Raw genomic sequence first — 144179 nt, 5'->3', positions numbered from 1 at the left:
TATATATGTATGTATATTTTATTTTATTTTTCTTTTGTTCTTCCCATCACCTAAGTGAGATTTTGTTGGAATACTCAACAATCTTCTCCTCCAACTAAGTTCCACATGGCATATAAAGATCTAAGTTCGACATGATCCATCACCTTACAAGCTTATAATATGAAGATTAAATGTATGTTATATATCATTTGAGTATTTATGATCACCAAATTTCATTGACTCTCTTTTTTACGTACATATCTCTAAAACTACGGATAAAGATAGTAAACCCACAAGAAAACAGGAAAACACACTAAACCAAGCCCCATGTGATGACTCTTCATCTCCATACTCTTTTCGTCGAATTGTTGATTTTAATATCAATTGTTAAGCTAAAATAATTCAAAGATATTTTTAATATGATGCGATATTTATCCTTTTTAGGCCAAACACATATGATATTTTTCAAAATGCCTCACACTATTAGAGGTATCCTTACACGATTACAATTTATATGTAGTTTTTTTTCTTTCAACTATCAATATAAGATTTTGTTCGCATTCAAAATATGGAACCTAAATTGTCTTCTATATAAAAGGAATTTCTCGTTTTCAAGATTCGAACTTAAAACTTCTAGTTAAATATCAAGGAATATCAACTATATATCCTTCCACGTCCCTTAACAACTTGTGTGGATAGTTGTTACCTATTTTACTGTGTTGTTAGTTTAAATACAATATTTATTTTGATTGTTGTTTAAAATTTAATAAATCATATCCAAAAAATCTTTCAATAGGTAATGACGAAAAGTTCCATTTTGTGTAACGGACGATTTGGTATGATTACGTCATTACCTTATTTTTTTCTTTCTCATTTTGTTTTTATTTTTATTTAATAATCATAATTTATCTTTTACCCTACCTTTTATAGTAGTTTTACCCCATATTCTCTTTTTTTAGATTTATCCTTCAAATTATTGATGTGTCACATTATGTAACGATGTGAAACAATACATTATATTTATTAAAATAATATAATAAAATTATAGAATAAAAATACAATACAATACAATATGATACATCGTAAAATAATACGTAACGACTATCCAAACAAAGTGTCAGTAGTCCATCATACTTTATTTTAGTTTTAACATGTAAAATTCTTTTAATTTTAGTGGCCTGTAAACTGGTATCCTATCTACTTGGATCAAGAAACAAATATGTTTAAATGCTCAAGTGCGGACAGCAGGTGACAACTATTTTAGGAATCAAGCATATTCTTCATTTATTCACAACTACTAGACATTGGAGTCGTGTATATATATATTACTAATTTTATCTTAATTTATGTGATATAAATTAAATTTAGAGAATCTATTGTTTTTTTTTATGATTTGTAAATATTTTATGTTATTAATTATTATGATTTATAGTACTTTTTATATAATTTTAGACAATATATTTTACTCCTTTTGTCTTAGTATATGTGACACTGATAAAATTTCAAGAGTCGACCAAATTTTATGTCTTTTAAATATTTTAAGTTGTCAATTATTGTGATTTATAAATTTTTACGTCAATTTCAAATAAAATATGTTAATTTCTCTATCTCAATTTATATGACACTGATAAATTTCGAGAGTCAGCCGAATATTTAATGTCATTTAAATTTATAAGTTGTTAATTATTGTGATTTATAGTACTGTTACTATTTCAAATAATATATATTACTTTCTTTGTCCCAATTTATGTGGCACCGACAGAATTTCAAAAGTAAATTGAGCTTTTTATATATCTTTTAAATATTTTAATTTATTAATATTTGTGATTTATAATATTTTGACGTAATTTTTATATATATAACATACTAAAAAAAGAAAGTAAGATTAAAAAAATTAAAATAGAAAAAATACAAAACGACTAAATTGCCCCTATTTAGGAAGTCGACGACCACCTACCTGCTTCCTAGACTCTTATTAATAGTATAAGTATAGTAAAGTAATATATATACACACAATTTTTTTCTTTTTTATTTTATTTAATTTTTCATAGCTTTAAAGATTCTCACTTTTGTTATAGTCAAAACATTTTTGTAAGTAATTTGATATTAAAAAAAAATAATTTAACTTTTGAGAATAAATATTTTTTTTCTATTTTGACAATTCTTTAATTGTATTTTTTTACATAACATATTTAAAAATATAAAATTAAAAGATATTTAATATTTTATTAAATTTCGTATTAAATTAAAATATGACAAATAAATTAAAACTGAAAGAGTAATAGGTTCACTACTAACAAAAAAGAAAAAGGAAAAAAAACTTTCAATAAATTAGGAAAGACCAATTTTTAGGGGGGAAAAAAAGATGTCAAAGAGATAAATTGTTAATTTTGAGAGGCTGCTGACATTTGATGTAACCAACTGGAGGTGTGCAAACCTCCTAAGTGGATAATAGTCTTATTAACAAAATACAACATTTTTTCTTTATCACGACGGTTCTCATCAACTTACATGTATCTCGACAGTTTCACTAGATACCTATTCTCATATTAACATAGTCATAGTATCGGTGGAGTTATAGGATATACAAAATATGAAGAAGTAAATACACGAAGAAATTAAAGAAAGTTCAAAATCTATTAAATAAACATACAAAAAAAATTCAACCATATATAAATAATATAATTTTCTGCGGAAAGGAATTTGAATCAACTTCCTCTATCCGTATCTGGCTCTGCCCCCAAGTCATAGTAACAAATCCAAAAATCTCATTAAGATTTGAACCTAATCTCACATTAATTTCACACACCGCTAACTATTACTCCTCGATTTCTTTTTCATGCATCCAAGAATGTAGCCTAATTATCAATACAAAAAATTGAGAATCATGAGATCTCAAGTTTAAGATCTATCAGAGGTAAAAAAAAAAAGTGATTTCTCTCCAACTATCTAAGTCTTGATGAACAAAGTTTCCTAATACCTGTATTAATAGAAGATAATAAAGACCTTAAAAAATTAATCAAAATGCACACAAACTAAATCGAACACCGTAATAATTCTTCCTCATCACTTCATTTTCCAAATTTGTAGAAACATTGTTGTATAAGAATTTTGTACGTTGTTGTGTAGTTTTGTTGTCACATTCATATATTGTGAGGAAAGGACATTAGACTTGTTGGTTTGGCATGTGGTCATCAATTGGCTGGTCACTAGTCATAGTAGTAGCTTGCTAGGGTCCCATATGCCCATCTGTTCATGATCTGGATATTTTTGTTTAACCCCACTCTTTTTTTTTTCATTCGGTGTTCGAAATCTGCATTAGAGCCTCAATAAAATTTGAATCGCACACTATAGGGTCCATTTGAGAGCGATGCTCCCAACATGATTTTATTCATACTCAGAGCTCGAATCAGAGACCTCTAGTTAAGAATGAAACAATTTCAGCATTGTACCACAATCCATGTTGATGTTTATCCCCCTCTCACTCTCCAAACCCCATAACTCTTAGCTTTTTTCTTTTTCCCCACGTTCAATATTTATAATGTGCTCAATTAAATTTAAATTTACATTGGAAAATGTTATATTTAGGATTAATCGCTTTTTAAAAAGATGAATATATATATATATATATATATATATATATATATATATATGTATCCAATATGGCTCAAAATCTAAATTTTTAATTAAGAATGAAAAAAATATCTGATAGTCGATCGCAACATTTTTTTATTGATCCATAACTCTTGGCTACTTTATTCCAGATCTCAATCACCTCTTTAATTTTGCTGTTGTTACATGATTGTTAAGACAAGGGGACAGGACATTTTTTTTATATATATATATATTTAGATTTGCCAATTTGGTGAATCTATATATTTATCTATATTTGTTTTTAATATAAATTGGAGATTTGGGTTTGGTGAATGTCTTGGTGGTTGGTGTGTAGTTTTAATTTAAGTGTCATGCCCTTATTTTGGTGGTGGTGTTTAGTTTTTACTTCTTAAATTTGTGGTCATAATTAGATTTTGTTCTTCAATTACTTTAATGTGATAAAATAGTGATGGAACGGGATAAGTTTATATTTTCATATCATATATAACATAAGTTATATGTTTATATAGTATAATATGTTATGTCTTAATTGTTATAAAATTAATGTCCATACATACGTTTAGTTTAGAATCCACAAATTATGTCTTACAAATACATGATATAACTAATTATTAGTTCCTACAAGCCTTATGTTGGATAATTTAATTCCTACCAAATTTATGTCGGACAAAACAAAAGTTCTTTAAATTTAGGCATAATACATAAATATGACCCTAAACTTAGTTTCAACTACAACTATGACCTATAACTTTACTAGTGCACAAGTAAGCACTTTAACTATTCAAAGCTTGAATAAATAAACACATTCGTCCTAAATGACATCCTACGTGACAATTTTGTGTTCTATGTGATATTCTACGTGTATTGTGCCACATAGGACACGTGTGTCTACTTATTCAATTTTATGCAAGTTTAAATGCTTAATTGTACACACCTGCAATTGGAGAACATAAATATGAAATGAGGCCAAATTAAAGGACATATTTATGTATTATGCCAAAAATTAATTAGGATAGTACTCTCAATCATTTGCAACAATATTCAATCCAGACAAATACTACCTATTAGATGGGCATCACAAATCGATTTTTACAAACTTATTACCACCTCCATTCTATATTAGATGAGCACATTCAACTTTATACGGTGATTAAGAAATCATTAATACATTGAAAGATTTTATCATTTTGCCCTTTATTTATATCAATGCAATATACATAAAATATAGAAAGAGCTAGTATTAAAAATTATTTACATTCAAAATGTCATATTAATTATAGGGGTAAAATAATAAAAATTTAATTACTTTTATCTTGATTTAGTAAGTGATCAAGTAATATGGGACAAACACTTTTAGTAAGATGCCCATCTAATAGGTAGTATTTGTCTGGATTGAATATTGTTGCAAATGATTGAGAGTACTATCCGAATTAATTTTTGGCATAATACATAAATATATCCTTTAACTTGATTTCATTTCACATTAATGCCCTCCAACTTTGGGTGTGCACAAGTAGGCACGTAAACTTGCATAAAATTAAACAAGTAGACACACGTATTATATGTGGCACAATATACGTAGGTCGCTACATAGTACACAAAATTGTCAAATAGGATGCCATGTAGGACGAATGTGTCGATTTGTTCAAATTTTGAATAATTAAAGTGTTTATTTATACACTAATAAAATTAGATGTCATAATTGCCAGCTGAAATCAAATTAAGAATCATATTCATGTAATATGCCTTAATATAATGTCAAGTCCGTTAATATAATACCACTAGTGATTTAAAATGGGCAGATCTAAGTTTAGAACTGACAATATATTTAGGGTTACAAATGTAACACATGTTTAAAATGAAACTGTTATTTTTCAAAACTAACAAACACAACATTTTAATTTCTACCCCTTGTTTTTGGATTTCCTAGTCATTGTCAATGTGTTCACATTAAATCTATGGTTTATGTGATTAAGCATTCTTAGATACCATTTGACATTTATTGTGAGTGATGACAGCTTAATTTATATCCCACCAATTATGCGTGTGATTTAGTGATTAATAAAATAAATTAAAAAATTTGAGACTTTCAAATTTAAATTTTACCAAAAACAAAAATATTATTTTTTTTGTTTTTATTTACTTGTCAAATATTTTTTGATTTGATTTTTCTATTTACTTGTCAATTTTAACAAATCAAGAAATGATAAAAAAAAATTCCTATTATACCCTCAATTTATTAACATTGAGTTACTGTCTTTGAAAAATATAGTGATTAAATATATTTAAAACTCTATCAATTAATAAGGGTAAAATGATAAACTCATTATACCAATTCTTATTTTCTTAATAAATGAGTCAAGTCAAAATTTAACAAATAAAAAAGAACGAAGGGAGTAAATAATATCTTTTCGTGATTTATTAAAGTCTTTGTGAACATATATACTTGAACCATGTGGTGGTGGGAGGATTTAAGGTTTTTCATTGAATTAATTGAAGTACGTTAAACTAACAAACACCATATTTATCAAAAAAAGAGAAAAATTTACCTTTTGCTAGGAAACTATGGAATTTTATGTCAATTGACAAAGGGATTGATTCATAATATCGTTTTTTTGTTTTTCGGTGTTTGGTATTCGCTTTAAAAATTAATTAAAATTAAATTTACGTGTTGTAGGACTCATATTTAGAGGCGACACTTTTAATATATTTTTTTTATCCTCAAAAGATTAAATATAAAATCTCTTATTAAAACTAAAAAAAATTCAAACTATTCCACCACAATTCATGTTCAATAGATATAATTCAACGAGAACATAGAATTGGTGTTGTTGTTGTCATTCACATATTATTATTAATTTTGGTTAGACTTGTATTTCATTTTATATGTACAAATATCTTGAATCATAGTAATATATTCTATTACCATGGGCTACCTTTTAAAACAATATTCCAAAATTTCAAATCCACTAGAAGATAAAATTAGATAAACCAGGTGATCAATGATGTAATTAGGGCTGTACATAAATTGGGCCGGTTCAAATTTTTTAAATATCAAATTAAATTATTTGCATCATATTTTTAAATTTATAAATCAAATCAAATAAAACTAATACAATTTGATTTTTTCAACCTTGGATTTTTTTTGGGTTTTCGAGTTTTTTTTTTTTTTGAGTTTTTCAGGTAAAAAATTTATAAAAATATATAATTAACTTGTGATTCAAATATTTCCTTAGTCAGACCAAAATATAACTATCTAATTATTTTTTAGTCTTATATTTCTTCTAAGATGTTTCTTAAGAAAATAACACAAAATATAATATGAGTAATGACACTAAAATATTTAACAAAAAAAAATAATAGAATCGCATAAAATAAATAGTGCAAATAAAGAAGTCATAATGAAAATGATCATAATTTAAAAGTACTAAATCATGCTAAAATAAGTCTAATAAGTATTGATTACATGACTAAACACTAAAGAAAAACTAAAATTAGGTTATATATTTTAATTTTCTAAACCAATGTAAAAACTAAAGAACAAATATTCAACATTATCGTCATTCTTAGTGTTGAATTAATTTTTTTTGGGTAGCATAGTATTAATTTGATTTTTATCTGAGGTTTATTAAAATTACTAATATCTATGGGCTATAACATTTATTGGATCATTCAAAATTCTAAGTCAAAGTTGAAATAATATATCAAAGATAAAAAACTATGAAAAAGTATAAGAAATATTTATAAATTATATTAAAATAAATACTTTTATACATAAAATATATTTAAAAAATATATATATAATGTCGGATTGATTTGATCTCGGGTTGATTTTTTAAAGTTAAAACCAACCCAACCCAAATATAATCAGATTTTTTTTCCCAATATCTTACCTTTTTTGTTTTTGGTTTCCAAAACCACATAGGAGTATAATTATAAAATTAAAGAAAAAAGAAAAACAATGGTCCAAGCCAAACATCCCATTTTGTCTTATGTTTATGCAAATGCAAAAAACAAATTAAAAATATTTTATTATGAGATTAAACCAGCGCAATTGGTTCAAGTTAATACGAATTAAAAAATAAAATCCATTTGGCTTCAATAACCTCTTATATTTGTTAGTAAATTTTATTTGGACATTCAAATTACAATTTATTCCTATTGAGTACATAATATATGATAAAATATTCTTAGTGATACTTATAGTTGATTCATTTTTTTTGCGTGTATTCTCAAACGTCTATTAGATAGTTAATTTAATCATATAAAATATGTCACTCATTTATCATACTCTCGATTATAACAAATCATAATTTAAATATCAAAATGAATTTTACTGACAAATTTCAAGGACCGTATTTGTGTATATATATATATAGGAATATGGATTGTGCCATCATACTAATTTTAGTATTCCTTGTGAGCTTAAACTAAAAAAAAAACTTTTGATTCTATGTGTTGCCTTTGATTATCCTCCACCAGCAACTACCTCCCTACCCCCACACCCAATAATAATAATAATAATAATTAAAAAGAAGATAAACAATAGTAATAAATAAGGAACCAGATTCAAGATTGAAGATTCAGTGATGCAACTTGTCAGAATTTTTATCTTTTTGTTTCCTCATTTCATGCTTTTTTTAGCTGATATAATTGATACTCGCCGCTTGAATACAACTCTGTCAACTGATATCCGTATAATATAACTCTTTTGCCTGATGTAATAATTATAGCTACGTTTCATAAATACGTAAACGATATCTATTTATGAAACCCACTTTTCCAAAATGAATGGGCTTCATGTGGCGTTGTGTAAAGCCCACTTACCCTCCCCAAAATGAAGCATTAAGACACTGGGTTGGCCCAATTCGATTAGCGCTTACGCAAAACCAGAGATGTTGGCCCAATCATCAAAACAAACTTTTCCAAAATATTTACATATTATTTCAGTAATATTTTAACTAATTATTGAACTTCAGTATTTAACTATAAGCATTTGCAAATAATAAACTTTTGCATTTGATCTTCCAGTGAAATATTTGAAATTTTGATTTGATTTTTTCTTTTACTTCCAAGTAAAGTTCATATGAATAGACAAATTCAACGTCCACAAAATTATTCTCAATCTTACCTTCTAATCGTATTTCTTCCGGTATAACCACATATCCATCTCATTGTTCTCATTTTCGCAGCCTGCATCTTCTGAACATGAGAGTTCTTGACTGACCAACACTTAACCTCACACAACAATATCGGTCTAACCACCACTCTCTATAACTTACTTTCAAGTTTATGTGGTACCTTTTTATCAAATAAAACTCCAGAGGCGAGCCTCCATTTCATGCCGTACCAATACGATATGTGACAACATCGTCAATGTCAAAACTTTCTTGAATTGAAGTCTCAAGATATTTGAATTCTTTTCACTTAATGATATCATGTGTACATGTCAAGTCTCATTTTCATGTCTGCATCATGCATTGTATATTGAATTTGCACTCTAAATATTTTGTTTTAATCATACTCAATTCGAATCCTTTAAATCAGTGGTGAATCCAATCAGGATGTTCAATTTAATATATAAAATTTCATTAAAGGTGTTCAAGACTTTAAACTCCATAGTTTGTCTCTACACCTCCAACCTAGTGTTAATTCTATTACATGTCTCATCAATTAAAACTATGTCCTGTGCAAATAACATATACCATGATACGTTATCTTCAGTATACATTTTCAATTCAACCATCACCAAGACAAATAAGAATGGGCTCAGTGTTGATCCTTGGTGCAACTCTATCTCAACTCGAAAGTGCTCCAAGTATTCTCCCACTATTCTAATTTGAATTTTGGCTCAATCATACATGTCTTTCATCGCTCTAATGTAAACCATCATTATGCCTCTAGCCTCCCGTCATCTCCAGAGGACTTTCCTTGAGACTTATAAGCCATATGTCTTTTTAAGGTCAATAAACACCATATGCAAGTCTCTCTTCCTATTCCTATATTTGTCTACCAGTTTTCTCATAAGATGAATGACTTCTGTAGTAGATCATACTTCTGTAATAGATCGTCCTGACTTGATATCGAACTGGATTTTGAAAATGGACACACCCCTCCCCACCACCCCTCTCCCATTTTCTTATATTGTGGCTTACCAACTTGATATCCCTATAATTATTACAATTTTTGATAGCACCCTTGTTCTTATACAACAAAATCATCTTACTCCACCTCTATTCTTTAGAACTTTTTGCCGTCTTAAAAATGACATTAAACAACTTAGAAAATCACTCTGTACCTATCATATCTATGGTCTTCAAAAACTCCACCGGAATCTAAAGTAACAATAAATACAACAGGTAACAACCAAAATAAACATTGTATCTAAACTAACAATACAGTACAATACAAAGTATAACAACCATCCAAACAAGGTGTTAACCTCCTCAACCCTTAAACACTTACTGTTCCTGAATTCACAATGTCTCTTAGAGTATTCCAATCACCCAACATGATGTCTCTATCCTCTTTTTAGTTGAAGAGTTTATGTAACTACGCTTGTCATTTTCATCTAATGAATGTCTCTTCCACCAACACATTTCTTTCCTTATCCTTGATACATTTCACTTTATTCAAATCTCGACCCTTCTTCTCTTTTGCCTTCTCGAGCCTATATAACTTCGTATCTCCGCCCTTATTTGCTAGTTCAACATACAAACTATCATCTTTGCTGTCGTAACCACTAACTTAACCTCCCATTTCATCGCCTTATACTTTAATACACTATTATTTTATTTTAAAAAAGTTGGTCCAAAATGTAAAATTGCACCCTATTATATTTTGGAAAAACTACACAAAATAGATCATTTGTGAAACTATTTACCCAAATTGGACTCAAGCCAAACTATTTACCTTTAATAGACTCATGACCTAAACTATTTACCCTTTTACCCCCACTTTCTCCCTTTTAATTTCGCGCATGACGTCGTGCTGACGTCAGCATCACTGTTCCTCTTTGATACCATCAGAGTATATTATACTTTGATGGTATCTAGCAGTTTCTTCTTGATACCATCACAGTATAATATACTCTGATGGTATCAAGTAGTTTCGCTGAAACACTATCTCTTCCTTTTTGATACTATCAAAGTATATATATACTCTCATAATATCAAACATATATTTACACTAGTGCCCCTTTCCTTGTTCCTCCTTGATACCATCAGAGTATATTATACTTGATGGTATCAAACAATTTATTCAACAGTTTCTTCTTGATACCATCAGAGTATATATTCTGATGAATTCAAGAATGAAGAGATAGTGTTTCAACGAAACTGCTTGATACTATTAGAGTATATTATGTAATCTCATGATATCAAATACGCAAGATAGTTAAAAATAAGAGATATGAAAGTAATAAGGTATGTAATAGTAAATAGTTTCCTTTTTTTTTTTGGGTATAACAATAATTATCCCTTTTGTTTTTTAATGTAAAAAAAGGAGAGGTAGGAAAAAGTACTAAAAAAAGAGAAAGATAGAAGTAAAGAAACTTACTTTAGACACGTTTCATTTTCTTTTTCATCAAAAAAATATAAAATTTAGTGCAGAAAACACAAAGTGGTGACACATTTTCTCATTTTTGTCTGAAAATTTTCTTGATCTAATCGCTCTTAACCCCAATCTTCAAGGTCATTCACAACCCCAAACCCCCGTAAATTTTGTTGGTTTTTTTAATTTTTCACCATTGATTTTTTTTTTCCATAAAAAATTAATCTTTTTTGTACATTCTTCTTTGTGACAGTTTTTTTTTTTGGGCATATCATATATAAAGTTGGTTATGGGAAAGAGAAAGAGAAGAGCTGACCTCAACAAGACTCCTCCTCCTGCAGGTATAATGAATTTTTACATGCTTCTTATGATCTTTTAAATTATTTTTTTTGGGTATTTTATGTTGCTATTTGATTATTTATAACCCTTACATGTTGTTTGTTATCAAGAAACAATTTTTTTGACCTTATAAGAGTTATAATTCATTAATTGAGAAATGGGATGTTAGTTGTTATCATCTTGTTGTAGTTTTTGTTTGTGTTGCTTTGACTCTTAAAAAATGTTGACGGTTGTGTAAAGCAGTGCATTTCGGAGAATCAAACAATTTTGGAGAGTCGGAGCAACCTATTTTTTGTTGTTTTTTGCTTTTTGTTTTGGGGTTTGGGGTGGTGGGTGGTGGTGGTGGTGCTTGAAGTGTTTGGATTGGTGACAAATGGATTTTTTTTTTTGTGTTTGTAAAAAAATTATTGCTTTTTCTTTACTTTTTGCCAATTTTATAACCATATTGCTTCTGGATGGAGGCGAAGCCAGAATTTTCAGTTCATGGGTTCTGAATTCTAAAAAAGGTAACTTACTAGGTTCTGGATAATTATTCATGCATGTTGAATGAATTTATTAACAGAAATAAAGGGTTTTGACCTGAACCCGTAGCTTTGTCTCTAGCTCAGTCCCTGCTTCTGGAAAATATCTCAGTTCAATCTTATGAATGACCTTTGGTTGAAGGTTTAAATTTGATCAAACTTCAGTGTCCTGAGTTTGGTGAATGGAATGTTAGTAGAAAGTTCTGTTTTCACAAAGTTTGAGTAGTTGGCTTTTGATGATTAACGGTGGTGTTCCAGGCTTGAATTTATGCTCTTGATGATTATATAGCATCGAGCGTGTGAAAGTTGATAAAACATTGTTGAGACATATGATTTAAGTGTAAAATGTTTGGGAAAAAAATGTCAAAAGTTCGTTCTTTGAAGCCCAAAAAAGTGTCTAATCATTGGAAGTTCTTACTTTCCATTTTATGATATGGTTATTCAGAATTACTCACTGCTAAGACTCAATGGTTGTCCGCGTTGTGTTGTATGGTCATGACCTTTCTAATTGATGTGCATATAATATTGCTGGACATCTTGATCGTTTTGGTTTCCAAATTATATACTCCTTAACATTTCTTCGGAATTGTCCGCTCATAGCACGATGGAAGTGTCCGTCCCAATTTACGTATAGGTGTTTGATCGGGCACAGTTTAAGAATGAAATGATTTTTTTGAAACTTGTGGTTTAAAATAACTTGTAGATTTTTGTGTGGCTATAAATCATCATTAAGGATAGAATAGGGAGTTTATAGTTATATTGTTATAGAAAGGTGTCATTTTTTTGGTACCGACTAAAAAGGATAGAGTCTCACATATATTGCGACGGAGGGAGTAATAAAATGAGTCTAGTGTAGATCACTAACTTATTTTCTTCTTTAATCCTTAATTGATATTTAAGGTTACATGTAGCCATATTTGAGATCCTCTTTTGTTTCTGTTGAAAATCGAGATGCTTTGGGTTAAAGGAGCGTCTAGACTGAGAGTAGGTTCTTGGAACATTGGGTCGTTAACCGGAAAATTCATAGAGCTAGTTAAGATTCTAAAGAAGAGGAAGATTAATATAGCTTGTGTCCAAGAGACCAAATAGGTTGGTTCTAAAGCTAAGGAGGTAAACGGGTATAAGCTTTGGTTCTCTGGTAGATCGAAGTATAGGAATGGGGTATGCATTTTAGTAGACAATGATTTAAGGGATCAGGTGGTGGAGGTTAGGAGAATCACTGATAGGATGATGTCGATTAAGGTGGTCGTTGAAGGGATCACGTTGAACATTATTAGTGCTTATGCGCCGCAAGCGGGCTTAGGCGAGGAGGATAAAAGGCGCTTTTGGGAGGATTTGGACGAGTTAGTGGGAGACATACCTCCTACTGAGAAGCTTTTCGTGGGAGGGGATTTCAATGGGCACATCGGGTCTATTTCGGGAGGGTATGATGATGTGCATGGAGGCTTTGGCTTCGGGGACAGAAATGGAGGAGGAGTTTCACTTTTGGATTTTGCAAGAGCTTTTGGGTTGGTGATAGCCAATTTGAGTTTCCCAAAGAAGGAGGACCACTTGGTAACCTTTCGTAGTTCGGTGGCTAAGACTCAGATAGATTTTCTACTTCTTAGGAAGGATGATAAAGGTCTATGCAAAAACTGTAAGGTCATCCCGATCGACAACCTTACAACCCGACACAAGCTCTTAGTGATGGATTTAGGAATCAAGATGACGAGGAAGAAGAGGGTTGGGGAGGAACGACCTAGGATCAAATGGGAGAGTTTGACCACAGCTAGTGCCCCGGAGATGGGAGAAAAATTGAAGGATATGGGGGCCTGAGATAGTAGTGGGGATGTGAACAGTATGTGGGATAGGACGGCTAGTTGTATTAGGGTTGTAGCAAGGGAAGTGTTGGGAGTCTCGACAGGTAGTCGTAGTCGGCATCGAGGGGACTGGTGGTGAAATGGAGAAGTGCAGGAGAAGGTGGAAGCAAAGAAGATGGCGTATGCGAAGTTGATAGAAAACAAGGATGAGGTGGAGAAGTGGACGAATAGGGAGCTTTATAAGATAGTGAGGAAAGAGGCGAAGAAGGCGGTTTCAACAGCAAAAACGACAGCTTTTGAACGCATTTATGCTGAACTAGAAGAGAAAGACAGGGATAAAAAATTGTTCAGGTTAGCCAGGGCGCGGGGGAGAAGGGCACGCGATGTGGGTCAAGTGAAGTGCATTAAGGACGAGCATGGAAAAGTATTGGTAGAGGAGACCCATATTAAATAGAGATGACAGTCATACTTTTATAAACTCTTGAATGAAAAAGGGGACAGAGAGATTTGGAACATACAGGTAAGCGTCACGATTTTGGGTGTTGCAGGAGTATTACGGTGGAGGAGGTTAAGGGTGTTGTTCGTAGGTTGCGTTGGGGACGAGCGACCAGACCTGACGAGATTCTTGAGAAATTTTGGATGAGCGCGAGCTCGGTAGGTTTGGAGTGGCTGACTAGGTTATTTAATGTCATCTCTGAGACGGCAACGATGTCCGAAGAATGGAGGTCGAGCGTAATGATCCCTCTATACAAAAACAAGAGGGATATCCAAAGCTGCAACAACTATAGAGGTATCAAGCTTCTAAGCCATACTATGAAAGTGTGGGAAAGAGTGGTTGAGATGAGGGTCAGGAGAGGCGTGTCTATTTCAGAGAACCAGTTTGGATTTATGCCGGGACGATCAACTACAGAAGCCATCCATCTTATGAGGATACTGGTGGAGCAATATAGGGAGGGGAAGAGGGACTTGCATATGGTATTCATCGACCTAGAAAAGGCTTACGATAAAGTCCCACGAGAGATACTATGGAGATGTCTGGAGGCTAAAGGTGCACCTGTGGCGTACATTAGGGTGATCAAGGACATGTATGAGGGTGCCAAAATCAGGGTAAGGACAGTAGGAGGGGAATCAGAGCACTTCCCAGTCAGGATGGAGTTGCATCAAGGATCAGCTCTCAGTCCATTTCTATTTGCCTTGGTGATGGATGGATTGACGCGACAAATTCAAGATGAGGTGCCATGGTGTATGCTTTTCGCGGATGACATAGTCCTGATCGATGTGACTCGTAGTGGAGTTAACGCTAAGCTGGAGGATTGGAGACATACCTTGGAGTCTAAAGGGTTTAAGCTGAGTAGAACCAAGACAGAGTACTTAGAGTGCAAATTCAGTGAGACACCTCAGGAGGTTGGCGCAGAAGTTAGGCTTGGTGACCAGGCCATCCAAAAAAAAAGTAGTTTCAAGTACCTTGGGTCTATCATGCAAGGCAACAGGGAGATTGACGATGATGTCATACACCGTATTGGGGCAGGGTGGATGAAATGGAGGCTCGCTTCCGGTGTGCTATGTGACAAGAAGGTGCCACCATAACTTAAGGGCAAGTTCTACAAAGTGGTGATTAGACCGGCTATGTTATATGGGGCGGAGTGTTGGCCGGTTAAGGTCTCTCACGTTCAAAAGATGAAAGTTGCCGAGATGAGAATGTTGAGATGGATGTGTGGGCATACCAGGAGCGACAGGATTAGAAATGAGGCTATTCGGGACAAGTTAGGAGTGACCTCGGTGGAAGACAAGATGTGGGAAATGCGACTGAGATGGTTTGGGCATGTGAAGAGGAGAGACACAGATGCCCCAGTGCGGAGGTGTGAGAGGCCGGCCATGGATGGTTTCAGGAGAGGTAGGGGTAGGCCGAAGAAATATTGGGGATAGGTGATTAGACAGGACATGGAACGATTACAGCTTATCGAGGACATGACCCTAGATAAGAGGGTGCAGAGGAACCACATTAGGGTAGAAGGTTAGTACATAGTCTCGTTATTCTTCCTTATTAGTAGGCGCATTAGCGCACTATAATTTCTTGTGCTCCAATTTCTGTTATTATCTATTACTTTCTGTATTTTGATTACTCTATTTTATCCCTGTCGTTCTCGTTATTTGCTTTCTCATATATGTCTTATCTAACCTCTTTTATGCTTTTATTGAGCCGATGATCTTTCGAAAACAGCCGTACTACCTTGGTAGGAATCAGGTCTGCGTACACTTTACCCTCCCCAGACCCCACGTTGTGGGATTTCACTGGGTTGTAGTTGTTGTTGTTATTCATTTATATATTTTGGTTTTCTAACAATTGTGTCATAATTAGGAATCCAGCAATTAGGAAAGCCTCCTTATTTCATATGCACTTATCCTCCTCATGTCCGGATCAGCTTGTGTTCACCATGACTCATATATCGAGTAGTTCACTATAGCCTACAAGCATAGGTAGAGTAAATCTGTGTTTCAAAGCTAAAGTAGACGGGCTCACACTGAGTGTTGTAGCAGGGTTTCGACCTTGGAATCTACAGTTTGGAAATTGCTATGCCTTAACCATTAGGTCATCTCTTTAGGAACTCCTATATAAGGAGTTCTCTATGCATTATTCATAACTCAATTCAGTAAAGGATTTCACGCTTCTTTTCTCTTCTCGCAATTTCTAACTGTCAATGGCTCACAATTTCAGAACTTTGATGTTTTACGGGCATCATGTATATAACTTCTCCCGTACCTTCCCAAAGAACTGAAGTTCTTTGGTGATTTGGTCTTTAGCTTGTGATATTGCATGCATTCAAGTCTTAAGTTGTCTTCTAACTTGCTCTTCTATTTGAAGCGGATATTAACTAATAGTAGCTTATTGACACTACAATGGGGGTGCTTCTTTTTGCAAGATAATAGCATGACATAAAAAGTATCAGGATGATTTTTGTTCTCTCCGAGTTGTATCCCTTCCTTTATACTTTGCTAGAAGCTAAGAGCAACTAAGCGAATCTTGTATGTACAAACAAACTCACTTTTCTTGTGTGCTAATTATTTTGAGAAAAGACAAATGAATCATGATTCCATTTTCGATATGATTGCAGACCTGATGCCACCCTCACCCAGAATGGATGCATTGTCGAAACAGGTTCTCTTTGTTCTTCACCTCATAATGGAATTCTATAACTTTCTCAGTTTTCCTTTATTGATTAATACACATCTCCTTGCACTTTGTCTCTGATTCATTCTTGGGATGCATTAACCACGGAGAGAAGGTAAATGCTATCTTTATTTAACAGCTGATAACCACATTACCGAGGTTGGTTTAAAAAGTTTGCTTGTTTTTGAGGTTTTTTGAAGTTCCATCCTGAATAATTCTAGAGTGAATGGGTTAGAAGGGTGGATTTCTAAAGGATTCGGGTAATTAAAATGGGAATGAGTAATCTGATTTTGAGCTTGCCACATGTCCCTCTGTAGAAAATAACGGCAAATTTGTGTCAAAGTATAATGGGAAGGGTATATTTGACCCCGAAAGTATAACAAGGGGTATATTTAAACTATTTCTAATAGTACATATATTTAAGACATAATGCATAAACGTGTCCTTTAACTTGGCCGCAATTGGCATCTATGCGCTCCAACTTTAGGTGTGCACAAGTAGGCACTTAAACTTATATAAAGTTGAACAAGTGGACACACGCGTCCTACGTATATTATGCCACGTAGGACACGTGTGTCTACTTGTTCAACTTTATATAAGTTTAAGTGCCTACTTGTGCACACCCAAAGTTAGAGGGCATAATATCAGTTGAAATCAAGTTAAAGGGCATGTTTATTAACCCTTTTCTGCAAATAGATTGGGAGGTGATATAGTGTTGGAGATACTTCAAGTGTAAATGAGCTTGAAGTACTGCACTATTTGAGTGGTTTGTGCTCGTCTTCTTTCTAAGAGATCTCAATTTGCATCATGAGCAGAAGTTCTCTCATCAAGTCGACAGCAGTGGAATAAAGTCTTTTTTAACCATTGCGGGGGATATCATGGATGGTCCTGTGAAGGTAACCCAAGGCCAACAATCATCTATTGTTCACCGTCGAAATATTGACCTTCTAAAGTCTTTGAGGCATCCACGTCACTACGGCCGTCATTATTCTCGACGGAGGTCTACTAGTAATGCTGAGGCATCAGCTTCCCATGGTGGTTATACGCCTTCTTATGCTGAGAAGTGGTCTTTAAAGATGGCAAGCAAATGCTATACAGATTCTGGACACGACACAGGTGCCCCTTATGTCCTTTACTTGAGATTTATTCTTTTAACTGGAACCTCATGCAAAATCTCAGTTAGTCTTGGCCCAACTCTGCCTGGGGGTTGGCCTTTTAAGGCTTATTTCACTTCTTTTTTGATCTTTTTCTGTTGTTGCTAATTGGAACTCCGGCTCGGATAATCTCCTGAATCTTGTCCATTACGTCAACCCTTCTTCAACAAGGAGAAGATAGGAGGGAATTCCCTTTTCCTCTTGAAATGTTGTCAGGTTACCGAACCTGGACTTGTCGCCTGAAAATTTTGGCAACTTGAATAACTGAAACCTCATAAAAACCTAAAGTAGTTTCACATGCGCCTTTGTGCCTCGGAGGCCAAGTCCTTGTCAGGACATAAGCCAAGCGATAATTTTGATAGAAACTCGAATGTTACATCATCATAGTGAGAATTTCTGGTTTCCTTTTTGTATTTGTCTAGCACGATTCTCGTGTTTCTATTGAATCTACTTTAAAAATTAGAGCTTGAAGCACGTCTCACTTCACTTTCTTTGCATTCTCCGGTCAGATAATAGGCAAAAAACAGTTCACAAAACAGAAGGTGTTCCATCCAGTTCACTGGCAACGAGGGCGATATCATCCGATGCTGGGAGACTCTTTTGTGTATTATGCAACAAGTTTTTGAAGAATGAACTTTACATTGTCCTTGAAAACAGTTTGCCTATATGCTCTGTAGTGGCAGTCTTAGCTTGTGGTCATCTTTACCATGCTGATTGTCTGGAACATAGAACGAACCGTGAAGATAGACAGGATCCGCCCTGTCCAATTTGTCTTGGCTTGGTTTCTCACATCGACGCATCATTAGAACAGGATTGAGTATAGGTCAGCTTTTGTACTGATCATCTTTTTGGAGATTAGAATCATCTAGACAGATACAATCTTGTACATGATTTTGAATGTTTTTTTAAAAAATTATCTGCAAATATTGTATAGTAAGAAGTTGAAAAATGATAAATGGGGATCATGTATGGGAACTTTTTAAATGATGTATGATACTGTTGTTAGTTCATGCCTCTACTATGTTTCTAAACTCCCTTGGTTCAGCGTAACACGTGATGTATGGTAAGGACATATATATATATATATATATATATATATATATATTTTATTTATTTTTTTCTCTTGAAATATGAAAAGTAACCTGTAAAAGTGAACATCTATTTTTAGTTCCGTGAACAAGTAAAAATGATGGTGGGAGTAACTAATTTTTTAACTTTTTTTTCTCCCTCTTAAATAAGTAGCCAAATGAATGAACATAGTCCATCAATTAATTGGACCAATTATAATTTACATTATGGAAATATATAAATCAAAACCATATGTAGGGAATTAATATAGTGATCCATTTTGACCCTACTGTCCATAAAATAATAGCTTCACATCTAATATCTCATTTATAGCAATACTATCTTCTAAGGGTATTTATGGTCGTTACATTAGAATTGGTTGATATCTGTCATATTCCATTTTATTGACAAGTAATTCAAGAATCAAAGACCATATGTTAATTATATGTGTGGATGGGGTGGGGGTAAAAATTAGGTGTGATGATCACGATTTTTGAATCGGTGAATCGACGATAAACGAAATTGAAAAATAGTCATGTTTTAATGTGAAAATAAAATTTTAGTAAGGATATTCTTAGCTAAAACACAAAATAGTCCCTGTTTAAAAATTTGATAGAGTTTCAAACACTTAAGGGAGTTTAAAGTTTTATTAATATAAACTTCAAGAACAACAACAACATACCCAATGAAATCTCACAAGTGGGATCTAGGGAGGGTAGAGTGTACGCGGAATTGACCTTTCTAATGCATATTCAATCGTACCGGCATGACCCCACTGATTTGTTTTCGATCGGAGCATCAAGCAGCAAAACTTACCACTACATCATGGAGATAGAGAGGTTATTTCCGAAAGATCCCCAGCAGTCCTAAGAAAGAGAGAGTAACAATATTTATATATATCATAGCGGCTAAAACGAAAAGCGATGCAAATTCTACAAGACAAGAACAATACCAATAGCAAAATAATGTGATAATCAAAAGGCAATAAAAACACAACTATAATGGCACGCCTAGACCTAAGACCAACCCTAAACCGTCACAAAGTAAGACAACATTGTACCCCTGCTAGCCTTCTATCCTTATTAACCTTCTACCCTAATATGCGACCCTCCACTCTTTTCTATCTATGGTCATGTCCTCGGTGATATGAAGTTGCGTTATATCCTGTCTAATCACCTCTCCCCAATACATTTTCGATCAACCTCTATCCCTCTGCATAACCCCTAAATCCAACCGCTCGCATCTCCTAACTGGGGCGTCAACACACCTCCTCTGCACATGTCCAAACCATCTCATTCTCACTACTCTCATCTTGTCTGCCACAGAGACCACTCTCACCTTCTCTAGAATAACCTCGTTCCTAATCTTATCACTCATAATATGTTCACACATCCATCTCAACATCATCATCTCCGCAATATGCATCTTCTGAACATGAGTAAAGTCCTTGACTGGCCATCACTCCACACCATATAACAACGACGGATTAACCATTATTTTGTAGAACTTTTCTTTAAGGTTAGGTTGTACCTTCTTATCACACGGGACTTCAGATGCAAGCTTATATTTCGTCCATGCTGCCCTAATGCAATGTGTGACATCATTGTCGATGTCTTCACTACTCTGGATGACGGATCCAAGATATTTAAAGTTTTCTCTCTTGGGGATAGGTTGAGTGGCAAGCCTCACTTCCATGCCCTCTTCATACATCGCAATACTGAATTTGTACTCCAAATACTCTGTCTTGATCCTATTCAATTTGAACCCTTTAGACTTCAGAATTTGTCTCCAAACCTCTAACCCATCATTAAAATTTATGAAATTCAAATTTTTATAATTTGAGTGTAAAAATTATTGTAGTTTCTTGAACTCCATGAAAGATTCATAAAGTTTAAACCTTTATCACTTCAAACTTCAAGAACGATTCATCATGTTAAAACTGATGATTTGTTCAAATTTAAGTAAAGGTTTTTTTTTGACCTCTTAAAATGTTCTAACTAGGGATGTTCTTGTTTTTCAATTTTTTTTTTGCAAGTTTACTTGCTTGGAAATAACTTTAGACGTACGCGATTGAAGTTAAAAATTTATGTTTGACTTCAAATATTTTTGTTTGAAGTAGTATGGCCTTGTGAATGCCAAACATTGGACATTTTTTACTGAAGTTTAACAGACTTGTCAAAGCTAACTTTAGATTTTTTTTTTACTGAAATTGTGGACTTGACAAGGCGAGCCTTTAGATATTTTTGACTGAAGTTTTACCTAACTTGCCAAGGTTAACTTCAAATATTTTTTTACTTAAGTGCATATAAAAACTGACTATAATTTTAGTTTGTGTCTAAAATTTTTCACGTATGTATGACTGAAGTGTATGTAAAATTAGGTAAAATTTCAATTATGTGTCTAAATTTTTCCTTGCCATTTTTTTTATACTTCAAATTTCAACAATCCAAATACACGATTTAACACACAAATTTATTCCACAAAAGAGATTAATATTTAAAAAAATTAAAAATTAAAAATTTAATATCATAAATCACAAAAAAGATGAATATTATGAAGCAATACCTCAAGGGGATCTTTATAATTATCCAGAAATATATTCTCAACAATCTAAATACACGATTTAACACACAAATTTATTCCATAAGGGAGATTAATACCAAGAAAAAATTAAAATAAAATAAATTTAATATCATAAATCACAAAAAAAGTTAATATTATGAAGCAATACCTCAAGGGATCTTTAAAATTATCCCAAAATATATTCTCAAAATTGTCTAACTAATGAAAACCTAATCATGACCCATGAAAGCTATACATGAGAAAAACTATAATTATTTTAAGCATTAATAAATGGAAGGCCACAATTATAAAGCAAAGAGTGGATGCCAACACTCATGAGCTTAACACAACTGTAATAGACAACGACAAAAGATAACAAACAGTAAATTGTTATCGTTGTCTGACTTAATACAAAATTAAATAAAGAAAGTGTGATTTTTTAAATTTGTGATAATAAGTATATCACATATTTGTAATGAATATAAAATTTTGAAATGTATGATTTCAAACGTATCATACCATTTGTGTGGTAATAAACACTTTTAGTGTAGAAAATATAAAAATATACCATTTTCTTTTGATAAATTGATAAAAAAATAATGTCAAACAAAATAAAATCGAGAAAACATCTTTGAAGTTACACATATTCTTTTTTATGAGACACATTTATGCCCTTAAAAGGGTATTGTTTTTTTTCCTATTATCTAAAAATAATTTAACTTAAAATATTTTGTATTTACTCAACGACATGCTTCTATAGTTGGAGAAATGTTTCTAACATATTTAATATTAATTAAAATTTTATACTCAATCAAATAAAGCCACATCACACTAATAACACAAATCACCACCGGAATCAATAATTTTGAAAAAAGATGAAATTTGTACATCCAAAAGTTCCACAACAACAATAATTTTTATAACAACAACAATAATAACATGTTCGGTAATGTTTCACAAATAGGATATAAAGAGGGTAAGTTGTACGCAAATTGTTTTCCAAAACATATTTGAAAGAGATGCAAGAGTAAAAAGTTACGACGAAGATATTGAAGAAGAAAAAATTTGAGAAAAAAGCGGAGTAGGTAGTCTTCAAAAATGAGGATTGCTTTCTCTGTTGGTTTAATTCGTCACTAGGTGGAATCAAACTGTATTACTGATAGTAAAATAGTAAAGATAACTAAAATAAAAGAAACTATGATAAAATCGAAGAATAAGATAATACTACCATAATAATAATGATATTACTGGTAAGGGAACAAGAAAAAAGGTTCCAGACTATAACCCTCATCTACTACTAAGAAGAGACAATACTTGACTACCTACTAATCGTCTATACCCTAGTCCTCGACCTCTATGTTCTCCTATCTAGGATTATGTCTCATGTAAGATATGTCATGTCTTGTCTAATTATTTCACCCCAATTCTTCCTCGATCTACCTCCACCTCTCCTCAAATCTATCACCGTAGGCCTCTCCTCACCGGGCATATATATTGCTCCTCCTCTTCACATGTCCGAATCATTTCAGACTCATTTTCTGTATCTTATCCATCACACAAGAGGAGAGCCTTAGGGTACGCTCACTTCTGCATTTTTGTTTAGGTTCTCGAGCGGTCTAAACTTCGACCCTTATTTCTTTCTTCATATTGTAAAGGGGAGCAAAGCCCACCTAACTATATCGGTCGAAAAGTAGCTAGTCTCTGACAAAGGTGTTGAAAACATTCCAGCAGATAGTATGTAATACTCTTATCAAAACGAGCTGAATCTAGCTTGCAATCCTTTCGCACTTCTCTGAAAAAAATTTAGTTAGAGAGACTCTTCTTTTTATCTTATTTTTTGGTCAGGTTGGTAATCCCAACCAAATAAGCAATTGCAATCGCTACAAGCAACCTATTTCATACCCTTTTCGGCAGTACCTGGATGGCTCTCAGTTCTTGAGCATGTTGGCGGATTAGGTGGCAGTTGAAAAAACTGGCCGATGCAAGATTCCGGACATAAATCCGAATCGACCAACTGGTTGGTGTTCAGTGTAGGCAGTCTCCTCTATCAAAATAGTAAGAGAGACTTTCCACCTTGCTTTGGACTTGAATGGATCTACAAAACCACTAGGCGGGAACCTATTCCTAAGTCATTTTCAGGAAAGAGAAAATAGAGCGATTGGTAAGGTGACCCTCCAAGAAATTCTTTAGTTTCAATTCCATCTTACCCCGTATTCTTCGTTTTTAGTCTTGCCATGACAAAATTAGTCGATCTAACAACCATTCTATAGAATTTATCTAAGTCTCGATCAAATAATAAAAAAGGCAATGATAAAATTATCACTATAAAACTAATACTAATTCTTAAAAAAAAGATTCGAATCTGTCCATACGAACATTCGAAGTTTCCTATCCCAATATGCGGAATCGTTCCAAAATCAGCAAGCACAATGAATCCGACGGCTGTAAATCCCTGAAAACTCCGCATTTATTGTGTTTTCCCTGTAAAGCATCATTCTTTTTTATTTGAACTGAAAAAAGCATCATTCCAGTATCTAAAACAGCACCTTCCTTCCTCCTGTTCTTTCTCTTTCTTATTATAACAGAAAAAACCAACCCATTTCCTCCATACTTGTACTGTCTAAGCTCCATTTTCTGAAGAAGAAAAAAAAGGGTCTTAAATGGTGTCAAACCTTGAATTGCTCTTTAATCCTGAAAAATTGTCTTAAAGGGTGTCCAAATCTTGAGTTTTTCTTAAAATTGTGTTGAACAAGTACCCTTTTTCATCCATACTTGTACTGTCTTAGCTTCATTTTCTGAAGAAGAAGAAAAAAGATTTTAAATGGTGTCCAAAACTTGATCTTTCTCCCCATTTCCTTCATACTTGAGTTGTCTAGCTCTGTAATCTTCATTTTTCTGGAAAAGGGTGTCCAAATCTTGTTCTTTTTCTTAAAATTTGTTGAACCAGTACCCTAGTTTCTTCCTACTTGTGTTTTCTAGCTCTGTAATCTCCATTTTTTTTCTGGAAAAGGGGTCTTAAAGGGTGTCCAAAGCTTGGATTTTTCTTAAAATTTGTTACTAAAACTTATTGTTATTTTAACTTTACTTAACTTCTTTTGATGCTTTCCTGGATATAGAAAGTTACCAACCCCATTTATTCTCTGGGTATCTACCATTCATCTTCTTGAAAAAAGGGTCTTAAAGGGTGTCCAAATCTTGGATTTTCTTAAAATTCTTTTGTGTTCTTGTGACCTTCCACCCCTTCGTTTGATCTTTGCTAGAAAACCCAATTTCAGGTAAAAGTGTGGTTGAAAGTTACTTTTTTTTCTTCTCTCTGTCCTTGTACTGGTTTGTATTTGACTCTTTTTTTAGACCATTACAGATTTGTTAGGATTTGTGAAAAAAAGAGTTTAGAATATGGTGAGTAAAGTGACTTCCCCTGGGAAATCTATACACACAGTGTTGGAGAGAGTTGGGGTTTATGGGTTGGTTGGAGGTAGCAGCCGGAAGAGATTAAAGTGTGATCTTCAAGATGAAGAAGATGACACCATGGAAATGGTGCAAATTGGTGCTGAAAGGACTAAAAATGTGCTTATTTTGATGAGTGATACTGGTGGTGGACATAGGGCTTCAGCTGAGGCAATTCGAGATGCTTTCAAGTTAGAATTTGGGGATGAATATAGAGTAAGTTTCTTTGATCCCTTATTTCTCGTGTTGTTTCTTGTCCTCCGATTTCTGTTACTATCTACTATCTCTTGTACTCCAATTATCTGTTTTTTTTCAAAATTCTTTGTCATGTTTTCCTTAATATCTCCTTTGATATGATTTTCCCTGAGCCGGTCTATCAGACACAATCTCTCTGCTTCGAGAGGTGGGGCTAAGTTATATGTACACTCTATGCTAGCATATTGGACCCCACTTATGGCATTACTGGTATGTTTGATGTTTTTTCTGTCTTTGTTTTACCAGCTTGTTTTTGGTTCTTGGAATTTTGTGAGTTTCTGTGATTTGCTTGCTTAGTTGTTAGTACATGTCAATGGCGTGTGGTCCCATAGGGGCCAACCAATGAGGTCAAATTTTTTATTCTCAAAATTGGAAAACTTTGATTTTGATTTTAAAATTGAGTAATTGTTTCAGATATTCAGATTGCGTGTTTGATGTTTAATAATGACCTTACAGGTTAAGGTTTAGGCAAAATCATTTTTAGATTCCATCCCTCTCTTGTACTTACAACTTCAAAACTACATTCTTTTATGGCATATTGATTTAGAGCCCGTTTGGATTGGCTTTAAGTTAGTCAAAACCAACTTAAAGCCCCTTTTCAGCTTTTGGACGTGTTTGCCTAATGCTAACTTTAAGCCAGAAAGTTCTTAAAGTCAGTCAAAAATGAAAAGTTAGGATTCCTAACTTTTTTTTTCTAAGTGCTTAAAGTCATTTTCTTTGACCATGGAAATTACTTTTATATCCCTTATATTTTAACTAAATTCCCAAACTACCCTTTTTATTCTTTTAACCCTAAAATTCACATAATTTTCCTCATTTAAGCACTTTTATCCAAACACTCAACTACTTATTTATAAAAATAACTTTCAGCACTTTAAAGTTCTAAAAGCACTTCATACATAAAAGTTACTTTTTTTTAAGCCCATCCAAACGGGCTCTTACAACAACAACATACACAGGGAGGGTAGGGTGTATGCAGACCTTAACTCTGAGGCTGTTTCAGATAGACCATTGGCTCAAGGAAAAGCATTTCAACGCAGGTCGAAAAAAGAAATAATGGGAGTGAAGAAGCCATGCAAAATGAAATGTCATTTAGCTTTTTAGCAGCTGTCCAATTTGTCTTATTATTACTTTGATATGATTCTCACAGTCTAGGGAGATATAACGTCTTAGCTGCATTGGACCTACCATGATTTCAAATAGGTCTTGCCTAATGTGGATTATACATGCAGATTTTTGTCAAGGATGTTTGGAAGGAATACACTGGCTGGCCATTGAACAACATGGAGCAACAATACAAGTTCATGGTTAAACATGTTGGCCTTTGGAGTGTCGCATTTCATGGCACGTCGCCTCGTTGGATACACTCTGTCTATCTTGCTGCTATTGCCGCCTTCTATGCTAAGTAGGTTGCCGTCTCCTCTTCTTTTAACTCTTTTTGTGCCTTGTCTCAAGTTAGATATTTTTTTGCTGTTATATGTCCAATACTCTTTCTAGGGGAATGGTCAATGAATTTTATTGTTTTCTTGATTCTGTTTGTACTGTACTCTTTCTGTGATTTTCCCTTTGTTAATAACCACGTGTGCCTCGTTAAATCTTTACTAAGATGTTAAAAACGATTTACTGGCATGGCTGCGTAAGTTATCAGGAAATTGATCTTTTTCTTTGCATGAGGGGCAACCCGGTGCACTAAATCTCCCGCTATGCGCGGGGTTCGGGGAAGGGCCTGACCACAAGGATCTTTTTCTTTGTATCTTTTCCGAAAATATGGATTATTTGGTACTCATTCAAAAGAAAATTGGAGATGAATGTTCTTTAAGTAGCGTATTAAACTTTTTGCGTCCTACTTCCGTAGGGGTTTACTAATTTCTGTTTGCACTGATGAATTTATAGAGAGGTAGAAGCTGGCCTGATGGAGTACAAGCCAGACATAATCATTAGTGTTCATCCTCTTATGCAGCACATTCCTTTATGGGTTCTTAAATGGCAAGGCCTACAGAAAAAAGTTATTTTTGTGACAGTCATTACGGATCTCAACACTTGCCATCGGACATGGTAATTAGCCAACAAATTCTAGAGTTTTAATGCATTCATATCGTATACCAATCCGACATATGAAAACTTTCTATTTCAGGTTTCATCCAGGAGTCAATCGTTTGTACTGCCCCTCCAAGGAGGTAGCAAAGAGGGCCTCACTAGATCGCTTGGAAGAATCTCAAATACGTGTTTTTGGGTTGCCCATCCGTCCTTCTTTTTGCCGTGCAGTTCTTTCCAAGGTGAATGTCTGAAAAAAAGGCTCCATTCCCCTATCTTTCCTCTTCAAGACATTTTTTCCATTTCCATTTATGAGAAGAGAATTTAATTAGTAATCTTCTTTTTCATTTTCCCCCTCAATGCTTTCGGTAGGATGACCTTAGAGTAGAACTTGAGATGGATCCCACATTGCCAGCGGTTTTGCTGATGGGTGGCGGTGAAGGGATGGGTCCTGTGAAGAAAACTGCAAAGGCTCTTGGAGAAGCACTCTTCGATAAGAATCTTGGCAAACCTATTGGTCAAATGATTGTCATATGTGGACGCAATGAAGCCTTAGCATCCACATTACGATCACTCGAATGGAACATCCCCGTTCAGGTAAATGGAATGACAACCTTTAAGAATGGACGGCTTACAAAACTCTATTAATACACGTTATGTAGGCTTGACAATGGCAAGTACAGTCAAACTCTCTATACCAGTGAAGCATCGTTTGTCTGGATATTTCTTGACTGTTTATAGCGTAATGTTGTTACAGAGAACATAATTTGCCAAAGAAAATTAGACAGTTATATAGTAAAATGTTATTATAGAGGATGACTATTATAGAGAGGTCCGACTTATATTCATTAATGTTCAGATCAAGGGATTTCAGAAACAGATGGAGAAATGGATGGGTGCTTGTGATTGTATGATCACAAAGGTATGTCAATCTATTACTTAATTTTAGAACAACTATCTCGCCTGTTTGGCGCAACTGCTAAAATTCTGTTTCTGCACTTTATAGGCTGGACCTGGTACAATTGCAGAAGCATTAATCAGGGGGCTTCCCATTATTCTGAACGACTACATTCCCGGACAAGTTAGTGAACTTGAGAAGTTGACTCTTCAATTCTTATTTAATCTTGTTATTGATTCATCATTTTCTTGTCTATTTTGCAGGAGAAGGGAAATGTTCCATTCGTAGTCGACAACGGAGCTGGTGTTTTCACGCGACGCCCCAAGGAAACAGCTCGTATCGTTGCTGAATGGTTTTCCACCAAAAGCGATGAACTGAAAAGGAAGTCAGAGAACGCGCTGAAACTTGCTCAACCTAATGCTGTCTTTGATATTGTGAAAGATATACATGAACTGGCATGCCAGAGAGGTCCTCTTGCCAACATTCCTTATATATTGACATCTTCATTTTCAAGCCTAATTTAGCATAATAGATTGAAGTTGGTTTGTTGTTAGTTGCATATTATGTAGAGAATAGTAGGTTCAATTGATCAATCTCATTCTTTAGCCTTTAAGGCTTTGGTGATCCTTTGTTAAATATAATAATGGAGGATTGCCAAGAAAAAGGAAGAAAAAGAAAAGTGAAACTGCATTTTTCTTGGAGTTTTTTGTGGAAATAGAGTAGTATGATTATGATTTTTGACTCTATTTTCATGTTTCTTTTTGTTGTATATATTTTTTTGTGGCTCGATTTTATTATTACATGTTGTTTCATTTGCTTTGGTCATCATATTATTGACTGTTGCTACTGTTCTTTTTTCCATTATTTTCTACCTGACTTCTTCACTACTGTATTTTCTTTTTTTGTTGATTTTGATATGCTTTACTCGAGTCTCGAAGGTCTATTGAAAATAATTTCTCTACCTTCTCGCGAGGTGTAAGGCTGCACATACCATCCTTATCAAACCTCACTCGTGAGCTTCCACTGTGTATGCTGTTGTTATATATTTTGTGTGGCTTAGTTTCTTGCATCTGGTGACAGTGTCATTGTCACAATAGAGGTTGCTTGGCTTAAAGGATCTCTATGAAAAGGTTGCTTCCTATACTGAAGAAAGATTTTCATTTGTTGAAGTCCCAACAAGACTCTTGATATTTTTCTCATATACATAGTAGAATATGTTGATTTTTTGTGACTTTCTCTTTTTGTTTTTTTCTTGGTCAGACATTCAGTATCTCACGTCTAAATATTCCTCAATGATTAGTAGCGTACAAGTACGATTCAATGTGGATACAGAACATAGAGCGGATAGAATATGCTTTTAAGGAAGTATATGGCATAATAACTTTGAAGTTTTATTTTTTGGGGGGTTGGGGTGGAGGGGGGAGTAGGGGGTGGGGTGTTGATTGAATATGCTTCAAGTATATGGCACAATTGATGTCTTAGTTTTGTTGGTGGGACTCTACTAATTTTATACATGACTATTATTTTATTTATTTATTGTTTTGTAAGATACTCTACAAAGATAGATCTATTACATCATTATAGAAAGCAAGTTGCATATTAATTAAATAATTAAGAAAAAAAAGATTGCTTGTTTTTTATTCTTAGATGAAATTCAAATAGAAAATACTAATAACAATTATTTAGTAGTGATGTGAGAAAATCTTTATATGTGCCAAGGTGTGTTCTAATGATTCAATGTCAAGTAATATATCCTTGTCTGGCACATGTAGTGGTGCCACGTGGAGGGACCAGAGTAGATTATGTTATCTACTAGGTTGGACTTTGTGTAATTAACTGAGTCACACTCAATTCTTTTAATATTATTAGTTCAAAATTAATGATTTTTTATCTCCGAATTTAATCAGAAATTTCGTGTTTAAATTTTGAAATGAAAAAAATTCTAATAAAAAATGTTCTCTTTTAGTAAGTCTTATCAATACGAATTCAAATTAATCGAGATCATAAAACAGATACCTATCATGAATTCATGACAGAAAATAAAAAGACCAACCAAAAAAAATAATTAGTGGTCATTTTTATTGTTGGGCACATGCAAGGTAGGTGCTTAACAAACCATAAAAGACAATAAATAGGATAGAAATTTATTGGCTTTGTGGACCAATTAGTGTTGGAATCTAATACCTAAGATATTTTCAAAAAATTGGATTTTCACTATCATTAAAAAATAATCATATTAGACTTCTTACCTAATTATGTTGATTATGACCTAAAGTTCTTTTAATCCACAACTAACGGGTAAATTAATATATATGTATATATAATTATGAGTTTATTTTTACTAAGTCACTTAACTATGTTTTTTAATACAAAAATCATTAAACTTGGCTTTTACTAACACAAAAATCACAAATGTTGGAAAATTCAACTTTCGGTGAATAATTTTTTTTTTACTATTTTTTATTTATTTTTGATCTAATAAAACAAATTCAATCAAAAAAGACCGATTCATATAAGTTGTTCACATTACTAAAAATAGTTCAAATTACTTGTCAATTTACAAAATTAATATATAGTTAATTTTTTCCATTTTATCCTTGATTAATTCTTTTTTAGAGTATAAACAAGTTTGTAAAGTTCTATTTTTTTAAGAGATAAATTAGTATTTATTATTTTTTAATGGACATGTAAAGGGGAATGTCGACAACTAATATGGGATATGTCAAATCAATCAGTCACACCGTCAGACTTATATTGTTACGCTCACGAGCATAATCTTAGCATGAGCCTAAGTGAAAAATTATTCCCAAAACCTTGTATATTCTTTCATATTCAAATTAAATTACTAGTTTGAATTTCTACTTTGGTTCATATAAATTCGATGTAAAGGTTTAGGTGTTTTTTACAAATTTCTAAAAAAAAAAAAGAAGTTAAATTTATTGGAATATAATAATATTTCAATTCAAAATCAACCAAGTAATTCAAAAAAAAAGCTAAGCCCTAAATTCATTGCAAGTTAAACTGATCGGAGACAGAATTTTCTGATGGATTATTCTTAAGACATGAGGACCACAAATTAAAAGAAAAGAAGTAGAGAAATGTTTTTCAAAATAATGTCATTGTCAAATGTTTTCATGTATACCAGTCTATTAATTCTAGACACCTTAAAAATCATATTTACCTTAGGGGGAAAGGGAAAAATATATTTTTAATTTTGCGATTTAGAATGAATATATCATTCATTAAAAAAGTGATGCATATATACTCACACCGTTTAACAAATGATATATATATATATACAAGTTATCTTATAAATAAAAGGATATTGCCAACAAAAATACTAAAAACATTTAAAGAACCTACATCAACACTACAAATGAATGAAACTTATAATTTTTACAATCATTACATAGACAAAGCCCAAATAAGTTTTATTAATACATGTAATAAATTTTATAAACCTACATACAATATGTATAAAATTCTAGCTAAAGACTTGGATATCAAAACAGATCTGGTAATCGGATTGCATTTCCTTATACAAAACAATGGAAGCTGTTTGTTTTCTAGAGATGGAATAATGTTATTTAGAAATAGAACATACACCCCTGTACAAATTCAAGACAAACCTTCTAAAGGGAGATCTCAATTAAAGGCAAAAGAAGATACAACTGTTTGTTGCATAGACTGCAACACAAAAAATAGTTGTATCTTACAAAACATGCATTATACGAAGAATATTTAGAACAATCATACTTAGAAGATATAGAAAAAGACTACACTTTAATAAATATAGAAATCGATTTCTACAATTTTCAAAAATGAATACATGCTCTAAGAACAATAAAAAAAATCCCATGAATTTAGATAATATAATATCAATACTAGATGAAATGGAAATAATTGATGAAAAAATATTAGTACATTGGAAAAGTAATAAGATCATGTATAAATTAGACATAATTAACCCAGAATACTCTATAAAAACAGCAGCTATTGAAGCTAATAACGAAGACACAGAAGAATTTAGTAAACAAATTAAGGAATTATTAAAATTAGAAGTAATAAGACGGTTCACTTCTAAACATAGATCTGTTGCATTTATGGTAAGAAATCATAGTGAGCAAGTAAGAGGAAAAGCTAAAATGATAATAAATTACAAAAGATTAAATGATAATACAAGAACTGATGCATATAAATTATCAGACAAAAATGAGCTAATAAATAGAATACAAGGTAAAAAACTATTTAGTAAATTTGATTATAAATCTGGATACTGGCAAGTAAAAATGCACCCCGAAAGTATAGAATAGACAACATTCACTTGTCCTGAAAGACATTTTGAGTGGCTAGCCATGCCTTTTGGGTTAAAGACAGCACCACCCATATTTCAAAGAAAAATGGATAATATATTCGGAGTTTATAAAAACTTCGTATTAGTTTATGTAGACGATGTTTTAGTATTTAGTAAAAGTATACAAGAACACTTAGGACATTTACAAACGGTCTTCAGGTTATTCGTTAGACATGAAATAATAATTAGTAAAAAGAAAATGGAATTGTGTAAGACCCATATTAATTTCCTAGGGTAACAATAGGGGAAGGAAAAGTAAAATTACAACCACATATAGCTAAGAAAGTACTAGACATGCCAAATAAACTAGATAATACAAAAGATTTACAAAAAATCCTAGGACTAGTAAATTATGCTAGAAATTTTATCCAAGACTTAGAAAAAATAGCGGGACCTTTATATGCTAAAACAAAAAGTAAAGGACAGAAACATTTTAATGCAGAAGACATTAAATTAATCAAACAAATTAAAAAAAAGGTTAAAAATATACCAGACTTACAAATTTCCGTTGAAACCGATTATTTAATAGTATAAACTGATGGAAGTCAGTTGGGATAGGAAACTGTTTTGAAAACTAGACCTAGTAAATATAGTAGTAAAAATGAAGAAAAAATATGTGTCTATCAGAGTGGTAAATATAAAGAAAAAGAAAATATGAGTAGTATAGACGCAGAAGTCTTAGCAATTTTATATGGATTAAATAGTTTTAAATTATACATATTAAACAAAGAAGAAGTATTAGTAAGAACAGATTGTGAAGCAATAGTTAAATTTCACCAAACAATAAATAGTAAAGCAAGCAGTAAAAGAAGATGGTTAAATTTTATGGACGTTATATCTATATATAATAACGTAGTCTTTGAATATATAAAAGGAAAAGATAATAATTTAGCAGATCAATTGAGTAGATTGCAACTTAAAACTAATTAAAAATTATATTTCAGCATGAACCAACTGGCCAATAGCCAACAGACAAAGGTAAGGGCGTAGCCCAATCAAACTCATACGCTCAGACACTACTAAACAAGACTAATTTTAGATCCCAAGGTACAATTGAGATGATGAAAAGAATTTACTTTGATAAGTTCAATTTAATTTCTTATCATCAATGTAACTTATCTTTTTGAATACTACTAGACTGTAATCTAGATAAAACTCAAAAATGTTTAGTTGATAATCTATGGGTAGCTTATAATAAATAAGACACTAAACATTTTATTGCTGCCAATAATGCTCTCTGTCAATATTTTTCAGACAAAAATAGAGAGAACAAGTTTAAATATTATGTGGTTATACATGGTAAGACTAATGGTGTCTTTCAGACCTGGTTAGAAGTCATAGACTCAATAAATGAGATTAAAAATTCTCTCTTCAAAGGTTTTAATAATTTTACTGAAGCTTTAGACTATGCCAGAGGAATACTTGACCCAAATTATTATATTTCACCAGCACTCAGACAAAACCCAAACCAAATCCCTCAATACAACATCCAAAAAGACACCGATAAAATTATTTTTTGTGATCATTGCTCCACCATGACCGAAGCCTTCAAAAGATTAAACACAAAAAATGAGGCTCTCGTTCAAGAGAACATAAGACTCCTGAAGCAGCTTGAAACCTTTCAAGGGAAGTTTGTTTCCAAAACAAATAATACAGGTACTCAGACTGAAGACATGAGTTCTCCATCTCAATCAAAAATGGATAAAAATGGTGTGCATTCCCTTCTGAATGCTCAGAAATCTATTGTACCAGATCAAAGTACAGCTAGTCCGGTTCAAATGGTAGCCGGTAAAGACATATCAAATTCGTTAATGGCTGTCACTTTGCCGCAAAGTGAAGAAGAGGAATTTTCTTCCTTACGAAGAAGATTACCTAAAACTTTCTACAAAGACAATTCTAAGAAGAATATGGCTATAAAAAAGAAAAAAATAATAATAAAATTGAAGCCATAATTAAGCAGACTTTAGAGCAGTTCTTTCAAGACCATGGACGTGATAATCATGTTATTAGTAAAGACAGTCCAAATCCAGAAAATGAAGGAATACAGTCAGACGAAGATACCAATACCAGCCCAATAAGAACACCAAATTCAGAAGGAGACTATGGAAACAATAATTATCAGGATGCCCAAGACCCATATGAAGAAGATGATTCAGGCATGAATTTTGACTCTATTTCCTTGCATAATCTAGATACTTAGAATACAGATATATCCAAAAGACAACGACAAAGATGATACAGCTAATTCGATAAGGCGGAAAGACATAAAGATGAATGGATTGATAATTATGAATGTACATAGTGTGCTATGTGAGTATGCCCACAAGTGTCTTGTGAGTGCTGTCACTTTATCACTACCCGCTAAGGGAAAAACTGTTGATAAGCACGCGTCTGTCTAAGATGTCTGTCATTATTGAAAGATGCGATTAATAATGCATGTGACGATGTGGCCCAATGAGCACCTGACGCGCATTATTAAAGAAATCTTATCAATATGTTGGCCATAAATAATGGAGCCACGTAGCATGTCTTAAGCCTTTCATTTCATATCCCTAAGTCTATATAAGATTAAGTTGTTAGACAGAAGAGGTAGAGCTAGAAGAATCCTTAGAGAGAAAAAATCTTCAACATATTTCCCTTTCCTTTCATGTACACATATCCTATTTTCCTAAAACCTTTCTCTGATTTGTACAAAAGCTTGAAGTAATAAAAAAGTGTGACTGTGTGTGTGTGCAGTTTTTCTGGTTCAAGTTTTTTGGGGTTCCCGAAAGGGAAACCTCTCTTAGTTTATTCATGTAAGTCTTACTATGTTTATACCTAAGTTCTTTCCCCCAAAAATATATTGTTTTACTTTAAATGTTGATTTCATATTTTAGTTCATATTTTCATATGTAAATTACTGCATATTTCTATTGCTTTACTCCTAGTATATGGTTAGCTTCTTTATCTCTTAACAATAACTATGGATTAACCTGTAAATTCCTAGGATCTGAGGCCTTGAAAGTCCGCATAAACAAAGGACAAATGTATGGCCAGATTTATATCCGGAGTGAGGTTAAAGATAAAGTTTTTAAGAACATAGGTAAGGAAGAAGAGATGAACAGGGTAAGATATAAAAAAAAAGGAGTAAAAACAGGGGGGAAAATAGGGTATAAACTACCAGACAAAACTGGGGGAAAAATAGGGTATAAACTACCATACAAACATGATAAGACAAAGTGAGAGAGGGAGTACTGAGTATGATTTTACAACATATATTTGACAATCCAATTCAGCGACTAAGTCTGTCATTTTTTTGAAATATTGAGACATTGAAACATTCCTTAACATTGTAATCATTTAATCATTTATCATTGAAACATCATATTATTTTGGTATATATATATATCTTTGACTCTAACAAGCATGTCTCACAAAATTCAAAATATGAGTATGTGTTAAAAATAGATTATCAACTAAAAAGTATGAAGAAAAAAATGCTAGGCAAGTTCGACAGAGTGGTGGTTAGACCTATTATGCTGTATGAGACAGAGTGTTGGCTAGTTAAGAATTCTTACGTTCAAAATATGAAAGTTACGGAAATGAGATATTCTGATGAATGTGTGGCTATACTAAAAAGATGAGATTAGAAATGAGGATATTCGGGACAAGGTGTATGAGAGTGACTTTGATGAAGGACTGAATGCGGAAAACAAGGCTAATATGATTTATGCATGTGAAGAGGACATGCACGAATGCCCCAATGCATAGGTGTGAGAGATTGAAAATGGATTATCTCAAAAGAAGTAAAGGTAAGCCGAAGAAGTATTGGGAGAGGTAGTGTGTTGTTTCACTATCCGTCGGCACTAGTAGTCGTAGTATCGCTCATGTAGTTTCTTGTCTTTTGATTTATATTATGTAAATTTAACATAAATCCTGTAGTGATTCTTCGCAATTACACTCTATACCTACTCTTTTAAAAATTATCCGTAATCCCTTTTTTTGTGGAATTCGGATACATCACGTATGTCCTGATACATCACATTATGTTATGTATTCGACCGATTTATAGTGTAAAGTGATATATTCAACTGATACATCGCATAAAGTGATGTATCTAACGTTCTGATACATCACGTAAAGTAATGTATCCGATCGATACATCACATACAATGATGTATTAGAGAATAGAAAAAAGTAGAGATTTTTGTAATTTTTTCAAATAGTAGGAAGTTTTAGAGAATATGGTAAAATAAGTTGTGTATTTAGGTAATTTTTCCTTATATTATTTTTTATTATTTCTTATACTTCGATTATCATATTATTTTACTATAGTTATATTGTTTTGAATGCTTTGTTATGCTTTCACTTTCGTTTATTCTTTATTTGTACTGGTTTTCCTTAAGTCAGAGTTTATCAGATACAACCTCTCTACCTCTGCAATAAGGTGTAAAGTCTGCATACACGCTACCCTCCTCAAATCTCATTTCGCTAGATTATACACCGGGTATGTTGTTGTTGCCGTCGTCGTCGTAGTATGTAGATAGAAATGTTAAAGGGCCAATAATTAGCCCAGTTCTAATTGGTTACAAGAAGAGGCCCATTAACATTGGGTCCAATTCAATCAGAAAGCCCAAAAATAGCTGCAATCGTTAATACCCAATTCCCTCTTCACCACTTCGGTCTTCACCGGAAAACATCACCAATTCCCGTCGATCTCGAAATCTCTCGCCGGTGAAATTACCTTAATCTTCTCGCAAATCCAGTGAGTATAATTACGATTATGCCCTTGAAGCTCGTTTTCTCTTCATTCGTACCGTTGTATTTTTTTTAAAAAAATATCTACTCATGATCATAATTTAACTAAATTGCGTTTTTTTTTGTTGAAATTGTTGCCGCAATTGTTAATACTGTGATTACAATTGCTTTTTCAGAATGATTAAACTGTTTAATTGATATCATAATTCAGTTAATTGAATTCGCTTGGGTATTTGGGGAAATAGCTAGTTCAGAGCTCTTGTCTATGGAATTTGGAATGAAAATGACTTAAAATTGGAAATGATGATGCTACATTAGTGTTTGTATGGCGACCGATGGAACTTTTTAATGTGTAACAAAAGAGGGAAAAACCTGGCATATAATTGATGTTATGCTAAATATCACATTAGAAGTGGAGCTAGGATCTTGAGTTTATGTTTGGATTCTAGAAAACGCCGTTTATTGGGTTATTGATAAATTATTTATGCATATTAAGTGGATTTTTAAATACAAGTACAAGATTTGCGCTGAAGCTACTGGTTCTGGACGAAGCTGTAGCTCTGCCCGTGTTTAATAGATAATTCTCTAGTAGCGAACATGAAAAAGATACGAATAGAATGGTTGGTAATGAAAGGGCAGAGACGATTTGGGAACTTGAAAACTGAAAGGAACAAGGGGGGAGAGGGAAGAAGATGTAGGACTAGATGGAAGATTATCTGAATATTACTTAGATGTATAGCTAGTTATCTGATGTAGGCGAAGTAATCGTAAATTTTGATGCACGTCATCTTATATTGGAGTCATGTTACTTGTATTTCAATTACTATTAGTTATCTGATACTCGATGAGTGCATCTGCAGATTGGTGTTTTAGCCTCTTTGGTTGGAAAGTGTAAATTACCATCTGGTGCTACAAAACAAAATTTCCGGCAAGGAAAATGGTAAGGAAAGCAATTTTTGATTACATATTTTCATTACTTTGGTGACAATTATCTCTCTCTGAGTTGTTGGTGTGATACCTTTTACACATGACGAAAACCATGCTTTTTTCTTTTCCTTTGGTAATTGAACTTGGCCCTTTTCATGGTTTGGTGCACTACATGAACTACATGGCTTACATTCCATATGTTCATCATTGCACTATTTTGGAGTTGTACTTCGGTTTCTTCAGAGAGAAATAAATAAATAAATGACAAATGGTATATTTTGTTTCCAACACAACTTGGCAATGAGGATCTGTTATTGACAATATGGGATGGATTGTGGTGTTTTCTTTGATTTGTACTCGCTTCAAAAAGTCTATAGTCAAATGATGATAAACAACACATTACTTAGATATGATTTGGATACATGCAACAATAGATTATAAACTGATTAATGGAAATAACACGACAGAAGTTCAAACCGAATTGAAGAACAGACAAGAAAGAACCCAAAATATAAAGATTTAAAAATTAAAAGAATTACCACCAAGGTTCAGGCTTGAAAGTAGTTTTTAAGTTCAGTCTGAATGAAGACTGTTCGTACCTCGGAAAGATATCAATCTAAAAATATGTTGAACCTCTCAAAAAAATGAGTTCAACCTTATATATAGATAATACATATGTTTGAGAAAAGACAAAATTGCCCAAAACTGAAAAGCCTCCCAATTTGTCAGACCAGTGCGTCGCGCTCGACCAATCCCTCAAGTTCAGCGCGTTGCGCTGAGTCGTAATTTCCAGCTCACTTAGCTTTTTGTGTTTCGGTGCAAGGCGTCCAGCCTTAGCTCATCCGGTTCACACCGAATGCATTCGCCGTGTGCTGGACTTCACTTTCCAGCAACTTTGTTTTCAGCCTCTTCCAAGAACTCCTTGAGCTCTCAAACATGATATGCTTTGTTCGAATCTTCGGCACTCTCTCCAAGCATCTTCTAACTATCTCTTGGAGATCGTGCAAGTGTAACTCCTTGACGTCCAATCCTTGGATGCTCTTGGTCTTGCAACGGGTAGATGGTTCTTTTGATAGTTCGGGGTCTTCCGTAATGTGCATCATGCTATCGGGGGTTGTATGAGGACTCTATTTGTCTTGACAATGAATTTTCTGTATTCAACTCCAATGAATTTTTCCTTTCTATTTTATTCACTCTATCCTTCTTGTTTTACAGGGTATCTAAACCAAAATAATTTGCCCCACTGAGTGCTTAAACCCGATTTTGATTCAATTGCAGGTTTATCATTCCAGTTTTGTTGACGAGGAAGGCATTAGTAAAGCTTGTGGATGCCCTTTATTACCTCTGAAAAGCCATATAAGGGGACCTGCTCCAGTTTCAGAACAAGGTTAGTCTTGTGAGTCTTTTCTTTCTTAAGACAATGTCTCCACGTTATTATGGTGATGCTTATCTTGTTTTTGAGCAGATACAACCGATATTGTTGATGAAGCAATCACATTCTTCCGAGCAAATGTCTTCTTCAAAAACTTTGATATTAAAAGCTCATCTGACAAGCTGCTTATCTATTTGACATTGTATATCAATATTGCTCTAAAAAGGCTTGAAGGCTGCAGAACTTTAGCTGAAGGAACCAAGGCTATCATCAACCTAGGTCTGGAAAATGTTCCTGTTCCTGGAGAGGCAGGTTTTCCATTCCCAGGCTTATTTGCTCCAGCCCAAACTCAAAAAGAAGCAGGTTGATTGTTATACGAACTAAGAAACCCTTTTTTTTCCTATGTGAATAAACCACCAATAAATGATTTAAGGTTGATTTTGAGTTCACTATTTTGCTAGCCTTTTTATCGCTATTTTGCTAGCCTTTTTTTTTCCTTCTAAAATGAGAACAAACAAGTTCACAGCTTATAATTATTCAATGATTATATCCTAGTCTAATTGTGCCAATTTAATTCTTCTGGAATTTGAAGTAAACTGCATTTGTATGGCTTGAAACCTCTTTGACAATTTACAACATTGCATTTGATTCTAAGTGGAGAAAGATTATATGAGGTGTGGAAGGCTTTCTTAATAGGGTAAAAGAAGTTGGGATCAACAATCTCTTCCTTAAAGATTGGGATGAGTCAATGTGGGTTGATGGCGTGAAAACTTCTTGATGCCCATTTCCAAAAAAGAGGGAAGGGCAAAACAGAAGATTTTTGTGAATTCTATTATCTTTGACTGAATTTGATATGCTTTATCACTTTTATCGAGTAATGGATATCCAGACCCTGTCAAACTGCAATTTTATTTTATTCCATTGTACACTTTTTTCCTAAATTGTGCAGCCTCAGATCCAAAAACACTCAGCAGTGCCCTTGTGTTTTTCTCTCCTGTCAATCTTCTCCTAAACCATTTTCAATCCCTCTCATCTGAGCTCTCTAAATCTCACAGAAGGTTCCATTTTCTGATGAAGTGTGTGTTAGTCTTTGTACAACCACTATTTGAGAGTTATGACCTTGTATGGACATCTCTGTTCTTCATGCTAGGATGTTCATTAGAAGTTGGATTAAAGGATTAAAAAATGACGGGATTTTGGTACACTTTGTGTACAGGTCGAGTCCCCTTTGGGTGTTGCCTACTAAATTGTATTTTGTTATAAACGTAAAATTGGATTATCATTACACAAACTGTGTTGTGGTGTTGGTCCAAAGCTTGTCAACTGTGGCTTTATTTGAAAAAAGTACTTCGACGAAATTAGGAAGATCTAAGTATGTCTGTTAGTGTCAACTCTAAGCCCCTCAATGGCTTCTTTTGGAAAAAAGAAGGAACACCTGACTGAAATGTACTTGTCAACAGCCATTGTAATCCGAGGAGACAGATGGTAGTTGTCATCTTATGAGCTGGTCATTAGCAGTCTGACAGAAAATTGCGGCTAACAATTTTGAGATCCCCTGGGTTGTTCCATGCATCTGTGTCCAATTTTTTCGATCACCTTCTATTTCCTCAAATTGTTCCAAAAGTATATGAACAAATGTTATTTTTGGAGGTATCTGACGGGAGGAAAGAGTTGTTGTGTGTTAGTCTAGAAAATGAATTCCAGCTTAGGGTGTCTGAAGTTGACAAAGTGATAGGATTTAGAAAGTGAAATGACTATTTTTCTTTTTCTCATATGTCCCCCCCTCCCCCTCCCCCTCCCCCTCCCCCAATCCCCTTTTCTTCCCCTTTTCACCATCTAAATATAACTGTAATATTCTTGTTCGAAGTGATGTGCTATATTGCCCTTTGATGCTGTCACGTCCATTTTGAAATATAATTTGATTGTATTTTGATATTATTTAGCACTTTCTTTATCATGAAATATTGTATTCCTCCTGTTGGGATATATTGAAATTGTGTAGCACTTCTTTGTTTGTGACACCGTTGCAGTATTTGGCAACTGACTTCTAAAAGGATACTTATTCTTATATGGACTCTGACATAATGTCTCTTACTTTTGTTTCTCTTTTGCTTTAATTGACGTCAAGATGCTATTTTGCATTTGTTCTATCTCGTCAGAAAACTGTATACCTCAAATATTAGAAAACTTTCACTCTCGTTTTGTTGTCTTGTTCTGTTTTTGCTTTCGTAGATGTGTGACTCTCAGACTAATGGATAAGAATTTTTTTGTTGTGGCTGTCACATTTGAACTCAGAACTATTCAGGAATTATCTGAAGCAAATAAGGGAGGAAACTAGCGGGAGATTATTAAGCGTTGCTTATCGGCCTAACGGAACTCCTAACAAATGGTGGTCAGCATTTTCCAAGAGAAAGTTTATGAACATGGTTCTTCCTTGAAATAAGGTTCTAATGATGACCAGAGCTTCAACTTCTGCAGAGAGTGATTTTGCTACTACGAAATTGTTAGACTACCTAGTAAGGTTGGTTTTGTGATGAACAATAACTGGTGATGCATAACGTTTGTCAGGACGAGACTTTCTAGAGCATCTAATATGCTTACCTAAAGAATAATGTTTGCCTCATTACATGTGTTATCAATGAATAATCGAACTGTGAACACACAAGATTACCTACTTTCTGCATTTTGTAAATTACTCACTCTACTTGTAATTGCTCAAGTAGTGGGGATTCATACAACCGACCCATACTTGCTTGGGATTGAGGCATAATAGTTGTTGTTGTACTTGTAATTGCTCAAACTACATATTGTTTAGTGTAAATGTGTGAACCAAAATGACCCAATTTGTTGTTTTTTATTGCACTGTTGATATACATATATATCTTGTAGAGTTCTTTCCCATTACTTCAAACACCAGGTGTTAAAACATACACGGGATTAGTGGAAAGTACTGTTTATTCTATTTGGGGTAGAAAAAAGTACACTTGATTTATCCAGTCTTTTGAGAACAGCCTCTTTACCTCCATGGGATAGTAGTAAGGTTTGCGTACACTTTACCCACCCTAGACCGCTTGTGGGATTTCACGTATGATGTTGTTGTTAGTTGGTAAATCTCTTTATTGTGGATAGCTAATGTTTTTTCTTAGATAAAAGGCAATCTTGTTCCAGATTTGCCTGTTTAATGAAGTTCTTAACTTGAAGCAAGAAAGGAATTAGACATGTGGTCCAACCAGACATGAGTTTTTTTTTGGTTTTAATTATGGTGTTTGGGTTAGTCTCCGTATTTCGAAGTGATTTCGCAGGTACCTTTTACTTCACCGGCACAGATACAAAGTAATTCTATCCACCAAGATTTGAATCGAACCAAATGTGAGTTCTTTTACTATTCAAGTCATTTAAAATAGTACTAATGAATATGGTGTTTTATGATGATGTAGAGTCAAATAAAACTAATGCCAAAACTTCTGCTTGTATCATGCAGTTTCTTTCAAAGATCTGAAAATGATATTTTTGTTATGAATTTCTATTTTTTGTTGGTGGACAAAAAGTCTCGACTTTTCACATGATATTATATTTAAAAACTTTGGCAGTTGGGTTTACTCTTTTCTTTTCAATATTCAATATTAAATGAAAGACCAGGAGAAAAAATTGACACTATTTCTTTTCTTTTTTTAGTGGATCTTAAAAGTAGTTACTTTAAATAATTTAAAGACTATTTAGGTTTAATTTTTTTAATTTTATCCTCAATGACACATTCTTATAGCCACTAAATTGTTATATCTTGTTCATATAATAAATTTTCAGTGTAAGCTTTGGCAAACACCAAAGTGTTATTTTTCCTTTCCAAATTCTTATTCTACAAAAATGAAATACAAGAAACAATAGATACTTGTAAAAAATAAATGAAAAGGGCCTAAAATGCCTTCGAACTATTGAAAATAGTATAAAAATGCCCTCCATTCATCTTTTGGGTCTAAAATGCCCTTGACATTCACTTTTAGGTCCAAAAATGACTTTTTTTTAACGAAAAAGGACATTTTAGGCCTAATATATAGATGAGGGGTATTTTTGTACCATTTTCAATAGATCAACAGCATTTTAGGCCTATTTCCATAATTAAAATTCTGTTAAATAAATTTTGATTTATAATTAATTTAAAATAATTAAATTATAACCAATAGATGACCGTCACGTGTTTAAAAAAAATTATTCAAAATATTTAATTAAAATTCTATTAAGTAAAATAAATATTAAATTGTAACCATTAGATGGTCGTCACGTGTTTAAAAAAATTATTCAATTTATTTAATTTAATTTTTTATTTATAATTAATTTTAAATAATTAAATTATAATCAATAGATGGCTGCCACGTATTTAAAAAAATTATTCAAATTATTTAATTAAAATTTTATTAAAGAAAAAAATCATTTTTGGACCTAAAGGTGGATGATTATTATATAAAATTCTAAAAATTAATGCCCTTGCTATCTACCTTTAGGTCTAAAAATGACTTTTTTTAACAAAATTTTAATTAAATAAATTGCATAATTTTTTTAAACACGTGACGGTCATCTATTGGTTACAATTTAATTATTTAAAATTAATTATAAATCAAAATTTATTTAACAGAATTTTAATTAAATAATTTGAATAATTTTTTTAAACACGTGGCGGCCATCTATTGGTTACAATTTAATTATTTATAATTAACAAAATTTTAATTACGAAAAAGGGCCTAAAATGCCCTCAAACTATTGAAAATGGTACAAAAATGCCCCTCATCCATATATTGGGCCTAAAATGCCCTTTTTCCGTTAAAGAAAATATCATTTTTGCACTTAAAGATGAATGTCAAGATATTTTAGGCTCAATAAATGAATAAATGACATTTTTATATCAATTTCAATAATTCTAGAGCATTTTAGGTGCTTTTCGAAAAATAAATAAAGTTAGAGGAATAGCTTTTGTGCACATTGAACAAGTTGGAGAAGACCTTTTCATCATTATAACGAAGCCTTGTGATAAGGATCCAAATGATAGGACCATCTCTATTTACCTCATTCATTTCTTTGGAATTAGTAGGTCCTTCTTTGGTCCCAATTTTATATATATTTTTTTTTTGATGTTTGATGTTTGTTTTGGAGCTTGATTATAAATTGTTACTAATTTAAATTCGTGTCAAGAAATCCTACTCTGGGGAGTAAAATGGTTCTTATAAAGACTTCTTTATATTTAGAACTTGAACTTAAAATCTCTAATTAAATATAAATGAGTATTTACTATTCTATCACAATTTTTGATATCTATAAAATTATTTGCTCAACAAAAATACTTTAGTTAGTGCTCTAGAATTTAATTTAGGTCCATAATTCAAATTATTTGTGTTGTACTTTATCTACAAATTATAGCAAGCTCTAAAATCTTTATCCTAATCTACACTAACAAATTAATTAACATAAATTTAAAGGTCTTTAAAGTTACCACATATTTTCATTCAAATACCTCAATTAAAGTTTGTAAATTAGTAATAGACATTCATTGTATATTCAAAATGTGCCTATTGAACAACTTATATAATTTTCTTCTTTCATTTCTAGGAAAAAAAATACATAAACAACATCCTAAAATTACTACTACAATTTTAGCGAATTTGTCACATGTCGATATACAACAATAACAACATACCTTAATATAATTCTATAAAGTGGATTTACAAATTTCATCGCTAATTCATCTATCGCTATTTTGCTTGCAGCTAGCAGAAACAAATTTTTAAATATAATTTGTAACAAAATTTATTATTTTAATTATAAAATTTATCCGTTATTAAATTTTATTTTTTTAATACTAATATACGCATATCTTACCTATACCTCGGTTTAGGATTATATCTAATAAATCCAATTCTTGAAATAAACTGTTTCCCCAAACATCTTCCTTACTTTTTGGATCAAAACTCTTCACAAATAACACCAACAAAATCAACACTTCAGCTCACTACCCCCACCCCACCTCCAACCTTGTCCTCCATTAATGGCTGAAAATGTTGCAGATCTGGACTTTATACTATAATGAAAACTCCATAGATGTCTTTTTTTAGTTTTGTTGTTTAATTTGATCCATGAAGTATCCTATTCACAAAGATTACAAGCTTCAATCTTTGATTCCTCTGCTTTTTCCCATTTTGCCCTTCCATTTCCAGCTGCAATGTCTAAGAACAATCATCTGATCCATTTATCAATCGGTAAGATCCAACCCGAATCCGAAAATCCTCAGATCGATAATCGGGCGCCGGAAAATGGGTCTCCGGTTGTTTACACCGCTACTGCCGGAGCATCATGTGAGCATTTATCGGAGCTCCGATCCAGAGTCGGGTCGAACCCATTTCGTAACTTTACGGATTGTGTGAAGGTCCGTCCATTGGGGCGGACGTTTATCACGAGGGATCCGCCCCAGGTGTTGGTACGGTGCGGCGTGTGTGGACACGCGCCGCACCGTCTTTACGCTTGCGTTACGTGTGCGGCGGTGTTTTGTCACGTGCACGCGCCGTTGCATCAGGCCGATGTGGATGTTTCCGATCGTTCATTGCATTACATTGCTGTGGATATCGATCGTGCTGAGCTCTTCTGCTGTGGGTGTAGGGACCAGGTGTACGATCGCGACTTCGATGCCGCGGTTGTACTGGCGCAAACGGAGGCTGCTGTGATTGGATCAATGCAAGAAACTCCATTGATGCCGGTGGAGAGTACCCGGAAGAGGCGGCGGGTGGAGTATAATCCATGGACACCTGATGTGAAAGAACAAGTTTTGATTGTTGGGAATTCGAATCCATTTCCAAGTCAAATTAGCAATGATTTAGCAATCCCAGAAGTACAATGGGGTTTGAGGGGACTTAACAATCTTGGAAACACTTGTTTTATGAACTCAGTACTTCAAGCGTTGCTTCATACACCACCATTGAGGAATTACTTTCTGAGTGATAAGCATAATAGATATTTTTGCCAGCGAAAGAATAGTACTATAGTAACAAGGAGTAGTGATAATACAAACAAGAACTCTATGTTGTGTTTGGCTTGTGATTTGGATGCAATGTTTTCTGCTGTTTTCTCTGGAAATCAGACCCCTATTAGTCCAGCAAAGTTCCTCTACAGGTCTGCATTTAGTGTCTTTCGTGCGTTTGTTGTATGAACTATGGTATGATTGCATAGAATAGAGGCGTCTCCGGCTTAGACTGTTTATATGTCTGCAAAAAAAGTTAGATAATGTATATATGATAGCCTATGTGTTGTTGCTGTTGTCTTTTTCATCTGTTTTGAACTGAGGGTGTATCGGAAACAATCTCTCTTTCTTTGTAAGATAGGGGTAAGGTCAGCGTACACACTATCCTCCTCAGACTCCACTTGTGGGGTTACATTGGCTATGTTGTTGTTGTTAATGTATATAATTGACTACACCTAATATGAATTCATTGGCTCCAAATTTTGGGTCCACCTCTGAATTCAAAAGGTTCATTTCTTTCATTATTTATGATATTGGGACAAGATCAAATTTTTATTGTTGGAGTTGTATGTATCACCTTTTTCCCTTCATAAAAGTGAAATTAGCCAGTGATGTGTAGCTTGGTTGTGATATAATGCAGATGTATTTTGTTTAATTGAATGTAGATTTTTGTTGAGTATGTAGTTGCAGTCCTATACAAAATATTATTTTGATGGATGTAAAATTTTCTCCCGAACAGTTGGTGGAAGCATGCATCAAATCTTGCAAGTTATGAACAGCAGGATGCTCATGAGTTTTTCATTTCCGTGCTTGATGGGATTCATGAAAGAATGCAGAATGATAAGGTGAAGGGCCCAAGTCCAGGTAAATTTGTTTGTTGTGATGGAGTGTCTGTTAGTTGCCCATCTTTTCTCCCCCATCACCCAAAATCCCTGTTTTTCCACTCGTGCATTTTTGTGCCTTTTCTGTTGTATGCATATTTGAACTTGACATGATTTCTTGTTTGTACATGATGCATATCAGGCTATTTTCAATTTGTGATAAGCAACATTGTGCTGTAAAAAGTTACTTTTTTTTTAAAAAAAAAACTGTTGGAGAAGCATAACCCCTAGTACCTAATATTTTATATTTATAAAATAGTTAAATACCTGATCAATTATTTGTGTGGTCCTTCATGCCTTGGTCTAACCGCTGCAAGAACAATATTTGGAATTTTTCTCCTTTTTCACTAAGAAATTTGTTACTGTATTATGCTCGAAAGAGAAGTCTTCAATCTTGGTCATGATAATTGATGGCAGTGTGAAAAGATGCTTTGGGCTTTCAAGCCTTATATTTCATATACCTTTGTTAGTTGCAAGGTTTCTATATTTTGCTCTCAAATTATCATAGTTTTAAATTGACCTGAATTAACCACTTGTGGGATTACACTAGGTATGTTGTTGTAATATGTTAGGTAATAAAGTAGTAACATAAACCTAAAAAACTCAAATAAATAAATAAGTGGATAACTGAAATTTTAGAAGTTACTGCAAAAGTCAAGGTATCTCAGCAGGTGAAATTGTTGAAATTTCTTGGGAGTAGGAGGAGGGGGTGGAAGTGGCAATTTCTGTCAGAAGTAGATTAATGTATACAAGCATCTTGGTAGGTACTTAGGATCTACTTGATAGGCTTATCTTTGTTGTCGTAGAATCTCATCTTTCATGGCGATCCAAATTTCCTTCGTCACTGAAAAAGGATAGTAATATTTGACTGCAGGTTGTGGTTTAAGTCCTTCCTTTGCCATAGGCAATATACCAGTTGATATTTGCTATCAGGCTTAGAGATGTTTCACAAAAGCGAAAAGATTTCCTCCTACTCTTCCGAGTAAGTCTCAGTTTGGTTAGTCTTTTTTATTTCAGAATAGGAGTTTTCTTTTACTAAATAATTCTCGTATTAACTCGCACTTTTACCATGTTTTAGGGTCTTAATCTCAAGAGAGCTGATCACAACCTTCAAGAAAGCTTAAGTCCTTACTAGGTTGACAACTATGCTTTGTCAGTTTGTCTTAAGCCCCCATGTCATATTGTTCTTGTGGGTCTAATCTCTTGGTACCTTGCATTTCTTTAGAAGAGCAATCATTAGAGGGGTGACTCTTTAGCAGCAATTCATTTGTGATATGGTAATGTTGTGCTTTAGTTTCAATTAAGTCACATGTACTATGATTGAAAAAATCTAGACCTATACTTGTTCCTGTAAATTAGAGGATTAAGATTAGTACAGAGCTAGAACTGAGATAATAGATTTTCCACGTTTCACAAAATTTAGCATTTAGATAATGTATACAAGGAACTATAGCCTTTAGTTCTATATAATAGAGCTTTTTTCGAGACAATAAATGTGCCTTGAAAGGCCGTACTTTTCTTTTTTATTTTTTTACGTTGATGTCAATTGTACTCCATTAATTTAAAGCTACTGTTTGTGTTATTGCTTTTCCCCATAGGACCCTTGTTGTTTTGTTAGCAAGACGTGACTAGGGCCTTTTGCTTTTATGAAGTGTGTTGAGCATTTTAAATAGTATATATTCAAGTGTTGTTACTGTACGTAACTTATTTGTAGTACACATATCCTTTTGACATCTGTGATCTTATTTACCGAATCTTTTTCTTTGGCACAGGCAACGGAGACTGTTGCATTGCTCACAGAGTGTTTTCTGGAATCTTGCGGTCTGATGTCATGTGTACAGCTTGTGGCTTCACATCTACTACATATGATCCATGCATTGACATCTCCTTGGACTTGGAACTGAGCCAAGGGACTTCAGCAAAGATGACATCAAAGAAGTCTCATAAAACTCACAAAAAGAAAGAAGCAGAATCCGTAAAGTCTAGCCAAAATGGTCGACTTTCTACGTTGAGGGGATGTTTAGATCATTTTACAAGACCTGAGAAATTGGGTTCTGATCAGAAGTTCTTCTGCCAACATTGTCAAGTTAGACAGGAATCTCTTAAACAGATGTCCATAAGAAAACTGCCTCTGGTTTCTTGCTTCCATATCAAAAGGTTTGAGCATTCTGTGATTAAGAAAATGTCAAGGAAGGTTGATCACTACCTACAGTTTCCTTTTTCATTGGACATGTCGCCTTACCTCTCTTCGTCTATCTTGAGGAGTCGATTTGGAAATAGAATCTTCTCCTTTGACGGGGACGAGCAAGACACATCCTGTGAATCATCCTCGGAATTTGAGTTGTTTGCTGTCATCACCCATACCGGTAAACTTGATGCTGGTCATTACGTAACATATCTGAGGTTAAGTAATCAATGGTACAAATGTGATGATACTTGGATCACTCAGGTGAGCGAGAACATCGTTAGAGCTGCACAAGGATACATGATGTTCTATGTGCAGAAAATGCTGTACTACAAGGCTAGTGAAAAAACAGGTTAGCTAGAAGGAAACTGGCCTACTCGTGAAGTACCAATGCAGCAATACAAGATTGAAATCGTCCATAAGCTCGCGGTATGTAGACATTTTTTGCTGGAAACAAAAGGGATTGAGCTGATATTTTTGCTCCAGTGTTGCTGCTGCTTTGAGTTTTCAATTCTCTGTTGGAGTGTAAACTTAGCCTGAATTTTTAAAAGGCACAAACACTCTCCTGCATTCAGGAAATTTTGGCAACAGAAAAAATTATCCCTTGCAAAAGAGATAAAATTATCCCTTGCAAAAGAGATAATTAGTGTAACCTTTCTATTTTTTGTGGCTAACCATAGAAAAGGAGAAGAAACCTGTTTCTATTTCATGCCTTTTTCTTGGATATTGAAGTTTTCAATGTTTTTGGATAGATGTTTTCGTGTGTGTTTGGTATGAAGTTTTTCAACTTTTTTATGTTTCAAAAATGAGAAAAATGATTTTTCTGACGGAAATAGAGAAATCAAGTTTCATAACTAGCATTCCTTACCTCGTCGCTACCTTCCAACATACCACTACTCATCTTCATAGCACCACTTTCACATTCCTGCCTCATTGTGTTTAAATAGATTATAAATATTTTTGAGATAATATTTTCTGTTTACTTATAAAATATTAATAAAAATTATTTATTTTTCATGAAGATATTTTGTGAAAATCATCTCCCATATGAAAATATTTGATAGGATCCATTTTCGAAACGTAGAGTGTAAGAGAAATTTAAACGTGAAACAATATGTGACCTCTTTTACTTGAAATATCCTTCAGTTATGAAAGATTTTTGTTACACTCATGTTTCCCCTTCCATCACGCACTCGTCAAACTTATTTACTCATTCTCCACAGTAATAGATGCTGGTGAAGATACCACAAATTACACTATATTACGATTGAAAATAAAATGAATAAAAATAAATAAATAATTATTCAGGCTAAGGCGTGTTACTTTAAAAATATTCAAGTATACTGCGGTATAATCTATATTAATATAACAATATATTTCTTGATTTGTTGCCTCTAGGATACAACAAGAAAACAACGTTGTATAACTTAAACAACTCTGGATTAGTTGAGGAGTCCAAACAACAACAACAATAACATATCCAGTGATTTTTTTTTAATTTATTCCCTCTAGGATACAATAATAAAACAACGTTGTATAACTTAAACAACTATGGATTAGTTGAGGAGTCCAAACAACAACATACCTAGTGAAATTTCACTAAGTGAGGTTTGTGGAGGCTAGAGTGTACGCAAATCTTACCGCTACCTCGTGGAGGTAGAGAGATTGTTTCCAAAAGACCCTTGGCTCAAGTGTATCAACATCCATCTCAACATCCCCATCTCCGCAACATGCATCTTTTAAACACTTGAGTTTTTGACTAGTCAACATTCCACCCCATACAACAAGGAAGGTCTAACCATCACTCTATAGAACTAACTTTTAAGTTTAGATGGTACTTTCTTATAACATAAAACTTGAGGGGCAAGCCTCCATTTCATCCATGCCGCCCTAATGCAATGTGTGACCTCATCGCCGATGTCTTCATTATCTTGGATTACTGACCCAAGATACTTAAAATTTTCTCTCTTACGAATAGTCTGTGTGACAAGTCTTACTTCCACGTCCTCTTCATCCAACGCCACATTGAATTTGTACTTCAAATACTCCATTTTGATCTTGTTCAATCTGAACCTTTTGGACTCCAGAGTTTGTCGCCAAACTCCAACCTATCATTAACTCTATCCCGAGTCTCATCAATTAGTACTATGTCATTTGTAAATAATATACTCCATGGAATCTCCTCCTGAATAGATGCGTCAACTCATCCACCACTAAGGCAAAATAGGAAAGGACTAAGAATTGATCCTGGTGTAGCCCAATCTCAATTGAAAAGTGATCTGAGTCTCCTCCCACTGTTCTAACCCAAGTCGTCTTGGCTCCATCGTACATGTTATTTATCGTCCTAATATCAACCATCGGGACACCTCTAGCCTCCAAGTACCTTCAGTGGACATATCTCGGGACTTTATTTTCCTATATTTCTTCACTAGTCTCCCCACAAAGATGGATGGCTTCAACGGTCAATTGTCCCAGCATGAATCTAAATTGGTTCCCGAAAATGGACACCCCTCTCCTCACCCTCATTTACAATAAAAGAACACCTCATTCAATATAAAATTACTCTTTTTTTGTTATAAGTGTAGGATTTCTTTCACAAATAAATATTTGAAGTTTTTTTTAGAGAAAAATCAATTTTTGAAAACCTGAAAACACTTAGAGATTAGATTTTTAAAATCTGATTAAATTTCATGATCAAACAAACATTTAGAAATAAAATTTTAAAATTTACAACCAAACGCTAACTACTATCTTGAAACCTAAATTTGAAGCATTTATCCTAGTTCAAAAACAAATTAAAACTTTTTTTATAGTATTTATTTATTCTTCTTCAAGGTGGAAAAAAAAAGAAAATTGAAAAACAAAAGACAAAAAAATTAGGGATAATACATCAAATCACTCTTGAACTTGACAGCACAACTTACTTTAACACTTTAACTTTACGGACATTTATTTACCCTCCTAATCTAGTTTAAAGTGAATAAATACCACCCTAAGAATATAACATCAGTCTCACAATGACAAGTGTATTACACACGCGCCACATCATTGCCACGTCAGAACCACATAAGCACCACATTATCTAAATTTTGATTTTCATTTTTTAATTCATTTTTTCCTTCCTTTTTTAGTGATTTTTTTTCTTTTCCTTATATTTTTAAACACTAATTAATTCCTAATTCCTAATTAGTTTTAAAAAATTAAGATAATTAGTTGTGAATTTTTCTTTCGGTACTGGTTGGCCATTTACTGTTGTTGTTGGCGCCTCATTCTTATATATTTATATACTAATCAAGTTCTAATTCATAACTAATTCAAAAAAATACAAATTTATTTACATGAATTTCACAAAAATAAAATTTCTTTTTTTTACTCATCGCTTGCACCACCATTACTAAGCATCAATTTCGTAATACTGAATCTCATGAGGAGTCTTTATTTTCAAAAAAAATCTAAAATATTTGTAAAAAATTAAATCTTCAAATTAAAGAATAAAGAATATTATGTCGATCTTAAAGTTTATGTGAATTTCTATTTTTGTGTTGTTAATGAGAAAATGTACATTATGTGTGGTGTGTGATTTGAAGAAGGAGAAAGGGGATGATATTGGGTGGGGGTAGGGTGAGATAGGCAGGTAGAGGGGTGGTGGGGTTTTGAAGAAAGAGAAAAGGGGTGGAGGGGGTTTAAAGAAGAAGGGGGTGGGGGAGGGCAGTGTTGATGGTGGGCGAGAGTATGTTTGTTTTTTATTTTTATTATATATATATATATATATATTAGTGGGATCATTTTTTATTAACAAAATAATTTTACGTGCCTTCAACTTTTTTTTTAATTTTTTTTGTCACGTCAGACATTGAGGTGATATTAATTAGGATATGAGATTAGGGGTAAATAAATCCCCGTAAAATTAAAATATTAAAGTAAATTGTGATCCCTCGAAGTTGATTTGATATATTATCCCAAAAAATTATGTGGGGAAAATATTTTAGGGCGGAGAATGAGTACAACAACATCATTGTGTCTTATCTCATAAACCACAAAAATTCGTCTCTCCAAAATCAATTTCGATCCACGAATTCAATTCTTTAACTCTCTCATAAGTTTTGGTATTAAAATTCCCTTTTTCAATATTCTGTTTCATTCATAAATACTCATTTTGTTTTCAATTTCGTTCCAATTTGAATTGGAATTTGAGTTCTTGCCAGTTTTAAAGCATATGGTTTTTGTTATTTTGAATTGAAATTTGAGTGTTTTTTTTTCAGTTTTTAGCATCTGGGTTTTGTTATTTTGAATTGAAATTTGAGTTCTTGCCAGTTTTTAGCATCTGGGTTTTGTCATTTTGAATTGGATTTTGAGTTTTTTTCCCAGTTTTTTAGCGCTTGGGTTTTGTTTAAAATTTGATCTTTTGAAATGGGTTTTGCTTAATTGAGTATATAAACCAGAAAGAGGTAGATTCTTGATCTGGGATTTGGGTTTTCATGCCTAGTTGGGTTTGCTAATTGTTGGGTCATTTTTGTAGTTTTGAAGCTTTTCTTCAATGGTGATTGGAAGCAAGTATTAACCAGGTATGTGTTTGACCAAGTGTTCTTTACTTTCCTGTTTTCTTGGATGTTAAAATGTAGTAGGAAATTGATGTTTTACTTGTTTCTCGCAAATAAACGGTCCAAATGGATTTAAAGATTCCTAAAGCTAACCCTCAACTAATTTAGGATTGAGATATAGTTATTGTTGTATTTGTTAATTTGTAAGTTTATTTCAGAAAGCTGCCTTGTTTAGAAAGAATAGTTCACTTCTTTATGTGAGGTGGGGGGAAGGGGCAGAGAAAAATGAACCTACTGACAGTCTGACAGAGCCTTACTTAGCATTTCTGCAACTGTGAAGCATTAGAGTGAAATTACGATACTGATAGTATGAAGGTAACTGATCAAGAGGATCAATAAATGGTGAGTGAATCACCATATTTGGTCCAGTAATTTGGTTTAAATATCCTGGAATCATTTTGAGGTAGTGTTCTCGTTCAAGCAGTTCGAGAGTCCCCCCTTCTTCACTTCGACCCGAAAAGTAACTAGGACTAACTTAGTCACATTGAACAATGTCCATTTGTTATTATTCTAGAAATCACAATCTTCTATATAAGAATTTCTCTGTAGTCTATTTATTGGAGCATGCTATTACTTCTTTCGACGATGCAATTCTATGAACATATTCAGTTGGTGTTGCCACCTACTGTCTTATACTACGGGGGCAAGTTGAATTAATAGTGAGAATCCTTGTCCTCTTGTGCAGGAAACATGATGAGCTTCAAGGACTGGGTCCTATCACAGTTGATTACCAAGTCGGTAGCCTCATCTAGACCACTTTTAGCATCAGAGAGCTTTTTATCAGAGGAACATCCTGATCAAGAGTTTGACCGCCCAGGTAATTGCCCTTCATGTAGTATGATTAATTGTTCATCTGTAATTTCATGCTATTTCATTGGAATAATGGCTGTATGATGACCTGGCAACGGTGTTTTTGATTGTCTTATAGCTTCAACATTTCCGTAGTTAATTTCTTGTTGTTGGTTTTTGCTTTGCGTTCTTGGGTATACACAGTAGTTGAAGCATGTCTAAGTAGTTTGATGGAGCTTGATGTAGACTTTTCAGCTGAAGTTGCTCTATGCTCTTAAACAGAGATCTTCTGAAGTTTTACACAAGAAGTAGTGTTTTTGTGCTATAAGGTGGGAGCTGACCAGCTGACCTGATATTTGGTTGAATCAAGTTGTTGATCAATGTATCAGCTTTAGGTACTCTGACGAGTTCAGAGTGTGGGTAACTTTTATTGTGTATCTATTTATGTTGGTTTTCCAAAAAGTGATGGCGTGTTGACCTGAAAATATGAGGTGTATTTATAGTGTTTGGTACCTTCGGGCATGATAGTTGCGTGCTTGCTGGTGGTTTATATTGGGCAAGACTCACAAGGTAGAGGTGAATATTGAGAATAGAGGAAGTTGTAGAAATTTCGTGGCAAAAAGTATTTCCCTATTTAGGATCATTTCAAAGTTGCAAGGAAGAAGAAACAACTGAAGATTATATTAAAATTAAAAAGGTAACTGCTTAATTAGTTTTCCAGCGTTTGGGATCAGGTTGGGTTATGCTGGATTTTATGTTATTTGCTTACTGAGGACATGACCTTCGATAGGAAGTTGTGGAGAACATGGATTAGGCTGGTAGGCTAAGTTGTGTGGACTCTTCACTTTCGATGCCGCACCCGTGTCGGATTCTCCAAAAATACACTACTTTTGGAGAATTCGACACGCAACCGTTGACATTTTTGAAGAGTCCGAGCAACACAGTTGGTAGGTTAGTAGGTAGTAGTGCGTTGTCTCACTTAGTATTACTCCTATAGTTTCTTATCCTTCGATGTTCGGTACCATTTGTTGTTTCTTGCACTTCGATTATCTTGATATTTTGTTGTAGCTACATTTCCTTTTTTTTCCATAGAATGCTTAGACATACTTTCTATAGCACTGTCCCATGGCTTCTTCACTCTGATTTTTTTTCTTGACCTGCTTTGAAATGCTTTTCCTTGAGCCGAGGGTCTATAGGAAACAGCCTCTCTACCTCTCAAGGTAGGGGAGGGTCTATCGGAAATACCCTTTCTACCTCCCAAGGTAAGGTAAGGTCTATCGGAAACATTCTCTCTACCTCCCAAGGTAGGGTAAGGTCTGCTTATACTCTACCCTCCCCAGACCTCACTTGTGGGATTACACTAGGTGTGTTGTTGTTGTTGCTTATATGGTTTGCCTTTTAAGCTCTTAGAAGATAGATCTACAGCTATTTAAAAGAAAATGGAATTATGAGTTTTGTTTCTCTTTAAAATAAGCAAAAGAAATTGTAGTTTAGAAGTGAAAAATCTACTTCAGAGTTTCCCCAGTTTTTTGAATGATGTTCTACATTATCCCATCCTATGCTTTCTGAAACTTGCTACAAATTTTGCCCTCTCGTGCAACAAGGAGTACATGAATAACTTTTTCAGGCAGTTAATTGTTGAACTTCTAAACTGTTTCCTTGTAAGGTAATACCAATTTACTTTAGGCTTTATAGGTTTTGTTACATTATAGAAGGAAATAAATCCAAATGGTCCTAGGCTTCAAATTGGTGAGTTAATGAGTTCTTGTTTTGCTGACCGAGAAGAGATATCTATTACTTTATACTCTATGTAATCATAGTTAATATCATTGAGCACTGCAAATCAGTCATAACATCTTTGTCGAGATCAACTAGTTTGCTACTAGAACCGTGATGAGGCTCTTCAATTTCATTAGTTTACTACATTTGTATGGTTCTCTCTTTTTTTGATAACCGTGGTGTCCGGGCTAGTTTGCACGCACCTCGACTAATTCCACGTAGTATCTGCCATCTCTCTCGCCAACATATGTACCGGGTAACTCTATCCATCAAGGCTTGGACACATGCGAAGAAATCACCTAGTGTTTTTTGCCTCCGTTGGGAATTGAACTTGAGACCTTATGGTTCTCGAGCTACTTCATTGACTCTAGGCCACACCCTTGGGTGCACTACATTTCTACTACTTGTGTGTTGATTATTAATACAGATAAAAGTGAAGTTTTGGCTATTGCTGATAACAAATACTGTGTCTAACAATTACTACACGCTTCACATTTTAGAGTACGAGAGTAAAACCAATTGATATTCGATTTGAACCCAGATTCCAGATGCTTAGAACCCCCTGAATCTTCTTTATATGATGGTACTTGAGTCCTAGAGTCTAAGATGTAAAATGTGACATATATATTATATTAGTGATAGTAAAAGAAAATAAATAATTGTGAAAAAGATAATTTGATAGAGAAAACACCACGTCGAATTTAAATCTTTGAATTTTTTAATGAATTTAAATTTTTGAAATTTGTGAGAGACTGAGAGATGTATAGTAACAGAATTCTGTCAAACGTTCTGGGAGTCCCAAAATAGAAAGTGGCATATAAATTGGGGATGGAGGAAGTAGATCATTTCTGAAAACAAAATCAATAGTCTTGGAAACAGCATAATCAAATACTTTCAAATGCATATATTGGGAACAAAAATAACAAGATAATTTAGAACTTGTGGACAGGAGGAGATTTTTTCCAACTCTCGGTACGAAGTAGCTTATTATTTAATTATTTGTATTTTCTTACTAAGGGAGTGATTGAAGGCTGAAGAGAGAGTGTGTGTGTCATCACTCATCACAATCACTGTTCTTTTTTAATCAAACAACAGTCTCCTACATTTCTTCTTTATCATCCCTATGTAGTAGTGTGTTTATTATTTATGTAGACCATCAATGTGTGTGCATCCATAGTGCTACGGTTCATTGGGGTAACCTGTGACTGCTATTAATTCCAGATTTTTGTTCCCAAGGCACATTTCACACTTTGAATGGATTAGGCACTTTCTTTTGTTCTCATAAGTAATAAATTCCCTAGAATATCAAGTGATTCGAAAACGAAAAGAAGCACAAAAAGACCAGAATTACTGTTGACGTGTGTAAAAGATGATGACAACAAATAAAACTATGTATCAATGTTTTATCTGTTGATAAGAGCGAGCCTATATGCATATCCTGTTATGTCGTAAAGGTTGTTATGTTGGGCTCCGTAGTTAGTGTCAACTGAAATAGCATTTACTCTGGCATATCCTTTTGGACTTTATCGTTCTAGTTAACTGGATAGTGGATAGTTTTCGAAGAATCTTATGAATGTTATAGAATAATGCCAGCACATATGCACTTTGCTATTAATTATTGACTGTTGGTCTCCACATATATCACTGTTGTCTCAAATTATTGATGGCATTCTTTTCTTCTTTTGGTTCAGCTCACACTACTGATTTGGTTACAACAACTAGATTAGCCAATACAATACAATCTTCCAATGATAATCAGGAGAGTACAAGTAATTTCCATTCACAACAACGGATGGGCGAAGATTCTTTTCCGTCGGATTTTAGGGTTGATGAGAAGCCTAGTCCAGTGGTAAAGATTGAAGCCCTTCAGATTAAGTTCTTGCGCCTTCTTAAACGTTTTGGCTTGTCCGAGGACAACCTTCTGGTGTCAAAGGTCTTATACCGGATCCAGCTGGCATCACTGATACGGGCAAGAGAATCAGATTTAAAAAGGGCAAATCTTAAAATTGAGAGAGCCCGTGTAATAGCAGCAGAACAAGAAGCTGCTGGTCGACCACAACTGGATTTCTCATTTAAGATCCTTGTTCTGGGTAGAACTGGAGTTGGCAAGAGTTCAACCATAAATTCTATTTTTGACCAATCAAGAGCAACAACCAACGCGTTCAAGCCTGCAACTGACCATATTCAAGAGATTGTGGGAACGGTAAATGGCATCAGAGTATCGTTTATTGACACTCCTGGTTTATTGCCTCCCTCAGCCAGTAATGTCCGAAAAAACAAGAAGATATTGCATTCTGTGAAACGTTTTTTAAGGAAACAAACGCCTGATATGGTACTGTATTTTGAGCGCCTGGATTTGATCAACACGGGCTACAGTGATTTCCCCTTGTTGAAGCTTATTACGGAAGTCTTTGGTCCTGCAATTTGGTTTAATACAATCCTAGTCATGACTCATTCTTCCTTCAATCTTCCCGAAGGAACAAACGGATATCCTGTTAACTATGAATCTTTTGTCACCACCTGCACAGATTTGGTCCAACATTATATTCACCAGGCAGTCTCTGACACAAAGCTCGAAAATCCTGTAATTTTGGTGGAGAATGATCCCAATTGTAAGACCAACAATGCTGGAGAGAAAATTCTCCCTAACGGGCAGGTGTGGAAGTCTCAGTTATTGTTGCTGTGCATATGCACCAAAGTTCTAAGTGATGTTAATACCCTATTGGACTTTGAAGACAGCATAAAGGTGGGGCCATCAAATGTAGGCCGATTGCCTTCTCTTCCGCATCTTCTTTCATCCTTTCTAAAGCATCGTGCTCAGGTAAGACATGGCGGAGCTGAGAATGAAATTGATGAGGTTTCTCTTTTAGACTCAGATGATGAAGACGAGGAATATGATCAGTTACCTCCTATTCGGATACTGACCAAGTCTCAGTTTGAAAGGTTGAGTAGTTCCCAAAAGAAAGATTATCTTGACGAATTAGACTACCGGGAAACCCTCTATTTGAAAAAACAACTGATGGAAGAAGCTCGTCGACAAAGAGAAAAGAGAGTTTCTTCGAGTGAGGGTAAAGCAGCCCCGGATGATGAGTCTGATAACCAGCAGGAGGGCCCTCCAGAACCAGTTCTCTTGCCAGATATGGCTATTCCTCCAAGCTTCGATTCAGATTCCCCTATCCACAGATACAGGTGTCTCATCACCAGTGAACAGTGGCTTGCAAGACCAGTCCTTGATCCCAATGGATGGGACCATGATGTGAGCTTTGATGGCATTAACCTCGAGAGCAGTGCAGAAATAAGGAAAAACATCTTTGCCTCGGTTAATGGACAAATGAGCAAGGACAAACAAGACTTCAGTATTCAATCCGAGTTTGCTGCAGCTTTCACCAATCCAGGTGGGCCCACTTATGCGGTAGGTCTTGATGTTCAATCTGCCAATAAGGAGCTGATATGCACTATTCACAGTAACGCAAAGGTAAGAAATTTAAGAAATAATGTCACTGAATGCGGTATTTCTGTAATACCATTTGGGGATAAGTACTTTCTTGGTGCCAAGTGTGAAGACAGTTTTTCAATTGGAAAGAGACTGAAATTCAATGTGAACGCTGGTCGGATGGGGGGTGCTGGGCAAGCAGCCTATGGTGGGAGCTTTGTAGCTACTTTAAGAGGAAGGGATTATCCAGTGAGAAATGAAAGTCTGAGTCTCTCGATGACAGTTCTCTCTCTTAACAAAGAAACGGTGTTGAGCGGAAACTTGCAAACTGACTTCAGAGTGAGCCGAGGTACAAACATGTCAGTGAGTGCAAACCTCAATAACCGGAAGATGGGCCAGGTTTCCATCAAGACAAGCAGCTCTGAGCGCATGGAAATAGCTTTTATCGCACTTTTCTCCATCGCGAGAGCCCTGTTGCGCAGAAAGAGAAATGACCAACTTATTGAAAACTCCCTGGAAGTGAGATGAATGTTTCCTTTCAATTCAAAGGGGCCTCTAAATTTTTGTTTAGTAGCCGGCCTCTCTAGGCTTTCAAGCTGGGGAGGTATTTCACATCAAGCGAAGGTTGGTATGTTTTCGTTGTTTTTAGATCAATTTTATCAAATCCAGGATAGGTAAAAAGACACTTTTTTTGGTGTCAAGTTAAGTTGACATGGCTGTAGTTTTGTATCTGAGTAATAATTGTATAGTAGATCAACTTAGAAGAGCATACAAAAGTTTTCTGCAGTTCTTGTAATAATAATTAGCTTGAAAAAAGCTAGCAGGATCCTAGTTTTGATGCCAGAAGGATGATTTTTTTCGACGCATTTTCTAGTATTAGATGATTTATTGTGCTCTTTTGAGCAATAACATCCATCTTTCTCCTTCACCAATCCGTTAAGCTATATTCAATGCCCCCTCCCCTCAGCATCTAAATGAACAATGACATAATTTTAGGTTTCATATTCGGCATCTGTTCAAGTTTTAGTGGATAGAGTTCTCTGTATGTATTGGTGGAAGGTAACAAATGTATTTTGGAGTTAATCGAGGTGCACGAAAGTTGATTCGGACACCGAGGTTATAGAAGAAAATAATGTATATGAATTGGTGGAAGATAACAAATGTATTATAGAAGAAAATAATGTATATGTATTGGTGGAAGATAACAAATGTATTATGGAGTTAATCGAGGTGTACAAAAGTTGATTCGGACACCGAGGTTATAGAAGAAAATAAAGAAATTGAGGAAGTAAAGATTGAATCTATTAGTAGCAACTTTGCATGTTGTGTTCTTTCTTCATCTCTCATTGAATTTGAACCATTGTTCATATGTTGGAAGGATTTATTTCTAAAAAGCAAGTTATCAGGTGGATCTCTTTTTTAAAAAAAAATCTTTAGGCAATAATGGGGTTTTGGTATTCCTTCTCAAGCTTCTATTTCTTCCGCGAAAGAAGATTTGAGAAAAGATGGAATATTTAAGATGTGTTTTCAGAACGAACAAGATACGGATTGAGAGGGGGGGGTTAGCAAGGTTAGACAAGATTGGAATGGGCATAGAAACATGTATTGATGTACTACATGGCTAATGCTCCCAGATTGATGCAATGTATTCCATCAGTTGACTGAAGACTTGATTATTGGCATATTGATCGGTCCAACACGGATTGAAATAGGAATCGGTTCGTCAGAAAGCTTTTGAAAACGCAGTAATTAAAAGACACAAGAACATTTTTTTTTAAACAAGACAAAGTAAATGAGAATGGAACCCATATTTGTCAAACGTAGTAGTTTCTCCATCTTAAATTAAAGACGTGTATAATCCTTTAAATTTTGGTGTTAAGACTTGTTATGTAGAATGTTGTAATTAGAAAACTTACTAAATATATGAAGAGACTCTTTTTTGGACAAACCAAAAAGGAAAGTAATGTTTTTACACTTGATAGATGTCTGAATGTGAATAATTCAGATCTTGGATCATTAAGTACATTTATTTACATTAAGATTTAAACACTTATTTAGTTTGAATAAGTTGTTAATCATTAAGATCTTGAATAAAGTCTTGATATCTTAAAGATATTTTTGTGCGAATAATATACGTTCATGCATAACTTCCATACCAAGGTTAGCACGGTTGATGATATCAGCCCTAAATCTCCAAATTCAGCGAATGGAGCAAGAGCGTCTTCTTTCCTTTCTCGACGGTGAAGTAAGACCAGAGGTAGTTAAAACCCTTTATTTCAGGGAGATCGACCCAATTCTGGCATTTATGGTGGTGGACATACTCGATTGGAATGGGAAGAACTTCATCACAACTCGGTTCACAATCACCGACCATCTCTGTCATCATAATTACTATTATCACTATTGTTAACCATCACCACCATCGCCAACCACCAACCAACACCACAAGCATAACCACCACTAGCAATCATCATCGCTTTCAATCACTATTGTCGGTCTCTATCATAACTATCATCTCCATCATTATAATTATATCTATTATCACCACCATCGCAATCGTCACCATCATCATCACCACCGCGGCCACCTCTGTTATCACTATCAGTCAGTACTGTCATTGCCGTCAATCCCTATTACCAGATGCCTTCACCATCACAACAAACATTACCACTAACTGTCACCAACACCATCGTTAATCACCACACATTATTTAGTCACCATCACCAACTACTAACATTAACCAACTTCACCATTAGAACTACCACTACCAACCGCCATAATTGTCGTCCCCACCACGGCCACATCCGTCATCACTATCAGCCGCTACTGCCATTGCGGTCACTCCCTATTATCAACTGCCTCCACCATCATGATTAACATTGTCACTAACTGTCACCAACACCGTCATCAACTACCATCACCAGCTACTAACATCAACCAACTTCACCATCACAGCTATCATCACCAACCATTACTATAGCATCAGTCACTACAACATTAACCATCTTCAGCATCACAACTATCACCACCACTATAACTCGCCACTAGCACCAACCATCACTATCACTACAACTACAAATCATCTCCATCAGCACCATATCAAACCATCTCCACTATCACTAGCAAATATAAATATTTCATTTTTCTAATCAAATAATAATTTAATTTTATTTAATAAATATTTTTTCTAATATCTAATTTTTATTTGAATTGTATATTTATTAAATTTAAAAATAAATAAATTATACACATCCAAATATAAAAAAATAAACAGTTCTAATCATTCAATAATCAAATCCCGAGACAATATCTTAATTATTCACATTCAAACATTTAAATCTTAATAAAAATAAATATGGTCTAAGATACTTAAATTACGATGAAAGGAGTGATATTTTTTTTCTCAACATTGTAGGATTTTTTTTTCCAAAACATACACAAAATCAAGCTTCGGATCTCGCTAAAAACTTCCAATCTCATCGATAGTTTCATGTATCAATTTTATATAAAATATGTATATAACTGTATTAAAAAATATTTTACTCCCCAATAGTCAATAGAAGTCATGATGTTTAATAAAAAATGACTTCAGCAATTTTGCATTATTATATTTGCACAGGTAGCTAGCTTCCTCCCGTATCATATTTCTTCGTGACGTGATATGCTGCTCAATTTTATTTTATTAAAAATAAATTAAGAGAATATTCTTGCAAAATGCCTTTTTATCTTTTTTGACCAGTCATACGAGCTCATATGTCTAATTCGCTCATATTTTAATAAAATCAGAAAGTGATTTTTTAAATTGGTACAATTTGAATTTCAATCCGTAAGAATATGAGCAAGTAAAAGTAAAATATATATAAATATGGGTAAAATATAAAAAGTGAGGAAACATTTAGGGTGGGTTTTGGTATTTTTCAAAAAATATTTTTAAATTTTTCATGTCTGATTGCTTGAATATTTTCGCCATCGTTGTTGAAAACATTTTATGTTGAGTTATTTTTATTCTCTTCATATTTAATTTAATTCGCTCATTTGCCATCACTAAATCTAACTTTATAGAAATCATAATAAAGCAAGAAATCCATCATTCAAAATCCCAAAAATGCAAAAGGACTAATCGGAGATTTTGCTGGTTTCTTTCTTAATACAATAATTTCTTTTCTTTATAAGGCACTTATCTTGGCCCCATTGCTAGATGGGATCTTTGACTATTCCTTGCCTATGATTTCACTTGTTAAGATTACACCCGGTTCTCCACTTGACTGATAAGACATAAATACACTTTCGATTTGTCATATCACATAAAAAATAGTCGCAAACTCTTGTACGAATGCGAAACTCTTAGAGTCTGTTTAGATTGATTGAAAAAAAGCATTTTTTAAGTTAAAAAATAAAAAGTCAAACTTAAATGACTTGTAAGTTAAAAAATAAAAAGTAGAGAGAGTCCTACTTTTGATTTTTAACTTATTTTAAGTCAGTTTTAACTTATTTTAACTTATTTTTAAATTTTTCAAACACTCTTATAAGCCAAAAATGACCCAACTTTTAAGTCAATCCAAACAAGCTCTTAATAAAATCATGAGAGAAGTGTTGAAAACACTCCTAAACTTAACGAGAATTAAGAAGGGTATTTCAATCATGTTGCAAGATCGAATGTGTATTTAGGTTCAGTTAGCCAAGTAAAAAGGTGTTTTTAAGGCTGTCAATAGTTCGGGGATAAAACTTATAATTCGCGCTGAGTTTAAAAGAATTTTCAATACTTCTCTCAAATAAAAATAATATATTTCATGTAATTTCACGAAGTCTGAAAAAAATAATGTATGTCCATAGATCTTATTCTATATTGAGAGATGAACAAATTCTTGATTCAATTCAAGTAAAAACACTACAAATCAGTTCGAAAAAGAAAGAAGAAGGCAAACAATGAGAATGAAGAAGTCAAGATAACTTTATTATTTGTTATAAGTTATAACCAATTAAAATAATTATGTATTTAGCTTTGCTAGAGTTTTGTCCACCTGTATATTTTATATATCACAAGTTATCTATTCATTTTTCATTTTTTTTAAAAATATTTGTTATCGCAACTAATTAGTATTAAAAAAAAATTAAAAAAGAGTGGACAGAAAGATGCAATGTATAATTATTTTTTGAAAAAAAAACTATCATTTTGTTTGCGATTAATTCTTTTAATAAAATCCAACCAATTAAGAAAGTCTATTATTAAATATTAGGAATGTCCTTAATAAGTGATTAGAAATGATCATGACTGTTAAAACACAATGATTGCCACAACCATGCATTCTTTTAGTAGTTGATTTATAAGCATTTGATAAAAAGCATTTTCGTCCAATAGGTCCTACACGATACAAATCTAAATAAATCAAAATTCAATATAAATTTTAAACACTAAATAAAAAAATAAGCAAAAAGAAAATCTAAGAATTCATTTCAAGATCCCTTTATAACAACAAGTACATACATCCACAATCAAACATAATTATATCAAACACTTTAACTTTGATAATGTATATCAAATGACAACTAAACACTTCAATCCTATCCTCATTATGTCTCGTTAAACATTCACACATAAATTTCAAAAATATCTCTATAATCATTTTGTAAGTTGGAGATTAATACGAGTTTGAATGCTTAGTTGTCTGTAGAAATCAAGTTCAGGGCGAAGAACCCCATAAAACCTCAGCAACAATGGTGGCAGCTTCAGCATCAGTATTGCAAGCTTCTCTAATCTTCTTCAATATTTCTTGTTTAAATCCCCTTTTTTCTCTTTGCCTTAATCCTTCTCCTACTTCCAATTGTACTGTAAATCTTGCTACACAGCTTGCAAATGGATGTCTCTCTAAAAATCTCTTTTCTCCGTATCCCCTTTTCTTCTTCTTCTTCTTCTTGTTCGTCTTCCCTTTGTCTTCGTCGTCTTCTTCTTCTTCACTTTCCAAATGAACTTTTCCTAAATCAATCAAATCACCACCTAAATCAGACCTCTGTAATTCCACCAATTTCTTAATCAACCCGCAATTCAACATTGCTTCTACAGCTTCTTTTCTCCCAAAATATCCGATTTCAAGTACGAAATCCATCGCCGTTACCTTCATTTTGCAAAATCAAAAATTTCGTTAAAAGTATTCAATATTTAATCAAAAGAAGGGTGTTCAACTGATTCATTACCTTCATTGCCAAATCATCTGAGTTTAAGTACGAAATTGCCTTGCAAATTCCACCAACGGATTCGATTACATCAACGAGAGGACTTCTAATTGCTTTTATGAGCGAAGATAAAACTTCCAACGAACACAATGAATCCATTGAAATTAAAGCTTTTATTGTTTGACCCGTTAATACTTGCCCTACAAAAACGTCTTTGTTGAAAAGTACAACTTCTTTCAAAGCGTATCCGGCTTTTTCACGCACTTTTTGAGGCACATTACAGTTGCAGCAGAGAAGAAATTCAAGTTCTGACAAAATTTTTGATTTCAACAACAAATCCTGAAGGTTTATGTTGAAACCCTGACTTAATCGATCGTGGAAAAGAGTTAATTTCTCAACAATTTCATCTTCTTCTTCTTCGTATTGTGATGAATTTGATTCCAAACGGATTTGTTGGAGCTGATTAGTGAAATTCGTAATCGATTCTCGATCAATCCAAGCTTGAATTTCCGATTCGATTGATTCGGCGACTCGTGTGATTTCATGAGTTTTGACTCGACGAGTGAGGAATGATTTGATTCTACCATGTTTGTGTTTGGATTTATGTAAGGAAGAGATTAGGGTTTTGAGATCGGAGAGATGGTGAGAGAGGTTTAAGAGGTTTGGGTCGGAGGAGAGAAGTGAATCGGAGTCGGTGTTGAGGTCGAGTAAAGCTTTAATCGCGGATGAAGATGAGTCGGATTCGGATGAATCGGATTCTGGATTGGATTGTAGTTGTTGTGAAGCTTGTTTTAGTGCTTCGAGAACTTTTAGTATTTGCTGTGTTTCTTCTTCGTCCTCCATTGATGTTGTTTTTGAAGCTTTTGGAGAAGAGAAAACAAAAATGGAGGCTCAGGTTTGACAAATGGAAGCTTTGAGAGGAGAAAATGGAGACAAATGGAGGGAAGGGGAAAACTATATTATAAGATATTGTAATTTGTTTATCGAATTTTAACTTAATAGATTGAAAACATAATTGATAAAGTTAGCAGGCCTGTTTTGAATTCTATTAATTAATAATTAGATTGTGCCATATCATTGAATTTAGAGTAGGAAATTCATGAATTTATGTCTGTAAAAAATAATTTCTAGCAGAAATGTATTTTCCATTCCATCAAGTGATTTAGGTTCTTCATTAGCATTAAGATCGAATTAACTTTAGGAAATTACAAACGGTTTAGAATAGACTTTTATGATTCGAGAGCTTAGTGCACGTAGATCTGTGTGGTCTGACGCTTTTTTAGTCCTAGTAAAAATTTAGTGCATTAAACCCTTTTTTTATAAATAAATAAAAAATTAGAGAAGATTTTTAATTATATGACCTTAAACTAGAAATATATAGAATATATTAAAATACTATTTAATTTTATGATTTTAAATATGTTAATTTCTCAACTTGGGAAATAGTTAATTTAAGTAGGCATTTAAATATGCGTTATGAAATTATGATTTCAAATCTTAAATTTTCAGAAAGTATGATTTGCGATTCCAAATTATTAAAATTTTGAAATATAAAACTTGATACATAAGTTTACATATTAAAAAAAAACTAATAGTTTAATTTTGTAAAGAAAGACTTATGTTCAGCGTGAAGACTGAAGAGATGGTCTGTATACTACTATTGTTGACTAGTGATTTTTTATAAAATTATGTATATTTGAAAATTTGTATTTATGAATTTGTTTTAGAAATATGTAATGATATATTTGTTTATAACCTATAATTTGATCATTTGATAAGATTGTATGAGAATTTAGAAAATTTTGATAAAATTTCACAAGTTGTGAAAAAATACAACTTAAAAATTTAAATTATGTGTCCAAATAAAACTTTAACTTCAATTGAATCTGATTTCAAATCATAATTTCATATCGCATGTCCAAACATGCACTAATAATAAGCAAAGGTTTGATCGAAATGAAGAATTAGTGATTGGGAAAAATATTTTTTCTTTTTTAATTATATTACGTATTCCTTGTGATGCAATTTTTTTTGGGTCCACGTAGTTAGGGATGACAATGGGGCGAGGCGGGGTGGGTACGGAGCGGGTTTAGAGCTAGGCGGGGGTGGGGCGGGTTTAGAGTTATGCGGGGCGGATTGAAAGAATTATTATCAAAATTAATGCATGGTGGGGCGGGTTGCGGATTTATGCGAGTTTAAGGTATCAAATAGGAACCAGAAGAAAATTAAATCTTTGTAATTAGTAAAAATCAAATATATAAACTTTTTATATTAAACTTTGACTTTAATTTTAACTTCTTCTTCTTTTAAAAAAAAAATTAAAACTAGACAAATGTTAATTAGAGTTAATTAGAGATTAAAAAACAATTATTGAAATGTTAAATAGAAACAATTAATTAGTTATTGAGATGTTAATTAGCGAAAAATGAAAAAAAATTTATCAATTTTATTTTTCATATTAAACTCATTTAAAAAAGACAAAACATAAAAATTTATTTGGGTCGAATCTATATGGGGCAGGACGAAACGGATTGAAAATAAAAAAATTATTATATAAAACGGGACAGAACAGAGCGATTTAAAAATTTTATGGATTGAGCTCAACCCGCCCTACGCCCCGTCCCATTCCTACCCGTAGTGGAAATTTAGAATTTCGTGTTGTTTTTTTTGTGTGTGTGAACACGATCTCTTCCAAATTCAAGGGATTCACACATGGTTGAAGTTGTTTTTGTTGACTTTCCTTGCTTTACATGTGTTTAAAAAAATTAAATGATTGTTCTTAAATGAATAAAGAGAAATTATCAAATCATTTAGAAACCAAAAAAAGAATGTCATAAATAAAGCATAAGCAAAAATAGAATGTTTTATGATCGAATTATGAAGAAAAACAAGAGTAAGTGATTTAACAGAAAATGACATATACGTAGATTATGAAGAACATGTTCGTAAATAGAAATAAATAAAGGTCGATGATTAGAGTTTGAACTATTATTAGGTATAGTAGAATTTTGTTTTCTCATCATAATGAAAGTGCAGGGTCCAAATCTGAAGTTTATGTACTCTATTTATTTTATTTTAATTTAATTTGACTATTTTTAATATTTGTACGTTAGATATTTTTCTTTCTTTAATATTTTCATCTTAACATTTTATTTTTTATTTTCTTTTATTTATTTTTTAAGCTAATAATCTATGAAAAATAATATCTCCATGACATATTCCAAAGGGATATATATAGATTCGAATATCATACACACGTTTCATTTAATTAATTAACATATTTTAATTTATGACTTTTGTGTAGGGCTGGTCAACATCAACCCTTCTACAATTCCTAGTAAATGTTCAAAATGAGTGGAATTACGATATTATGAACAGTTTGGTCCGTGGAATAAAAATAAAAATTTAAAAATTTTATGACATTATTTATTTTGTAGGTTCGATAAAGGATATTATTTAATTTTAAAATTATTTTATTTTATTATTTTAGTATAATAGTGGGATAGGTTATTTCATAAAGATGGTGAGATAAAATAATCTCAATCGATTTCATTCCAACGATCAAACGATCCTTAGGGGTTTGGATTGTTTTCTGATGGCAGGCGCATCGCGCAATTAAGTTCATGGTAGCAGTAAAATAAATAAAAGATTTTATGATAATTATTTAGTGACAATAATATAATATTGATATTTATAATCTGTTATTTAATATAAATGTCACTAAAAACTTTAGTCATTCTAAATGTAATGACATTTACTCAATTTTCATTAAATATTTTTGCTGCTATATTAAGGAAAATTCATTGCCACCAAATATTTATTTTGTAGTGTAATTTTGTGCTACTAACTTTTCAATCAAGTGCGATAATCAATTATGTGAATATTAATGATTCATCTCAATACATAATTATTCATCTCAACTCTTGTACCCGATGGAATATACTATTGTGATATTGTTATCCAATAAAATTAACCGGTTTCATGATGGGAAGTTATCCGAGTAGACTCCAAACAGGTCAACCAATTTGACTATCATAATTCATAGGAAAACTAAACTTTTAGTTCTAATGACAAACCTTCTACCACAAAAAGTATCTATTTCAAGATTTTTATGTACAATTAAATTGATGAAATATCGAAAAATTATTTCATTCATAACAGATGAATATGTTTTTTTATAGTTGACACCGGGTCTTTGAGAGGATCCTTGTGCAACAAGGCGTGCCTTGTATCTTACAATTTTATTTCTCTCATTTCGTTTTCGCATAAAAACCTATTTATAGCCAACTGGTTTTACACCTTCAGGGGTTTGGACTACAGGTCCAAAAACCTCACATTTAGCAAGTGAGTCTAATTCTGATTGAATTGTCTTTTGTCATTCTGGCCAATCACATCTACGTCGACATTCTTCGACGGATTTAGGCTCAAGACTTTCACTATCTTGCATGAGGTTAAGTACAACATTATATGCAAAAACATTATCAATTGTGATTTTCAATCAATCTAAATTTATCTCATCACCGGTAGAACTAATTGAAAGTTCTTCATTCACTTGAATCTCGGGTTCACTGATTTCTTCAGGAATATCAGAATTACTCAAATCTAGACCTTCTTCAGGAGGGTCTTTTGTAGTATCATTTTTGTTATTCCTCACGCTTCTCTTTCTAGGATCTTTATCCTTTGAACCCAATGGTCTACCACGCTTCAGGCGTGTTTGGATTTAAAAGCTATGATACTAGTAGATGGTCATTTTAGGACATCAATCTGGACAGACACATTTACTGTAGGGATATGTGACTTAGTTATCTGGCCGAGTTGGATTTTTAGTAAGGGCATTTTAGACTTTTTCCAAATTGTTAGCTAATGAACCTAGCCATTTTTAGGACCTAATTCAACTCTATAAATTAACCTAAACCTCTAATTCTATTCATTCTTCTACAATTCACCTACTCAAATATTTTTCTCTCTACAAAAGAATCTCAAAGGCTCTATTGAAGACTTTAAGTAAATTCACTCAAGCTCTCCATCAAAACTCTCAAGCTCTTCCAAATTATTTGGTCTTCTTACTTAAGGTATGTGGGTATTGATTCATGGATTCTTTCATCCATGAAGCTCAATCAATTTCTCAAGGTTTTCTATCAAATTGAAGTATGGTATTTTATGGGTTTTATGATCTCTATTCCTATTGCATGAATTATGATTCAAAGTATAATCATGAGTCTATTTTGATATAAATTGATGGTTATTGGATTAAATTGAAGAGTTTTTCCATGAATTCTCCTATTTTGATTTCTAGGGTTCATGATGAAAATTATGAGTAATTTCAATTATACTTTCTAATGATATTATCTATATGAATCATGTATGGGCTGATATAAAGTTTATGATCATGCATGTTTTCAAGTCAATTACATGATTTTCAAATCAATTGATCATGCATTCATGTCTTACCCTAATTTCAATTATAAGCTATGATCATGAATTTCTAAGTATGAATTATGTCTATGTATGTATGGTTATAATGATGAAAGGAAAATTCTCATATTATAAGTATGTTATGAAAATGAGCTACTCTATGATTTCAAACCAATTATAATGACTATGATATATAAAATTATGATTTCTATGCTATGCATATATTCCGTGGGATTTGACTTAGCACCGAATGTGGACTTGAGGTGGGGGCTCAAAATATGAAGTCCTTATATAAAGTCTCTTGTCTCATAACTACGTGCCACCGTAGGTTGTCTTCATGGCCTAGCTATTGGATCCACATATAGTGTATGTATGACCCGCCTAGCGGGGTAGAGTCTACCTTGGCAAGTAGATTCCCTTTTCCTCTGATGTAGGGGCAATATTGGGATTCCATATTATAGCTCGCATGATCTTATTATCGGTTATGGTTCCTATCCCACATATGTATGGTCCTTGTTATGTTTTAAATGACTAATCCTATCTTTTACTTTATATGATACTTTTATGATTTATTATGCATTGATCCTTCTTAAAGACTACTTATGATTATTGTTTTACTACTTTTCCTATCATGCTAATTAAAATGGTCATTTGTACAAACATGGTTTTCTATGCATTGTATTGCCTACATACTTAATACATTCCAACGTACTAATGCATACTTTTGCCTACATTGTCTCATAATGTAGGGGTTGAGGTTGGAGATCATATTCCTCTACATGGCTAGTTAAGCCTTCATATCGGCGTTGTTTGTGGTGAGTCCTCATCTATTAAAGACTAGTCATCGAGTTGGTTAATATTTTCAAAAACCTTTGTTATGTTTCTTATTGAAGGTGATCTAGGGACATGTCTTAGCCCCCGCCCATATTCATAAATAGAGGCATCTAGTTGGACAAATATTTCGAGTCTATGTTGTCATGTGACATTCTTCATTGACTATTCATTGTTTAGACTCTCTTATGATGTTTCATCTTTTGCTTTACCTTATGAATGCTTATGATATGTACAAGAGATTTGGTTGGAGCCCTTCAGAGTTTCGATCGCTGTGTTACGCCTAGGCCCTAGGTCGGATCGTGACATGAAGAAAGGAGAAAAGCATTTTGGAGGTGTGCCAAAGCTAGTTTTGAGGTAAAATTAGATGAGTTGGAATATATGGAAACACTTGGTGAGAAAATATGTGAGTCATTGCTTGTTTATAACAAAGAATATTGGTGTAGGGCTGTATTTAGTGAAAGATCCAAGTGTGATGTAGTGAAAAACAATATGTGTGAAATATTTAATTCATGGATTATTGGTCCTAGACACAAATCTGTGATTAGTATGCTTGAAGATATTAGGCACAAAAGGATGGATAGACATGGAGATATGATTAAGTTTGCAGATACTTAGATTAGTGATATTTCACCCATGGCAAAAATAGTTTTATAAGAAAATAAAGAAATTGGTAGGGAACTAAAGGTGAATTGGAATCATGCCATTGAATTTAAGATCCAAGAAGGAGAATATAGAGACATAATTGACATTGTTAACAAGACATGTAGCTGCAGGTTGTGGCAATTGAGAGGTATTCCTTGCCAACATGTAGTTTGTGCTTTGTATCACATTGGGCAAGAACCAGAAGATTATATGGAGCATTGGCACAAAAAAATACATTCTTACGTACTTGTAAGTACTTCTTACAATCTATGTCTAATATGGCAATGTGTCCTGAAACCAATAACCTACCAATTAAGCCTCCTGAAGTGAAGCCAATGCTTGAAAGACCAAGCAGATGTAGAAGAAAAGACAAAGAAGAACCAAAAACAAAAGAAGTGGGGGAAAACATCAAAGAATGCAGTGAAAATGGCATGTTCCAAATGCCATCAAGTTGAGCATAACAAAAAAAGCGGTAAATCAGTGGTAAGAATTATGACATTTCTATCTCATTTTATGATTATTTTAGATTTCTAATTTTCTTCCTTAATTAGCAGGCCACTCAATAGCCTTTACAGTCCACTCGACAGTCTTCACAACCTACTCGACAGTCTTCACAACCCACTCAACAGTCTTCACAAGCATCAATGAATCAGTTAGGCACTCAACATTCCTCTTCTTTATGTACAGAAACCTCAAGAGTTATATGAAATAAGAGGCAACAATCAAATAGTACTTCAACTACAAAGGCTACGACTTCTTCAGTTGGAAGAAAAAGAATAAGAAATGTGGGCTTTGGTGTTTACACAGATACACAATCTGAAAGACAAGCCGTTAATGTATGTATATACTTTTACATACCCGATTCTTTTATATCTTTATCTATAATAATGAATAATATAAAGCAATAATGTAGCTTGAAAGATAAAGTAAAAGAGTTATCTCAAGTGGGTCTCAAGTAGCATTAAAGGGCGCATTACAAACAAATATTGACCTTGGATTTAAGCCACCTAGTTTGAAATAGAAAGAAAAAAAATCCTATGACTAGAAACCAACTTCAACTAATGTCATAGCGAAAAAAATTGCAAATCAATTCCAATCGGGCTCCTTAAGAGTTCAACAGTTGTTAGTGATGTGGCTTCTTGGTGAAAAACAATGTGGATCGTATTTTTGCGTATTTTGATATATATTTTGTAAAGGCATACTTCAATCACTGATCATTATGATGTATTTTGAATTATTTTGATATATGTTTGTCTTTAAACAAGTCTTTAGATGTCATTGTAGTTCTTGTGAAGCTAGTTTATGTATTTTAAGTTGACGCTTTGTAAAGCTAGTTTAGCATGTGCGTATGGGCTTCTTTTGTGTGCAAATTGTGGTGCTAGTGCCTATATTGAAGTGATGAAATTGTAGAGTGATGAAACATATGTTTCAAATTAAAGCTAAAGATATTGTTCTGAAATTAAAGTAATTTGCTTGATTACAATAGATATAAGTAGCCACCAACCCCAAAAGAAAACTACATTACAGGAAAAATGATACCGAAAATCAACGTACATAACAGTTACTAGATAAAGAACTCTCTATAGATCCAACATAGTATCACAATGATCAGCAAATTTTGATATTTTCTCCCGATCTTTTCCTTTTCTTCATCATGCTTTTTTATCCTCTTTTATAATTCTGAAATTGCAATTCTAGCATGTTCAGTATAATCAACTTCACACCACCTAAAAAACTTATATCCAACTTGTTTACAAAGAACAAAATAACTATAAAAATTGAATCTTGAATATTAAAATTTAAACAAAAAATAGTTATATAAAATGAAATCATACTCGAACATCTTCAAATCTAAGAAACCAATGACCTCGATTATTTGCAGATCAAGAAATCTTTATTATAGCTCTTTTTCCACAATGACAAAAAAATTTGAAGCCATTGCATAAAAAAAATCAGAAATCGTGCAAAAAAGCGAGAAAAAAGCTTCTATACTAGTAGTAGAAAGAAGAAATAAATGGTATTTTGATAGGAAAAATAAAGACACACACATATATACAAGATATTCATTAAGGATAGAGTTGTCATTTTTGCTTCTTTTTTTACAGTTGTGGGTCTCAAAAATAACACCTGACGCACCTAAATTGCGTCCCCGATCACGCGTTATGCCAGGATGGATTCACAGATTTTTTTGTTAAAGAGTGAGATAGTTAAAGTGCCTACTTGTGCACTATAAAAATTGGGTCCAACTTAAAATTTGAAGCAAAATTTAAGGGCCAATTATGTGTTATGCCAAATTTTATCAAAAAACAATTAAGGATTTCATATCCAATTACATAATTAAAATAAAAAACAAAAAGTTTAACCTTAAAAAAATAAATTGTGTAACATAAGTTCATATTAAGGTTAATCTTAATTCCCTCACTTTGAGTAGAAATATATTGACATAATACATAAAAATATCTGCATAATTAATAAACATGCTCTTTATAATAAGAACTTTTGACAGCAAGAGAAGAGTCATCCTCATCACAAGGACCGACTTCTTTAGGTGCGAAATTCGATCAACCGCGAAAAGACATCAATAAAGAATCCGCTTGACTTCATCTGACATTGTGCCTTCTAACTTTTGGTGTGCGTAAATAAATACTTAAACTTATATAAAGTCGGACAAATATAAATAAATATCACATGTCACAATTTGTATCCTATTCAGGTTCCTGCATGTATTATGTTACATAAAATATGTATCTCTACTTATGCACATAAAAAATTAAAGGACGTAAATGACATTTAAGATAAGTTAAAGAACTTTTATGTATAGTGCAAAAAAATATTTTTATAATAGATAGATCTAGAGAGAATAGCTTATTACAAGATATTTTATTCAGTGAGTCATAAGGGGCCCACAACATTAGATCACCAATCACATCTTGCCACGTAACCTCGCTTCCCTTCTGACATATCTTTCTTTTTAAGCAATTAAATTAACCAACCAAACACCCCTACGACTGATAGAGAACTACTATTCTCTTGTAAATTCTTGTGTTTTTTTTTAGGTGATTTGTAGTAATTCTACTATACCCAATTCAAAAAAAATCATCTTTTTGATATACCCATTTCAAAAAGATTGCATTTTTTTAGTACAGAAATATCAAAGATTTACTGGTTCACTCCCTTCTTGTTTCAGCCTTCAAAGGTACTCTACCCCAACACTTTCTTGATGTTCTAATCAAATTTATTTCATGTGGGTATGATTTCTTTTTGTGAAAGGTTGTATTTTGACAGAGTTAAGAACTGTATATAATTTTAATAGGAGTGAATATCATACATTTTCTGCTAGGTATGTGATGATTCTATTACACCCAATCCAGAAAGATTGCATTTTTGATGTAGATGATATGATCTTCAATTTTCTTCTTTGTTCCCAAAATTTTAAGAACTAGTAGTAAATAATATAGCCTATCACAACTTGTTTGGAACATAAGCGAAGCCTGGATTTGAACTTTTTGGGTTCTACATTTCAGAATAGAGTCATCACGCTTTAGTAACTAGATTCTGAATTTACTTTTTTGGGTGCATGTTTAGTGGACTTCTTGATACAGGTACAAGGTTTAGACTAAAGCTACTGGGGACCGTAGGTAACTTTCTTGCTCCGCCCATGTTTTACTGAGGCATGGTTGTTGTTTATGTTTAACTGTGATATAAATAAGTATGATACACTTATTAGATTTTCAAGGATTCTAGTATTTCCAGTTAAAAATAGGAACTTTTTATGCATAAAGATGTGCTGATACCAACCCCTTAGACTTGCCGGCTCACTCCCCTCTGGCTTAGTCTTCTTGGTACAACCCCATATTTCTTTCTTGATCTTCTAGTCACATTCATTCTAATGGGTGTGATTGTTTTTAAGATATGTGGTTTTCCGATAGAGGTTCAGGACTATAAATATTATAAATGAGCTTGAAACTTATGCATTCTTTATCGATTTGTAATATTTCTAGTATACCTAATTTAAAAGTGAACTTTGATATATACAACTGGCGTGATTTTAATTTTGTTTGTTTGTTTATGCACTTTGAACTGGAATGAGTCTTGGAGATAAGTGATACTGAGTTAAGAACCTCCAATTCTTTGTTTAGTTTGCATAGACATCGTTGATATTATAAAGAGATTGCTGAGAGATGCTGAATTGTTTTTGCTTTATATTGTGATTTAAGTTACAGAGGTCACGGGTTCAAGCCTTGGAAACAGCCTCTGGCAGAAATGCAAGGTAAGGCTGCGTACAATAGACCCTTGTGATCGGGCCCTTCCCCGGACCCTGCACATAGCGGGAGCTTAAGTGCACCGGGCTGCCCCTTTTATTGTGATTTAAGTTGCACTGGTGCCTTGAAAAGAGAGGTAAAACCAAAAGATGGGCGAAAAGGATTACTAGATGATTTTCTTAGGTGATGGGCCTTTGTGCTAATTCTTTGTCATTGTGGTATTATTGGGAAATTTCTCAGCATGTGTTTGTAATGTTTACTTTTTACTTCTTCTCTGTAATTTAATCTTTTCCTTTTATCTTCTTGTTTACTCGTTTCAAGGAGAAGGGGTAAGAGATCTTCTGCTCTTATTTGCTCTGAGTTTGTTTCTTATTTGTAGTTTGATGAGTTAGGTGATAAATGTGCAAAAAGGAATTCTATTTTTGAGATGGAATCAGATTGTATATTCTCATACATAAGTAGTAATGTCATTTCTTTAACCTTCTGATCTTTGCGTCGGTTCTTCTTGGATGCAGTCAATTATAACTGGTGTTGCCTGAGCTCTCGCTGATTGAGTGGTGCTTATCTTGGAAGTTAGTGGAGAGGAGCCAATGTTGCTTTGTCTCTTCTTTTCGTTATCTCTCTTTTTGACATTTATAGACAATGGGAGTGCTGGTATAACAAGTGCATTCGTTCGAACTCAGTTTCCGTCTGTGGATATTCCCCTTGAAAATGAAGTACTTTCAGTTCCAAAGGGTTATAACGTTCCACAGCAAGTAAGTTTGCAGTCTTAAGACTTACTTTTTGTTGGGTCGGTCAAAGCTTTCTTAATAGGTGATTTGTTCGTCTACTGTCCTTTCCTAGTGAATTCTTGTTACGGTCAATTCTTGTTCAATTGCTTTAAATCCAAGTGTTAGTTCAATGCATAATATTCAATCTTCCAATTTGCAAAGTTCTCTACTAGCACTTTCTTGAGATACTAGAAAATTGTGATTTAAAGAACAGAATAATATTGCTATAAATTTGTAAGTAGAACGTTCGTCATGCTCATCTGTTTTGCAGAACATGAGAAGCTCGAACTCCACATTTTGTTTTCTCTGATGAATTTCAAGCTCCATGGTTGCTTTGATACTAGCTAAACGTTTTGCTTCTATATATTCTTTTCTATTTCGAATTCCAAGCTGTTTCCTATGCAGAAGTTTTGCTTAGGGATGTTGGGAGGGGGGGGGGGAAGCCTTAACCCACCCCGCACAAGTTTTTTCATGTCACTTCTTCTTTATAATATAATATGAAGATATGTGATGCAGCATTCAACAGACTAGATTAGAGCTTAGGTTTTTTCTTATTTCATTTTTTTCTACTAATATTTTTACTTCTTGTGACATATATAATGCAATTTTTTTTGTGCATTGCTTTTTCAGTGGCTCATAATGTTGAGAGAATTGGATCCAAAACTGTACTTTTTTGGCATAATACATATGACCCTTAACTTGGTTTCAGCTGACAACTATGACCTCTAACTTTACTAGTGCACAAGTAGGCACTTTAACTATCCACAATTTGAAAAACTAGACACATCCGTCCTACATGACGTGTCCTATTTGGCATCCTACATGTATTATGCCACGTAGGACACGTCTGTCTACTTGTTCAATTTTTTACAAGTTTAAGTGCCTAGCTGTGCACATCCAAAGTTGGAGGGCATAGATGCCAGCTGAAGCCAAGTTAAAGGGCATTTTTATGTATTATGCCTACTTTTTTTCATTGTCTTAATTATAAAAAGATTAAGATGCTTATACTAACTGTTTGATAGTACTTTTTACACAATGAATGCAGTTTAGCATAAGTTGTTTGTAATTATTTTGATGGAATTTCAATTAGCTTTAGTTATGTATTATTTGGATCTAGGTCACAGAATTGCAATAGTAGATGTCAAAGCACTTCTGTATTAAAGTTCTTGTGAAGAAATTTCTTTTCTTGATCAGATCAACGTCCTTAACTACTAGATTTGAGCTTGCAAAAATGATTGAATTTTACAAAGATATTCTGTGAAAAATTATAATGGTGAGTAATGCCATGAACAAATTGATCAGCAACCGGCCCCACCCCATTGCCATCCCTAGTTTTGCTCCTGTGTGTTCTTTCATAAACATGGCTTTTGAGATGACAATGGGTTTATGTGGCCTCTAAAGTGCTAACGACTTCAGTCATTCTTCTAGGTGCATATTACACAAGGTGACTATGACGGAAAAGCTGTCATTATCTCATGGGTAACTGCTGATGAACCAGGTTCTAGCGAAGTGCGATATGGCTTATCTGAAGGAAAATATGATGTTACTGTTGAAGGGACTCTAACAAACTACACATTCTACAAATACAAGTCCGGTTACATACATCAGTGCCTTGTAACTGGCCTTCAGGTAGTCAAGACCAGCATTTTGTTATCCCTCTTTTAAAAAATGAAAGATTTATCATTTTTATCTTGTTGGTTATGGCCTATGGGCTAATATGCATCATGCAAGTGCATTTTAACGTAGCATATAGGTGAGCATTCCCATATATATTTCCCGACCAAATAAGTACTGCTTATTTTTCTGTTGTGGGAGGACGGTATTTCATCTCGCAGTAAAATTCTTAAGCCTAATTTCTCTTCTTAGTTCATATTAGATGATTTCCTCTCTGTTTCATTTCCAAGGCAAAGACTAACAACGATGGGACTTATTAGAAAAAAGAAGGTTAAGAAGGATAGGTCGACTAACATATTACTGTTGTAGCAACAAAAAATGAAGTTTGGTGTAATTACAAGAGTTTGGATATAAACTTATTGTCACTCTTTGCTCCTTTTTTGGTGTTACATGGCTAGAACCAATGTAAATGATATAGACGCCATGATAAAATTTATTAGTAATCTGCACAGTTAGTAATTGTGTTGTACATAACAACCAACACTTTCCTTATGCTTGTTTTTCTAATCTAATATTACTTATAAAATATGAGTTTGGATGAAAACTTGGATTGATAGACAAACATCCATTGGTTTACATCTGGCTTATTTGACGATTCAAAAATTTTGTTTGTCAGTTTAATTTTAAATACTATATGTTACGTATTTTCCATCTTTCGCCTCAGGAGCACTAGTAATTAAGAGGCACATGGAAGAAGTTCCCTAATAATCTCTTTGTATGGCGATAATGGCATATGGATGTCTTATATGTTACCCCTTCCCCCTTTTTCAATCTGTTTTAACTTCTGGTTTAGTATGACACAAAGTACTACTATGAAATTGGAAAAGGAGATTCTGCTCGGAAGTTTTGGTTTGAAACTCCTCCAAAAGTTGATCCAGATGCTTCTTACATATTTGGCATCATAGGTAAGTAGTTTAAATTTATATTTGATAAGTTAGCTACGTAAATTTCTTTCACTTTTTTATCTTTTTCAGAAGAACGGGCTGTATCCTTGTAAGTTTCTATAAGATGGGTTATACACCATAACATCACATAACTTTGTTAAAAGGAAAAAAGGTAGTCTAGTGCACTAAGCTCTCGCTATGTGCGGGGTCCGAGGACGGACTGGACCACAAGGGTCTATTGTATGCAGCCTTACGCTGCATTTCTGCATGAAGCTGTTTCCATAGCTCAAACCCGTGACCTCTTGGTCACATAACTTTGTTATGACGGAAATATAGTTTATTTGTTTTCACAATATAGAACTGAAAGAAAATGTATAAAATGCTAGAGATTAGAAAGAAAATTAGTTCCTAACTTTTTCGTTCATGGATGAGCGATGGGTTTTTTCTTGGTAATGTAACATAAATCCAACCATTCTTATGAAGCAAAATTAGAAACCTTTGACTCTCTTTGGAATAACAAGTCAGCTAAAGTTTCATATCTGTTTTACTGCATCTTGATGACCCTGCACCTATTTAAACTTTTCACATCTAGATCACTAACACTGTATCATAAAGTATTATTTTTTTCACATATTGTATGTGAGTCCATTTGGATTAGTTGACTGTAAATAGCTGATAAACTTTAAGTGTTTAAACATATTTTTTAAATGCTGAAACTGATTTTACAAATAAGCAAATTACGTGTTTGGATAGAAGTGCTGAAACTGTTAATAAGCAGTTGATGTGTTTGGTAAAAAAAAGTTGATAAACTGTTCTTTTTTTACAATGACTAAAATACCCTTAACATTTTTGCAAAAAATAATGTATTTGAAAGTATAAGAAAAGGAGTAACCACGAATACGTAGTGAAGAAGAAGTTAGGAGTTTTGTTTTGGGAAAAATAGTAAAATACTTGGTCAAACCAAAAGTGCTTAAATTGAAAATCCATAAGTTGGGGATGACCAGCTTATGACTTTTGGTTGATTTTAACTTATAAGCACTTTAGTGGCTACCAAATGCGTAGATAAGCTAAAGAGTGCTTATAAGTGTCACGACCCAACCCCGTAGGCCGTGACGGGTGCCCAAACCGGACATACACGTGTACCCCTGCCAACTATACATAACCCGTCTCCTATTTATACCCCAAATGCATCAACATGTAAGAAACATACAAGCCGACAAGGCTGTAGTAACATATAGGGTCGTTCCGTACTACATACATACGCGAGCCGACAAGACCGCCACAATACAGGGAACGCCCCAAATCATAAGTCATATCAGTACAGCTGTACATACATGCATATACAACTCATGTACCACTGATATACAACTCATATACAGATCATACACAACTCATATACAGCTCATACACTACTCATATACACGTACAACCTACATACGTATACCACCCACATATGTATACAACCCACATATGTATCCACAGACCTCTAAGAGTAAGAAAACTGTAACATAAGGCGGGACAGGGCCCCCGCCGTACCCGTGAACAAAACAAATATGTACAATAAGGTTTAGTACCCCAAAGTCAGGCTCCAGCACAATGGAGCACTTCCGGACCGCTGAGTGGGACTCCTACGCTGGCGGATCCCCAAACTGTGTACCTGTACCTGCGGGCATGAACGCAGCCCCCCGGAGAAGGGGGTCAGTACGACATACGTACTGAGTATGTAAAACATAATATAACATAACTGAAACCATATCTAAAACCGCGAAGCAGGGGATAACATATCATATGAGAAATCTGTACCTGTACCTTGTGAATCATAAAAGCATGCATGTTCAAATTATATCATATAGCCGGCCCTATAAGGAGTCCGGTGGATACATCTGTAATATCATCACAACCCAGTGCCATCATCATCTTATTACCACACATCGTCATATAAATATATACACACGTATCCCGGCCCTCTAGTGAGGGACTCGAGGAATAAGGCAGTGAACTGCGCACGAGAACATACCCCGGCCCGGGACTCGGTGAAAGATGTGTCACTGTATACACGAGTAGAGTAATGAGCAACTATATGCAATTTAAATCATTATCGAAGACTCGACCGTAGAAGCAAATTAAGCTATTGTCTGAGAATCAAGATTGTAATGTAATCACCTTAAATGCCCTCTAAATGCCATTAGGGCTATACTAGTTAGTGTTTCGGGGTCCTTAGACACGTACTAAGGTAATGCTAACCGCTTAAGGACTCCAGAATACATGTTTTCATATAGTCCTTACAACTAGGAGCCCGTATATTCATTAAGTCCTTAGTATAGAGAAGGTTCAAGGAAAGTAGCTTAACTGTTATAAAAGTTCATTACCCAGAAGTGAATAAGAGACACTTAGGAATGGAATTACTTCAGAGATCGCATCATTGTTTACTTACCTCTACGACATGCCAAAAGAAGAGAAAGAATAGGCTTTACATACCTCTTATGGATTCCCCGTAATCGTCCACGTCGTTGTCCTCGAAACCTATTTAACACGGAAGTAAGGCAAGTATTAACAACCTTAGACTTTTCAGCAACTTAGACTACCCACGAGTATTCATAGAACTCGTCCCCTCGCTTGCACCCTCGACTAGTTCCTTAACTAGTTAAGAAGTTAACGAAAATCGGACAGCACCCCCCCTATAATGTGCCCTATCCGAATCCACAACCATGTCCTTAGCACCTGCAGCTAACCAACAATATAACCAGCAGCCCATACATATACATATTACGACAACATTATACAATATAAACCCCCAACAATTCACTCGAAACTAAGATACCAAAACTAGAGTTTTTAATCTTTCTTTCGCGAATTCTTTAATTGCAAAGCGGAGGGTCGTGTGGCTGCAACCAGCAGCCCCCCACGCCCTTATCAACATATATTTCAGCACCACAGCACCTCACCACACGACCAGCAGTCACGCCCTACAAGCGCAACGTATTATTCGATTCACAATTAACTATAGCGATTCCAATTTCGCTTATTTCGAACACCGAACTTTTCAAACCTTTCCCCAACTTCCAGCAGCTCCTAAGGTGTGTAATACACCCTAACTTAACATCATAAACTTCAAATTAGAGGGGAAGAACTTACCTTTCCCGAAATTGGCTAAAACTAGCCGAAATTGTGTCTCGGAACTTTTTTTAGCGCAAAGTAACGTCGTGGCAGCTTGCTGTCCGATTTTTGGCTGCACCGAATTAAAATTTTATACTACTAATACTTCCATATCATCGTAGTATACGCTAATTAATTAATTTACGGAACGAAAACGGGACTTACCTATTTTTCTCCCAAAGCCGTCGCAATTTTCTCTCCTTAGCTTTAGGTTTTTTTTTTGTTCACGTTGCTTGCTGGAAATTTGATGAATAAACTGAAGTTTGAGATACATATCACTTATATGGGTGGTCCCAAGGGGTGACACGTGTCAGCCCCTATTGGGCCACCGTGTCCATGCACTCCATGTGGGGCTGCCACATGGAAGTGCCCCCCCCCCCCAAGCAGGTGGGTCACCTACTTGACCCCAAGCAGGTGGGTCACCTGCTTGCTTAGGGGCTGCCACGTGTCACCCTCCCATTGGCTGCCCCGCGAAATTTTTTTCTCCTCCTCGTGGGTTCGTAATCTCGTCCTAGTTTAAGAGCCTATGTCATCCGTGCTACGCAAGCTTGGTGTGTAAAACTTCTAAGTTAGGGGCGTACGTTGGTAAATCGAGTCCTACGACTCATTACTTAGCCTCCTACTCCTTCCGACTACTCTTGATCTTATTTCCAATCTTCCCTACTATGGGGTGTCACATTCTCCCTTCTTGAAATTGTTTAATGGTGTCGTAACTTAGGCGGCTCACATGATAGCTTTTAAGTAACTTTAGGAACCTTTCGAGTTCAAGAATGTGGGGTGTAACAATAAGCCAGCTTGATAAGCTTATAAGCTTAGCCAAACACTCTCATTATTGTGTCATGATTCTTATACATTCGTTCAATATCCTTTGCAGGTGACCTTGGTCAGACATATAATTCTCTTTCAACTCTTCAGCATTATATGCAAAGTGGAGCAAAAACTGTCTTGTTTGTTGGAGATCTCTGTTATGCTGACAGATATCAATATAACGATGTTGGAGTCCGTTGGGATACATGGGGCCGCCTAGTTGAACAAAGTACAGCATACCAGCCATGGATTTGGTCCGCTGGGAATCATGAAATAGAATACTTTCCGTATATGGTAATGTATTGTAATACAACTAAAGACCTTGCATATGTTTCACAAAGTTTTTCGGATTTCTTTATAATGTCAGTTAAGTGGCTACATCCTAAGTCTATGACTACAAATGTAGATACTTAGTAGAATCATGCAAGTGTGAATAGAATTAAAAAAACTGTCTTCTTTAGGTTAAAAAAGAATTTACCTTGATGTCATCTTTTATTATCAAGGTCACTAAACCTAGTAAATTTGTAACATTGTTGCTGAAGAGGTTTTCTACTGTAGGACATGTTTTATTCTCATTGTTACTACTGCTTTCCAGTTAAAAAGTGAGATTTACTTTGTTGTGAAAAGATTCTAGTAGCCACAAGCACGCCATTCACTTGAACCAAAGATGAACTAAAGATGTTTTGCGCTTATGCAGAACATTGGCAATTCTTTCACGATTCTCAGATAGACCCCGAGGCTGTGATGGCTGATTTGCAAAAGCATGAACCCTAATTCTACATGTAGAAAAAATTTCAAATTCATCTCTAGACCTCCAATTTCTCTTGTACTTCGATTATCGCACTATTTTATTGTAGTTACTGATCCTTTTTTCCTGAATGTTTCGTCATGCTTTCTATAGTATTTTGCCATGGTGTCTTCACTTCCATTATTTCTTTTTCGATCTACTTGATATGCTTTTCCTTGAGCCGAGGGTCTATCAGAAACAACCTCTTTACCTCCCTTGGTAGGGGTAAGGTCTGCGTACACTCTATCCTCCCCAAACCCCACTTGTGGGATTACACTGGGTATGTTGTTGTTACTGTACATCTCGACCTCCAATGTGCTTGCGTCTTTTTGAGCAATGTCTTAAACTGTACTGACTTAATCAAAATAAAATAGAATTCCACCAATGAGTCATGTAAAATTACTCCCATCCAAAGGAACTTTGTACTATGTTCATTCAAAATATTTGATGCCCCATTGACTATATTTCTCATTATGTACAGGGAGAAGTAGTTCCATTCAGATCGTTTCTATCTAGATACCCCACACCTTATCGAGCTTCAAAAAGCAGTAATCCCCTTTGGTATGCCATCAGAAGGGCATCTGCTCACATAATTGTCCTATCAAGCTATTCCCCTTTTGGTAAGTAATTGTTCCCACTTATGCTTGTTTCTTTTTGTTTTTCTAACTAGCTACTTTAACTTCCTAAGTGGAGGTAGTCAGGTAAAAGTGTTATAAATTATACATATGTCCCTTCTCATACACATGTCTGATCCTTCATGATCTAAATTTTAATGTTCGGGGGTATGGATCCAGCTATAGATACGGATGCAGGGATTCAGTTAAGGATAACTCAATAGCTAAAAAGAGTTGTATGTGTAAATTATGAGACATTATGTGGAAACTCACAAAGTTTTCCGAGGAGAAAATTTTGTTCAAGAGGAGAATCCCAAAAGGTGATAAAAGGAAAAGGACTGACATATAAATTTCTATATACAAGCTATTCCCCTTTTCTTTCAATTTCACCATGCCTTTGTTTTGACTACATAAATCATAAGTATCTGTCCGAATTTCTCTGTCAATTTTGGTCAAAGTACCCAAAATCGGTTGACCAAATCCGATACTGATCCCACACCCACACTCATGTCATGTCAACACGGGTGCGGCACCCAAAGTGAAGAGTCCGAGCAACTTAAATTCTGATACCTTGCTGATAAACACAAATTATTCGGGTTGGTACACAGAAGTTAGAGAGTTTTAGTGAAGCGCAATGAGGTTTCTTGAAACTAAGTTGATGATCTAGATCTGAAAAATCTACTAGCTTTTGCTAAAATTTGAGTAAATTGAAGATTTTACAAAAAATATACGCTTAATGACAAATAGATACGGACACAAACTAAAATCAAGATTCTGAAATGTACAAATTTTCTAATTTCAAAAGACTCAAAGAAGTTTCAATGAGTTGTTGCCACACACTAGACCTGCTAACAACACTTCATTAAATCTCCTACTTGTGATTTGAAAAGATATTTGTCGAAAAAAGGAGCTTAAAATTTGTGTTTTTGTGGACTCTGCCATTAATTAGCCAGCTAACATACATTGTTAAGATATAGGGCGTAAACCATCATTTTCGGTAATAATTGCTCTTTTGATTGAATAGCTATTTATTCGCTCTCTTGTCATGCAGTAAAATATACACCTCAATGGCATTGGCTGAAAGAGGAATTTAAAAAGGTGAACAGAGAGAAAACTCCTTGGCTTATAGTCCTTATGCATGTTCCTATCTACAACAGTAATGAAGCCCATTTCATGGAAGGGGAAAGCATGAGATCCGCCTATGAAAGATGGTTTGTCAAATACAAAGTCGATGTGATCTTTGCTGGCCACGTCCATGCCTATGAAAGATCAGTAAGTTGTCTTATCTCATCATACTTGTCGTCACTGCTGGTCTTTCAAAGTAAAGATCACGTTTTGATACAGCCAAAATTAACTCTCAAAAAGAAAAAGAACTCAGCTAGAGCTAACAAAGATCAATAGGAAGCTGGAATATCTTAACAAAGTTCAATCCGCAATGCGCTATATCTTTGAGTAAATTGTGTTCCTCTCTACATAACAGTATCAACCAAAGACTGGAGCACCTTGGCAGACATGTAGAAACATGCAACACAATAGCAAAAATATAGATTGTAGGCACAATACAAAAAATGCTGATTTAGCCCCAGAACAAATGCTTTGAATAAATGGAGTACTACACTAGATGTATCATGTTTATTTCCAAACTGATATCTTCCTGGACAGTCTAGCATTTTACTCAAAAAAAATTGAGGGTTACTTGCAGTAATGTGAGGGCTATCAGGATATAGGCTAGAGGGGCATCAATGCTTTCTTTTCTTTTATTGAAGATGAATTTATGAATCGCGAGGCATCCCAATCTTTAGATTTCTATTACTACATGTTATTATTTAGCCTCGTTATCTTGTTTTCTTGATGTTGTTTCTGCTTGTTACTACTGCCTCTTTTTCATCGCTCGCTCAACCGAGAGTCTATCAGAAACAACCTCCCTATCTTCTCAAGGTAGGTGTAAGGCTGCATACACTCTACCCTTTCCAGACCCCACCTGTGGGACTACACTTTGGTTTGTTGTTGTTGTTGTTACTTGTGGTACTGTATGTGAAGCACTGTTGTGTTAGAATTAGCTGCAGATATCAATTGCACATTTCTTCCGCCTTCTCTGGTTTTCCTTTAAACTCTATTTGGATTGTAATTATTAAGACCTAATGTTAACTTCCAATTTTTTCGTCATTTTCAGTATCGCATATCTAATATACACTACAATGTCTCGAGTGGTGATGCTTATCCTGTACCAGATAAAACAGCTCCTATTTACATAACTGTTGGTGATGGAGGAAATTCAGAAGGTCTTGCTTCAAGGTAAGTTACATAAAAATTTAACTAATATAACTTTCTATTTGCTGTTGAACTATATTATCATTTGCCTTTCTGTCCAGATTTAGAGATCCCCAGCCAGAATATTCTGCTTTCCGTGAAGCCAGTTATGGTCATTCGACGCTAGAGATCAAGAATAGAACACATGCATTCTACCACTGGAACCGAAATGACGATGGAAATAAAGTTACAACTGACTCATTTACATTGCACAACCAGTATTGGTCAGTAATTCCTTTCTAGCTTTTCGATTACATTCTTTTCTTCTCTACCATATTAATTTCTTTATTGAATGTTCCATCTAGTTGGAACTTGATAATATTGAAGAACTTCCAACTCATGTAGTTTGCAGCTTTTCGATCCATGCCACAAAACATTCAATGTTTCTGGTGTTTCTTTTATATTTGTAAGTTGTAATCAAGAAAATATTCTCAATGCTAAAAGTTGCTTTGTCACTATTTGTCTTAGTTCTGGTTTAGTTCTTACACCATTTCATTACTTGAAATACAAATTGGTTTATGATCATTCTTATATAACGATGATGTCCAGACCAGATTGCATGCACCGCGATCTCCCATCAACATAGTTATAGGGTAACACTGTCCACTCAGGCTTAAGTAACTGAGGGTACATGACCTATCTTTTTTGTTTCCACTGCAATTTGACCCCTGATCCCCTATAGTTGACGTCTAAGCCATACTCTCGAGTGCTAAGAAACAGTAAATGATTCCCGTTGTTGTTTACTCTCGATACCATCCAGTGGCTAATAAACGCCATTTTTATGCAGGGGAAGTGGTCATCGCAGGAGAAAGTTGAACAAGAATCATCTTAACTCTGTCATTTCCGAAAGGCTCTCCTCCACTGCGTGGTTCTGAGACAGTTGCTCAAGCATGTTGTGAAACAATGGGGTAATTTTATGCCCTGATCCTAGTATGCAATTACATTGTAAAATGTTTCTACTTTTGTTGGAGAGTGGATCCAGCTATTTTCCCAGAGTATTGGTCATGTAAAATAAGAGTTTGTGTTGTTTATATATGGCAGCATTATGAAGTACTTAAGCTCTTGTAAATTTGAAATTACTACATGTTAAATTTTCATTTTTTGTGTTATTTGATTGATATCTCTGTTATGAAACTCAAAAGTAAAACTACAAATGGTAATTTTCTGAATATAGTAAATAAGTTATTTTCTGGGGAAAAAATAACTGCAGCCTTATGCCCCCTCTATATTAATTCTTTCCAACCAAACAACACTCTTTACTCTATAATCTATATATGTAAACCAATTCTGCATTAACCAAACAATTATCTACAAAAATGTACTATAATACCACAAATTTTCATAGCTTATGATCGACATCGACGCACAGAATCGAAGTAACTTGTGTCTGTACAAACCTTTTACAAGAACAAAAACATATCCCATGATATTATCATTAGGAATCTCTGTATATGGGCTGTGGTGCCCATTTGAGATGCAAGTTCAGTTTCCCTGATTTAGCTCCATCAAGTTCAAAGGTTTCTTTATATTCACCTTCCATTAGTACTCTTGTCAATGTCAATATGCACCTTCCCATGTAATCCTGCCAACAAAAGATGATGTTAGTATTGGAAATGAATACAGAAACTAATAGACTCAAAGATTGATGTATTTCCTCGAGCCGAGGGTCTACCAGAAACAAGCTCTCTATCTTCCAAAGTAGGGGTGAGGTCTATGTACACACTACCCTCCCCAAACCCCACTTATGGGATTACACTGGTATATAGTTGTTTAAGATTGATGTAGCAGTGGTACTTCACAACAAAAAAAAGGGAGAAATTCCTCAAGAACACCCATCTTATATCTTAATACATAGGATTTGTTCTAAATACTTAGATGGATCTCTTTTTGACAATTCAATTTACTATATAACAAATAACCCTAACGTTTCACATGCTAATAGAGAAGTACCAATAAATTTTTAGGAATGGAGAACCTTTTGGTGGTGAGCGCTATCCAAGGTGAATCTGAGTTGGTCAGGCCTAGTGTGACTTAGGAATAGTAACTATCTCCACACATTACAACAACAACAACAAACCCAGTATAGTCCCACCATGTGGGGTCTGGAGAGGGTAGAGTGTACGTAGACCTAACCCCCACCTTAAAAGGTAGGGCGGCTGTTTCCGAAAGACCCTCGGCTTAAGAGAGAAGAACAAGGGAGGAGAAACAAGGAAAACAAGACATAGGTCAGTAGAGCCAGGCATATAGCAAACAATATAAAAATATGAATAATGAGAGCGATAGAGTCAGGGTAGGAAAGATCGGGGATAAAGGAGCATTAACTACTATAGATAAAATAGGATACCCAAAGTAAACTGGGCCAACTAATATAAGTAGTAATCCCATGCAAAATCATATGTTAATAAACAAATGAGTGCGACTACGACTACTATGAAGAACAGATAGGCCACCTAGCCCACTATCTTAGTATGAGTCCTCCATAGCCTCCTATCTAAGGTCATGTCCTCGGTGAGCTGCAACTGTGCCATATCATGTCTAATCACCTCTTCCCAATACTTCTTCGGCCTCTCTTTGCCCCTCCTGAAACCGTCCATAGCCAACCTCTCGCGCCTCCGCACTGGAGCATCTGTGTCTCTCCTCTTCACATGCCCAACCATCTCAGTCTCGCTTCCCGCATCTTGTCCTCCACCGATGCCACTCCCACCTTGTCTCGGATATCTTCATTCCTAATTCTATCCATCCTAGTGTGCCCACACATCCACCGCAACATTTGCATTTCTGCGACTTTCATCTTCTGAACATGAAGTTTCTTGATTGGCCAACACTCCACCCCATACAATAGAGTCGGTCTAACCACCACTTTGTAGAACTTACCTTTGAGTTTTGGTGGCACTTTCTTGTCACACAGCACTCCGGAGGCGAGCCTCCATTTCATCCACCCTGCACCGATACGGTGTGAAACATCATCGTCTATATCCCCATCTTCCTGTATAATAGACCCAAGGTACTTGAAGCTTCTTTTCTTTTGAATGGCCTGGGTACCAAGCCTCACTTCCCCGTCAGCCTCACGCGGCAGGCCACTGAAACTGCACTCCAAGTATTCTGTCTTGGTTCTACTCAATTTAAATCCTTTAGACTCCAACGTCTGTCTCCAGCCCTCCAGCTTATTGTTAACTCCGTTGTGAGTCTCGTCAATCAGGACTATGTCATCCGCGAACAACATACACCAAGGCACCTCACCTTGTATTTGTCTTGTCAATTGATCCATCACCAGGGCGAATAGAAATGGGCTAAGAGTTGATCCCTGGTGCAACCCCATCGTAACAGGAAAGTGCTCCGAGTCCCCTCCTACCGTCCTTACCCTGGTCTTAGCTCCATCATACATGTCCACACATTGAATAGCATAAATATATCAAAAGAGGTTCTTTTGAAAAAAAACAATAACAAAGTAACAAAGGCCTAACCAAGGATATAGCCTTAGTGGTTCTACTCGGTAAAGTGGGAGCAGAACCATGAGGTCATTGGTTCAAACCCCAACAAAGGAAAAATACACTAGGTGATTTCTTCAAATCTGCCTAAGCCTTGGATTGAAGGTTAGACAGATTTGAGTTCAAGTGGCACAGCACCTTCAATTGACCATAAGCCTTGGTGGACTAAGTTACTCATGATCTGTATGGGTAGGGAGATAGTAGGCACCCAATAGAATAGCTGATCATATAAGCCTTGGTGGACTAAGTTACTCGGTACATGTAAGGGTGGGGGGATAGCAGGTACCCAGTGTGATAGTTGAAGTGCGCACAAGTTGGGGGGATAGCAGTACCAGTGTGATAATTGAGGTGCACACAAGTTGGGGGATAGCAATAACAGTGTGATAGTTGAGGCCAGCACAAGCTGGTCTGAATGCCACCATTGTCCTTGGCAGTTCATTTGTACTAATCTAGTGTTTGTATAGCAAGAAAACAATTGAAAATGACCACATTGTTTTGCTGGTAGGCCGAGCAGGCAAATGATGCTTGGAGGAATAGAGGAGACATGATTTTTTTTTAGTCTTAATAAAGTCTAGATAATTCTTTTTTTCTCCTTAATGATCTTATTCTTTAAACACAGTAATAGTATGTTGAATTTGTTTCAGGAACACCGTAACTAGATGAACACATTTGTAATACCAAGGGCTAACTCTTATAAAATCAATTGCTCATGTTGTTGGTACTCTAAGATTTATCAGAACTTTCATTTTCCAAAACGCTATTAGTATGTCTGAAATCATCAGACAACTCAAAATAAGGCATCTCAGCTAAAAGAAAATCTCACATCAGGAAACATTGGTATCTGATAGATATATTAAGTCCTGGTTTATCAAAGTTAATTTTGTACCAAGACCAATAGCAAAAGGATAAGTATTTGGAATTGATTAAAGGGAAGTAGTCTTACCTTTCCGAAGGTGTCATGGTCCCACACTTCTAGAATTAGCATATCATGCAATGCATCCTCAACGACAAAGTCAAAAGTCTGATTCCATGCTGGATTTAAGCTTTCCGGTACAACCTAAAAATGAAAAGAATCTATAATCAGCATTATTCCTAGTTATTGATTAAGAATTTTAAGGCGAACTACTTTAGAAAAGGATAATTTTTGTTTGATAGTTAAATAATCAGAAATGATACCCTGGTTTTGTTCTTAGTTTCAGTCTTCTTCATACTAACTACAACATACGGATCAGCTTTCCCCATTAGATCAGTTGGGGCCAGGTCATCAGCTGATATCACGGTTACAGAAAGTACCCCTCGTACTATTACGTCCTTCCGCCTATTGATTTCACCTCCATTTTGTTCTTTTCCTTCTGCTCCACTTTTAAAAACCTTCTCCAGTGAAGTCAATGATAAATTATCGACAAAAGGGTTACTAAACCCATTCTTCATGCCATAAGGACAATACAATAGCTCCAAGTGCACCTAAAGCAAAGATGAAGGCAATAGTTCAGACAGAGAGCAAAAAATAGAGTACAACAACAACAACATACCCGTGTAGTCTCATAAAATGGGGTCGGGGGTTGGGTGGATAGAGTGTATGCAGATCCCACCCCTACCTCAGAGTAGAGAGGCCATTTCCGATAGACCTTTGACTCAAGGAAAAGCAGTCCAAAAAAGAATAAACGAAAGTGAAAGCAAACAGAACATTCAGAACAGTAACTACAACAAAATAATACGATAATTGAAGTACTATTTTGCTATAGTTACGGTTCAAAATGCTTTGTTATGCTTTTTGAACAGTAACTACAACAAGATAGTACATCGATTATTGTATTATTTTGTTGTAGTTACTGTTCAGAATGCTTTGTTATGCTAAAACTAGAGTATTGCATGAATTTGTTTACATTTGGAAGTGAGAAATCAATGTTTCTTAAGAGGAAGAAAGTCACTGACGTAGATCTCGTACACGAAAGTTTATTGGACTGATTGCGATATCTATCATATGATTGTAGGTTGCACCGCTAGTTAACTTAATTGTCTTGTTTAGTAGTATATGTGGATTACTTTGAATCAGCAAGAACTGTTATCTGCAGTTTTTTTTGGGTAACGCCTGTAGGATAAAACTCAATAAAATTCACCTAGACTAAGTATGGCACTCAATCTACAACAATCATAGGCAGTTTGATCTGATTATTGTTGAAACAAACCACTTAAATGATGAATTGATTACAACAACATACCCAATGTAATCCTACAAGTGGGGTCTGTGGAGGGTAGTGTGTATGTGGAGGGTAGTGTGTATGCAGACCTTACCCCTACCTTGAAGGTGGAGAGGTTGTTTCTGATAGACCCTTGGCTAAAGAAAAAACACAACAAAGCAGTCCACGAAAAGAAATAACATAAGTGAAGAAACCATGACAAAGTACTAAAGATAGCATGACAAACATTCTGAAGAAAAGGAACAGTATCTACAACAAATAATACTATAATCGAAGTAAAGAAAATCAGATAGTAATAGAAATCGAAGAACAAGAAATTACGAATAGATCTTTTGTTGAAAAAACACTTGTTCTCAAACATTATTGATTAGTACTCCACTTGTATATATATATATGTTCCATCAACATTGAAGTTGTATGAACAATAAATTGATAGCGGCAAGTTCGAATACAGAGAAGGATCACAGAAAACAAAAGGGGATGCAAGTGTCACCTGGCCCCTATTTTTTTGGTCTCTCTGGATCTCCAAATCTTTCACCAACTTCAACCAGACATCCTTCACTTTACCAGGCTCAAGCTCATTCAAACGGACATGTGCGCATCCAATTAGTTCAGATGCCTGAAGCCCTTCATCATCATAGATCTTTACCACCAAGTGTTGTGTCAATGGATCTTCAACTACAAACTCGAAATGCTCATTCCAGATTGGATTCAATTCATTGTTCTGAAAAGAACAATTGTCATTTAAATGTTAACTCGATATGTGTATTACCCAAATTCTTCTATATAGCAGATGAAATACTTACAATTGTTTTGCTCTTCTTCATTCTATCTCGTAAAGGGCGGACATATAACTCAGCAAAAGGATCAGATTTACCAATGAGGTCTTTGTTTGTTAACTCTTTTGCTTGAACAAGTTTCACCTCCAATACTCCAGTAGGCTTTAGTTCAAGGTCACTAATAACAATAAAATAATTGTCAAATAGAAAATGGTGCCTCAGCCCACCAAGGTTAGATAAGTAGAGAAGAAAGTCAACAAATACATATTTTTTTCTGTATTCACAGAATTAACAAAATTCTATTAAGCTCGGCTATGTTACTAGGACACGAATGTGGGCATCTGATACAGGTGTAGATCTTGAAGGTCGGACTCTTCATGACATACATTTTAGGATTTGGAAGTACAGATCAAAGTACGGTTATGGGTGCTAGGATATGGCTCAATAAGTATATATTGCGTCACAATTAAGTGAAGTTATTAAATTAAAGTTTTCTTGTTGTTACTGCTTATGTCTTCATAAATGTAGTGTTTTTACTTTCACTGAGCCAACGGTCTATCGGAAACAACCTCTCTACCCGCCAAGGTAGGGGTAAGTATGCATACACTCCACCCTCCCCACCTCACTTGTGAGACTATACTGGGTATGTTGTTGTATTAAATTAAAGCTAGTAATTCTTTGTAAATAATTACTATTTTTATTCATAAGTTATCTAGCAAAGTGTTCTAGTACTTCATGTTATATATATATATGACAAACCAAACACTCCCTAATCGTGTTGAATTGACACAGATGCTGCAGGGAAGGATCCAAATAACATAAAAGTTCGGTAAAAGGTAAGATCACAGTGTAGCCTCGACATACACAGGATCCAATAGAAACTGACCTGTCGCTGTATATTTCTAACAGATCCATAACAGGTTGACTTTCATAAGACTGAAAAAGTAGTCGAAGCCCAAGTTTGCATTAACAGATTAAAACGTTTAACTTGTCTTTTAGGGTCAATATTAAGATAAACATCTAAAAATTTAATTTTTACACCTTCCACGAAGACATGAGGTCATTATGAAGTTAAACATATTAATTTTTCTAAGTCAGGGACTCGATGGAAAATGGAAGAAAGTCATCTTGGTTACATGAGAAAGTGAATGTGTTCAATTGGAACCAAAATTGGACAGCCCAAATAATCTGGATTAGTGAAAATGACAAGGTTTGAAATCTCCCTTATAGAAGGATTACCTATAATCCCCAGGCAAAATGGGAATAATTTTTCGGACTGGCCATGTGATAGAGTCTTCAATGGCATCGCGGATGGTACCCTGTATAGGGAAATTCATTTAGTACACCTGAACAGTATGAAACCATAAGAAATACTTCCATAACTTTCCCAAACCATGAGAGCAAAAATCACAAACTATGAGATAACAATTCAAACAAACAAATGGCTCGTCCTCATGTTCTTACGAATGAAAACAGTGTTCTGAAATACATCTACGATTTTAAAAAAAATCTATTTTTACTTGAAAAAATTCCATCTCTACTCTCATGAGATATTCAATTATCAATAGTACACCATAGCTACACTTATGAAGGAGAGCCTTGGAGCAAAGGTACAGTTGTCTCCATGTATAAGTCATGGGTCGAGTCATGGAAACAACCACTAATGTTTGCATTAGGGTAGGCTGTCTACATCACACCCCTTGGGGTGCGACCCTTCCCCAGACCTGCTAACACAGGATGCTTTTTGCGCTTGTTTAAAAAAGGGGAAACATTACTACGTCTTTACTGATTTAATAAACACAACGTAATATGAAATTAAACATATAAATTATCTTTGTACTAATCACATAGATATTTAGTGTTCATTCAGTTTCTTCCACCCTTTTCTTGAAAGGAAACAAAACACAAGATAAGTCTAAGACCATGGCAGCATTATCCACTTCTAGAACATCTATGAGTTATGATATATAATCACGCTGCAGAAGTAATTGAAGAATGAGAAGATATGACTATATGAGTAACAAAATTAGATGGTAAAATTTTGCCCAAACCTCAATTGCATCAGAAATGCCAGGTATTGCTGTCATGTCACCACCAACCACTTTAAGCATAAAGTCCAGCTTCTTCTGCAGACCAGAAAAGAATTTATTGTCATTCTTTTCCTTACATAAGTTAGGTGTGGTGTTAGGTGTGTATGTGTGGCTGTCCACGCGAGCTTGCATCTTAAGTTAGGTGTGGTGTTAGGTGTGTATGTGTGGCTGTCCACGCGAGCTTGCATCTTATGTGGAGCCTACAGCGCTACACCTCGACCAAAACTAATTACAGGATTATTAATTTTGGACATTTTGGGTGTCATGCATGTCTGTCAAGATTTAGATTTGGACTTAATTCTCCTTTTGAAAAGAAAAAAACAATTCTGAAACATCAGCATCTAAATCCGCGAATCAATCGGCAAATCCATGAGCAAAATTGACCAAGTCGGTGTTAGAAAATCATCCAAATCCATTATTTAACTCTAGACCCAAGCATTACGCATAGAAGTGTCTCCTTCTGTATTGTGCAAGTAACATTCATAAGTTGATTTTGCACGTGTATGTACACGTGATCACACACACTTAAATTGTAACAAATTATTCAGCGTGCTCAATAGCCTTAGAATGAAAGAGAAGTAAGATAGCACCTTTTTCCTTAGAGAATAACAAACAGCTCCAAAGCAGGGAAACTCATCAACAAGCGGCCTGAAGATCAGCCTGAAAATCCCAGTAAATCCAATGTTTTTCACCTAAAAGAGGAGATAATAATCACAACACGATCTCAAACTCCCTGAAAATCAAATTCCTGAGAAAAGCTATAAACAATAATGTACTACATTGGAAACAAATAGAAAGTCACATGATAGGTGACAATAAACGTATAAAAGAAAAAAGATAGGTGACAAAATAAACTTATCAAAAAAAAAAAAAAGATAGGTGGTAAAATAAACATATTAAAATGGAAGTTGAGAAGTAAAACCAAGGGCCAGCCATCTTTCTACAGAGTCCTTGAACAAGCAGATTTTGCAGGGTGGAAATGAAAAGAGGAAAAAAAAAACTCTACCAGAGAACTCTAGCATAATAGAATGTCCAGTTGATAGTTAAGAAGTACTTATATTTGATCCTTCTCGTTGCTAAGTACTCTGTTACTAGATATTTATTTTGCTTAAAAATATGCTCTGAGAATTCTGTGAAGGTTTCATTAGGTTTCTCTTGTTGTGAGTCCTGGATCAGCAGATTTTCACAGTGGAAATGTGTATCAGTCATGGTCCAAGTTTGGGTCCTGACACTAATAAATGCAAGCTATGTTACCATTCTCCAAAAAAAATGCAAGCTTAAAGATATTAACAAATAGCTCAGTCATTATAAATTTGAGTCATTACAATGGAAACAAATTGATATCTCAGAGGCAATTAGCATGCAGCTCGAATTTAAGATCATATCAGGTTTAGCAATGAAACAAAAATTACAATGGAAACAAATTGATATCTCAGAGGCAATTAGCATGTCAGCACGAATGTAGATCATATCAAGTGTAGCAATGAAACAAAAATGTCACAACTCTGAGGAGCAGAAGCTATTCATCGTAAATCAACAAGTACCAACTACATTACCTGCACTGGTAATGCTACACCAACGTATGTCATGATATCGAGTATAATGCTTGGGTTTCCATCCCAATTCATCTCTAATTCCATGGTAATACCTTCACTTTCACCTTCAAGAATAGAAATTCCTGAAAGATAATCAGTATGAGCAACAAGAATGTGTCAAATAAAATGTGTTTCTCCTCGAGCACAATATTTTTATTACGGCTTAAATGAGATGACACATTAAATTATTGTTCAAATAGCTTCATCAGGTTCAATTGTCTTCTTCATCATTTTGTCTAATATGGGATGAGTAATTGGTTTTCTTATATGGCGTTGGACAATCCTCACCCCATGAGCTAGCTTTTGGAGTTGAGTTTAGGCCCAAGATCCATTCTTTAACATGGTATCAGAGCCAGACACATCACAATTCTTTGTCCATGCTCCACTTAACGAGGTCTGGCATGCGGGGTAGTGTTAACAGTCCCACATCAGATGTGGGAACGATAATTGGTCTGCTCATATGAATTTGGACAATCCTCACCCTATGAGCTAACTTTTAGGATTGAGTTAGACCCAAGATCCATTCTTTAACATATCTCGATCATTTACAGTTTGACTTTTCACAGAGACAATAATATTGGAGAATCGTTATGACTACTCCGACGGAGAAGTTAGGGATAATGAGCATCAGTGTTGTCAAAGGCATTTTCTGGGTGAAGGGGCTAAAACGCATCAAGGAGGACTGGCCCGCAGCTATCATGGGGCATAAGTCCCAACTCTTCCAGCCGTTCGCTTAGGCATAAGTCCCACATTTTCAGACCTTCATTTGGAGCATAAGCCAAGGGAACTCTCATTAACTGGAATGAAATTGCTAAATAAGTCCTTTTTTAATACTTAAATACACAAAGGCCAATTCATTGTAAACTCTCAACCAAAAACAACTTAAAAGACCGAGGGCTTTTTAATAGTTAACTCCGATTCTATAATCCATTCTCTTAGCCGTTTACTCAGCAACCAAATACTCTTTGGCTCTTTATTTTCCAAATTGTCAACTGCAAAGTAAGAGCTTTGTCTTCCAACACTTGCTCTGCTCCCATGCTTCTCGTAGTGGGTTCATTCATCATGCTTTATTTTTGTCAATATTTCTTTTTTGCTTTCTTTTTGTTCTTTTCAAGTTAGTGCAATGTTTTGAAATTCCTTTTGGTATCACTTAAGTTTAGATACTGTTGTAGATACTTTATTTCAAAAAAATATGCTTTATTTGTGTGATGATGAGTATCTGTGATTCATTTTCTGAATTATTAGGAAATAACATTTTTTACAACACTAAGCATGTTCCATTACTACCACACTACAAGTGTAGTGAATCTTTTCGTCTTTCACTTGTCCAAGTTTGAAAAAGATTCGTTGCAATGTTTGAGTATATGTTAGCACATCTATGTACATATATACATTTTCCACTAATTTTATAAACTTGAAATTTCTCCAATTTATATGTAATTTTAGTTTTTTGTGATTTATATGCTTATCTTATTAATTTTACGCCTCGCCCTGTGTCAGGTAAAACATCTCGCCTCATGCTTGCACCTTTAAAACACAAATGAGTATGACTTTTGGTTAGGATAAAACTGGTCCATGTAATTTCTTAGGTAGTCCATACGCAAAATGTTAGAATAATCGAAGGGAATCAAGCTTCTGTCAACAGAGTTATGGAGGCTATCCAGCACTTCACTAGGACTACTGATTTAATGGTTAATTTGGAGAAATCCCATATTTTTATAACTGGTGCTGATGATGATACAATGAATAGCCTACTGGAGATGACTAGCTTCTATCTGGGATCTTTTCCTATATAAGATACCTGGGACTACCATCGTCTCCAAAGAAACGGAGTAAATTGGAAAGCCACCAATTATTAGAGAAGATCACAACAAAGATATGCTTAGTTTTTGCTAGGCATGTATCATATGCTAGAAGACTACAAGTCATCAATACAGTCCTTTTCTCATTACACAACTTTTGGGGCTCAGTATTTATACTACCCCAGAGTGTGTTAAAGCATGAATTGGAATGAATATGAGCGAAAGCTAACAACTTCTTCATTGTTTTATCTTTCTTTCTTTGGAAAGAAACAGCCACTTCAAGTTTTGCATACTATTTATTTCCTTTCCTTATAACAAAGACACAGAAATAGAAAATGAAACTGCTGAAGAACGTAAATACCTGCCATCATCATCTAACCTGTGAATTGAGGAGGAACAGTACCAAGAGTAAACTTGGAAAATTTCAATGATGCCAAAATCATAGGCCTATATTGTTCCAAAATTGGCTCCACACTTGACCTTACCAGTTCTGATGCTGCCTGAATTACAAGATGAGAAACTCAAAAGTTGAAACAGAGGGAGTATGAAAAAATCAATGGAAACTAAAAATTAACATGACCAAAAATGCATATACATTTAGACTAACCTCATCCACAAAAGGCCAGATCTTTTCAAGATGAGAATTAAGCCAATTCAACTGTAAGTGTTAAACATGGAACAAACATAAAAAATCACTAATCATAAGTATGAAGAAAATTAACATTTAAAAGTAAGTTCAAATAAAAATTCACCTTTTGTTGACTAGAAAAAACAACCCAAGAAGGATGCTGCTCTGGTGTAAAAATCTTTCTGGAATCTTCCAGAGTCATTCTAGCAAATGCAGCAATTGTAGTAGCCTTCACAGTTCAAATTCAACAACATACATAAAAATGCAACAACAACAACATATCTAATGTAATCCCACAAAGTCAAGTCTTTTGTGGAGTCTGGGGAAGGTATAGTGTACGCAGACCTTACCCCTACCTTGAAGGTAGAGACATTGTCCCAGACAGACCCTCAGCTCATGAAAAAAAAAGTCTAAAAATAGTATAGAGAAAGAAATAACGGAAAATGGTGCAACAACAACATATCCAGTGTAATCCCACAAAATGGAGTTTGCAGAGGCTAAAGTGTATGCGAACCTTACCCTACCTGAACTCAGGTAGAGAGGCTATTTCCGATAGACCCTCAGCTCATAGGAAGAACAGTACAAAACAGCATAGATAAAGAAATAACAAAAAATGAACCTCACAAATCATACATAAAAATATAACAACAATAATAACAACAACATATCCGGTATAATCCCACAAAGCGTAGTCTGGGGAGAGTAAAGTGTTTGCAGATAGGGAGACTCCGATAGACCCTCAGCTCATAGAAAAAACAGTCCAAAACAGTCTAGAAAAAGAAATAACAGAAATGAAGAAGTCATTGCAAAACATATAGACAACCTCACAAATCATACATAAACATGCAGCAACAACAACATCCAATATAATCCCACACAAAAAGTGGGGGTCTGGGAATGGGAAGGATAACGTGTACGCAGACAGACCTTATCCCCAGTCCAAACACATTATACAGAAAAAAATAACAAAAATGATGAAGTCATCGCAAAATACTATAAGAAACCTCACAAATCATACATAAAAAAAATTGCAACAACAATAACATATCAAGTGCAATCACACAAAGTGCGCTCTGCCGGGCGTAAAATGTAGGTAGACGTTACACCTACTTGCTAAATATACGTCAGCTGCATAAAAAGAAATTAAAAAAATGGAGAAGCCATAGCAAAATACTATAAGCAACCTCACAAATCATACTAAAAAATGCAACCAAAAAAAGAAAACACACACAAAAAAAACTAAGAGACCCTTTTCTTAATGAGTAAGAATTCAACTAAAACACAAGTAAAAGAACCCAAATTTGAACTAACCAGTTCAGAACGGCATTTGGATCGATAATTTTCTGATTTAACAAAGCCAACTATCAAACTAACTCCAACTAAAACCCCAATCACAACACCCAAAACAAACGACATCGTTTAGCTCCTCTTCTTCTTCTTCTTCTTCCAAAGTTCCTTTCTTTTTTTTCAAGATTCAGTGAAAGTTAAACTATTCAACAAGGCAAACCAGTACTGAAAAAGAGACTACTAGAACTTGTTTTTGTTGGGTTTCACAAAATTTAAACACTTTGAAGGCATGTAAAAGGTGGTGGGTCATGAAGATTAGAGGTTTAACACTATAAAATTTTATAGCTAAACATAAAATTTTTATGTTAATATTATTTAACTAAGAATTGTCATAACTTTTATAGTTGAGGGCAGAGGTGTCTATATTCAAAATCTATGTCGGAATTGGTCGGTGCAAAGATAATTATTGATGCTGGGAGTTTGAATAATATAGCGTCTACGGAGGCTATTACCGGCAAAGTCCGCTTGCTTCGGAGCGTGCTATTACATGAAGCGGAATCATCAGTCGGTTCGATTTAATTTTATCTATTATTAATTAAGCATCTTAATTTTAAATATGCTAAATTAATAAACAAATCGTTGGTTAAGTATTTTTTGCATTGCTTGTGTTATACTTAAAGGCATTTTTAGGTCATTTCACTAATAATAAGAGGATAAATGAATTAAAGTACAAACGAAAGATATTTTCAATCATTTCACGTAATGACATTTTAAATCTCTTTTCCTTATTTTATTCATACTACTTTTTAAATGTTTGTTTGGTGGTGTTATTGAGATTTGGACAGACAGCGCCACTTTTCTTAAACGTGAAGCGCCACTTTGCCGACAGCCAGCTGGACACGTGTAGGGCTTAGATCATCCCAATCATTTTATATAAAAAAAGATATATATATATATATTTGGTAACTAATGTGAATATTGCACCGCTTCGATTCGATTTTATATATTATTGATTTGATTTATTAATTTTTAATTTTTAAATATATTAAATCAATAATTAAGTTAATAAGATATTTCTTATCGATTTTTAATTTATCGATTATAAGTCTTTAATGGTTTGATTTTCAATTTAACTAATAAGAAAATATTCATAAAATAAATATATAATTTCTCAAATAATTTAATGCGACAAAAAAATAATATAACTTTACATAATGATCATAAAATAAAAATAATAATAAGTAACATAAAAAGAACGACACCCGCATATGTCTCTCTATATCATAGTTGCTTGGAAGAAAGATCTCAGATATACCTTCGGCATGTATGAGATTTTCTTTCCTCTATCTATGTCATATCTGAGATTCACTGATAGCCAATTTCAAGTAGATCCTCCCTCCCCTCACTCCACTTCATTTCACTCGATTCTCTTTCCTTCTACTTGCAAAAAAAAATAATATGAAATTAATTTTGTGTGCGTTAGTGATTATTTGAATCAATAACTCGATAACTTTTTATCTTATAAAATTATTAAAAATTTAATTAGCAGTAAACTAATAACATTTTTAAAATTTAATTTATTGAACGAATCAATTTTTGCACCCCTCATTACGAGCTTTCCTATTAACTTTTAACAGATCTAGTCTTAATTGTTTTTTGTGTGTGTGTTTAGATAACACATAGTGAAAAGTGAAAACAATAAAAAGAAAAATAACAAGATTCCCATATAGTCTTGCTTTTGTACATCATTCAATAACTTTGCTTTTAATTATTCTTTCTCGAAAAATAAATGTGTAGTGCCAACGATTCAAAGTTAAAATTTTAAGGTGAATTTTAAATATTCTAAATCACATTGTCAATTTTTTATTTCGTGTTTCAACCTCTCTATATAATCATAAAATATTTTAAAATGATAAATTATATTTTAATTTTTCAAATTAGATAAAATAATTTAAAATTGAACAACTATTTTTAATATATTGAATAAGTAAAAATAGATGAAGAGAGAGTAACAAGTAGTTCTCAGTGTTTTAGTGTTTCAGAAATCAATGCATCTTTTTCATAAGTTAAGTTCCTCTTTTGAAATGATACATTAACAGGTTAAAATCTAAATGTTGATTTGAAGAGTTTGTTTGGATTAGTTTTTGACTTATTTTAGTTTAAAATTAAATGTTTATAAGTATTTTTTAAATTTATGGAACAGTTCAAAAGTGTTTAATAACTATTAAGCCAATTCAAATAGGCTTTAAGAAAATCAATGTATTTTCCTCCATAAAAAATTTCAAAACATTAATCTAAATCAAAATTAGATATCAATAGTTTACCCATAATTTCTTTCCCTAAAATGCCTATATCTCCAAGAATTGTGATAGTTTATCTTTTATTCATTTTCCATATATGAAAAGTTTTGACTTCTATAAAAATTTGGGGATTTCATACTATATAACAAAATGCATCTAATTAAGTAGAGTCATATACTTTATTTTTAGTTTTTCCTTAAATGCCTAAGTTATAAAAAAGAAATTTGGTAACTAAATAATTTTATTACCACGTAGCAAACGAGTACATCAAAAAAAACAAAATAGTGATCGATGGAAATCCCAGATTATCATTTGCAATCATCATCAAAAATCAATTGTCATCACCATTAGTCATCATTTGCAATCATCATCAACATTAATTATTATTATATTTACTAATCACTATCGATAATTACCATCATTAATCAACATTGTATATCGCTAAATGACATCATTGTTCACCACTGTCATTAATTGTCAATAGCATTCCATTACTAATTATCAACCACAACTATCACCAACCACAGTTAATCACTACTACAACAACTATCAACAATCAACATCATCCCAAATCAACACAAATATTCACCGTCATTAGTCATCACCATCACCAATTGCCAAATAAAATAATTAAAATATTTTATTGATATATTATTAGTTCAATTTAGTATTTTATTTTAATTTTATATTTATTATTTTTAAAGACAAATTATATATGTTCAGATGTTGAGAAAGCAAACAGTCTTAACTATTTAGTATTCAGATCTCAATGCACATAATATTCAGATGTGTATTCACATTCAGATCTCTAAATCTCAATACACTTTCATATTCAGATATGCATTCAGATTCTGATGTTTTAATCTAAATGAAAACAAATAAGGCCTAAGTGATTGTAAAATTAGAAAAACGAACACACTTAATGATTAAAATTTGAATAATTAATATTCAAACTTTAAAAATAAATAAATTTAATAATTAAGATTAACACCTTCATTAAATATAAACAAATGAGGCCTTGCTATACTCGGTAGGAGTAAGTGATTGCTCTATATTGGGTTGTATTTGTTTGCTCGATATTGAATGATTAGTAGTGAGTAGCTCTTTGGACTAGTTGTTGGTATGATTTAATTGGATTTGGCTCCCCTCAGTACTTTAAGAACCTTTTTAAATTGGCTTTTCAGTTTTGACTTATAAGCAAAAATTTATAAGTTAAAATTTTTAATTTATAATTTTTTGGCTTATTTTTGTTCTTTTAGTTTAAAATTAAGTGTTTATAAACACTTTTTAAACTTATTCAAATACTACAAAATAGCTTTAAAATTATTTTAGTTTAAAAACACTTACACTTTGTTTGGATGGTTGTTATGTCTTGTTTCATAATGTATCGTACCGTATTGTATCGTACTGTATTATTTTAATAATAACAATGTATGAATAAATTGTATCGTTCTCCGTCGTTACATAATGTCATACGTCCATAATTTGAATGACAAATCTACGAAAAAAATTGGGTATGGAGCAGAGCTATGAAAAGGTAGTAGGGTAAAAGCTGGATTATAATTATTTAATAATAAATATAGACAAAATAAGAAAGAAATTATTAACCCATAACTTCTCTCCTTAAAATGCCTATATCTCCAAGAATTGTGATAGTTTGTCTTTTATTCATTTTCCATATATGAAAAGTTTTGACCTCTGTATAAAAGTTGGGGATTTCATACTATATAACAAAATACATCTAATTAAGTAGAGTCATATATGGAGTAACTTAATACTACCTAATTTGTCACTTTATTTTTATTTTTTCCTTAAATGTCTAAGTTGACCAAATAATTTTTTTTTTGGTAACTAAATATTTTTTTTTACCATAAAAGTTAGATAAACAAATACTATATAATAGCTTCTTCTTAAGTTGATAAACAAAAAAAAACAAAATACAGTATAGTTTGAATGAAAAAAATGGGCAAATTGAATAGTTTATTATTTTCTGTTATACTAGTTATGTTGATCGCATCAACAGGTCAGTTTCTTATGTTTACAAACATTTTGTGTTATATTAAAGATTATTATAATAATTTATTATATTTTACTAACTAATGAAGTATGAAAATGATCATTTAAAGTTACATACAACAATATATCTATTTCATTTCTAGAAAATAGATAAATAATTAACTTATATTTTTTTCTTCATATTTTATTATGTTAGATGATTTTGGATATAGATATGAAAAATTCATATAATGAAATTTGAATTTCAGGTTTGTTCCAAGTAAATGGTTTGAATTGTTGCACTGACAATCATATTGGACAATGCATTCCAGGCAGTGAAGATGATACCAAATGTGATAATATTTGCAAGCAAAATTGTAAGGGAGGCCACTGCAAAATCATCGGCAAAACACCTCCTAATCATTTTTGTCATTGTCTTTGTTAACAAACCTTTAAATCTGTTCTACATAATTTTGTTGCTTTTACAAAAAAAAAAGACATTGTTAAGTTTCAGTATACACATAATTGAAAATTCTATAATAATGTTCAAAAAATATCATCTTTAATTTATTTTTTTCATCGGATTATTATTATTATTCTCTTTGCAACCAACTTCATTTCCAATATTGTGGTAATGGAGAGGGAAATGGTCTCTCTTTTAATATATCATTTTAAAATAGTAATAGTTTAGATTTTGATATTCTCATTTTAGATCGCGATGAAATTTTTTCATGATAAATCAAATTAAGATAAAGTAAATTGATCCCACTTTTTTTTTTATAAGAACACTCATCCATATAAAGACTAACTCGTAACTTCTTTTTCTAAAATGTCTAAATCACCAAGAATGTGATAATTTGTCTATTTTTATTTTATATATGAAAAAGTTTTGACTTCATTAGAATAATGGGGGATTTTATACCATATATATAAAAAATGTATCAAATTCATTTCAAGTCATATATGGAATAACTTAATACAACTTTATTTGTCACTTTATGATTTCTAGTTTTTCCTTAAATGACTAAGTAGACCAAATATATATATTTTTTGGTAACTAAATATTTTTATTACCAAGTAATAAATGAGTACATAAAAAAAAAAATGATCGATGGATATAGATAAATAATTAACTTATATTTTTTTCCTCTAAATTACCTTACCTTATAAGATTTTAGATATATAAGAAATCAAATTATAAATTTCCAGCTCTGAGGTATAAAACCAATAGTACTATTTTTTCGTGGCAATCAATATGGAGGTCAATCAGACAAGGACATGTTAAAGAGAAGAATAGACAGATATATAGGTTGTTAAATTTTTAAATAAGGGATATACTTATATCTTAGACAGTCTCTCATATTGAAAATAGAGGAAAACATGAAGTGTTAAATAAAGCATAACACAAGTTAATATGACACATGTTTTTGGACTCGATGATGATGTAGCCAGGGGATGATTTAGAAGGGGGCGAGGTGTTCACCCGAACGCACTCGACAAAAAATTACATTTTATATATAAAGTTTTCTTTTTTTTAATCTTAGTGCATATATATTTAGAGAGAAAGACTTTGAATCCTCGAAATACAAGACTAGGAGTTGATTCAATAATTTAAGAGGTTCAAAATTTACCTTGAGATTCTAAGTTAAATTCTCAATATGATATCAGAGTTGGATCCTCGTAGTACGATGGTGGATAAATCTCAGTGAATACGCCGAGACCCTATGATGGGGTGCCCATGATAGAGGTCAGGATGATGAGAGCGGACCAAATTATGATTGACTAACAGACTTCTACACTGACAGACTTCTGAAGAAAGAGATGCACATAACATTTTATGCAAATCACACACCGAAATAATATAACAAAAGCTCACTTGATAAGCATATTTTGGGCCAACTTATCTGGGCTAACGACCATAAGTTGGGCTTACTAACCATCTTTTCTCCTTGACAAAAAAAAACAATTTGGCCCATGAGATTATATTCTCTGTTTACGGGGGCGGTCACCATGAATTTTTTTTTATTTTTTTCGGAAGTTGAACTCTGAAAAATATGATTGGCCTTAAAATATAGGAATTCTACTTGAAGTTGAGAAAGTTGAATTCTGGAATGTTCAGGAATTTGAAAAATATTAAAAAGTTGTTTTCAGTTTTTTCACTTCAAATTACTCACAAAATATCAAAAAATAATTTCAATTTAGATTCATGGCCAAAGACAACTTGACCAATATTCAAATATCATTTTTTTGTTTTAAAAATAAAAAATACTTTTTTTTAAATACTCGCAATTTTCATGATTAAACGCCCCTTAAAAGTACTCTCATCCCAAACGCAAATACCAAAAAGGTTATAGGGACAATCTTTAACTTCTTTTTTGTTTAACCATTTAGCATTCGAAATTTACTAATGCAACTTCTATATTCATGCCACATAAGCTTACTAATGGGATAAAATGTTATCTACCAAAAACTTTTCTATTTCAGCAAATCGTGAAGCCAGTATTCGAAGTTTATGAATTTGAAATTTGAATTTTTTGGGTTACAGAAATGTTATCAAAGTTGGAGGACCCCAACTGACATGAAAGATAAACAAATTACTAAGGAAAGCATACTAACACCAATTAATGATATTTTGTATTGTGTTTGAACCTAAAAGTGAATGGTTTGCATGAAGATGGATGTACTTTGTACTTTTATGGAATGAGAAAAGGCTGACCACTTTCCCTATTCCAATTCCATCTCCTCAAGAAATTTCCTACCTATTGTTTTGTCCTTGTCCAAAAATGGTAAATTGTCAAAGATTGGGACAAAACTTTCTAATCTTAAGAAGGACATGATAACATATATTGCATAATTATTACAATAAAAGAGATATTTAATTGTTGTAATAGATTTGTTTTTAGCAATAATATTTATTATTGTCAAACATTCAGTACTAATTGAGTTAGGACCTCATTTGTTTGCACTTTAAAAATGTCTTAATCTTAATAATTAAGTTTTTTTGTTTTAAAGGTCTGAATCTTAATCATTCATATCTAAATCAATTACTGCATTTGTTTTTTTTATTTTACAACCACTTAATGAATTTAAATGATTAAGATTTATAACAAAATTTTAATATCATTAAGATGTTTATTTAATTTTTTTACAAAGATGGTAATTCACCGCTACTCCATTCATTTTCACCCACCACCCACAACCACCATTTCAGTTACAACTACCACAATCGTCAATCACTACCACTTACCATTCCACAACCACTATCCTCGGCCCAACCACAACTATCACAACGCCAATCATCAAAATCATTGCCATCATTTGCAATTATCACCACCAACCATTATTACATCCATTAATCACTATCGATAATTATCATCATTAGTCAACATTATATATTGTTTATCGCCATCATCATTCAACACTGCCATTAGGTATCAAATCACTCCACGATAAATTATCATCTGCCGCCACCACGAACTACAGTTAATCACTACTATCAATCACTATACCATAAGATACAACCCACAACCATCACCACTAGTCAACACCATCCCAATTCCACACACAGAATCACCATCGTTAGTCATCAATCATCATTGACATCAATTGCCATATAAAAAAAATTAAAATATTTTATTAATATAGTATTAGATCAATTTAGTATTTTATTTGAAAATTATATTTATTATTTCTTAGACAAAGAAAACTTTCATATATTCAGATTTTGAGAAAACAAACAGTCTTAACTATTTAGTGTTAATATCTTAATGCAACATCTTAATATTTAGAAGCGTATTGTAATGACCCGTTAGGGAATTTTGAGAACGAGTTCTCCTCCTTTTCATACGAGACTCTTTCCGTAAAATTTTAATAGGTTATTTGGACTATTTGATAACTATGGTTATTTAGTTGAGGGGTAACTTTAGATAACTAATTTAATTGATGGACTAAATTTTTAATTTAGTTAATATCTTATACCACTTTATTTATTAAAATAAGTAATAGGATTTAATTTTTAGTCATGCCACAAACTACTTCTACCCTAAGACGAAGAGAACGGCGTCGATCGAAGCAAACAAGAAAATTTCCAAGTAAAGTTATAACCTCGCCCAATCTTGTATTTGTGAATATGAATAGACTGACATTCTATTACTTTATCATTAGAGTTGTGGCAACAAGAAAGAAAAAGAAAAATAGAATTGGAATATTGAGATGTGGAGACAAAATAATTAAGGGTGATCAGTGGATAATGAGGACGGTGACACTTGATAAAGTAGCCCCTAGAATTATAAATTATTATGTATAGAATAGAATTGTTGAATGTCGTTTTCGTGGTGAAAAGTAATTGGGCACGTAGTCATAGTAAGAGAAATTCTTGATATTTATCACATTTTAATCCAAATTTTAATATATTGAGATAGGTAATTAAATAATAGATGTATTTTATTATATGAATACCATTAGAATTATGTTTTTGGAGGAAGTAAGACTTAACCCTAAGCTTAAAATTTAAGACTATGAGACTTGATATACTAATTGACATCAAAATTAGGAATTTGACTATAGATTTGGGTCTAAGTTAGACATATAGTAATAGGGTGTTGTTCTTTCAGTATTTTATTATGATTATTTATTTGATTAGATTGCATTGATTTGGAAGCCCAACGAAAGGGAAAGGCTCAAGTCCCGGAGTAATAGCTTGTTTATTTGAGGCAAGTGAATTTCTAAACCTCAGTTTAAGCTTGTAGATGCTTGTATTTCTGTGTTATATGCACTGTAGAATAATGAGAATTGGACTGGATTAATGACTGTATGATTGAATTTAAAAATGAAGAAGAGGGTATAAAATAGCGATCTAATGACATGTATTGGTGGAATTGATGTGATGAGATTATGGATTTATTTTGGACATGTGAAATGACTATGTTGATGTGAGATAGGAAAAATTATTGTGTTGTCATGTTATTATCGTGAATCATATGAACCTGAATTGGTTGCATTGATTCTGACATAATGTGTTGAGATTGAAAATAATATGAAATAAAGGGGTCGGGCCACACGCTCCGTGGCAGGTATTATGAAACAAAGGGGTCGGGTCGAACTCTCCGTGGCAGAATATGTATATTGAGGAGACGGGTCACACGCTCCGTGGCAAGTAACATGGACAGAAATGTCCCCCATGGATTCCAGACTGTAATTCAGCGGATGTGTACCGAAAGAACATACATGCATCATCTCATTGCATTGCATCGCATTTTGTTGATATTTGTGAATTTGTGTTTACCACTTATTGCTCTGTATATGTTGAACTTGACTTGATATGATTCACTTGATGAGACTACTAATGAGTATTCGTGGACTATATTATTATTATTGTGTAGAGTGTAGGGTTGGGCTGGTTTTATGCAGGTTGTAGTTAAGGAGGTTCGATTGGGATGACAGGAGTACTTGTATCTATTAAGCTTTGCTTAATTTTAGTTATCCACTTGCTGAATACCGTGTTGTTTGGTACTCACCCCTTGCTTCTACATTTGTGTAGGTTGTGAGCCCGGACCTGCTTGATCTCCTAGTGTTTCCTACCACTTCCGAGGCTATCATCTCGAGTGTTGAGGTAGTTGTTACATCTATCTAGCGGACACCTCTTACTCTTTTAATATGTTTTAGTCCTATTCTAGAGACAAAGACATTGTGACTGTATTTTTCTTTCGTACTTCGTTAATGTATTAGTGGCTTGTACACATGACAACTTGTCTTGGGGGATTTTGAGATTATATATTTGTTTTTGATTAAGTTAAACCTTGTTTTATCTCAATTACTTCCGCATTTACTTTTCGTTGAGTTTTAGGCTTAACTTGTCTCGGTGGGTTGAGATAAGTGACATCACACCCGGATTCGGACCGTGACACATATTCAGATTTAGACCAATAAATGTTAATGCACATCTAAATATTCAGATGTACATTCAGATTCAGACATCTTAATTTTAATGAAAACAAATAAGGCCTTAATGTCATTGAATTCAGAGTCGCTAAATACGTTAGTGACATTTATATTGAGTGTTGATTAAAAATACTCATATTATATTATTGACGCTAAATATAATATAATATAGTATATATATATATATATATATATTATTGGCACTAAATAATACAACGACAAATTATATTATTACGGCTAAATAATTAACACAATATACATGTTCAGTACACATTTGCATATGTGAATAGTTTTTTTGTAGTACTTGTTGCAATGGCTAACTCTCTCACAGCCAACACATTGTTATATCTCCATTTTTCAATTGATAAAATTATCAAGAGATAGTTTTAGTATGATCTGATGATATTATTTTAATTTCAACAAAAAAAAATACGTTCAACTAAATTTATATAGTCGATTTTAACTTATATTAAGATATAGTTATAATTTTTATTTATATTGATTTTTTTTGTGTGTGTTGGGTGGAGTGGGGTGGGCGTGGGGGTGGGGGCATTTGTTTTGTTTTATGTTGAAGAGGTATTGTTTATATGATAAAAGCTATCAATCAAATAATAGAAGTTTAACATGGATCCTATATATAAAGCTTTTTGTAATATTTAAAATGTTTACACATAACAAAAAATAGTACAAATATCTTTAAATTATAAAAGGAACTCCCAGGGGACTGCTCAAGTTGCCTATAAATTATTTTGGGGTCATGCCTACTCGAAATTGCTAAGAGACATCAGACAATACTAAAAAAATAAATATACTTAGATGTCGATTTTTACGTAAAAATTTATTATTTTAACACGAATAAATAATCGAATATGGTGAGAATATACATATCAATTGGTCATATAGCACCAATTTTGGAATTTGACGTAGTATGAGATATCTTTAAAATTCTTGACAGTCTGAAAAGAAAATATGAATCAAGCCATCACTTTCTCTATTTAAAGAAAAAAAAAGAGGGTGCAGGTCAAGTCCGTATCTTTGCGCCATTTATGATTAATGATAATTTTCAACTATATTTGTAAGATCTCGAGATGAGTATATATTGAAGAACACTATTCAGACAAAAATAAAATCAGTTGCTTGTGTGGATGAGGAAGAAACACATGTTTTGGTTTTTGATATATAACTTGAAGTTTGATTTACTTGTTATATGTGATTAGGGTTGTCACAAACGAAAAATGACGAATCTCACAATGAGCATAGCTGGATAAGGATAATCAACTTGTCTACCTAATATACATAAAATAAAAAAGAATATTGTTGAGATATATATTAGCACAATTATTAAATTATTTATGGAAAATGTATAATAATAGACCTATTGAAACGAAAGTCAAAGGTGAGTCTCATAGGTGGACGCATCGAATCGAAATAAGATCTCAGATTGATATCTTGATACATTGATTTACCATAATAATAAATAGAGTCAATGTGATTCCGCCATGGGAAGAGTTGCTTCCTTCTTGCTTGAGGGGGGGGGGGGGGGGTGATTCCGTCTGATCTGCTGCCCGTGACGTGAGTGATCCTTAACCTTCTCCTCCTCCTCCTCCCGAGATGAAGGAATGCCTGATAATCCTTCAGGAGCTGGTATGTCCTTTCAATTATAGTTTGAAGAACGCCGATCAGAAAAAGCACTCCTATACTGCCTGGTGATGATTAGACAATTTGTGTCTAGTGGAGAGCTTTGTCATCTCAAAGAATAAGCGGATCTTCCCTTGCATGTGAAACTTAACCTTTTCTACTTGGAAAAGGTATCATTGATATGACTAGCAATGCTACTTGCTTAAGATATTGCCTAATCTCGGTTCATGCAATAATGATAATAAAAATAAAAATAATGATAAAAAATACTAAGCGATATTCTCCATCTGCCCAAGTCTTGAGAACTCTCAATGGATTGGTTTTCGAGAGTCGAGGTGGAAGTAGATGGGACATCTGTGTTAGGTAGGCCCAGGAATCACTGATTAGTCAGGACATAATTATTAGATATTTATATTAGTGAAGTATAGCAAAAAAACTCAAAACTTAGTCGAGACAAGCAAGTAATTGGTTAGGATACCGTGATTGCATGAACTGATGATTGATAATTTTCTTAAAAAAGGAAATGAAGGATTGCTCAGTTGGTTAAGCACCTCCACCCACGACCGATAGGTCCTGGGTTCGAGTCACACTGGAGGGGAAGTGTGGAAACACTATAAATCCTCCAAAATGGAGTAAAAAAAAAAGAAAAAACAAACAAACTAGCTACTAAAAACATAAAAATTAGTGACCGTTCAATTTTGAAGTTAGGTAGAAAAAATTATAGTTGTCTTATTTAGCGAAAAGTAGAATATGACGACTCGTAGTTTATTAATTTTTTTCTTAGATAGTAATAAAAATATTGAAGTAAATTGTGGCTTATAATAAAAGGATGAAGGGATAAAGACAAAGAATATTCATGATATTCAGAAAAATTTATGCTCTTATATTCAACTCGATATTTTATCCACGTATCATAAACTTGCTTGAAGTGTTTTTTTTCCCTAAAGCCCACTTCAATAACATGTACTCCGTTAAAGATAAAGATTCTCAGCTTTTTCATACACATTAATAAGGCATAACTTTTTTATCATAAGTATAGTAAACTAAAAGATTGTATTTTTTAATAATAAGCTATTTAGCAATAGATTAATAACGAATTTTGTATTTGGTCTAAATAGATATAATTTTTTGTAGTGGTTATGCCCTTCTTTCTTTTACCATGATTTTTTCTCTATTATGGCCCCAACTTATGTCATACTTAAACTTCTCATATTTTATATTAATTTTACAAATGACCTTTGGAGTTGAGAAAAAAACACAGATGGTTATATAAGGAATATAAAATTTATCAAAGCAAATCTACCCCAAAAAGACAAACATAAAATAATCTAGAGAACTTTTTTTTTTAAAAAAAAATCCTTTAAGCTTTAACTTTTCTTCCACCTTTAAGGATTCCAGGGATCTAATCGAATATTCATCGAATGAATATTCTAAGACATTGTATTAATAAATTATTTATTTTTATATTTTTAATAAAAAATATTTAAATTTATATATTATTATAGATTTTTAAATATATAAAATTTTATAAAAATTCACTTATTCAATAAATTAATAAAAATATAAATACTAGCTATTCTTTAATATAATTTTCAAAAAATAGTAAGGGCAATTACTTTACATCGAGCATGAGTCTTTTCCTGTAAAATTTAAAATTATGAGTCTTTCTAAATGTAAAATATAAACTTATGACTTAAGATTATTTTTTTAAAATCTTGATTTCGTTTTAATGTTAGTATCACTTTTAGTCCTTTTAAAATCTAAATTTTGTTTTCAGTTTAAAATATGAAGAAGTAAATATACGAAAAAGCTAAAGAAAGTTAAACATACTATTATATATACATAAAAATAATTTAATCATATATATATACAGTTTAATTTTTTGACGAAAGAAATTTTGAATAAACCCCATTCCTATCAATCAATCATATCCAAACAACTATGAGACAGTGATCTTCTCTTTAAATATGTAACGACCCGCTATTAGGTCATTTTGAGAACTAAAACTTTTTATTTTATAAAAGACTTATTCCGTTAATTTTTAATGGGTATTTGAACTATTCGATAACTATGGTTATTTAGTTGAGGGATAACTTTAGATATTTAATTTAATTGATGGGCTAGATTTATACTTTATTTAATATCATATACCACTTATCTCATATTTATTAAAATAAAATAGAATAGGATTTAATATTTATTTATCAACTGCTACGCATAACTGAAAAGAAAAAAGAGAAGACGAGAACGTACCTGCGGACGACAGAAGCAGCCGCAAACTGCTTCAGGTAACCGCCGAAATTGATGTAATGTTATAAAGGTTATATTAGTTATTGTTGAGTTGAGTTGAGGAGAAAAAGAATGAAAATTTCAACAAATTCTAATTATAAATTGGTCACTGTTTTGTTTGGGGTTTTGGGAGGGGACAAGTTTTAGTTTCCACTATTAGGAATGATTGTGGCAATTATTAGGTGTAACTAATAAGATTTGGGTAAGGAAAAAGAATTTAAAAAGAAAAGAGAAGGCATTCACATTGGCTTGTAGTAACGTGCACAGTATGCATGTGGATTTGATTTTGTATAATTTATTTGATTATCATATTTTAATTCAAGTTTTAATATATTGAGATGGGTGTAATTAAATATTAGGTGTATTGTATTATATGAATATCATTAAATTTATGATATTGAAGGAATTGAGATTTAATCATTGCTTAAGATTTAGGAATATGAGACTTGAGATATTAGTTGGTATCAAACTCTAGGAATTTGATTATAGATTTGGATGAGTTATTGAGTCTACGCTAGATATATAGTAATATGGGTGTCTACAGACTCGTGTGCTTATGAATATTATATATTTTATAGATTGGAAATGTTATGAGACATCGAAGAAAGAAAAGATATTGGTGTATTAACTTGCTTGACTTCGGTTCTTCGGTTGAGGTAGGTTATGGTTTTATTCTATATCATAGATAGACTCTTAATAGTGGTTGATAGTCATTGAGTAATGTGTGAAGTTTACTATGTATTTAATTGGTGTGGTTTTGATGGTTGATATGTTGTTGTGATTGGTCTGAAATTTCAAGACCGTGGAATCCATAAGCTTGAACTTGACCTATCAAAAATGGTGTCTTGAATAAAGAAGGCTTGATGAAATATTATTAATGAAGTGGAATGTGATAACAAAGAATGATAAATTAATTATATTTGGATTGGGTGTCACGTTCCGACACGATATTATTGGATCGGATGTCACATTCCGACACGGTATATTGGATCGGGTGTCACTATCTGACACGATATTCTTAAATCGGGTGTCACGTTTCGACACGGTAATATTAAAGAAAAACATATAAAAACGACTTAATACTATCCAATCTCAAATAACTCATTCCCCAAAAGACATTGGTGTGGAGGCTTGGGTCCTCATGTATACTTTTGATATTGTTGACTGATTGTGTAATGGTTCATTGTGTTGTTACTTGATCTTGAGCTTGTTGGTTGCCAAATATTAAGTGTTATGGTTGATTTCCCGCTATTACTTTATGCATATTGATTTCTATTTTGAGTCGGCCGATGATACTTACTCAGTACATGTTGTTCTGTACTGATCCCTACTTGTATTTTTCTTTGTTTTACTTTGTGGAGTGCAGCGAGTGTTCCATCGACTTCGACTCGACCTAAGCTGTAGCCAGTGTCCAGCACATCAGGTTTCAAGGTGAGCTATTCCTTTCAGCTCGTGTTGGATTCTCTCGAGCATGGCATGATGTCTTTAGTTTTCAGACATATTAAGTTATTTATTTATTCTTGTGTTTGATATTTTCAGACTTAGTATTTTAGAATTAGATGTCTTTAAAGTGATAACTTTCAGATTTTGGGAATGATATGTAATAGACCCTAGTGAATTGTTATTTCTTACTTTCGTAAGTTGGGCTTCCGTATTATTATCGAATTTTATAAATTGAACAGCTAATATAAGTTGGGGTTGTATCATTGGTTCTCCCACCTAGGAGGTTAAGTGTGGGTGTCACTCATGGCCCATTTTGGATCGTGATAAAATACAATTATATACACCTTTTCTTTTGATGACATGGTTCATAGTTGGGGTATGACAATAATTGAATCATATATCACCGATAATGATTATGGTGGAGTGATAAGTATTTCTTTATTCTTAATCAGAGGTCTCGAATTCGAATTCCCTTGGGTACAGAGTCGCCTTTGTTAGGAAGCACTTTATTCCTCGAACTTCTCGACGTGAATCTTAATTTAATCGAATTTTAATGTAGATAATCGGACACTAGATGAGAAATAAAAAAGAATCATATATCACAACTAAAACACTAAAACAACAACTGATGATTTATTAATTAATTGGAGTATCATTCAATCTTTTATGTTCTTTTTTATACTTGAATAATTATAAGTGAAGCCTGAAATTTTAATTATAATCCTTTTAATTTATTGAGTTTTGAATAAATTAATAACTCATCGAATTTTTAATTTATTGAGTTTTGAATAAATTAATAACTCGTTCATAAATAAATATTTTCTGTTTTTCTTTTTTTTTTTAAAAAAATTGAAATAAAATGTCGGCTTTTTTCCAAAATAAAATGCATGTTCAAACATAACTTTAGATATTACTCAATTCATGTAATCCAAACACGTAAGTATACATACTAAATAAATTATTAAATATAAATATAAAATTCTAAATCCGTAAATTTAATACAAAGTCAAAACTATATGTGCAAAGCTAATAAGCGAAACTTCCCCATTAAGGAAATTTCCATCTTTTTATCACAAAACTGCAAATAAGAAACTTCCCTCCTCATATATAACACATAATTTGTTCCTTTTTAATTTTTATTATAAAGATTTTAAGATAAGAAGTGTACAATTGATACAAGAAGATGCTAAATTTTCAAAAATAAGCACTTTTAGTCATCAATATCGATAATTTTGAATTTTATTTCATATGTTTTCTAATGTAATTAAGAGTCGAATCGTTATATTAAATTTGCATTGTTATTCCATATTTGATAATAATATAAATTTTAAAAATTATACAATAGATCCTTGTGATCGGATTCTTCCCTGCGCATAGCGCGAGCTTTAGTGCACCAAACTGCCCTTTTTTTAAAATTATCAAATATGCATATTTCATACATAAAGGAACAAAACACATACATTTTAGTTAATTGGAGATTAAAGTCTTATTTGTTTGCACTTAATGGAGATGTAAAATCTGAATGTTTTGGACCTTAGGTCATTAAGAGTATTTATTTACATTAAGATTTAAGCATTTTATTTGATCTAAATGTAGTCTTAATCATTTAAATCTGAAACAAAGTCATAATATTATTAAGAGATGTTTTTAGATGGATAGTTTTCACCCGTACTCTATACACAACCATCAGCTATCACCACTAAACACATGCCATTACAATTACCACCACCATTACCGTCACCAACTACCGACTACCTTTGCTATCACAAGTTCACAACCACCATCTCTATCGACCACTACCTACCATTTTCATCATTATAATATATCCATTCTTACTATCATCATTCTCATCAATCCTCCACCACCTCCACCACCATCGTTGTAACTAATCCATATTACCATTCACCTCCACCATCACAATTAGCACCCCACCACCTACACCTAACACGTCATCACAGTCAAGACCAGGGGCAGAGCCACCTTGAGTTTAGGGGGTTCATCCGAACCCCCTTTGGTGGAAAAATATACTATTTATACATTGTTAAAATATTTTTTATGTGTATATATATTAGATGTCGAACCCCTTCGTCTAGTTTGTCTGTCTACTCTTCAGACTTTAAACCCTCTTAATGAACATTCTGGTTCCGCCACTGGTTAAGACAACCAACTACTAACATTGACTAGTTGCACCATCACCACCACCACTATCACGCTAGTCACTATCTGTAACACCCCAATTTTTTTCGCCAAGACTCGAACCATTCTTCATGTGCGTGTAGGATCAAAATCAGTGACTTTTAGTTGTATATATGAGTTAGGATCAATTCCTAAGTATTTAAAATATATTAGATGTGTTTTAGGGTCATAAGGGATCCCTAACACCAAGCCGAGTCCAAAGAATTTCTATCGACTAAGTTTTCTGATGAGTCTGTATAAGGGTCCACTTCAAACGATCATATCTACTAAAATATAATGAATTGGGTATCCCATGATCTATTAAATTAAAGTTCTTTGAGTCTTCTTTCCAACGCCACTAAGTTTGTCTCATTTGGAGTTCAGAGTAAAAATTTATGACCATTTTACTGAAGACGCTCTATCCTGGCAGAAGTCCACGATGGATCCGCGACGCGGAGAGGACACAGACTCCACTGCCTAAGACGAACAACGCCCCCTTTATTTTTAGGGTATTTTTGTACTATAACCTTTTGGAGAGTTATTCTAATGTCCCTAAACTTGTAGAAATTAGTTTTCCTCGTTAAAAAACCTCTCAATCACTTCTAAACATCAACGCTCAAGAATTTTCAAGAAAGCATCAAGTTAGGGTTCTTTTCCAAGATTCTTCAATAAGGTAACTCCTTCATAGATTTCAAGCTTTCCAAACCAAACTTCTTCATCTATTCATGAATCGCTAAGAGAAATCTTAAATCCTAACCATCGGGTTTTCAAAAAAACAAGTCAAAGAATTTCAAGAAAGGGTCCCTTGATTGTTCTTCTTCAAGTTAAGATTTTTCATCAAGATTTATGGAGATTTTAAGATATGTAAGTCTAACCTAAAATATGGATTGAGTTCTTCTATATGCCCATAGATGTGTTGGATAGAAATTGTGAAAGACTTGAACCCTCCATGAACGTTTTCTTGAATTTTTCTAAAACCCTAGAATACCTTTATATACTATTAATTGATTGATGATCTTCATGACTTGAATTATTGAACAAATTACTTTTCATATGATACTTCATAAACTGTAGCCATATATATATATATATATATATATATATATATATATATATATTGATTATAAATGATTATGTATATGTATTGCTTGAAATAAAAATCATGATTTGGGATAGCTATGAATGTGAATGGCATAAAATAGAAACATAACTTATTGTTGTTATACAAGTATATCTAACTACTCTTGAAAGATGTGATTGAGACTAATTGGATAGTATGATTTGTTGAAATGTTTAATTGTGATAAAATTGATAAATTGATAGGGGTCCACATGAGACTTGTCGATATGATTAGATTGAACTGATTGGATAGAGTTTTATGAGTATTGAGTCTTGGGAGGAGTATCGAGCATTGAATTGGGTAAGAGTAAGTAATAACTCGAACCTAATAACTACGTCTCCAAACATAGGAGAGGATTAGACAGTTAAAGTCGAATGTTTCCCAAATTACTGTCCTGACATGATAGGACTTGATTGATTATGGATCCATGATTGTTGATTCGTTCCTACCCTAGCAAGGTATGAACGGACGTGGCAACAACGTCGGCTTGTTGTACTATCACAGGCTCATAAGTGATGGTTGTCGGATACAAGAAACTCCTATATAGGTCTTGATAGTATTCTGAGTCGGATTGGAATGGATTGGATTGGATTGGATTGTATATGATTGGTCTTATCTAAATCATATTCTTGTTTAGACTTAGGACATCTTAATTGAATTATTTCTTCTCCTGAGTTGACTGATTCTACCCTGATGCATGTTTCACTCTGCCATTTTACATACTCGTACATTCCACGTACTGACGCCATTTGACCTGCATCGTTTCATGATGCAGAGACGGGTACTAGAGATCATCAACAAGTGCACCATTGAGAATCTATTCGCTTCCAACTAGTTTGGTGAGTCCTCCCTGTTTTCGGAGGATACCGCAGTTATCTTTTCAACTTTGAGTTAGTTTTTCTTTATTTGATTTGTGGTAGCAATGAACTTGTCATTGGCACCTCTTGGATGGACTATAGATGCTTCACAGACTAGAGTGTAGATGATGTTGATTTGTTCATTTTGACTAGTTTCATTCTTACTAGTTTTTAAATTGGATATGTGGTTGACCTTTGACCTTATTTATGAATAGAATCCTTGTGAGTTGAGTCTTCCGCTGATAGAATGTGACTGAATGAGAGTGTGATTGGACCAAGTTGTTCGCTTGAAGGCCAACAATGGTTTTCGAGTGCCGGGTACCCTTCCGGAACGTGACACTACCACACCAACTACTTCCACCATCACAATTATCACCACCATTATAATTATTCATATATTTATATTAATTTCAAACTCTTAATCTTAATCTTGATGAAAATAAATTAAACATAAATATAATTAGCCAAATATTACAATGATTAAATTAGAATACATCCATAATTAAGAAATTAGAGATTTGGAAGTTGCAATATATTATCCCTAACTTTATGTTTTTGGGTTTTTAAATAAAAAAAACAAAAAAATAATACTACAAAGTCCTATTTGGGAACTCAAATATTCAATCCTACAAGTCCATCTCTTCTTCTTCTTCTCCTCTTCTACTATATATGTAACTCTGCCATCAAATACCAGCTTCTTTCATGCTTTCTATTTGAACTACCCCCCCTCTCTCCCTACCCTACCCCACCCCTATCAATGTCCGTACTAATATCTCCAGCTCTTCCCAATGGTTCATCTGCGCCGGCGCCGGCGACAGACGAGGAGTCGCTAACTCATCCACTGCTCAACAGCCTCTCTCGATCAGCATCAAACAACACTTCTCAGGTCGCTATCGTCGGCTCTAGTGTCTCTCCTATTGAAAGCCTCGACTATGAGTGCGTCTCCTTCTTTATGTTACTATTATTTGTGTATATGTTGTTATGTATTGTTTAATTTGCAGTAAATTACTCCAATAGTATGGAGTTCGGGGTAAGAAGATGAAGTCCTTCGTTATTTGGTCTCAGAAATGCTCTGAGGAAGAATTCAACTGTTTCTACACAGAAACATATAAGTTATGATAATAGTTGTTCTACTATGTCTATATCTACAGTTTTATTGACAATAGGAAGCTTGAAAGCCATATCATATCATATGGATTTCGAAAGTCCGATCAAAAAACAAGAAAAAAGGACTGGGAAGGCTTGAATGGATGGCTAGTGTGGAAAGTTCAGTTTTTTAGGGGTAGAGAGTTCTGTGCTTAGAAATCTTGGGGTTTTTGGTGGACAGAGTTATTTGGTACATGTTGCTGGTGGGTGACAGTTATTCCATAGAATTAGTCGAGGTGCATGAAAGCTGGCCGGATACCACAGTCATTAAAAAAAAAACTTGGGATTTATGTAATCATTTGGTGGTTCGTTGGTTGGAGTTTTGTGATGTTTCTAGGATTTTGAGAGAATGTGGGAGAGAGGAAAGAACACCAAGAGATTTCACAAAATAGAAAGAAAAAATAATCACTTCTTACCCCGAGAAGTCCATAAAATAGCTGAAGACTCATCCATATTCTTTGGTAAGTCTATGTCTAGTAGGAAAAATTAGATCAAAATTTTGATATTTTATTGATGATTATTAAATTGGAGCAAATATATAGGAGCGTTTTACATTAAAGTATTGTGGGGTTAAAAAAAAGAAATTGGATATGGTAGGAAGGTATGCTTGGAGCTAAACGTTGAGAAAGAGTGTTTTCAAATCCATTTTCTTTCTATTATTGAAGTTCCTGGAAGAAGATTTTGATTTTGAGTTTGGTACATATTTTGGTGGAAAATGTTTCCTTGTTCTTTCCCTTTCTCTGATTAGATTGGCAAATAAAAGAAGCCTAATAATGGTGTTTGCCTGGTTGAAGAATCATGGAGAATGATTATTTCAAGCAAGATTGGAGGCGTGGAGAGAAGATTCAAATATTGCAGTACGTATCCATGAAATGGATGATGTGCTTTTTCATTGGATTGCTTGTTGGCCTTGTTGGTTTCTGTAACAATCTTGCTGTTGAGAACATTGCTGGAATGAAATTTGTGGTGACCTCTGATATGATGCTCGCGAGAAGGTATGCACTTCTCTTTCATTCATAACTTTTGATGTAATACCTTCCTACGACTTTGGTTTTTATGTTAACATTACTTTAATTATATAATACAAACCGATTTTCTGCTATAGCATCTAATTTTTATTTGAAGTTGTTATACAGTTAAAAGATATAATCAATTGTTTGCGCAATCCTGGTATTAACTGTTATTCTTAAGGTTATTGACTGGAATTTTATGGTCATTGAAATACATGTATATGTTATGCATATGTGTCTGAGGTAACTGAACTTGGGAATTTTGAAATAACCCTGTTTTGTGCTATAAGTATTTATTAATAAAAAGTATTTCATTTACTTGTATCAATATGTTTTGTGGTGAATGACTCTTGACATAATGCAACAGGTATACATCGGCTTTTCTTGTATTTGCATCTTCCAATTTCGGACTGACATTATTTGCCAGTCTAATTACGGCTTTTATCGCTCCAGAGGCTGCTGGTTCAGGTATACCTGAAGTTAAAGCTTACTTGAATGGCGTAGATGCACCCGCAATATTTTCTCTGCGGACTCTGTTTGTCAAGGTAAAGTGACCTTGAATTGCCTCTTCATGTAGATGCCTTTTTTCGTTATCCAATTTTACATTTAATTTACTAATGTTCAGTTCCAGTGTTAGTGGTGGATTATGTGCTTTGGAACGATTGCATGAATTATGGATTATGTAGTCACGTGTTGATCAATTAATGTGATTGCCTCTCGTACTACATAAGTGTGCTCATAGAGGATATCTTTTTCTTTTTTGGTGGGGTGGGGTGGGGGCATTACTTTTGTTTTCATTTTATACGGCGAGACAGATTCTGATTTATGGAAATAATATTTTCGTGAATGCTCTTAAGTGACAGCCTCTCTACCTCTGAAGTAGGGGTAAGGTTTGCATACACTCTACCTTCTCCAGACCCCACTTTGTGGGACTACATTGGGTATGTTGTTGTTGAACGCTCTTAAGTGATTTTGGATAAGCTTGAAGTTCTAACGAGGTTCAGATAGTAGATCAACTGGTTTGGACACAGAGCACCTTCTTTATAACGTGAAAAATCTAGAGATCCCTAAAAAAACTAGGCTTTTATGCTATTTTTGATGCTGGTATCAGGTAAAGCTAGACCTGTTTGTTATTGAAAGAGCATCCTGTTCATGCTCAGCCCTAGTGATGCATACATTTTTTCCTCCTCATCCTAGTGCTCAGTGGCGGAACCAGGATTTTCATCGAGGGGGTTCAAAAAAATAAGTAAACACGCTAATAGTATCCACAAATAAGCAGATCGGATCGGGTCATATATGAACGGGTCGGATCAAATATAAGCAACTAGATAAAATTCAACTTTAGCTCAACACTAACAATAAAATAGAGAAAGTACGCGTTTGACATAATATTAAAATCAATATGAGAAAATGTATTTTTAAAATTTTAATTATGGGTTCTGTCGCCGTCATTGTTGTATAAATACATTATTCAATTTTTGAAACTAAATAAGGAACACAAAAGATTATACTATCCAAAAAAATATATTAAAATAAGAGAAATAATTAAATGAAAGTTTAATAATGAGGATTTTCTTAATTCTTGATTTGTACGTTAAAGGCATATTTTTTCTTAAGTTGTGGTCACTAATCTGTAGTAGAAGGATAAGAGAATATTTCCAAAATCCAATCCTATTTATTTAATCTTACTTATAATCATATTATTCCTTAATCAAATAAAAATTAAATGTTTGACTTAAAATGAGTATGAGAGAATTTTTTTTAAAATTTTAAATATGAAAACTCAAAAAAAGTTATAACTTTTACTTAATTTTATAAAAATAGAAAAAAATTTATTGTAAAGTGTAATTCATTTTATGTTGTGCTCTAAAATATTAATGTAAAATAATTAAACACATATAATATAGTTTAATATTACAATATTGGGGTTGGACGTTTCATTTATTAAGCAAATAAAAATTAAAATTGGCTGAAACTAAAATATGAAAAAAAAAATGTTGCTACCCGGGCTTGAACCCGCAGACTTAGCTCCAGAATTTGCAATTTCGTGAACCCCTTTACCGCTGGACCAAGTCTTTGGCTTGTGTTCAGGGGGTTCATTATTAAATATATACTCATAAATCAACAAATTGATTCTATACATACGGTGTAATTTTTCGACGAAGGGGGTTCGGATGAACCCCCTAGGCTGCATGTAGGTCCGCCCCTGCTAGTGCTCCATAAATGTTCACTGGAGAATGCTTGGAAGCAGCTTGAATTTCCAACCTCTGACATGCTTATTCTTTACTCCATGTAAAAACATTTTGTTCTTCTAACTTTAGTTTCAACTAACTTCTGAAGGTTGTCTCCTGCTAGAAATCGTGTCCATTCATTGTCCATAACAGACTTAAACTGCAGCTGACAGTGTTGTGTTAAACTGTTCATAACCATTCGGCAGCTGTTCTACCTGGGGTTGTGGTAAAGCCATGACTTATGAGCTTTTAAATCTGCAAAGTCAATCATTTAACTATTTGTTTCTTATATAAGATACTTTCTTTTCAATTTAACCACGGGCTTATCTACAGTTTGTGCATGGATATTTGAATCTTCCATAGTGTTAATGATAATCTTATCTCACGTCTGTGAATAGTTGATAAAAGAATTTTCGAGCTATGCCTCTCTACCTCCTTAGGTAGAGGTAAGGTGAGCGTTACACTCTACCCTTCCCAGGCCCCATTTGTGGGAATACACTGGTATGTTGTTGTCGTTGCATCATATTTTCTGTCTGTCTTTCCTCTATTTCTCTGTTTCGAAACCCTAGTGCAACATGTTAGAGAAAGAGCCTTACTTGAAACTTTAATGAACAGATTGTTGGCAGCATTTCTGCAGTATCAGGATCTCTAGTAATCGGAAAAGCAGGCCCCATGGTGCATACTGGTGCTTGCATTGCAGCACTAATGGGTCAAGGCGGGTCACAGAAGTATGGATTAACTTGGAAATGGCTGAAGTATTTTAAAAACGATAGAGATCGACGAGATCTTGTAACATGTGGATCAGCTGCTGGGATGGCTGCTGCTTTCCGAGCTCCTGTTGGTGGTCTGTTGTTTGCTCTTGAAGAAATGGCATCTTGGTATATCTAAAACAAATGAACATGCTTTAGGCTGATTCTTTAGTAAACAAACAGGCTTTTGGGAGATAATAGCCCTTATCGCTATATCCGTGTTAGTAAGATGATAGTAGATATTCTTTCTCTTTTAGATGGTTGATATTATGCACAACTCAATAACAACAATAACAACAACATACCTATTGTATTTCCACAAGTTGGGTCTGAGGAGGGTGTAAGATGTACGCAGACCTCACCCTTACCTTTGTTATTTCCGATAGATCATCGGCTCCAAAAAAGTGTAATCAGAGCAAAATAGAAAGGAAATAATGACCGTAAAAATGGCAAGATAAACAAAGCAAATGAAGTACTCCCGTCCCATTTTATGTGGCACCGTTTGACGTGGCACGGTGTTTAAGAAAATGAAGAAGACTTTTGAAATTTGTGGTTTAGAACAATCCTTGGATGTTTGTGCAGTTGTAAATCATTTCATTAAGGGAAAAATGAAATTTTATAGTTAAATTGTTTTTAAGTGTAGTAAAATGACATTCTTTTTGGGACGGACTAAAAAGGAAAGGGTGCCACATAAAATGGGACGGAGGGAGTAACATGTAGTATTAAAAATAGAAAATAAGATACTATGTGAATCCATAAGATTACTAATTTAGGAGAAGATGAGACGAAGAGACTAGACCTCTGCTTCTCCCACGTAAAAGTACTACAACACTCAGCTACCTACTACATTTCTACCCTACTCCTCGACCTCCATTCCTTCCTATCTAGGAGCATGTCCTCAATAGGTTGAAGGTGTGAGCTATCCTGTCTAATCACTTTTCCCCATTACTTCCTAGGCCTACCTCTACCTCTCCTAAAACTTGCTATAGCTAACCTCTCACACCTTCTTACTGGTTCTTAGCCAACCTCTCACACCTTGTTACTGGTTCTTTTGTGCACCTCCTCTTCACATGTCCAAACCACCTCAATCTCGCTTTCCTTATCTTGTCCGCCAAGGAATCCGCTTCCACCTTGTCCTGTATAACTTCATTCCTAATCCTACCCCTCCTAGTATGCCTGTATATTATGCACAACATTGATTTTGAAATTGAGACTTTTTAGATTGCCTTATAATTGGTGGCCTTGCACTTTCTCTTGTAAGTTATAATTTGTATCTAAAGTATTATATATCTAAAGCAGTTATTGTAGTCCAACAAAAGATGTGGTGCATGGACTTCTGAATTGTCAGGTTGGCTCCTTGGGAAAGGATTTGGTCTTGCAAAATAGCCTATTTGTTGACTGTTGATGATTGACAATTATGAGAGAGAGAAGCTTTAGTTATTATAATTTAGAATAATTTGGTTTATCTGAATATCTAATTATTTTTCCCTTGTAATGTTAGACTCGGAAGTACATCTCAACATCCAACACACTGCATTCAGTTCCTCTGTGATAAAAAATGGTCTTATAGTGAAATTAGGACATGCTTATATTTTACTCGACACAAATGTATATTACCTGATATTAGCCAAGGTTGATTACCAAATCTGTGTTGATTATCTTTTAAGAACTAATATTTTCTATTATTTTATTAATTTCTTTGACATTTATTCAATTGATTCAAATTTGGATCTTCTACTAGGAAAGAAGTGTAGCTTGTAGTATTTTTATTTTACTTTGAGAAGTCATTGCGGCAGTAGGATTTTGCAATGAGACAAAATCAGTTTGTTTACCACTATAAATTTGAGAAAAATAAGCTTGTTGGCCTAGTGGTAAATGAAGTGACTTTAGAAACCCAATAGAGGCAAAAACACTAGTTGACTTTTTTCCGTCTGTCCAAGCCTCGGTGGACAGAGTTTTTTGGGTACTTGTGCTAGTGGGAGGTAGCAGGTACCTTGGGGAATTATTCGAGGTGTGCGTTCTGACACTACTGTTATAAAAAAAGGGTATTATAGTGCCAATTATTTTCTACAACATCATTGATGTAACATAGACTAGTAAATAATTAGCTAGTGAAAAGCATAAGTACCGTGTTGGGGTTCAATTTCATCAACTTTTAACTATATTTGAGGGCTCATTTAGCAGTTATCATCTGTCATTAAGGGTAATTGAACTTGTTGTTATGGTTTCTTTACATGATACAAAGATTTGGTTAATACTGTCATAACATTGCCACTGTAAAATGTTTGAGGCTCCACAAGGTCTTTCTCCTTTGCTATTCTATATGCTTTCTTTTCATAGATCTTTTTTTTGGATGTACTTTTGAGATGGGAATTTTCTGTCGCCTACTTTTGCATGATCAAGTCAATATCCTCCTTTTGGTCTTGTATTTTACATTTTTAGAGGACTTTAGAATTTGTTTTTGAAGCTTCCTTTGGAAATGAACGTGAAGGTTGCTTCCGGTACTTGAATATGCTTAATTTGTTTTTCATCTTATGTGGATTTAGATATTTTGTTAGCAAGTGTTACCTTAAATCCAAGACCAAAGCATATTGTTGAAGTGATTCATACTGTAAGTTAATGTATTTTGACTTTAAGTTGTGATGGTTTTACATTCAGCTCCCAAGTGGAGACACTAACAATGATCTCTGGAAGACGATTAGGCAATGCGGATGGTCCAAACTTGCTTTTGATTTTCTCAAATGGTATTTTGTTCAACATAATTGAGGAAATGTTTGCGTGAGCTGATTTTGCTGGACATGAACTTCCAGTAAAGTTGAGTCTTAATGGGTGTCTAGATGGTAAAGAAATGGTCTATCAAGGGAACACTTATTCATAAGTAGTTATCAGTGGACTTAAGTGAGTAAAGTTTTCCCATGGGATACGGGCTATGTCAAGTCAGCTTTTGTAGATTAAACAATTTGAAAGTTCCCTTATCGGGTCTCTCATCTGTTATATATTGCACATACAAAATAATAGATTGATGTGCATCCAAAGGTGTGACCTGGTGGTCAATGAAATGGTTGAGAACCTTGAGGTCTTAGGTTCAAAACTTAGCGGAGACAAAAACAAACGCTATGTGATTCTTCCCATTTGTCCTAGTCTTGATGGATAAAGTTTATCTAGTACCTATTGTTGGTGGGAGGTGGCAGGTATCCCATGGAATTAGTCATGTGATGGATACCAAAATATGGAATTTGATGTTTGGTGTGATTAAAAAGGATGCTGTAGTTTTCCCTTTTGTTTTGACATGGTAAGAACTTCCTTTGTGATGCAGGTGGAGAAGTGCTCTATTGTGGAGAGCCTTTTTCACTACGGCTGTGGTTGCGATTGTCCTTCGTGCTTTGATTGATGTTTGCTTGAGTGGAAAATGTGGACTCTTTGGTAAAGGAGGTCTCATTATGTTTGATGTCACGTCAGCTAATGTCGCATATCAGATCTGGGATGTGCCTCCCGTTCTTTTTCTAGCAATTATTGGAGGCGTATGGGGAAGTTTGTACAACTTTTTACAGGATACGGTTCTGCAGATTTATAACCGAATTAACGAGTATGATCTCACTTTGGCTTTCAGATTTTCATACATTCCTTTTCTTTTCAAGACATGATAAAGTTGAAAATTTTATGTGGCTCCTTTTTCTTTTTCTTTTTAGGAGAAGAGCTGCTTACAAAATAGTTCTGGCTCTTACAGTCTCCATTTTCACATCTTGTCTTCTTTTTGGATTACCATGGTTGGCACCTTGCCGCCCTTGCCCTTCAGATACATTAGAGCCTTGCCCCACAATTGGACGGAATGGTAACTATAAGAAGTTTCAGTGTCCTCCAGGTCACTACAATGACCTTGCCAGTTTATTTTTCAACACGAATGATGATGCAATCAAGAACCTTTTCAGCAAGAACACTGATACCGAGTTTCACCCTCTCTCAATGCTACTTTTCTTTATCACCTGTTTTTTCCTGAGCATCTTTAGTTATGGGATAGTCGCACCAGCAGGTCTCTTTGTGCCTGTCATTGTGACAGGTGCGGCTTATGGTCGATTTATTGGGATGATGTTTGGTTCGCACTCAACTCTTAACCATGGCCTATTTGCTGTTTTAGGTTCAGCTTCCCTTCTTGGGGGTTCTATGAGAATGACAGTTTCCTTATGCGTTATTATCCTAGAATTGACTAATGATCTCCTCTTGCTACCTCTTATGATGCTAGTTCTTCTTATCTCCAAAACTGTAGCTGATGCATTTAATGGGAATATATATGACCTTATAATGAGGGCGAAGGGTTTTCCTTACTTGGAAGGTCATGCTGAACCTTACTTGAGACAACTGGCAGTGAGTGATGTGGTCACAGGTCCACTCCAGCTCTTTAACGGCATTGAGAAAGTTGGTAACGTAGTTCATGTCCTCAAAACCACCGGGCATAATGGCTTTCCAGTGGTGGATGAACCCCCGCTTTCTGTAGCACCAGTTCTATTTGGTTTGGTACTCCGCGCACATCTTGTTACATTGCTAAAGAAGAAAGCATTTCTACAAAATCCTGTACCTGCTGGATATGATGATGCCTTTAAGCAGTTTTCAGCTGATGATTTTGCAAAGAAAGGATTAGACCATGGAGACAGAGTGGAAGATATACAGCTGACAAATGAAGAGATGGATATGTTTATAGATCTGCATCCTTTCTGTAACACTTCACCTTACACTGTTGTAGAGACTGTGTCCTTGGCTAAGGCTCTGATGCTCTTCCGAGAAGTTGGTTTAAGGCACCTGCTGGTAATACCCAAGGTTTCTGGGGTAAGAACTGTTTCCTCATCTTTTCTGTTTCAGATTCTTTTTCAATGATCTACTCAGAAGATGTATCTATCCCTCAAAGTGATTCAAACAGTCGATAACAGATACATTAGCATAACCTGAAGGATAGATTACCCAGCTTCCTGCATGCATGCTTCAGTGCATTAGTTTATGACCTCGCTAATTGCTTACATCATTCATTCATGAATTCTTTCACCCAAACCTCGTTGTTTTTAGATATTTGATGTGAAATAAACTGTCCATTATTTTTTACAGGTAACCGAATAGGTTCAATAATCAATACCTAAATTCTTCCGAGTCAGCATTATTTATGATTTTTGAGTTCCCGTTGTCTTGTTTAATTTTACAATTTCTTCCTGGTTGCATCGACCAATCAACCGTCCCGTCCACTGATGGGATTAAGTATGAACTGTTCCCTAACTGTTAAATTTTATTTTGCTCTCTCTATCTCATCCACCATGTTGATTATATGCCCGTTGCTTGTTGTAACCAAACACATTTGTCAAACATGTTTTCCATTTATTTTCCTGTTAACTGGTTCTTCCTCTTCTTGAACTGAATCAAGAAATTGTGGTTCTCTTGTTTGCAGAGGATACCTGTTGTGGGGATAATTACAAGGCATGATTTCATGCCAGAGCATGTGCTCAGCTTGCATCCATCCTTGGCTAAGAGCAAGTGGAAAAGATTAAGAGTCAAGTTACCTCGCGGGGTTAAATTCTTTTAGAGACTGCGTCGAAGTTCTAAAAATAGTCCTACTGAGGTATGTGAATAGAGCTGTGTGACTGCAATATGCTTAGGTAGTAAGCTTATTCTTCCCTAATATCCCTTATCAAATTCAATTATCCTAAGGGTCTTCTTGAGATGGATTTTGTATTTATTTTTGCCTCAATTAATCAATTCGGTTATAGTTGCTCCGATCTCATAAATAAATATCTCCGTTTTCGTCCTTCTCTTTCTCCTACGCGGCGGGAGGTCGTCTCCCAACACATTCCCCCTATAGTTGATCTGCCACAGATTGAGGCATATCTTTTAGAGATGGTCGCCTCCGGTCCGGTAGGTCGGTCGCCCTCTAGCCAGTGACTAGTCTTTGGATGAATGAATTTAGGTATCGAAGTTTGACTCTTTGACACTATCTTGAGCTATGAAGTTCCACAATTTGATTTTTGATGTTCTATAGTCTTGGACAGGTTTAGCAGTCTGTTGAAAATAGAGAAAAATGCCAAGAAGAGCAAGGGCAGGGAAATTTTAAATTTTTTTGTGGGACAAGGCTTTGCCGACCCTGTCACGACCAAATCCCATTGTATGTATGGTCCATTTTGGCCCAACAGACCTTACATATATGTCCCTCAGACTATGTCATTATCGATCCCAAAAAATGTGTGTACATGTAGCCTTGTATCACCTTCACTTTTCTCTCCAATTTCGATGTGAGATTCACCTGAGATGTAATATGCACCCCTTTCCAATAGGCCTGCGCTTGTCCGTCTCGTCGGCCCATCCTCAGTCATGGGGTACAAGTTTCACGTCAATATGCCATCCTTAATGCAACAGTGAAGAATTGTTGGTTTTTCATATTATGTAGACTGCATTATGCATTTTTATTTTACACAAATACTTAATAGGGTGTGTTCAGTATGAAGGAAACTATAATGTACCATACAAATGGAGACTTGATACAATTGATTGCAAAATGGTAGTACAGAATAAATGGGTATAGAAAACAAATGTCATGCGACTTTTTACACACACAACCTTTTCAAAATATTTCAAATTTGACATTACGGAAGACATGCGAATTTAAAGTTGGGACAATTTCAAATATATACAATAAACTAATTAGTTTATAACAAATATAGCCATGTTTTATTTACGTAAAATAGCCAAAATCATAGGAAATATACAGTGATTATACACTGAATATACATTATGATAAACTCAAAAAATTGAATATAAACTGACTATGCATGAAATATACATTGACTATACATGCCTATACAGCGAATGATAATTTTTTGGTAGTTACTTTTACCGAATGGCCATGTGGCGTAATTATACCTTTAAAGTTTTGGCTTTGACAATATCTTACTTCAGACCTAAATGTCTAAAGCTTCAATTTTCAAATCGACATTTTAAACTGCAGCTCCTTCAATTTCAAATTGATTTTGAAGCAGCTAAATATTAAATACTGTATTAACATTGGCTATTATTTAAACAGCTGTGCTTCAAGCGGCTATTTGTGCACGTTGCTCTTACAATAGGCCATCATTTGAACATGGACAGGCCCAATTATGAAAAACCCAATTAGAGGGTAAATCTGTTATTATCCCTTCACGCCCAGAAAAATACTCTTCGAGTTTGCTCGACCTCGACGCCGGCGCCGTCACCGTCACCTCGCCGGAAAAAATTACAAGTATAGCAAGTGATAAAAGATCAAGCGTGAACTATCCGGTACCTTGAAGGTGATAAAAGTGACCGATTTTCAGCTTACTATTTAGGCTGTAATGAGCTGATCCAATTTTCTTCAATCGAAAATTTCTGTGCTACCAATACCAATGGAAGCATCGCCAATTCTCGTCTGTTCAAAGCTACCCTCTTCGTTCGGCTGCAATGTATCAAAACTAAACACTTTTTCTTATAGACCTTTCCACAAACAGTTGGTGAGTAAGTTCTGTATAAACAACTTACAACAACCCCGAAGAAATCTTGAAATACCCAAATCCCACTTGCGTAGATCAATTCCCCTTGGTGATGTCAATTCTTCTCTTTCACGGCCATATATTGGTTGGTTTCGATCGTCGTTACTGTCAGTCCAGTGTTCGGGTTCATATTCAAATGCAGCAGAAACAGATGGTCCAAACCCGGTATTTGAAAGCATAAAGGGGTTTTCTTTGGAGTCACTGAAGATGGGTTTTTCTCTATTGACTCCATTTAAAGTGTTAAAGTGGGGTTTGGTGTTTTCTGTTGCTATTGCTGCGTCCAAATGGACGATGAATGTACTGATGAATCCATTCTTTTGGATGTATTTTAGTATGACATGGTTATATTGGCCATGGTTGGTGGCTATAAGTCTTGCAAGTTATAGTCTTTATTGCTTAAACAAGCATTTACGTGGGGAAGCAAATGCATTTGAGCAATTTGCAATTGTTACTTCAGCTTTCACTTGGCTTACACTAGTCCCACCTGCACATTTCAATGGTTTTCTTGAAGGCTGGCCTGTTGTGTTCTTTTTTGTATACCATTATTTCTTTTTCTTGAATGTGAGTATACGAAAACGACTGTATGGTGATTATAACCCAAGAGAGCATGACCCCAGATGGGATATTAGCCTACCCAATTGGCAGAAGCTGTTGTTTTGTGTTGGGGTTATGGTTGGTCATTGGCTTGCAGCGTTTGAAGGCCCAGAGCTGCATCTTATCCCTGGTGGATGGAACAATTTGGGTATTTGGGGTTTGATTTTGTTGACGTTGTTTATGCAATATCATTCCACATTGTATTTAGCTAAGTACTCAGAGAAGGTGGTTGTGCCTACTGCTGTCGTACAGTTTGGTCCATATCGGTTTGTTCGCCATCCCATTTATGCTTCAACCATGCTCTTGTTTGTTGCTTATTGTGTTGCTCTTAGGGCGCCTTTGAGTGCTCTCTTCATTGCTGTCGTTTGCTCCGTCTACTATGGGAACAAAGCTAAGTTAGAGGAAAGTTTGATGGTAGAGAACTTTGGGGAGAGATATATGGAGTATACAAGTAAAGTTAGATACAAGCTTATTCCTTATGTTTATTAGTGCAAGTCTTGCGAGTTGCATAATGTTTTCTAGTGTAATGTGGAAAAAGAGAATGAGAATATGAACACCTCAATTGGCTTTTGTTCTGTTGTTTCAAATGTAGTTTCCTTTTGTTGTTCTTCGTTTGTCGCGATTTCCTCTTTATTAAACTTGTGGTTTACATACTCAAAGCACTTGTGTCCTCCATGGTGAAGCATTTCTGTGTTACTTTTCTCCATTGTTTAGCAATTCTTCAATAGCTTGACAGAGATTATATCTCCTGTATTAGATGACAGAGATTATATCTCCTGTATTAGATTCTGAGGATTTAAGTTTTAGTATTCATTATGTTCGGTATGTTGTACCTTTATAACATGTCAGAAGACTTGAGAGAGTTGGCTTTCTCTCCATTGATTTCCTTTAGCAGTGTACATTTTAACTCAAGTAAGTTGTCTTTTTCTTGTAACATATATATAATTGGAGGACTCCCTCTCTACATCTTCTTTCTCTATCTCATCTCAAAAAGAGTTGTAATCGGTAGATACATTAAACTTCTTATGGATTGTTGATATGAAACTAGTTTTCTTGCTGCCCATCTTATTTTAATGGAGGAATATATAGTATGGTAGAAAGAAACTTGGCTGTAACATTGAATTTATTTTAGAGAAAACTCACCTCAACAAAGGATAAAACAAGAATTCTTCTTCTCCACAGATTGATAGGGATTCAACCACAACCTACTCCACGCCACCAAGGTACATTTCCTCTTTCTACTTTGAGATTTTCAAGTTATGTTTCATGTTTGGTTGATGTTACATGCACCTTTATTTTCTATTTCTCGACTTCTTGCTTGATGTTAGGTTAATTGAAGCATCAAAATTGCACCTTTTTGTTAATTTGTCGCCCATTTGTGAGATTCAATTAATCTTGACGGAATATACATGACTTACATTTTTATTTTTGGGTAAATAAACATTTTATTTATTACCAAGTAATATTTACAGCTCAAAGGGAAAGGAAAAGAACACCCTTAACTGGACCTACCCCAGTTGAGTGATCGAAGCTATGAAGCAAACAGACTCATCAGAACTACAACTAGCATTTAGCCTACAAGGGATATAAATGCAGCTGGCCAAGGTAACAATTTAGCTTAGGACACAAATGGGCGATAAATTAACTTGTTAGCTTAACTAGAATTATGTAGGCAAAGCTTTCAATTCTATTCAACTCCTTTGAATTTAAGTCAATTCAAAAGAATCTTAGGATTCACCAACTAGCATCAAGAGTTGGAAAGTCTCAGTACCCATTTTTTCTTCAACTATTGAAGGTGTGGTGAAACAGAATTGACAAACTTATAAATGACAGTGAAAGACGTGTATGAATTAGAAAACACAAAGAAAGAGAAGTCCAAGTAGGCAATAAGGAGAAGAAAGGCGAAAAAAAGACTATGATGAGGGAGAAAATGTAAGGTGGTAGAGAATGGATTCCTGAATTGCAGTGCAAAAACAAGGTTAGTATTGAATTTCTGAAATTCCAGTTGAATATATATATTCTTTTGCTTGTGATATTAACCAAACAAAAGGTGCACCCCACCAATTCTAGTCCTAAACTTTGCTTGTACTAGACTTTTTTTTCTTTTTTTTCGTCTGTATTAAACATCATCCCTATATTTCTCAGTTTTCGCATTGGAGATCAATTCCAGTAGAAAGCAAAGGAGGTAAGAAAAAGAAACATATAAGGGGACTAGGACCGTGATTTTAATAACATTGTAGTTGGAGCAAACTCAGATTTTTCCTGACAGGTTTGATTTGAGTAAGGCATTTGGAAGAAATTTTAAAGGGCTTCTCTGCTAAATGAGACTGCTTGTCTTATTTTGGAGTAATGCAACTTAGGAATAAGCAGTGGGACTCATGTTAGCTAAAACCTTGCAATGGACCATGTATATATGTGTACAATGTGTTAACTTGAAGGTTTTGACATTTTAGTATGGAACTTTGTGTAGAGCATCTTGATATTCCAGCATTTCATCTTTTTCACTACATGACGTGGTCAATACTATATTAATAGGATTGAATTAGTTTAATATAAGATCAGAGAAGAGATAGTTAGTGAATCTTATCTAGCTGTTCTAGTCCCACACTGACTGGTAAGAGAGATTTTGTGTAAAAAGTGGCATATAAAATAGCCCCGCGAAACACACAAAAACTCGTACCTTTCTCGGCCTTTTGGCTAAGATCAAGTGTAGTATCCGTTCTTATCGGTTTAATATCTGATATGTGAGTCATCGATTCACACGATATTAATTCTATTTTTTAAGGGGGGAGGTCCACCACGGGAGCTTGCTATATCGGGTACTTCAATCGTCGCCTTGGTGTTGTACTACTGCCTTGGCCTGGCGCCCCCCACCAATTCTATTTCTAACCCTTTTTCCAATTCTAGAAGTTTCAAAATACCAATTCTGGTGATATTGTTTGTTGAAGAACCTTCTTCCAGATTTATTTTGAAGTTACTATTAACCTTTACATTATTCTCTTAGATATACACACAGTAATGTTTGAAGTTATTATTAAATTTCTTGTTTTCAGTCTTATAATTTTGTTTTGTATCAATAATCACTCAATTTAAACCTCCATGTGTATGCTTGATCAACTTGTTGCAAGACAAATGACGCTTGAAGCTCAAGTGGTTGACCATCTCCACCAGGTTGAGGGTTCGAAACATGTTGGAAGGTAAGTGGCAGAGATTTTCACTAAAAGGATTCAAAATATGGTACACTACATTTATGGCAGGAAAGAATGACAAAAAAAGGCATAGATGACTAGACCACTGGTGCATTGACGGTATAACCAATTTCATTTTATGTACAAAGTCCAATATCTAAACTATTTGATAATAATAAATTGAAAATGTAATTTGTTCTTTTTTTTAGTTATCGACATAAAAAAATAAAATTACCATAAAAGGACAAATGAGGGAAAGTACTCTCTCTAAAAATTTAGTTCTATGTAACCCATTGAATTCTTTTGATATAAGAAAAAGGTGTCTTTGGAAGTGTCAAATTTAAAGAGGGTCAAAAAGTAGCTTTTAGATCACATGCATAAAACCCATATACGGTATGCGACATTCCTGATTCCGCCACTAACTAGATCTCCAATAGATAAACTTTGTTTCTTCAGTTTCTAATTTATAGCAGAATATTAGATTTTTAGCAAAGTAGTTAAATTTGATGAAATATTTGGGAAGCTCTCTATTTTGCAGCCAAGGAAACGTATACTGTTTCATTCACTGCTCTTTGATCAATACTATATTATAGACGATTAGTATATTAAATCATAGAAGAGATTACTAGTGTATCTTTATCTCTTCATAAAAGTATAGAAGCTCTTCTAGTTCCACACTGACTGGACACAGAGATTTTATGCAACAAGTGACATAATAATGCATGAAAAATCACAACTTTCTCAGCTTTTTGGCTACGATCAAGTGTTTATCAGTTTAATATTTGATATGTGAGTCGAAACGTAACTCCACATGATATAAGCCCAGCCCCACAAAAACCAAACTTAAGCCATGAAAAACTCAAATAAAATTGAACCTGATTTTCCCAACCCGATAACCAACCCAAACCCAGACGATCTCAATCGGATTATATTTTTGTTGAACCGACCCAACCCGACCCGGAAACTAAACATCTATAAAAAGACCCTTTCTTCTACTAGTATACTCAACTTCTCAAATTAAATATCATTTCCCCTCTCTCTCTCTAAAGATGGGAAACTCCATGCGTTTGTTTGCAACTTTCTTCCTTGTAGCAATGATGCTTTCCGCCACTGGTTCGTCTTTCCTCCTTTCTTTTCTTTTCTGTGTTCGATTTACGTATAAAATATAATCTTAAAAAATATTTATTTATAATCTAAACAACAAATAGCATGGAAGCTGAGGTGGGAGTGGGAATAACACCCCGTGTGGAATTATTTAACAACTTTCACTAGAAAAAAATATTTTGATCAATCGAACATGAAATATTACTAATAGTTGATATACAGGACTAATGACAAGTGTAGAGGCAAGAACTTGCGAGTCTCAGAGCCACCATTTCAAGGGGAAATGTCTTAGCAATACTAATTGTGGTTCCGTTTGCCGCACCGAAGGCTTCACTGGTGGCAAATGCCGCGGCTTGCGCCAACGTTGTTTCTGTACCAGAAATTGTTAAAGAAAATGATCTTTTCACTGGTGTCACTTTAATTTTACCCTTTGTTAAATTAAAGTGTATCCACTTATCAATAAAAAGGACTGAGGACTAGATATATATGGTTGTACTTCATGTTGTTTTGTTTACTTTTTAAATATTTAATAATTGAAATGTACTGACTTAATAAATTCAGACTCGCATTACAACAATAATCGGAGAAAATTATGTGAATAACTAAATATATATTTGTTAATTAATTAAAATAGCTATAATTTGAATTAATAAATAGCTGTAATTACATTGCCTCTCTCCTCTCTTTCTCTCTCTCTCCTCTTTCCTCTTTTATACACATACAAATATAAATTATCAAATACAAATTATATGACAATACAATGCATCTATATACCAGTTACAAATTATACATATACATATATGATAGATATACAAATATAATTAGCCTCTTTTCATTTTCTGTCCTTTCTTGCTCGCCTCTCTTCTTTCTCTCAATCTTGCATGTCAGATATACAAATACATATGTATACCAGTTATATATATATAATTATTTGATAAATATATAAAAATTTTCCATAATAATTTGCTATATTTTTTCTAAGTAAAATTTGAAAAGAATAAAGTGGATAGGTACCATAATAATGAAGAGTAAGAGGGAAATTGAAGAAAAAACAATTCTACTTATTTTTTTAAAAGTGACAAGAAGTACTTTTTAATAAAAACAAGTAAAAAGGGATGCATGGATTATTAATATGCATGCATTCTATCCTCTTGCCAAATGTTGATTGTGTCTAAACACATGTAGTCAAGATGAACACGTGTTAATCAAAGGAAATAACCTAAAGTTATAAAAAATATAATACTATATTTTCTTAAATTCTCGAAATTCTCAATCGATTTCTTTTAATAGAAAGCTATGATGCGTGAAGGTAGTTCTTAAATGAGGAAATTATTTCTTTTTTTTAAAAAATAAATATATATTATAATTTTTTGATGATTCAGAAAATCCCATTTGGACCTTTTTGATCCATTAAGAATTTTTTAATTCCAACTTAAAAAATAATTATCATTATAAAATTTCAAACTTCACATCGACTTACTAATTACCTAATTTGAATATTTGATTTTTAGCCTGTGAAGTGACCCCTTTTTTTATTTCAAAAATGAGCATTCACATAGAATATTCATCTTAAATTGTTTTAATAGTTCTTCATTCTCACAACAGTCATTCAAATAAATTGGACAAGCACTAAAACTATTATCAAGAAAATGCAATAGAGATATTAATAAGATTATATAAATTAACACTAGTAAAATAATGTCTAAACAAAAAGTATTCCAACAATTACTTAATTAGTAAGCAGTATTATATATGAGCTGGTCTCCTATTTTCATTTTTCTCCCTTTAGTAGTATTATATTACTCCCTACGTTGCCATTTATTGTGAGACTTAATACGAAATTTTAAAAAGTAAAGAAGATTTTTAAATTTTTTGTTATTAAATTAAAAATATGTTAAATATATTAATTTTTTTAAAAATTAATAATTTTAAATATATTATGTGAAAAGTTAAAATTAAAAACTTACCGAAAAAATAAAAGAGATATTTCTATACAAACAGACGAAAAAAATTAAAATAAACAAATTAAAACAAAGAAAATACTATTTACTATTCGTATAATTTATCTTTTACTCCCTTATTTTTTCTAGCCTGTTTTGATAAATGTTTTTTAGTCGAAAGTTTATTAAAAATATTATCTCTACCCTATAAAATTTTAAAAAATAAAATTTATATTTTATAAATTTAAATTTTGATTTTGAGATTTGTCCAAACTATGCCACCCTAATCATGTGATGGTGAAGTCATGGGAAATGTGAGTGTCATTTTCTAGCCTTGCTTGTAAGAAGAGGTTGCACGAAACTCCTCATGAGTACTGCCAATATATCTTCTTGATTTCAGTGATATCTCTCGTTCACGTAGACATAAACATGAACAAAGATTGAATTTAAAAAGTGATATACTTTTTTCAGAAGTTGTAAGTCAAAATGATGATCACCTTTTAAAATTAAATATCAAAAGAGTGATATAAATAATCGTCAGTTTTTGAGCGACAAACAAATAAATAAATTTAAAAAGTAAATAGCCAAGCGGTCGTTTTCAGTCAGCGCTTTGTCCGTTTTGGTATCTTTCTAGTTTCTATTGTCCTTTTTGATATTTTTGGCTCAAAAATGACCCTTTTAATTCTGAACCGTAAAAATTTCATCAAAGTGTCTTCTACTTTTAATAGATCGTGAATTAGGTAGACAATTATTCTTAGTGCGGTCATAAAAAATGAACCTAATTTTTTTATCGAGTTTTTAGCAAAATTATGTTTATATATGCATTTGGTGCACTGGTCCCACACTCATCTTAGGCCTTACGTGTTTCGAACTAAGAACCTTAAAGCGTCTTACCAAATCTCATGGTGAACTACGTTAACATTTTTCGACAGGGCAGTGTCGATGTCGATATCGCGTGACACCATCTCCACTAATACACATTCACCTCTAATTTCTCTGTGGTCTTCAAATTTTAGATTCACCATTTTATATATAAAATTAGTAATTTTTTAACTCAAAATGTATTATCAAAACCGGAATCTAAATTAGTAATTTTCTAACTCGAAATGTATTATCAAAACCGGAATCTAATATTCCTTACAATGATTTAACAGGCGAATTCCCAAACCCCGACCCACCAGTGTCCAAGTACCGACTCGATCAACCCCAATCCACCAGTGCCCAAGTACCGACTCGATCAAGTCGTTCGCTTCTATAGTGGTCCATTTTTCTTGCACTCCTTTCGCTGCTTAAGAGCCAGATAAGAATCCTCTCAAATCCCCGAATGAGAACTTTCCTGCCTGTCTACTGAATCCCCTTCCATAAAAAATTACAATATTTATACATGATTACATTTAAAGATTCTCAACCTCTTGGAAGCCTCACTTTTCCTACAACAAATTGCCAAAAATGCTTGGGAATAGAATTGTTGGGGGTGCGCCAGGCCAAGGCAATAGTGCAACACCAAGACGACGATTGAAGGTCCCAAGTAGCAAGCTACCTTAATGGACTCTTCCCCTTAAAAAATAGAGTTAATATCGTGTGAGTTAATAACTCACATATCAAATATTAAACTGATAAGAACAGATACTACACTTGATCTTAGCCAAAAGGCCGAGAAAGGTATGTTTTTCTAGGTGTTTTGCTGGGCTATTTGATATGCCATTTGTTACATAAAATCTCTCTTTGCCGTCAGTGTGGGACTAGAAGAGTTAAACGTGATTGACTAATTAATCGTCTCAGGGCCAGCTAGTACCCCATCAATCGAAGCAAACCTACAACAATGTGCCAGTTTAGTTTTTCTGTTGTAACTATTGTTTTTTGGTTGTGTAGAACTGTTTTCTTATCAGTCTGGTTCCTATGTATGGTGGAGAATTTTTATATCGTTTTTTAAAAAAAAGGAGGAAGAAAGATTGGCACCATAATGGTCGCCGAAGAGATGAGCGATGCTTGAACGGGGATATGTGCACTGATCTTTGAGAGGGAAGCGACATCGAAAGGATGAAAAAAGAAAAATCACTGGTAAGGCAAGCGACACACCTTGGCTAGAACGGCAGGCCGATAGCGGAAGTTATTTGAGTCTGTACAAAGATTTAGCTGCTCTTGTACCATGTAACGAAGGAAGAAAATAAGAGATGTTGGGAATGAATTGCTTGGTTATTCCCTCAAGCATGTTGGGGTTTAAATAGTGTTTACAAGTAACCCTAAAAATGGAAGGAAAGTAATCTTGTAGAGAAAAGG

The 144179-nt window shown here is 33.9% G+C and overlaps 11 protein-coding genes and 2 non-coding genes across 23 annotated transcripts; 10 read left to right on the top strand and 3 right to left on the bottom strand.

The window, feature by feature from the left end:
* The first annotated feature begins 11182 nt into the window (after positions 1-11182).
* Positions 11183-19137, top strand: LOC129891438 (uncharacterized). 3 transcript variants are annotated; one of them, XM_055966806.1, is made up of 5 exons: positions 11183-11285; positions 11399-11486; positions 16918-16961; positions 17789-18089; positions 18637-19137. In XM_055966806.1, exons 2-5 carry the CDS (start codon positions 11435-11437, stop codon positions 18942-18944), a joined length of 705 nt encoding a protein of 234 aa, XP_055822781.1. In that variant the 5' UTR covers positions 11183-11285; positions 11399-11434; the 3' UTR covers positions 18945-19137. The 3 variants fall into 3 exon arrangements, with proteins under 3 accessions (XP_055822781.1, XP_055822782.1, XP_055822783.1); XM_055966807.1 differs by lacking the exon at positions 11183-11285 and adding an exon at positions 16726-16828; XM_055966808.1 differs by lacking the exon at positions 11183-11285 and adding an exon at positions 16668-16828.
* Positions 19138-24128: 4991 nt separating this feature from the next.
* On the top strand, positions 24129-29219 carry LOC129891437 (monogalactosyldiacylglycerol synthase 2, chloroplastic-like). Of its 2 annotated transcripts, none has more exons than XM_055966804.1 (8): positions 24129-25420; positions 26692-26864; positions 27353-27514; positions 27594-27735; positions 27866-28090; positions 28353-28415; positions 28500-28574; positions 28655-29219. In XM_055966804.1, the coding sequence occupies exons 1-8, from the start codon at positions 25154-25156 to the stop codon at positions 28913-28915; spliced, it is 1368 nt and encodes a 455-aa protein (XP_055822779.1). In that variant the 5' UTR covers positions 24129-25153; the 3' UTR covers positions 28916-29219. The 2 variants fall into 2 exon arrangements, with proteins under 2 accessions (XP_055822779.1, XP_055822780.1); XM_055966805.1 differs by lacking the exon at positions 24129-25420 and adding an exon at positions 25464-25669.
* An 8165-nt stretch (positions 29220-37384) lies between these two features.
* On the top strand, positions 37385-42640 carry LOC129891436 (actin-related protein 2/3 complex subunit 3). The gene is made up of 5 exons (XM_055966803.1): positions 37385-37489; positions 38343-38422; positions 39688-39796; positions 39875-40144; positions 42077-42640. The coding sequence occupies exons 2-5, from the start codon at positions 38420-38422 to the stop codon at positions 42217-42219; spliced, it is 525 nt and encodes a 174-aa protein (XP_055822778.1). The 5' UTR covers positions 37385-37489; positions 38343-38419; the 3' UTR covers positions 42220-42640.
* Positions 42641-45660: 3020 nt separating this feature from the next.
* LOC129891435 (ubiquitin C-terminal hydrolase 22-like) lies at positions 45661-50598 on the top strand. Its single transcript, XM_055966802.1, has 3 exons — positions 45661-46933; positions 47521-47645; positions 49435-50598. Exons 1-3 carry the CDS (start codon positions 45990-45992, stop codon positions 50202-50204), a joined length of 1839 nt encoding a protein of 612 aa, XP_055822777.1. The 5' UTR covers positions 45661-45989; the 3' UTR covers positions 50205-50598.
* A 3227-nt stretch (positions 50599-53825) lies between these two features.
* On the top strand, positions 53826-61375 carry LOC129891434 (translocase of chloroplast 90, chloroplastic). 3 transcript variants are annotated; one of them, XM_055966800.1, is made up of 4 exons: positions 53826-53953; positions 54367-54412; positions 55134-55265; positions 58708-61375. In XM_055966800.1, exons 3-4 carry the CDS (start codon positions 55139-55141, stop codon positions 60975-60977), a joined length of 2397 nt encoding a protein of 798 aa, XP_055822775.1. In that variant the 5' UTR covers positions 53826-53953; positions 54367-54412; positions 55134-55138; the 3' UTR covers positions 60978-61375. The 3 variants fall into 3 exon arrangements, with proteins under 3 accessions (XP_055822775.1, XP_055822776.1, XP_055822774.1); XM_055966801.1 differs by lacking the exon at positions 53826-53953 and adding an exon at positions 54086-54295; XM_055966799.1 differs by lacking the exon at positions 53826-53953 and having other exon boundaries at positions 54087-54412.
* A 4519-nt stretch (positions 61376-65894) lies between these two features.
* LOC129891433 (uncharacterized) lies at positions 65895-67610 on the bottom strand. The gene is made up of 2 exons (XM_055966798.1): positions 66642-67610; positions 65895-66562 (listed from the first exon to the last, which is right to left on the bottom strand). Exons 1-2 carry the CDS (start codon positions 67461-67463, stop codon positions 66131-66133), a joined length of 1254 nt encoding a protein of 417 aa, XP_055822773.1. The 5' UTR covers positions 67464-67610; the 3' UTR covers positions 65895-66130.
* An 8902-nt stretch (positions 67611-76512) lies between these two features.
* On the top strand, positions 76513-89884 carry LOC129891432 (bifunctional purple acid phosphatase 26-like). Its single transcript, XM_055966797.1, has 10 exons — positions 76513-76707; positions 78289-78528; positions 79972-80172; positions 81011-81122; positions 85132-85358; positions 86333-86471; positions 87517-87737; positions 88639-88760; positions 88838-88999; positions 89563-89884. The coding sequence occupies exons 2-10, from the start codon at positions 78364-78366 to the stop codon at positions 89648-89650; spliced, it is 1437 nt and encodes a 478-aa protein (XP_055822772.1). The 5' UTR covers positions 76513-76707; positions 78289-78363; the 3' UTR covers positions 89651-89884.
* A 164-nt stretch (positions 89885-90048) lies between these two features.
* On the bottom strand, positions 90049-102988 carry LOC129891431 (synaptotagmin-5-like). Its single transcript, XM_055966796.1, has 13 exons — positions 102670-102988; positions 101483-101587; positions 101338-101388; positions 101110-101230; positions 98890-99011; positions 97924-98025; positions 97295-97369; positions 96483-96562; positions 95271-95421; positions 94958-95188; positions 93440-93727; positions 93207-93320; positions 90049-90357 (listed from the first exon to the last, which is right to left on the bottom strand). Exons 1-13 carry the CDS (start codon positions 102772-102774, stop codon positions 90211-90213), a joined length of 1692 nt encoding a protein of 563 aa, XP_055822771.1. The 5' UTR covers positions 102775-102988; the 3' UTR covers positions 90049-90210.
* Positions 102989-123027: 20039 nt separating this feature from the next.
* On the top strand, positions 123028-137182 carry LOC129891427 (putative chloride channel-like protein CLC-g). Of its 5 annotated transcripts, XR_008767195.1 has the most exons (9): positions 123028-123338; positions 124343-124543; positions 124926-125103; positions 127405-127667; positions 130855-131124; positions 131228-132359; positions 132967-133137; positions 136850-136890; positions 137140-137182. XR_008767195.1 is itself a non-coding variant. In XM_055966791.1 (8 exons), exons 1-7 carry the CDS (start codon positions 123160-123162, stop codon positions 133099-133101), a joined length of 2358 nt encoding a protein of 785 aa, XP_055822766.1. In that variant the 5' UTR covers positions 123028-123159; the 3' UTR covers positions 133102-133137; positions 134593-134709. The 5 variants fall into 5 exon arrangements, 4 of the variants coding, with proteins under 4 accessions (XP_055822766.1, XP_055822764.1, XP_055822765.1 ...); XM_055966791.1 differs by lacking the exons at positions 136850-136890; positions 137140-137182 and adding an exon at positions 134593-134709; XM_055966789.1 differs by lacking the exons at positions 136850-136890; positions 137140-137182 and adding an exon at positions 133565-133949.
* On the top strand, positions 134716-137228 carry LOC129891429 (uncharacterized). Of its 2 annotated transcripts, XM_055966793.1 has the most exons (3): positions 134716-135933; positions 136850-136890; positions 137140-137228. In XM_055966793.1, exons 1-3 carry the CDS (start codon positions 134930-134932, stop codon positions 137190-137192), a joined length of 1098 nt encoding a protein of 365 aa, XP_055822768.1. In that variant the 5' UTR covers positions 134716-134929; the 3' UTR covers positions 137193-137228. The 2 variants fall into 2 exon arrangements, with proteins under 2 accessions (XP_055822768.1, XP_055822767.1); XM_055966792.1 differs by lacking the exons at positions 136850-136890; positions 137140-137228 and having other exon boundaries at positions 134722-136349.
* A 1115-nt stretch (positions 137229-138343) lies between these two features.
* Positions 138344-138541, top strand: LOC129893625 (U2 spliceosomal RNA). The gene has a single exon (XR_008767522.1). It is a non-coding gene; the product is annotated as a U2 spliceosomal RNA (small nuclear RNA).
* A 1118-nt stretch (positions 138542-139659) lies between these two features.
* Positions 139660-140523, top strand: LOC129891430 (defensin-like protein). Its single transcript, XM_055966794.1, has 2 exons — positions 139660-139968; positions 140182-140523. Exons 1-2 carry the CDS (start codon positions 139905-139907, stop codon positions 140346-140348), a joined length of 231 nt encoding a protein of 76 aa, XP_055822769.1. The 5' UTR covers positions 139660-139904; the 3' UTR covers positions 140349-140523.
* Positions 140524-143368: 2845 nt separating this feature from the next.
* Positions 143369-143565, bottom strand: LOC129893624 (U2 spliceosomal RNA). The gene has a single exon (XR_008767521.1). It is a non-coding gene; the product is annotated as a U2 spliceosomal RNA (small nuclear RNA).
* Between the last annotated feature and the right edge of the window lie 614 nt (positions 143566-144179).

The sequence above is a fragment of the Solanum dulcamara genome, chromosome 6 (genome assembly GCF_947179165.1).
Source record: "Solanum dulcamara chromosome 6, daSolDulc1.2, whole genome shotgun sequence".
In the NCBI taxonomy this organism is placed as follows: Eukaryota; Viridiplantae; Streptophyta; class Magnoliopsida; order Solanales; family Solanaceae; genus Solanum; species Solanum dulcamara.
Note: the sequence above shows the minus strand (reverse complement) of the source record. Positions and strands in the feature narration are given on the sequence as shown.

Bases quoted from the DNA above. Each gene is read 5' to 3' on its own strand.
- LOC129891430 (XM_055966794.1), top strand. From the start codon at position 139,905: ATGGGAAACTCCATGCGTTTGTTTGCAACTTTCTTCCTTGTAGCAATG. The intron at 139,969-140,181 runs GTTCGTCTTTCC...GTTGATATACAG, and splicing joins AATGATGCTTTCCGCCACTG to GACTAATGACAAGTGTAGAG.
- LOC129891438 (XM_055966806.1), top strand. From the start codon at position 11,435: ATGGGAAAGAGAAAGAGAAGAGCTGACCTCAACAAGACTCCTCCTCCT. The intron at 11,487-16,917 runs GTATAATGAATT...ATATGATTGCAG, and splicing joins CAAGACTCCTCCTCCTGCAG to ACCTGATGCCACCCTCACCC. The intron at 18,090-18,636 runs GTGCCCCTTATG...TTCTCCGGTCAG, and splicing joins AGATTCTGGACACGACACAG to ATAATAGGCAAAAAACAGTT.
- LOC129891429 (XM_055966792.1), top strand. From the start codon at position 134,930: ATGGAAGCATCGCCAATTCTCGTCTGTTCAAAGCTACCCTCTTCGTTC.
- LOC129891433 (XM_055966798.1), bottom strand. From the start codon at position 67,463: ATGGAGGACGAAGAAGAAACACAGCAAATACTAAAAGTTCTCGAAGCA. The intron at 66,563-66,641 runs GTAATGAATCAG...TGCAAAATGAAG, and splicing joins CAGATGATTTGGCAATGAAG to GTAACGGCGATGGATTTCGT.
- LOC129891427 (XM_055966791.1), top strand. From the start codon at position 123,160: ATGTCCGTACTAATATCTCCAGCTCTTCCCAATGGTTCATCTGCGCCG. The intron at 123,339-124,342 runs GTGCGTCTCCTT...GCCTGGTTGAAG, and splicing joins ATTGAAAGCCTCGACTATGA to AATCATGGAGAATGATTATT. The intron at 127,668-130,854 runs GTATATCTAAAA...TTTGTGATGCAG, and splicing joins CTTGAAGAAATGGCATCTTG to GTGGAGAAGTGCTCTATTGT.
- LOC129891432 (XM_055966797.1), top strand. From the start codon at position 78,364: ATGTTGCTTTGTCTCTTCTTTTCGTTATCTCTCTTTTTGACATTTATA. The intron at 85,359-86,332 runs GTAATGTATTGT...CATTATGTACAG, and splicing joins TAGAATACTTTCCGTATATG to GGAGAAGTAGTTCCATTCAG. The intron at 89,000-89,562 runs GTCAGTAATTCC...ATTTTTATGCAG, and splicing joins ACATTGCACAACCAGTATTG to GGGAAGTGGTCATCGCAGGA.
- LOC129891435 (XM_055966802.1), top strand. From the start codon at position 45,990: ATGTCTAAGAACAATCATCTGATCCATTTATCAATCGGTAAGATCCAA. The intron at 46,934-47,520 runs GTCTGCATTTAG...TCTCCCGAACAG, and splicing joins CCAGCAAAGTTCCTCTACAG to TTGGTGGAAGCATGCATCAA. The intron at 47,646-49,434 runs GTAAATTTGTTT...TCTTTGGCACAG, and splicing joins GGTGAAGGGCCCAAGTCCAG to GCAACGGAGACTGTTGCATT.
- LOC129891437 (XM_055966804.1), top strand. From the start codon at position 25,154: ATGGTGAGTAAAGTGACTTCCCCTGGGAAATCTATACACACAGTGTTG. The intron at 27,515-27,593 runs GTAATTAGCCAA...TTTCTATTTCAG, and splicing joins AACACTTGCCATCGGACATG to GTTTCATCCAGGAGTCAATC. The intron at 28,091-28,352 runs GTAAATGGAATG...ATTAATGTTCAG, and splicing joins AATGGAACATCCCCGTTCAG to ATCAAGGGATTTCAGAAACA.
- LOC129891431 (XM_055966796.1), bottom strand. From the start codon at position 102,774: ATGTCGTTTGTTTTGGGTGTTGTGATTGGGGTTTTAGTTGGAGTTAGT. The intron at 101,389-101,482 runs GTGAATTTTTAT...TAACACTTACAG, and splicing joins TTTTTTCTAGTCAACAAAAG to TTGAATTGGCTTAATTCTCA. The intron at 97,370-97,923 runs GTGCTATCTTAC...TCTGGTCTGCAG, and splicing joins GTTATTCTCTAAGGAAAAAG to AAGAAGCTGGACTTTATGCT.
- LOC129891436 (XM_055966803.1), top strand. The intron at 39,797-39,874 runs GTTAGTCTTGTG...GTTTTTGAGCAG, and splicing joins TGCTCCAGTTTCAGAACAAG to ATACAACCGATATTGTTGAT. The intron at 40,145-42,076 runs GTTGATTGTTAT...ATTTGAACTCAG, and splicing joins CCAAACTCAAAAAGAAGCAG to AACTATTCAGGAATTATCTG.
- LOC129891434 (XM_055966800.1), top strand. From the start codon at position 55,139: ATGATGAGCTTCAAGGACTGGGTCCTATCACAGTTGATTACCAAGTCG. The intron at 55,266-58,707 runs GTAATTGCCCTT...CTTTTGGTTCAG, and splicing joins TCAAGAGTTTGACCGCCCAG to CTCACACTACTGATTTGGTT.